Source organism: Centroberyx affinis, unplaced genomic scaffold (assembly GCF_046629955.1).
Source record: "Centroberyx affinis isolate AG114_WGS23_722 - 3 ecotype Tasmania unplaced genomic scaffold, CSIRO-AGI_Caff_v1 ptg001669l_1, whole genome shotgun sequence".
Taxonomy (NCBI): Eukaryota; Metazoa; Chordata; class Actinopteri; order Beryciformes; family Berycidae; genus Centroberyx; species Centroberyx affinis.
The window spans coordinates 8,253-150,973 of NW_027280093.1; the positions used below are offsets into that span (position 1 = coordinate 8,253).

The window sequence follows — 142,721 nt, forward strand, 5'->3', positions numbered from 1 at the left end:
ACCATTGTGAGCTGCATGGCGTCACATTGTCAGCCAGATGCACAGCGAAGGGCGAAGAAAGTAAAAATCAGGGTTGATTGTTCATTATAATGCCGCAGCCTCTTCATCTATGCCCCCAGATCTCTCTCAAATTATCTATTATTGTGTTCGGAGGTCTAATTGTTCGAATTACAAATGGCTTGATGATACTGCTAATTTATGCCTCTATATAAAATGGTTTAACAGAATTTAACAGAATACTTTTGTCAGTTGTGATGATGTAATTGCTTTATATGCTGGGCTGTAAACAGTGTTAGGCAAGGTCCATCTTTCTAACTCCCAAAGTAGTTATTTATTAGTAGTAGTTGTTGGACATTTGCAGCCAATGCTTAATTCTCTGCAGTAGGCCAATAGATCCATTGAAAATAGACTAGCATTAGACAGGTAATGATCACCCATTTTACTTACTTACTTTGCTGCTGCTCTCTTTATATAAATATGTAAATGCAAATGAAGGAAATTAAAGGATGACAAGGAGACTGAGTCCTTCGCCTGAGTTGCCACTTGACACATTAGGAGGTCTGCACAGCAGCTACTTGAAATGCCACAGGGAAAATGTACTGTATTTTGACAAAAAATACTCTGCAAGACCTTTTTAGAGTTATCGTGGCCACAAGACAAGCAGATTTTTCCACCACCTTTCGTCTCCTAAAGTCTAGTTTTGTTGGTATGCGATTATTCCAGGTCATAGGCCGTATCGGTAGCTGCAGGGGATGCGCTTGCACACTTGTTTTTGTTTAAGGTCGGTCAGCAAATTTCACACCAGTTTCACTTTGTCTTGTGTGTATATCTGGATCATCTGGTCGTGTGGGAAGGGACACTCCCTGAAGATTAATGTAAAACAAAGTAGAAAGTACGAATGCTTAATCGTTTAAAGGCAAACATATTACATATATTACTTACACTATTAATTAATGAACTTGTCCCTGTCTCCATCATCCACAATGAAGAAATAGCAGCTTGTTTCAGCCCTAATCTATAACTTAATACCCATCTACAGCTCCATACAGACTGAAGTGAAAAAGATGGAAAGGTGTCTGAAACCATAGGATGTTTTTCTGGGGGATAAAGGTAAACTTTATGATAGCATGACCATAATATGAAGCTCATTACAATGCAACATCTCAGAAAGAAGCATGGCTGTCTTTTCCATAAAGTAGCACAGAATAATGCCGTTTGAGACAGGTTTAAAAAGACGTATTGTTTTAATAGTGCAGTGTAAGTATGAAAACAAACTTATGTAATGTAATAGAGTAATCAAGAGCTTAAGTTGATAGACAGGAAGCTACTATCACCATTGGCCTTCTTTCAAATCTTTAAAAAATAAAAATTCATTAATGACACTTTAAGGACAAAGAAATTAAAGTACCTGAGAAAGCAAAGTAAAATCTCTTCAAATCATATCGATATTTCCATAAGCACCACTGATAAAAGATTTCAATCATTTTCTTTGAAGTCTAATCCAAACATGGGGATTGTTGCCATGTGTCAATCTCTACTTCCTAAAACACTCAAGCCTTTGTAACTTCAGTCATAACAGACATTGGGATTGATTGGCAAAAACATAGGGTGTAAAATAATGAAAATGGACTGGACAAGGTTATAGCTGTCACTTTAAGTGCTCAATCTCTTACTTTCAGTTTACAGAAGCGCTATTACTTCCTCCACTCAACTCCAGTCATAAACAGCCTCCAGTCAACGGCGAGTGCAATAAAAACACTCCATAAAGATGTATACAGATTTGACAGTTAACAGCAAGAGTGGAATAACATTGATAACTCGCCTTCAATTGTAGTGTGCATCCTTGATTATATGACAGACATTTAGGATAATAATGAGGTAAAAGAAATGCTCTTTTTCATCATATGAAATCACACATACACAGTGAATGATTGCTGTTTTTCTGAAAATGAACATAATATACAACCGTTCATATAATCTCAGTTGCAAGTAAAAGATAATTTGGCCATAACGCAAACCGTTTCTCTGTCAATTAAATGACTGCTAAGTGTTTGCACTGAATACATAAAATATAAAATGACAAAACAATAAAATCTCAGAATAGGAATCTTTAGTGGTCATCTGAAATCCACAAACAAAACATAACTACTTTGTTAATGTTTCATTGTGTACAGTATTTACACCCATTTTGAAAAACAGAAACTGTTCATTCAAGCCGACAACCGATATTGCAGCGAAGCGTTTTGTAGCTTATAGTGGAAGGGTTTTTGTTAGTTCACATTCAAACACGTGTAAAAAATGTCTTAATCACAGTTTGTCTTTATGATCCAGCATTGTCAGACGGAGGGAGGCGGGACCGGGAGAAAACAAGAGGGTGGTTCTTAAAAAGCGTTCGTCCGTAGGATGTGACGCTTCTAATTCTCTTCATGTCCAACTTCAGACTCACAACGGTTTCCTTGACAAATAAATCAAGCCTAGTCCCAGACGTACAAAAAAAAAAAAACAACTTTGATGGATATTTTCTGCTGACAGATATTAAAATCCCTCCAGACAGTATAAGTATCACCTGGAGGACTGAGGGAAGTGGAAAAATATCTCACCCATCATGGCCGAGGTCGCTCTCAACAGTTTGGATTATTACCCAAGGTGCCCAGGCTGGCTGCCGTGAACTTGTCACCGGATTGCCACAGCCGCAGTGACTCAGACACCAACACCTTTCTGATTCTAACAGATTATTGGTTATCAAATCACTGCCGGGTCATGTAGTTGTCATGTGTGTCACCTTGCGTTGTGCGTTTGCAAAGCCGATTTGAAGACAAGACAATTTCTCTTCTAGAAATCACTGTGACACCTCAAATTGGAATAGTTTTCTACAAAAAAAAGGAAAATACAAGATTGTCATATAGGATTTTTATGGGTGCAGGTGTTGAAACTACCGACAGCCTGGTTCCAGAGTATAAAATTCAAGGAGGTACTTAGGTAACAACCTCCCTTGGTGATACAAATACTGCCAGGAGAAAACGTAGGACTAGGTCTGTTCTGTGCTTGGGAAAAGAGGCTTGTTCATTTAAAAATTGATCAGGATCAATACCTGGACAGTATAAATGAAAAGCAAAATCTTCTGTATCTATTTGACTGGTCCATAATGTAATAAAATTTGTGAATCTGCATTGTGCCTGTGTCACACGTCCACTTATGAACAAGCAGCGGGGCTTCATAAGGCCTACGAACAAACGTGACGATGTCCAGAACCCGTCCCTCCGTAAAAAACCACCAGAAGAACTCCTCTCCATTGGTTCAGATCCAGGAAGAAACACACACGCTCCTCCCCCTGTTAGTGTTATTCATCAGGTTCAACTTGTACCATTTCAACTGGTCACATGACGCTATTATAACCACTGATAAAGTCCAGCACCTTGATGTACCATAAAGTTCCTCTTCACACAGCAACGTCGAAAAAAAAAACACAAAACGGAGAATTTCAGTCGACCGGGACTGGAGTTCGTGAAATAAAAATGACTTGTAGAAATGGATGGGTCATCTCAACACTGTAGAAAATAAATAGGCTTAATAAGAGGCACTGGGGTAGTTCAACGTCTCTGTTTTGATAACTTCCAGATTGTCACCTCATCGAGCTCCACGTTCGCCACCTTGGGAGACAAAACGAGTCAAACAGCAGGGTGAGGAAATGGAATCGGACCGGCATTTACAGTACTAACAGATATGAAGCAGACAGAAACAAACACAGACGCATACACACACATAGGCCTCGACTTGATTAGAAGCTACATAACCAGCAGACAAGCTTAAATTTGTCTTGAATTGCACAGTGTTCATCCCCCAACTGACACTTCTGTTAGAAACCACATGCTGATTTCAAAATCTCTCTCTGCCCTGCTGCCGATTGCTTTGTGGGTGGCAGATGAGAAAAGACTGACTAACCCTATGAATAGTGAGGAGACAGGCCACTATGCTGAAATGAGTCCAGACTTTGTGGAGTGGGTGGCCAAACCCTGATCTAAAATATTTACGTGATGACCATCCTGTCTTGCTCGTGTCCGGTCTCTCTCGCTGACCGCCATGTCCAAACACTGAGGTCCGATAGATGCGTGACAGATGTTCAAAGAGAAACAACACTCAGCGGAAGTGGGGAGGAAAGCCTTGGTATGAGCCTTGACAGCATTTTAAAAAGTTCCCTTCCAAAACCCTATATATCTGTTTTGGGGGGAAAAAAAACTGAATTTCACTGTTATACATTTATAAAATATAGAGGATGCAATCTGTGAAAATGTTATTGTTTTTGTAAACTAAGGACTTTGTTTGTCCTCTATCCTTCAAAAAGAACCATAATTTGTTTTAATTTTGTGTTTTTATGAATTATTTTGTAATAGAAGTTGTCACTTTTTTCAAATGATTGATATCTCATTTTGGAGCAAAACTCTTTTCCCTCTGAAACTCATTTCTTCTCTGAACATTTATGGTTCAGAGGCAAAGATGATAAATAGTTTCAGAGTTTTCAAGCTTTCAGATTCAACCAACCAAGCCGATTAAGGTATATTCACATTAGCATTCACATACAAACAAACAATGACAGGTACATACACAAACACACAGGAGGGGCTGGGCGAGCACTTACTTTGTGATTGGTTGTTGCATCACGAACAGAAGCTTCCTTCATTAGGGGAGACGGTGTGTAGGGGGATAAGGCTTTCACACTGCTCGCTGTCTTCTGGCAATCTGGGGGCGGAGGGATGAGGGTGTCAATCATCATCACAGTCATCATCTTGACAACTATCATTAAGATAATCATCCTCCTCTAAATGGGAACAAGCATTCACTGAAGAATAGAGAACATAACTGCCAAGCAGAGGATAGGCAGTCAAGCATGTGCATCTGATTACAGACTTAACTTAGCAAGGCTATAAGCTTCAGTGAAATCCATTGTCCTTGTAAGAATGTCAGAGGAGAAAAGGCTCTCTGTGTGTGTGTGTGTGTGTGTGTATGTGTGTGTGTGTGTGTGTGTGTGTGTGTGTGTGTGTGTGTACACGTAGGTGCGTCAGGGTTGGGGTCAATTCATTTTTAATCAGTCAAGCCAGAATGTACTAAAACAGCAATTCACTTTGTAATGATAGAGCATTCATTCTTAAATTATTTTAATAAGTCATTTTAATCAAAACTTTAGAAGACTGGATATAAATCCCTTTAATAGCATTTTTCATCCCACCCCGAATTGAATATCTCACCCAGTATTTTTCCCCCTATTTTGTATGTGTGTCTGTGGTGGAAGTTTTCTGTAATAAAAAAGAGTTGAGAAACAAGAGAGTGTCCTTTCTGGGTTTATTCGTTACACCTGCAGGTGGGCACAAACAACCTTCAACAGAGTTTCAGGCTGAGTGAGCAACTTCCTCTTCTCTCAGTTCCCTCTTATACATTTCGCCGTTCCTTAACACCCATACTCCACGCCTATTTAGGGCTGGGCGATATGGTTGAAATCAATATCATGATAATCACAAGGATTTTTCTCGATATCAATATATATCACGATATGGTTCCTGTATGCAAAATCACGTTAAATAATCAAATTAATGTTCATCTCATTGAACCGAATGGTGATGTTAGGTGTGATGTCAAACAAAACAGAAATATTCAAATAATATTCCTACCATACCTCATTTTATGAGAGTTTTTAAGAAAAATGTGCTTGTCATCATCAATTTAGACAGCAGAAATGTGTGTCACGATATTCAAATATCTTCATATCATCACGATATGATTCCACGGAAAGACGATAAACGATAATATTGAATTATCGCCCAGCCCTACGCCTATTGCATTACAGAAGTACAAAACAACTATTCATATGGTGAGGTCGAGGCAGGGTCAAACATGTAATAAAATCTGAAAATGTAATAAAGTCTCTGTCGCACATCACATGTAGGAACATCCAATCAGGACAGGAACAAGGTTTTGCTTGTCACATATGGGGACATTTTGGCAATACTGTACTGCAATATGGTCATGCCAATAAAGCCTCTCTGATTTGAATAAAGCTTCTTTGAATTGACATCTGGTCAGGACAGGGTCAGGAAAGGGACAAGGGTCCTGCTGTATTTTTCCATTATAATTAGGTTCCTGCTGTATTTCTCCATTACATTGTCTGTTTACATGTTTACACTCTTAACAGTAGGCTATGCTATAGAGGCTTTGCAGTTGTGTCACAAATCTCCTGGCAACCACGGCTGCTGCTCTCATGGCGGTCCAGTGGAGAACAGGCTGTGTGCAAATATTGTCTAAATACTTAACAACCAGTCTAGAAAAAGAGAGGTAGCCGACCCAAGGATTGTAGTGGTGTGGCTGTAGGTCAATTCAGCAAAGTTATAAGTAAGAGTGAATACTCTGATAAGGCAGATTTGTGTCCAAAATGTGGTTAGGAAACTGTCTTTAACTCTAGCCCCTCTGGTCTTAGTCTTTACTCCAAAGCAGAGTTAGGTTGTACAGTAGTTTTAGAAGAGTCAGCTCAGTTAACCTGAACAAATGACTGTTTTTGGCTTTGTTAGCTAACTAGCTAGCCAACAGAGTAATTTACCAAAACAACCCATGTTAATGTTAACATGCAACTAGTAGCCGGCGCTACTAACGCTAGCTTCCACTTGATACTTTATCAGTGGCCAAATGATCAGTTCCCAGTCAAAAACAGCACAGAAATTAACCATGTCTATTGAATTCTGTTGAGACGGGCAAGTTAGAAACACAATCAGCCGTTCACAGCCACTGTTGCCAAGAGCTGAGGACCTCCAACATGGCCGCCATGGAGTGTGAGTTACACCACATTGAACTGTTCTGTACCTCTGAATGCGATGTTTCCGGCAAATGAAGGCGAATACTCTCCTCAGCCCCACCATGACGGGGTCCCAGTTGTTGTAGTGACATAAGAGCGTGGCGATGAAGAAGGAGAGGAAGACGGGGACGGCTCCAGCAAAAAACAGCCAGGAGAAACGCACCTGCCCGCACAGAGGGGGGAAAGTAACTAGTTACAACTAATCTAATTACTGTACTTCAGAGATTGGGTGTAGTAAAGAAAATTTAAATCTGTAACTTGATTGTTCCTTAAATAAACAACAATTTACTCTACTCTTCCTACTTTAATTTGAGTAAAACTGCCAACCTGCAGATTCAGGGCAGATTGAGATTGGAATAGGACTGACATTACTTAAAGGTTAACGCTGGTGTTTTTTAATGCATTTCTTACGTCAACAAATCCTATGAAAATAACAAAATCAGCAATTGCCAACAAATCTTGTCCATGTAGCCGGTGCCCAATGCAGCCATGTCCCAGCAGCCATAGAACTCCATTGTATTAAAAAACGATTAAAAACACGTCAAAGAGCCATGCTGCTGCTCTGGCAGCATATTTCATCATCACAATGCACCGGGCCGGCCGACTTTTTCCTCAAACAACTTAATAAGCCGGCTGTAAACACATTTTCGATATCAGGAAAGTAGAAGAATTTGATTTGGTAATAACTACAACAGTCTGACTTTTCATGGTAATAGTTAGCGATTTTTAAAAGTGAAACTATGTCTTTGTGAGCTGTATTTCAAGGTTTTTAGCTTACAATTGGAGCCAATGACTCCCGGGTTGAAGGCTAAAAACGGTATGTGGGAAGTCAGAAAGTAACAGGAGTAGACCAAACGCATTGTTGATTTTGTTATTTTCATAGGATTTGTTGACGGTAAGAAATGCATTAAAAAAAAACAGCCTTATCCTTTAAATTGATAGGACAAAAACTGGATGAAAAGAATACAATTTGACTAAAAGCAATAAACATTTCTTAAGCAAAATTGAAATTGCTGCCAAAGTGAACCTGTGTTTTTTTTTTTTTTTACATAATCTGCTCAGACCTTTCCTCTTTAAGTTGGAGACTCACCAATGCCAACCAAACAGGGTCATCACATAAATAGTGAACACTTAACCAAACAAACATCTCTCAAAGCAGCTGGCAGAAACATGTTTGCAACAAAAATCCACGTTTTCTCCATGGCCAAGATGAAAAAAAAACTTGAGGGCATTATCGTGAATCTCACTTTCCGATTAAAATGTAAAGAAAAAAAACCTTTCCAAATCTGAGCCCAATTGTGAAACTTACCTTCTGCATGCAAATATCTGCCATAATAGAGAGAGGGATGGTGAGGCTCAGGGCCAGAGTTCCTATTAGGGATGAGGTGAGGAAACAGCCCCTGTGAACAGAACGCCGCATCGTCAAAGTATTGAAACATTACTGAAATATTTTACTCAAGCTGAAATTCTGTTAGCTTAAAGTCAGAGTGAGAGCACATACATAGAAAACTGCTCAACTAAGAGTAGTTTGTTATACTCAAGTGCTTAGGTACTTGCAAAATGTAAATTGTGACAATTTGGCGTATGTTCCAATAGATTATGGGTGGGGTGCTCACCAAAGCCACAGGAACTCTGAGAGGACGGTCCCGATGAGGCCGTTGATGAGGATGTAGGTCCACACCAGCTGGCTGGGGAGCTCAAAGGCCTCGAAGCCCGTATAGTGCAGCAGGAGGAAGCCGGGCCACAGCAGCAGCAGGTTGAACAGACCCACAAACCCTGAGAGACACACAGCAGCTCCAGGTCAACAGAGGTACGACCAGACTCTGACGACCAGAGTGACGGTTGCAACAGCTGGTTGCATTTATAAACTTGTGACTTGACCATCCCAACCATATGGAAAAGAAATGGTTCATTTCTGTGCTGTTTTTGACTAGGAACTAATTTTGCTGCCACTGATGCATCTGATAGATTTTGTGTTTAGATGTCGTCAGGTTGTTAATATTAACATTGGTTCCTTTGCTAAATTAGCCTGCTGGCTAGTTAGCTAGCTAACAAAGCCAAAAAACTGTTTAGTTTAATTGAGCTGACTCTTGTCAAGCTGCAACTCGTGCTTTGGAGCAGAGACTTGGACCGCAGGGGGAGGGGTTTAGACAATGTAGATTACTCTATCACAGTAATCAGACTTTAGAAACAAATCTACCATAGGCCATTCACTTTTACTTATGCTATATGTTTTAGATATCTCTATTTTTCTAACCCGGTTGTTATATGTTCAGCTGTTGCTTGTGTTCAGACAGTTCTCCAGTTCACCTCGATGATGACATCAGACGTAGCTGCAAGGACATTTGTGACGCAACTGCAAAGCCTCTATAAATTGAAGTGGTTTAACTTTAAGTATAACTGAAGCCTCCAAATGAAGAAGCATATAAGTCCAATTTGATATTTCAGATGAGTGACATTTTCAAATTGCATGATATGAAGAGTGTTGGAGTGTGGTGTGCATTCATAGTGAAGAAAGCAGAGCTTGTTGTCTTTCAGCTGCTATATAACCATCAAATTCAATATGTTATGGAATGGCTATAAAATTGAAAGTACGAATGTCTAGTATGTCAAGTACATAATTATGCATAATTGTAAGGAGACCCCAAAAAATCAAATAGGGTTCTTTGTTTGAAGGCATAATTGATAAAAAATCAAATTATAGGGAGCCTAAATCTAATGATATCATCCAGAATTGGTTCAAAAAGTATGATTTTTAGGATTATGTCAAAGAAGGTTGAAACGATCCTGACAACTTGTGAGGGAAGTTTGCTGCAAACTGAAAACATGATACAGATGATATTGTGATACATGCTAATAGGTCAGGGCTGCATGAATATGACTAAAATTATCATCCTGGTTCATGATTATCAGTCTTGATAATTTGGGGAAGAATTATTTTATTGCACTTTTTGCATTCTTTATCAACATACTGACAATACAACTACAACTTTTGTTCTAACTGAAAGTGACATGAAACATGTAAACTAAAATCATGATATACATGATATATGACTGCTATACAGCTGTAGTTGATATATATTTAAAAAATTATTTATGACTTTAACATCTGCTTACCAAAGAACATGGGAATGTCCAGCTTATCCTCCCGATCCACCCTTCGCTTGATCATTACAATGTAGACTGCGTACAGCGCAGCGCCAGCCAACGACCACAGAGAACCTTCAGAAAACAAAGATCTCGATGCCATTATATAAAAAAACATAATGGTTCAAACTCTTTTCACTCACAGCCATGCTAGGGAACAGGGCAAACAATGGTGAGAAGGACTGACAGGTGTCTGTATTGAAACTTCATGGTTACCTATGATGCCTTTCCCGTCAGCATTGTCCATGCTGGAGAAACTAACGAGGGCAACACCTCCCATGCTGAACAAAAGAGAAGAGACACTCGATAAACTGACCCATTCAAGTCAGAAGGTTACATACTTACATACAAAAAAAATGACACCTACTCAAACAAAGACAGAGACAGCATAAAATTATAGGACTTTTTAAAGGATAGTAGGTCCTCGGTTGCCAAAATAATACTTTTAAAGCCAGGATCCTCTTTATTTTAGAGATAATGAATGCTTAATTTCTGCTGGTTTCCCAAAATAAATATACAGCATTTTGGAAAAGAACTCTTCATTTATTGTTCACATAACCACTTTTTTTTTCTCAACACAGCTGCAAACAAAAAACATATTCCTTCAAGTGAAATTGAACTACAGCCTCTGTGGCTGATGCATATGGTGATCATGATCAGATTGAACACTGGTTGATTTAAAGCATGAAGACACATTAGGCAGACATCAACGGCGTAAAAAAACAATACATAAACTCCATGCAAATATAAACAGAGCACGCCCGGCTCCCTCACCTGTCAGCGCTTTTCATTCTAAAGCTCTTACCTCAGAGCCACGGCTAACAGCTTGGACAAGGTGAAGCGGTCGCTGCTGTTACTTGGAAATATAGCTGCCAGGATGAGAGTAAACAGGCCTGAAGAGGGAGAGGTGAAGGACCAGAGATGAGTCAGACAACACTGAAAGACTGTTGAAAGACTGAACAGCCAAGGCAGCAGATAAAGTATATAGTACTCGAGCTACAAAGAATATATGATGGCTAACATCACCGTCAAGATCCAGAGATAAACGAGGGGAAAGCGGCCAATTTCCTTTAAACCAAGTTCTGTTACCTATTTGGCGACAACTGAATGGCAGAAGCACCCAAACACTGTCCACTTCACTTGCAATTACGATGGCTAGGATGGGTAGGATAACCTGCGTGATGACGGTCTTTGTATCGAAACGCTGTTGCCAATAAAACCGATTTTAACTGCAAGTGATGTGGACAGTGTGTGAGAGCTTCTTCCATTCAATTGTCGACGTTCAATCTTCTCTTCCGTACCCGTCTTGAGGGCTTTTCACACAGCACACATTTAGCCTAGGGTTATCTTTGCAGTTGGACCAGAGTTAAAAGCCCTTTTGGGACTTTGAGGCGTGCAGAAGTTCTACTGTATCTATTTGTTGTCCAGTCACCTGAGGTGGATGACAGGATGTTGACGATGGCAACCTGCGTGTCGGACAGCGCCTCCTGGTAGGACAAGTTCGCCAGGAACCACTGTAAGAGGGACAGAGGCAGTGGATGGCAAGTGTGACAAACCTCTGACAGCTTTCCTACAAATCTTCCATTTAAAGTACCATACTTTTTCCCCAGACCTCAATTTCTAATCTGGATTTGAACACAATCTATAGTTGAAGTTTAGCCATCACATTTAAAAGATGTCAAATCAATCATGTAAAAAACACAATAGGTGAAAACTATGTATAATGTGTAGTCACCTGTATATTGTGACAAAGCAGGAATATTTTTGAACACTTTTCCAGACTTTGGAGTGTAATCCCCAAACTCTTCAAAATGTTGAAGCCATCAAATGCATCAAATGCACTTTCAGTTCTTTTAAAGACTTTCAGACGTGCATCAGAACTCTGCTTTGACGTCTCCCAGAGGTTCTGACTTGTTGCTTACAAAGAGTCAGGAAATTAAGAGTTGTTTACCTCTTGAAAGTTTAGAGATGAATGACTTGCTTTTCTGCATGCATAAAATGTTACTTTCTGCTCATTTACAAAATTCATATATGCCAAAAACTTAAGCCAATTTTTCAGAGCACCAGCCAAACAGTCTACGCCAACTGGCCTGCAAATAGGACAAAAAGAATGATCAGAGGGCCATGATGTTAATTAAGCTTTACGAGAAGTGAAGCCAGCAAGATACAAAAACTAAGAGGGGAAAAGTTTTATCTATAGTGAGTAACAATTCTTTAAATGTTTGTTGTATTAATAACATTAAATACAGAAAACCTAAGAAAAACAGCCTACCTCGATGTAACTGATCAACAATCAATCATAAAATTCATAACATTTTCCCAAATCCATACTATGTTTTTTGCAGAACAGTGGTTCTAAAAGTAGACCACCAGGAGTCCCGAGTAAATTGTAGAATAGTAATTTTGCTATTATTTAATTAATATACTGCATAATATATTGATGGCAGGATCATGGGCAGGATCCATATTTTCTGTAGTGTTATGTCCCTGCCAACGGCACTGAATGTTCATTTCTGAACAAATTTTTTAATCCAAAAATCTTCTCAGTTGTGGATTACCAAGTCGGTATCTTCTTAGATGATTTATCTGATTTATTTGACAGCTCTTAGCATGAAAATGCTTTGAATGGCTGTTGTTGAAACTATAATTCACTTGCTGACTGAATCTGATACCAGCCGTGTGTTTTCTCTGCAAAATGTAAACCAAAGAGCAGAGTGGGCAGAGGCAGAGAAAAACAGTTATAAGGACCCGGGTGAAACTGCTTCTGTAACTGGCTAAAAAGTTTACTGCATGCAATCTTACAGCCTTCATTGGTTGTGTTGTACATGTGTCCTTGTGCACTTGCTGGAAAGGACACTGCGGTTTTCAGTGACTAACTTTGCTCAGCAGTAGTGCAGTTTTTTTAAGATGGGAGGCCAAAAGTTGTATTCTGCTAATACTCTCTCTCTTACTACTTTTTAATGAAAATAAAATCTCCATCAATCCTGCAGCAACAAAATCAGCGGCACACGATTATGTCCATATTTTGGGGCAACGAATCAGAATTAAAACTAACCAGTCCACGTCCAACGACAGCTGGCCCCTACTCACCACAAAGCAGAAGAAGAAGCTGATTTTGGCCACGTCAGTGACAGTCAGCTTGCCCACGGTACGCAGCATGGTCTCGTGGTCCTTGGCGGCCGGGTAGGACATGCGGGACAGCTTGGCCTCCAGGGCTTGAGTGGAGGGCAGCTGACGCACCTCCATGATATTACTAAAACGCACCCGCTGCTTTTTGGAAGCTGCTGGGAGGAAGAAATGGAGACAGGAGTGAGTAGATGGAGGCAGGGAAAGAGAAAATGTTTTATTAAAATGCCCAAGCATGGAATAAGCAATATGCAATTCCGACTCCCCATTTGCATTTGCAATAAGACCATCCATGCATTGTACTCCACAGAATATCACGCTTATCAGCTGCTGATGCATGGTTGCGCTGAACGCAAAGCCAGTCAATTTCAGTACAGGTTACAATCATATGCACCCTTGAAATTCAAACCCAATAAAAACCCTAATCTATTGTCTCAAAACCTTTTCTTTGGGCTCCGTAAGCCATATTGCCTATCAGCCAGCTCCAAATATAGTGTTCAATTACAGCTCTCTAGAAATGCGTTGTACAAAAGTGTGGGAACCTGGAAGCCAAAATATCATCAAATGTGATCATTGCTTGGTGAGTGCAGACTAGACAGAGGAGAGCGTAATCCTCTCGTTTCTTATTATGATGGTATGTGAGGGGGAACTAAGCCTGAGGGTCGCTTAAAAGGTCAGACAGAGGTTTCTCATGCCATATACAGCTTTCCCATTGGCTGTGAACAATGATTATGCGGGGAGCCAATCTATTCTCATAGCTCACCGCTGCCCTCTGCCGTGCAAAGCTTGTATCTTATTGGAGTGGTGTATAATTGATAACGACAGAGACGTAATCTATCACAGATCATTCAAAATGCAACGCTTTCCACCCATTCATAAAGTATTAGTAGATTCAAAGATGATATGTTGTTGATACAAGACGATGAAGATGATACAAAGTCAATACCAACCGAAAACAGGGTCTTCGTTCTATTTCTAATGTGTTATTCCCTGAGATTATTTGGCTTCAAGTTATTTTTAAAGCAGAAGAAACTCGTCCATGTACTCACAGGCATCACAGTCTGTGCTGAAACAGTGCGAGTGCTCAGCAGCTACATCCTGGAACTTCACTGGAACATACAGCGGTTCACTCTGCACCAGGGAGTGAGACAAAGACGGACATCTATTATTAAATTCAAGAGTTGTAGATTGTTGGCGAACCAAATCTGAACATCTATTTTGTATTTTTGTTAGCAGGTTATGATGTTAATGTTTACATAATTGTCTCTCTCCACTGTCAAATTGGAAAATGGTAAGAACTACATGTATCTACTGAACTCATGAGCTACTATAACACCTGTAGTACCTTCAACTAACAGATTGGTATAACCCTCATTATCACTGTCATTAAAATACTTACCAAAGAGTTGTTTACACTGGTGTCAGTGGTGCAGGGGGCAAAGTAGGCCTCAGCATCAGCAAACTGTAGAAAGGTGCAATTAAAACTGATGAGCTCACAGACTGAAAACAAACCAAGATTTCTAATACATAACTGAAATTCTCAATGCAAACACGCAGTTGTTTTAGTCTTCACTGAGTTCTTTTTTGTTGTATTATCTTCTATATGTGTTATTCGTTTTGTTTTGTTTTATTTTTGCTGCTGCAATTACCAAATTTCCCCACAGGAATCATAAATGTTTCATCCTATCTTAACAGCATAGTGCCCCGTTGTGGTGGAAGTGTGACATGACTACTTACAAATGCAGAGTGCCTCCGCTGCAGGGTGCCGGTGCACTGCTGCCTCCAGGGCCGCCACAGCAGGAAGCCCAGCAAGTACAGCACAAACATGGAGGTCTTGGTGAACGTGCTGAAGAAGGGTTTGTTGTACTCCTGCCGCTTGAAAATGTACTGAGGGAACAAACAACAAAAGAGAGCTATTAGGATAATCATTTTATTAGTTAACCTACGTGTGTTCTGGGCTGGAAAGTCCAGGCCAGGAACACCTCTGCCTCATATTTACATCCTCCTCAGCTTTTCTTCTGTTGTTTACAAAAAGAAAACCCTGGTCTGCTTGACATCTTTCATTCCACCAAGCGTGAAGTTCAGTTCCACAGGGCGCTATCAGAGGGATTGCACTCTCAATTCAAATATGCGCAACCTCAGTTTTGCATCATAGACACTCCTGTCTGTATTAAGATTTTCTTTTGCATTTCATTGCTGGATTGAATGTAGTGGAGAGAGGAACAAAGCTGGGGTCATGAACCAGTAGGTCATGAACCAGGTTCAAACATGCAAAGCCTCGTGCACATGATCGACCTCACGCCTAGTCTGCTGATCCATGGAACACCTCAATGCACTCTGGGTCTTCAGTAGATGCGCTGCCCATCAAAAGTTTGGGGACACCTTGCCTTTTCTAAATTTTTAAAGTACTATTTTATTTTCTCTGTTATTTTTCAATTAAGATGTAAGGGAAAAATGCCTACAATGCTTTTATTAATGTAAAATAGCTATTTACTAATACTTTGGATAGATTTATTCAACACTCACACTTCATGTTCATCAAAGTGTCTTCTTTGGTATGAAGAGGTATGAAGTTTTGTCTACCAACCAGCACCACAAACCTCTGGGACGTCCTGCAGAAGGCAGAGCGTCTCTGAGGAACGCCTGGAAAAACTGACTGTTCCCATTAAAGGAATAGTTCACCCAAAAATGAAAATTCTGTCATCATCTACTCACCCTCATGCCAGTTGAAACACAGGTGAAGTTTGTCCATATAACACACAGGGAGGTTGCCAGCACAACTCCATGTCTTTTTGGAACTCTAAAGAACAGGTCCCCATTGACTTCAGTTGTTTTGGAGAAGGCTGCTACCAAGTTGTGCTGGCAACATCCCTGTGTGTTATATGGACAAACTTCACCTGTGTTTCATTTGGCATGAGGGTGAGTAGATGATGACAGAATTTTCATTTTTGGGTGAACTATTCCTTTAAGGATGTGTGTGCAGCATTTACAGTTGGTAAGGAGGTTTTTTATTTGATGAACATACAGTATAGTTTAATTCATTTTTTTAGTGTGATTTTTCTCAAACTAAACCTAGTTAGTCTTTAATGGTGTTAAGTTAAGTTGCAAACCAACAAAGAAAACATTCTTATTTATTAAGCATTTTCAAAAGCTAGGTGTCCCCAAGCTGCTGTGGTGATCGTGTACTGCAGCCCAAAAGAACCCAGCAGGGGGGAGGTAAGCTGGCTGACTGTGAGACAGTCCTTACTGAGGTCAGCTCAGAGGAAGCCACCCAGATGACATCCACCAGCAGGAGTATCACCACCCCCAGGGCCATGCGCCTCCGCTGGGCCGCCGAGCTGCTCTGAGAGCCCATCCGGTTCATGATGAACACCCACACCATCTGGACACTGCTAGAGAAGAGCACACGCATGCATGAACACACACACACATTTTCTAATTAAAGACCCCAGGAAATGGCATCTTTACTTCCTTGATTTGATGCATTTCCTGTTGAAACAGGATGTTGGGGCTGGACATAATGTAGTGAGGGATCATTCTAAACCAATGGAATATGAGTCAGGGAGAGAAAGGCAATTTTAGGGGTGCGGAGGGGCAGGATTGATCAAAAATCTGATATTAGAAATTTACAGTATATTTACGCCTACTGGTGCAGCATGAGGTCACCATGAAAGATACTCTGCAGTTTCCAGGAAGTAAAAGTAATGGGAGTTCATTTCATGGGGACCTTAACCTGAACTGCACTATCGCACTCAGCATTTTCCGCAGAAATTCATGACAATGTGGTGTTGTGACACTGTTAATGACTTTCCGACAGAAGTGATGTATATGTAAATGAAGACAGGATTGTAAATATATCAAGGGCGTTTCAGAACCTGTCCCACAACATTCACTGTAGGACAGAAATGTAAATATTTTAAGTTGTAGTTCAAATATGGCAGCACCTGTAAATCCTTCGAAAGGATTCTTCTATGGGAACTTCTGTGAAGCCTCTTCAGTCAGGCTGGAGTCTGAGAGTGAAAACAACAGCCATCCTCAGCACAAATGGTCCACAATCTATTCTCAAAGCCCTCACATTATTATGCAAGACTGAACATTGCCATTGAGGTGAAAATCCAGAAGGACTTACTTTGGTGCCCAGACAGATAAGATAACTTACAGGCTAGAGCATGTTATAACTAATCGTAACATGCAAGCAGAACTTAACGAAGAACATAACGGACAACATTTTACATACTAACACAGATCTATTCAAAGAGAAATTTTACCCTGTGAAAAGCACGTTGCAAAGTCAGCCCTGGTTTCTCCAGGTGCAGCTCAGTCTCAGTCGATAACACAATGTGGAACAGCTCAGAAATGTTGGTGAACACCAACCAGGGGATCCACGGCAAATCAAAACCTGACACGAAAAGGGAGGAATAGATAGTTACTCTATATCTAACAGATTGTAGCTTTTATTTAAAATCAATGACCAGGATTTTGTAACGTCACAGCAAAACAACAGTGGAAATATTGATGTGAAACAGCCTTGACTCATGAAGTGATCCAGTCAGCAGCAGTAAGCCAAGCCAAGCCTAAAACTACCAGAGATTCAGTCGTGCTACAACTTTGTTTACATAGTGATATACTTAATTAAAGATATATTTCTCTCTGAAATGATTGTCTGAGCTTTTGAAACGGGCACTGCATGTGAGATGTGGCACGTGGCAGTATGTGACAACTAAATGAGAGTTCGACCTGCACTAGTATGAGGCTGGAAAAGGTTTGATTACATTTGCAACGGCTGTCAGCATTACAGTGGACATGCACAGTAAACAGAGCTGTATGTAAAATTATGATGAGTTTAGAGATTGTTTGCCATACGCAAGCTAAACTCTCCAAGGTCATATGTGAAAACAGTCAATGTTTTGGTAGCTGACTTGAACCCCTGCATGCACAGTAAGCCAACCGTGAGCAACAGCTAGCCAGTTTATTAGCTCTAAAGCTACATTAACGCGATAGACTGGGGGTCTAACACACACACAGCTAGCAATGTTTCGATATAACGTCGATTCCTCAGATACAAAACATGGATTAGATCGGATACGAGCGACCCTGTCTAGTTAAGGTTATCTAGTGACAACGTTATGCTACGTGTATTTATCAGATAACGATAACGTTAGCTAGATGCTAACACTCTTGCTAGATTGTCAAGTGATCAAATTATCAGTCTTTTTACCTGAATGGTGGGAGAAATCATTTATTTGGTTACCGCCATTAATTACTCGTCTTTTCATAAGTTGCAATGTCCGAAGTATCGATAAATGCCCAGTTATTACGATGAAATGATTGACAGCCCAATGGTTGTAAACATTAGCACACTCGCCCCTTTTTTCTGATCAGGTGACATCACTTAACGCATACCGAGGCTTCTGGGATATGTAGTGTTTCAGTGGGACTTCAGTCAGATGACCGTTATTCTCTTGTCTCCAGAACATTATTAACATAAAAAAGCTTTCACAAGATTCAGGCTGCTTAACGAATACTCATGCACGTATTATAATATTGACTCTGGAGTTTTTAGCTGCAACCAGCAGCTAGTGGAGGTTGGTCGGTTGGTCCATCAACAGGTCAAAAAATAAATAAATAAATACAATGTGCTGTTTTCATCAGCTGATCATAGGAGTTTTGCTGAGGTAGGCTATAAGACTCATGCTTGTTCTGGGGGCAGATTTATTTAAGTAGGGTGTAAGACTCATGCTTGTTCTGGGGGCAGATTTATTTACAGTAGGTTATAAGCCTTCTGTAGAGTACAACAGGTGGTGACATCACCTGGCACAAAGACCAGGCAATTGCAGATGGACAGTTCAGTACCGTACTTTTAACCATTAGTTGTCAGGCTTCACCATAGATTTGGGTGGGGTTTAGTTACTCTTTAAGAAAATTAAAGACATCAGGGTCCAGCGAGAAGTGGCCATTGTACCTGGAGAGAAAAAGTTTAAGAAAAGAAATTTATGCAGTCATCATCAACAAAGTGCAAGAGGAGAACAAATGCTATTTTAAAGCACCAATGTCCACCAGCAAGGATTATTATCTGTATGCTTGTGAAGGAGCCAGTAAAGCCACAGCAAGGAGCAAAGGAGAGTCGAAACATTAAGTCTTTGCCTGCAGAAGCTTCACCTGAGTAATACTAACTTTTATCTAAGGTCAGTATGAATGAACTCTGTGACGTAGCATCCATTTCTCTGCTGCGATGTTCTGAGGATCAGTTACAGGGGGTGGAAAAAATAAGAGAAACACCTTACAATATAATTCAATACAATACAATAGTTCTGCAACAAATACCAGCTTTGTGAAGCTCATAATGTTCATTGTTTTTATAGAGACTGTGTCACAGAGGTGTTGATTCAACTCTATGGTAATTTTTGAGGCCTTAGAGACTTTTCACTTGACATAATGCTGGGCACATTCCAAACAATTGTGTACTTATACTGTAAGGTACTTATAGAGAGGACAGCAGGCAACATGGTGGCATGAACATCCATTTCCAGGTCATTGTGGAAAGAGGAAAGTAGGAGAGAGAAAAGGCTTATGTGCACTAGCAAAGTGTCTAAACTGCATTAATAAGCTAAAATGACAAAAATGTTAATGAATAATGTTAAATAGGCCTAGGTATATGTATCGTATACTGTATATACGATACGAATGGATATAGAAAATACCCCTCATTCTACTAGAGGTTAGCCTGCATTACTTCATTATGTTATGTAGCCTACAAAAAACAAAAAAGAATATAGAAGGCACCTTTAATGAGCGCAAATAAAAAAGTGCATAAGAAAGCAAAAGAACATAAGCACAGGCTATATTAAATGCTGCTAATATTAGCGGAATGTACCTCCCTAAAACTTTAAACATAAAAAGTTAAATAAGTAAAATAAAAACATGAGCTTTCTTTTTTCTGAATTGATCTATTTATTCTGCTTTAATGTTGCAATGTTTTCTCTTTTAACTGTAGATCTTGAATGTCGTTTGACCCTTTTATGTCTTTCTAAGTTCTTGTTAATTGTTTTTTTTATTTTGTGTGTTTATTTTTCCTGAATTGTGTTGTGTGTGTTGTGCTGTTGCAACTATTGTTAGATTAGCATGACCTGTCACTCACAGATGCTAAATAGCTAGGCTACATGGAAATTGAGACTGTTTTCATTGGTCTGAACCATATTGGAAAAGTTTACTTTGCTGCATTTCTGTTTTTGGTTCATTTAGGTTCACACTACCCAGTTACAAGTGAACCAGGGCTTGTAAACAAAATGACTCACAAGTAGTTTGTAGTTTGTTTATTGGGTTTTGGTAACCTGTCATTCCGCAAGGTTAAAAATGTCATGCTAGCTTCCAAGCATGTGTAACTGTTGTGTAACTGTTGGCTATCAGATGTCAACATCTGTCTCCAAACACCCATAAACCCTTGTGTTTTATGGTCATTTCCTGTAGTGGTTTCCACATCGCTTAAAGCTGGCACATGGCCCGAAGTCATGCCGCTCTTGCCTATCTGAAAGTTTGCAAAGTCGTACACGTGATACCAAAACGCATCTGTGTTATCCGTGTTATCTGCATTTCCACAACTTTGTTTAGAAATAATAAATGTTGCTGAATATTGACTTATAAGGCGGCTGAAATCCGCTCTTGCCGCTACATAATCAGCGGTGTACCGGCACAGGTTTTTGGAGCTCACCCAGTCCTATCATACCGCATCACAGTTCACTTGGAAGAGGACTGAGACACATTTTTAGTTACTTATTTTTGCCACCTTGAGTTGGAGTGGCATTGTTCTCACATGCTGAAGCAAACGCTCCAGAGTTTGAATAAATCCCAAACATGCTTGGTGTCAACGCACCTAATTCACCTGTTGTTTTGCTTGATTTTTCATCTCCTAAGCCATGGTTGCATCATGTGTTTGTGATTGAAGGAGTGTTTTTTAACACCTCTGACTGGAGTGATGCCTCTGAGGTTTGGGTTGTCATTGTCTGACTATAACACAGAGGTGTGAACAACCTGCCTCTACACCACATAGTTTTGTTAAATGTGACAAATTTCTTGGGCATTGTTGGAACAAGCAGTGCGTCCATGTGTTTACACGTGTTTGTGTGTGTGTGTGTGTGTGTGTGTGTGTGTGTGTGCATAGGTCAAGATCCATTGCATCTTTAAGGCCATGATACACATGAAATATTTTGTCAACAGAGAATTTTGGCAACAATTAATAGCAACAGTATTTTGACAATACAGGTCTGTTCCTTATAGTTAACTATGTTGTCCATATTGACCTGAAGGCAACGTCGCCCATCTCTGTTGCCTCAAAAATTTGGGCAGTTAAGGGTCTTTCACACCAAGCAGAGCAGACTTTGACCCGGCTCTCAACACTGATCTTGATCTGGGTGGTTTTTGCAGACACTTTGCGGACACTTTCATACTGACGGACAACCAGTGTATTTCCCAAGTATCTTCTTGTCCAATATTGTCATAGTAGAACCTTTTCCCATCTCTTAATGACTTGAAAATCTCCTAAAACAAGAAATAACAACATAGGCTATAACATTCATCTACTAGTTATCATGTAGAATAATAGAAACTTATGGTTGGCATACTTGGACAGAACTCCCAAGTAGGGGAGGATGGGGTAAACTGAGCCCCTATTTACATTTTGTGCTACTACAGCAAAACAATGTGTATTTATTTCACACAATAATTGCTATGTAAGGTTGTTGGGTATTCATAGAAATTAAAACATTTTCTGTAGTTTAGAAGTACGACCAGCCCAGGGTGAGGGTAAGTTGAGTCCAATGGGTATAGAATTGTCCACAATTTAAAACCTTTATTTTTGTCCTGTCCTTTCACTAGAGCCTTAGCCAGCATGCAGGGGCAGACAAGCTGTCTCTCCATTCTGTCTCTTCTGATAACCAGAGTTAGCATTTTTGAGCCATGGGTTCACTTCCCTCAGCTGAAAAATATGATGATTTGAATGGGGTTTTGGTTAAAAGCCTGAGAATAAGGTCTGTGGTTAAGACAAGCTTAAAGTAAGCTGATAACAAATGGCTAACTGTTTTAGAAATTGAACTACAATGGGTTAGTTGCACAATAACGTCATTATGCAGAATAGTCTGCCATAAATCCTCTGAACTGTAGAACTCGCAGTATTTTCAATTTCGTTTGTAGATTTACCAATTTATAGTTTTTTCCAATTGTAGTTTTTTAAATTGTAGGTTTTTGAATTTGCTAGTGTGCTAGCTTGCCTGAAGCTGAAGCTTTGAGTGTTTGTGACGTTGGATGAATGCGACCTCTGCTGTAGTTCATTTTTTTCACAGGTTAGCCTAGCGTTATCTTTTTACTAAATGGATTACAATTATGCTTTAAAATTCATGAAAGCAGTGTTGATTCATCAAAATTATCTCAGATAACAAAATGTATAACAAGATGCAGGCATGCGTTAAACACAGAGCTTATGTTCAGCATCAGTTCAAAACCACATTCAAAAACTCATGGCTGTGGCCAAAGAACCATGGCGGAGCTAACTTCCGCCTGGCTTACAACAAAACGTCATTGCTGGACCACTCAATAGTTACTCAGGGTAACTAGTTCTAGAGCCCTCTAATGAGGCTCTGTTAGATTAACCACTCATCTAGTTGCCTCAGCGCACTGAAATTGAACATGTTCAGCCAATCCAGATGAGCCTACAAAACCCTATGATGCTCCGCCCTATATAAGGTGAGGGTACCAACTGCATCCACCATGTCTTCAGCGACTCGTGGAGAAGCATTAGAGGGCTCCATCTGTGATCATAGAGCTAGGGTTACCATGCGTAACTGTTCTATTTGACACCTGCGACACTAACATGCTGACAAAATGGCAAGTGTGCAATCTAGTAGGCTATACCAGTTAGTAAAGTCATCGAGTGAAGGGGCTGTGGGAAGAAACGAAATGAGACATGCCTTGTGTCAGGAGAAATGCTTTGGTGCATTTTGTAATTTTGAAATACCAAAATATTTGGAAATTAATATATGCAGTAGCAATACAGAAATCATGGATTGAGAAAATCAATGCAATACTGCAAAGCCCCTGGTTATGAAAAGCTTCAGATAGACTCCTTGAGCTGCCAGAACCTCCTGTGAAACCAACATACTGTATAGAGAAACAGTATGTGGGTTAACTTGTATGTTTTATGTAAGTAGGCTGTGTGAGGTGTAACAGTCACAATGTCATGGATAACGGCTGAATAAGGCTAAACAAATCATTAGAAATCATGGTTGCTTAATAACCCACTCCAGCTGGTCTGGATTATCACTCTGGCTGAATACCATCTCCACATACCATACTTGCATATTATACACTGTATTGATGATGTCCATTGTCTGGCATTTTTGGTTTATTTTACTTTCTTCTTTTTATTGTTGTTGCTCGTTACTGTGAACACCTCAAATGTATTACACTGCAACCCAAACGTCCCTATGGGGTCAATAAAGCTGCTATTCTACTCTGCTATGAGAGAATCTGTGTCTCCCTCTACTGTTCATTTTTCTACACAACAACAAGCTTGGTATTCTGGGCCCTCAAACCAGAACAAACCATTCACTTTCAATTGAAAAGTTCCAGCAGGTAGATTTTCTTCAAAATTCAAGAATTAGAAGGCTGGCTTGCCAAATCTTTTAAGAAACAATTGAGAGTGAGTAATCGATAATTAGATTTTAGATCAGGAAATCATACCGTTGGGCAGAATGTGTGATCTGAAAAATACAAAAACCCAACTTCATATCCCCTCAGGAAATTGTAGGTTCTGGAGTTGGATAGTTGGAGGTGTTTGAATTGTATACTGAAAAGGGCATTTAAATCAAAACATCCACCGAGGCTTTAAGTTAAATGCAACTGATGTGCTTTTGTCTTTATGTCTTAATTTATGTAATCTCACTTGACAGAATCAGACTTGTCATGAATCTGGTACCAGGAAGTAAAATTACAGGGATACAGCTTTTCATATTTGGTTTATTGGTCTTGTTTCTAAATCCAAATTGGTTCAACTGGACACAATAATAATCAGGGTTCTGACTACTTGGAGGTGTACATAAAACCTGTAAACATGTTTGACAAATCACAGCATATATGCATTATAACATCCTATATTAGAATTCAACTTCTCTCCATCACTCAATTTCACTCAAAACTGTTTATTTTCTTGTTCCCTATAGCATTCACTGATCAGCTGAGCTATAGATTAAAATTAACAGTTCTTTCCATGTAATAAACATTTGAAGAATTATTGTTCCAAAATTAGATATCCATCAATTGAAAAACACGACACCTGCTATGGCAATGATATTGATAACAGAAAATAACAATTACAGAACTTTTTTGAAGATAATTCTTAAAGTTATACTTAACTATTCACTAATACTACTGACCTGATAATGAATGTGACTAAAGATTTGTTTTTTGAAATGGATACAAAGCATTTTAGGATGAAGCCATTCATTTTGAAAGGGGCCGGCTCTGACGAATCCCTTACTGTCCCTGTTGGGGAAATACAGTGGTACAGAAATGTAAACAAACAAACCTAGCACAAATATAGCCTTTTAATTACAAAGCAAGGAGTTAGTAACTGCAGTCGTGTTAATAATATTAAAAATACAACTCAATTTAAGAACTCACATGTATTTTTATGGCCCTGGACAGTCCAGTCAGTGTTTGTGATCGTGAACAATTTGAAGCTAATCTCAGAACTCAAATAAATTTTTCCCACATGGCTTTAATCCTGTTCTGCACAAAATTAAAATTGTTACCATGAAAAGGTTAGCCTCTAAATTAATTAAATTAAACACATTTTAGACAATTAAGTAGGTATTTAACAGTTGCTCAAGTTTGTCACTATTTGTATTTGGTGTATGTCTCATATCTCATGAAAAGAAGCCAGCAAATTATAGACAGTTACACCCAACAGGGTAACACTTTACAATAAGAGTAAATTTTTAAGGGTTAGTTAATGCTTAATAAGCATTAACTAACCCTTAATTAACAGTTAACGTTAATGTGTCTGGTAATCATTTACTAATGGTGTTCATGTTAACTAAGGTATTAATTTATACATTATTTAATAGTAATCTTTATGAACTATTAAATAATGTATAAATTAATACCTTAGTAAACATGAAGACCATTAGTAAATTACACATTAGTTAACTGTTAATTAAGGGTTAGTTAATGCTTATTAAGCGTTAACTAACACTTAACTTAGTGTACCCTTATTGTAAAGTGTTACCCCTAACAGTCCTTAAGCCAAAGGGCAGTAAACAGTGTCTGAGCCTTTTCCTATACTTAAAGTTACTTATTTAAGTAAAACAAATACAGCCACCCTACATAATTGTTCCAAATTGTTTTCTACATGGATGTACTATGGACTGCAGCTTGGGAGGAAAATACCCTTTTTATGTTTGTTCACATGGCAGGTCCTAATCTTACAAAAGACTAATCTTACAAAAATATTGGGGAATTGCAGCGAAGAGTCTTCTTATGAACTTCCTAAAGTTTCTTCTTAAGTAACAAGGATCTATCTTAAGAGCACTTTTGTGAACCCGGCGCAGAGTGGAAATCTGACTTAGTGGTCTCATACAATGTTTGTTTGTTTAAAACCAAATGAGCTCAACATTACAGTAGTGCTATCAGTTCAAAGCACAAAATGGAACCTTAGAAAAATTATCCTGGGTACTTTCACAGTCACCTTTTCAATATTTCCAATTCATTCTCTATGGAGCCATAAACTGGTGTGAAATTGCAGATTAGGGGGCAGAAAATTAGAAGGGAAGTGGGCCGCTCTTCTCTCTCGTCTCTGGTTAAAGAGCTATTCAGTCTCAGTTCCCACATGACAGTCACATTATAGTTTGAAAGACAGTGAATCCACAGCGCTGTGCATCTTAGGGTCTGGTTCTGCATGCTGCCATTGTGACAGACAGTTTGTTCGCTGATACAGACAAAACTATTATGAGAATGTAGGAAGAAAACATTTCAAAAGGTAAAATTTAGTGGTATTTGCTTCAAAGTAAACCTGATGCGGTGTTACAAAAGTTCTTCAATGTATGGCTTAACAGTTTAATTCAAAGGACTAATGTCTCCCAGCCACAGTGCATTCCCAGTCAGTTCCTTAAAGGAAAAATCCACCCTAAAACACTTTTGCATTTTGCATTTCTGGGCCCATTTTGTTGTTTGGTGGTGTGTTTCTTATTCTGCGGATAAATGGCCAAATATCAATCCATCGTAGAAGAGGCAGAGATACCAAGTTCTCCTCTGACAGTAGCCACAATAGACCAGAATGCAACGCTGCCACAAGATACATTGCATTTTGAGTAAGGGGGCGCAGCCGCGATCACAGACATGACCCAGTGTTCATGGACTAGTTGGCTATCTATTTTTTATGCCCATATGTCCACCAATTATTGAAAGCAACAAGTTCAGGCCCTTTCTCTGGGGGTTCTCCAAAGGCATGGTGGGAAATGTAGGAAATCACTAACTGAAGTAGAAGTAGACAAGGCAGGTGGAAGCAAAGTCAGTACACAAAAAAGTAAATTAGAACTAACTCATGGATGCTTTGAACATCACAACTTGATGATAAATAACAATGTAAGAGTATCCCAGGGTGGATTTTTCCTTTAACTGTTTTCTTTACCTCTTCAGGTTTGCTCTCTGACTGAATGAAGTCAATAAACTAAAAAGGACAACAATCCCTGTGACACTAGAGCTCATCATGTTCATAAACATTATACTCCTTGGTAGTTATCAGCCCGTCTTTATTGTGGTCGCTCTTCTGGAATATATCAGTCAGAATCTTCTCGTAGAAAGGCTCATCGCGCGGCGCTCCGCCTTTTTCATACTCCAATTTCAAGTATTCTTTCACCTGAAAATAAAGGAACACTCATTGTTCAAACTGCAGTCTAAATAATAGACTTAAACTATACTTCTCCTACATAACATGCCCCTGCTGTGGTTGTTATGAAATTCACTAGCAACATAAGACACAGACATCTGAATGGTGATGATAGTCAATCACTTCAATGGCGCTTAATGTTCAATCAATAGACGAGCAAACGTCATGATTACATGTCTGTTTGGCAAAAATCACAACATTCTATATATTTGGTTATTACACGGTTATTGTTATTATACTCAATTCTGATTGGCCAATGAATAACAAACCGCTGATTCACATCTAATCAGTCAAGAATTCTGGTGTCGTGCCAAAATATTTATCCCCTACAAAATGTGTTTCCCTAGAGGTGTGTCTTCATTTTGTCCTTTGTTTTGCCATTGCACAAGGAAACTGCCTTGGGGGAGATGTGCTTAATAAGTGGCAAACTGATTTATAGCCTCACAGCTTCATTTTTTAGAGGCAACAGATGCTTATGGTTTGAGATAACAAGATCACAAACAAGCGTGATCTCCATTCACTATGAGGTAACGAGGTAGCTTACTTTCAGTAGGCTACTACTTTTGTAATCCCGTAAAATGTTTTTAAAACATTGCTCTACTATTTGAAAAGCCTGTGATAGGAAAACAATGCACAAAAGTTGAATTTATGTTGTTATTTTCTTCCCCGCCATGAAATCAAGGCTAAGACACACTGCCAAGGGTTTAGTGGTTACGAACTTTGCCACACACCAGTCATTATTGCAACATATTGGCCCCCACAGTCTGTCTTCAGTCAGGGCTTGTTTTGTGGTAATGACTGTCTCACTGTACATTTTACCTCACATAACACTGGATCACAGTTACCTCAGCCTTCGTGAGACTTCTGTCTTTATCCAGGTCTATTTCCTTGAAGGCCTCCATGCTGCGTGGGCCCCTCGACACGGAGTACAGCTCCACCTCAAAGATCAAAGTGGCATTGGGTGGGACTGGGTCTATTGGAAAAAAAACATAACAGTAAGATTTTAAAAAGACCACAGGCCTATTGATAATGCCATAATCAATACTGATCATTTGAGATTAATGTTTATCATGCAGTACCTTATAAGGCTGGCTTTGCAGAAGAGGATTAGTGAAAAATTGATTTGAATTCTGAGATTAATCTTAGAATCTTAGAAGAATCTTAGACTTTATTCTAAGAATTCTGACTTAATTCTCAGAACTAAAATACATTTTTCACATGTAGCCCTAATCCTCTTCCATAAGAATGTTTGAATGCTGGCCTAAGTGTAAAGTATAGATAAGATATCACTATCCCTATGGGAAAATTCGGGAAAGCACAATAGATCAAAACTTTTTTCTGATAAATTGGTTTCACAACATTTCAGAAAAGGATGGCAACTGACTCTCAAGGGTAAAATGGGTTTTCAAGGTGGTTAAGATACATTTTCAGACCCTGTGATGAATCTGTTACCGATTAAATAATTAAAAGGATAATGGGAAAAGATACTGCGCAACCGTTTGAAGAATTAATACTTATCAAGATGATAACATCAGCAAGAACTGCAAGCACTATTCCTAGTAAAGTAATGATTTATAATGGCTTTTAGAAGACAATGCGGGCCCAGGAGAAATAAGACGTATGAATCCAGCAAGAAGACAGAATACACTAAATAAAGCAAAAAGTAATAGTTTGTTATGAGACAATGAATATATAACTGAAATTGTTAATTCTTTGCGAGTGAGAAAGAGAGACAAACCAGGAGGAGAGAAGCTCCAGTGCAGCTGCTCGGTGGCCGACAGTTAAAGATTGTTTGATTAGTTAGTGAGTGTTGTATAAATGTGAAGCAAACTGGTGCAAGGAAAAAAGCATGCAAGCTCAGCAAAACCCTCTCTTGACTAAATACAGCTGGAAAAAAAGTAAGAGGTTTCCAGAACTAGAAGTTAAAGGTAAAATGCTCCTTTCACCTGTTAGTCTTCTGAAAGTGTTACGATGCAAGCGAAATAAAAGTAGAGACCTTAAACCTCTGCATGCTTACAGTACATGCCGTGGGGAGATGAGTAGCTGCAAGGGATGCCCTTTCAACTAAAGTGCTGTGAAAAGAAGACAAGACAGCATGAAGGAAACTCTTCTGCCACAGAACCAATACACAACCTTACACAATATAGTTTTTCAATTATTTAAAGGATAAGTTCAGTGATTTTGGTCCGACATATAATTTGTCTCTGATATACCTGTAGTAGCCTACTTGGACCCGCAGAAAATATTTGCTGCTGACTCAGCTGATGGTTTAAACTAGGCTTCTTGCTGCTAAAAATGAGTCCAAATGGGGTTTGTCAAAACATATATATAAAAAAAACTAAAACTACATGGCGACCAACTGATGTATTTCTATTCACCGCCCGTAAAGCAGCAGCAGTCTGTGCTGCGGCGGAGAAAAAATGTCCCCTGATTTCCTGATTAGTGAAAGTTTGGGTAATGGCCGAACTGTCATGAAATCAGAGCTAATTACCTCCGCCAAGGAGGTCATGTTTTCACCCGCATCTGTGTGTTTGTCCGTCCGTCCGTTAGCAGGATATCTCAAAAAGTTAGGCACGGATTTGCACGTATGAAGGTTGGTTATGGGTCAAGGAAGAACTGATTAATTTTTCATATCGAAAGTGGGCGTGGCATATCACCAAAAGGTGAATAACTTCCTTGCAGGGTGTTGTCAGACATGGTGGTGGTCTGTGCTCTACTGAGCACATTTTCTAGTTTTTGATGTATTTTGTAATTTTTCCATTTACTCTCAACTCCCCTGTGGAACCTATAAATGTCTTTTTTGGAGATATTTTGACAAACCCCATTTGGACTCACTGTTAGCAGCAAGAGGCAACGGAGCTCACGGTTTCAACTGTCAGCTGACTCAGGAGTCAATATTCTCTCTCTCCCATGTACTACAGGTATGTAAGAGACAAATCATATATAGGTCCATTTATCATATATAAGCCCTCTGTGGACTTTGTGTTACAATGGCTGCTCCTTCACCTTGAACTGAACAGTGCAGGCAGAATCACTGCTCTGCTTGCTCACCTTTGCCTTTTTCTCCAAACCCTAGCTCTGGTGGGACTGTTATCTTCCGTTTCTCTCCAGGACACATGTCGACCATTCCCAAGTCGAGGCCCTTGATGACCTGTCCAACACCCAACACAAACCACTGAGGATGTCCGGCTTTGTCCGATCGACTGAAAGAAGAAGAGCACATGCAGAAATATGAGCCGGTGCCCATATCCTATCAATGAATGTGAGTTTTAATGTCATCAACTTCTGAATTAACACATGACTCCAGCATGGATGGAGAGCTGAAACAAGCCACTATTAATATAATTTGGGCTATTCCATGGATTCATGTAATGTCTGTAGACTGCTGAAATAAATGCAGAATAAACTACAGTTCCCAAGATTTAAATTAAGTGATCCTCTCCAATTTAAGAAATAGCCTATACAAGAGCCTAGTGCTCAATCAATCAATCAGTCAATCAATCAAGCAAACTTTCAAAACATAAAAGTGCATTGTGTCTGTCTTTTCTCCGATTTATTAACAAAGATAATTTTTGTTAACTACACCAGTTCGTTTACTTTCTCATATGGCCTACCTGCAGTAGAACTGGGAACCATCTTTGGCGAGGAACCCATCATAATGAACGTTCATCAGATCTCCTCTCTTGCTCTTCCGCTCGCACTCCCTGGGCATGAACACAACCTCGATCTTGACTTCGCCATTCGGCTCCTCTGCCGTCGCTAAATCACAGAGGAGATTAAGGTGAAAGAAAGCAAACAGGCACAGTATGCAGCGAAACTTCCACATCTTGCCTCTGTGTGTTCGTGGCAACTTCTGAAGATGACGTTGAACGGTGGAGGACGTGGAGAGTGAAGCTCGAGCTGCTGCAGAACCAATGGAGGCGTCTTCAACCTGACCACGCCCACTCCGATCAGAGAGAAGCATGGCAAAGCAAGAGGTGTCACTCCCGCGTACTTCCGTCTTCGCTTCTGGCAGACTAGACCGCTTCTTTGTATTTATGGCCGGAGTCCATGACAGTGTATCCTACGGAAGAGGATTAGGGCCACATGTGAAAAAATTCATTTGAGTTCTGAGTTTAAAGTCAGCATTCTGAGATTAAAGTCAGAGTTCTGACTTCTGAGAATAAAGTCAGAATTCTGAGAATAATGTCAGAATTCTGCCAAACACCGTAATGTCTACTGTCTTAGAGAACTACTTGTAGCATTGTGAGACCTAGACATGACTTTAAAATCATAAAAATAAAAGACAATTTTGTTTACCAGATGTTCCTTTTTCCTGTAAGACTACTATAGAGACGTCTAATTTCAGTTAAATTCATGAAGGTTCATGCACAAATTTAGTTGTTAGTAGTTCAGTTAGTTAGTATGCATCAATTATTGGGTGGACCTCCATTAATATAGGCTACAAGTTTTATAAATAGTCTGAAGCATGTGTGAAATGTTTTCCCAGCCCTTCACTATTACAGTCTAGCGAACCAGGGTTCCTATAGGCTGGAATGAGATCTGAGCAGTACATCTCACATATACTACTACAAATATGTTTAGAGAGTATGTTTCAAAATATACAAAATTTAGCCAAAACTGTAGGCTATCTCTAGCCTACATGTAGATGACATTCATTTGAGTGTTGTTTGGATACTTGCAGATATATGCTATCACCACTGCATAGGAAGAAAATGTATTTCCAGTGTCCAAAATATATTCTGTCATCCACACATACAAATAGTCTGACAAAACATTTTCTTCATCCGAGGAAAATGAACACATCTATTTCATCTATCTTTTTAGATAGCTGTATTGCTAGCTAGCAAGCTAAAAGATGTTCAGTGAATTTAGATACTATGGCATATCTGCTATACTGAAACATGAAAACTAAATTCATTGCTAATAAGCTTTTTCTATTTTACAGTGTGTGGGTCTATAGAGACAGTGCATGCCATGGGGATATTCCCTGAGACGAAGCCCCACCAGTTATGACAGATCCTGTCCAAGATGCTGCTGCTGATTTAGGATGTTGCAGAGCCATCAGCTCAGTGAGCCTGTTTTCCAAAACTACCAAAAGAGTCCACACTCTTATAACACCAAGCTCCAAGCTGCAGGGGCCTCAGGACTGTCACAAAACCACTCTTAAGTAAGGATGTGTCATTGTCAACACATGTGCATGTCTAGGTTTGGGATAACACACACAATTACTTTTCTTCACTGCATATGTTAAAGGAAAACTCCATCCTAAAACACTTTAACACAGTTAAAATAACAGCTACTGGCCATGTACCTGTGCATTTATGGGCCCATTTTGTTGTTTGTTGATGTATTTTTCTTATTCCAAATGTAGACAATGAGATATTTCTTTCAGCTACAATGGAGTTTTTATAGCAGAAACATTTTCAGCAATCTAAAACATCAGGAGTAAATGTCAGGTTTTGCTGTCAGTCCCTCAGAATCAAAGAGCAAGAGCTTCTTTCTAGAGCTCTGGCATCAATGATGATGTTTTATACTACTCTACTGTGTGGGGACTACCCATTCAAACAGAGTAAGAAGTATAAATTTGTGGATTTTTAGGTATACTGATGTAGGAGAAATACTTTGCCCACTTTTCCACTTTCTGAAAAAGGCTATTAATCAGCATCAAAGGAGTGATTCAGCATTCTGTAGGTGGCAGTATGGGTGGGCATTTTGAAGTGAGCAGGTCTAAAACTGACTTCATCATTTTTGGTTTACATCTTAAGGATTCAATTTACACTGTTATCCAGAGAAACAGTAGAATAAGATTAAATTCAGAGATTTGGTTCACCAATATGCCTGCCTAGGGTATAAACTGTGAATCCAGGGTAAAAGAGGGTAACATGGTTCATTAAATACTACCACTACTACTACTACTACTACTAATAATAATAATAATAATAATAGGATAATAATAGGATAATAATAATAATAATAATAATAATAATAATAATAATAATAATAATAATGATAATAATCAACAGTTACATAGCAATTTTCCAAACAGCTGTTACAAAGTGCTTTACAAAACAAATATGTTCAACAAATTCAATAAAAGAGCAGATAAAAACAGAGAGACATGAGAACAGATAGCATGACAGCTTGGTTTACTGGAATTTAATGGGATCCAAAGGAATAAAAAGGATTTTTCAGGAATTTTCACCGGAGAACTACTCATGATTAAAAACGAATGGGATCCAAAGTCTGGGCCAAGTAGTGCAATCGCCCTACTGTAAAAAATAAAAAAATACAAAATAATACGCAGGCATTGAATGACACAATGGCAATCCAATAGCCAACTTCAGAGCGTCATCCACCATCTTTTGGACACGCGCATCACCGAATTTCCACCAATAGGAGAGGCAGGGGCGTGAACCTGCGGCTCCATATATTGCAGGACGCCGGCGTCTGTGAGTCATTGCCTTTGAGACAGACAACGTGGTCGGACCTAAGAACATCGCTGCTGTAATACGTCGCTATCGGACATATTTGGAATCAAGACTTTCCTTTTAATTGCTCGACAGGATTGAAATGTTACATTTTAGGTTCTCGGCAGTGCTGAAGGAGTTGTTTCAAACCAGTCTCAAGCGCCCCTTGACCGGCTCCAGACATAAAACGTGGTTACCGGTCCATTATTGCTTCAGCACCGCCTCCTTTGATGCCAGAGCCGTATCTAAACTGAAGGTCCTTCATGCCGGTGTGCACCGCCCCGCCGTGCTGCGCACCGCCCGGCCGTACTGCACTAAAACTGAAGGCGCGGTGCTGGACGAGCAAGTGAAGAAGGATGCTGCCGGCAATGAACCAGCCAGCGACAAGTAGGTGTTCCGTTACCGGCTTGGTGAATAAACTGTCTGACTAATGCCTCACTAATTCGTGGTATGGCCGTCTGTAAGTCATGACGCACGCAGGCGCGAGCGGTGGATGTATGCGGTCGGCTTGCCTAAAGACAGGGTATTATTACTAGGTATGTGGCATTAGTTAACACCAGCACGCATTAACGTAATCAATATTTTCCCTAAACAATAGTCCCCATTATTGCTTGTGAACAGATGCATTGGCCTAATAGACTTATCTAATCTCTAAAGAAATGGCTACAAAAAGAGAAATGGGTTTTTTTCCACAGCAGGCGCCGCCTCCACTGGCTTCATGCCAAGTAAATACGTATATAGCCTTCAAAATGCAGGCGCGGTAGGCTAAACCAGACTGAACGCAGTTAGGCCTTGAATGGTCTGCAGCATGTCGGTTGTCTGTTCCTGTGCAGATAACCGGCAACACGGTGCGTCGGTTTGAAAGTGAAACAAAAAGCCGTGTGCGCGCAGCATTAGGCCTGATAGCAGGGATGGAGTGGAGGGTAAACCATTAAAAACCAAAGTGTAGACAGCAGAGGTTATCCATCTTTCTAGGCTGACATAGGCCTAAATCTCACAGTACACCCCCATATTAACTAGGCCTATGTATGATAGGCTATATGGGAGTATGGGGTCTTTTTTTTTTTTTTTTGAGGCATGGGGAAAGGAATGCTTTGCTAAAATATCTCTTTTCATATTGGTGGTTATGATGATCACCAACTGCTCCATAATTGACCCAGCTTTTTGTTTAGACCTTACATCCCTGTCTGTTGTGATTCACACAGTCGTTGAGCCGTGTTTGACTTCAGTCTACTTGTGACTGGGCCTGTATGGCTTCCAGGGGTTTCTGCTCTGACCTCCCACCCAGTGACTCACACTGGGCCTGACAGCAGGTCACACACTCCTCCAGTTTGACAATTTCCTGCCCTTACAGTAGCCTACTTACTTAACCACCACCACCTAAAAAAGAAAAACAAAATAAAAAACAAATGGACTATATTCTGGGCTTCTGCTGATTCATTTGACAGCTAAACAGAGAAATAAAAATACCTAATATAAAAAAAGTCATGGTTTATCCATGACATGGACATTATGTGTCCACGTTTGCTGCTGCTTATAACTCTCCCTGTGTATGTCTATGTATGCCCGATTTGTGTATGTCTGTGTGTTTTTATAGGCCTACTTTTAACTGTAAAGCACTTGGTATTTTGCGTAGGAAGTGCTAGAGAGATAAAGTATTGTTAGGCTGTAAAAAAAAAAAAGTTAAATAATCTGCCACCAGAAATGTAGTAATTTGAAAAATGAAAATTTATTTGGCCTGTTTGCTAGTATTGTCCGGATCAGGCAGTCTCCTCACTGTGTACTGTATGGTTTATGTAACTCACCTTCAGCTTTTGTAGGTCAAGCTGTGAGGCTAAATGAATAATTTTTTTGCAGTTATGTTTGACTACATTTATCAGGAATTACATTAATAATATTTTTGCAGATCTATAGGATCAAAGAATGAGCATGAAGCATAAGCTCACATTACTGTCTTATTACTGTGGTCTGTGAAGTAGTTTTGTAACACTGTTATGAAAAGTGTTTTCATTTATATCATTCATAAACACCTAAAGCCCATTACTGCTGCGGAACTCATCTGTTCAGATAAAAGGGCAAAATCTTGTCTTCTAGTTGAGTATGGATGGACAGCAAAGCACAACACTGTGGATTTTTTTTTAATCTATTTAGATTTACAGTGGAAGGTTTGGATCCAGTTCTGTTTTGTTGGCTGCATTCAAACTAACCTCAAATTGTTCAGTGTGATCCTATAATGCATGAAATTACCAGTGGTTTTGGAAAATACTGGTGTTTTTCTTTCTTGTTGGACGATTGCCCTCATTTAAATCATTCATAGACCATTTCACATTGCTTGGGTCAAAACAATTCAAGCAATATATACATTGCTGCCAGCTGGCTCTTTTTTGCAGTGCCTGTATTCCATGTGTTTCCTTTGAAGCCGGTTGACTTTAATGATGCAGCCAAGACGACTGGGGTGTTTCTGACCTCAAAATGGGGACACACAAGGACAGGACCGTGTCCTCGCCAAAACACGAACTGGGGTGCTAAATTTGCCCTGCGGATGTGAAGGTTGTACCCCCAAGTCAGCTTCTCATAACCACAGTCTTCTTTGGGTCTTGTTATGAATGCAGCTTCTGTCCGATCGTGCTGCTTCGCTGATGACACGTCTCATAACCCTGGACCCTGAATGACTGCATTTCAGACGACCATGCATGGAGCTTGTGGTACATTCAAAACAACAAGGGAATGTAGGGTCTCCACTCTCCTAGCTGGAGGGATAAACAAGGAGAACTTCGTCAGAGCCTGAACCGGAGTGTTTGGAAAATGTGTGCGATGCCGTGTGCACATACATGTTCACCTCCTGGTTCAGCTGCTCATGCGTCATTGCCCTCGTTGCCTCAGCTTGGAAACTTTCTGTTTCTAGTTTTCCAGAACAGACTCCTGTTTCATGAGCCAAACGTTTTTGTAACTATTTAATTAGTGTTGATACACATGTTGGTGGTGTTGTCTGTATCAGAGTATTGATGGTGGTTCAAGCTGAACACAGTCGTATGAGCCACAGAAGTAAATATGATTTTTACATCCTGTGCATTGAGAAACAGTTGAGGTACCTGTGAAATAGATGGAGTTGAGTGAAGAACTATCTCTAGTCTTTCACTTGCAATGGAGCAACGTGTTTACATTACGCATCCTTCGCCATGATTCAGCACTTTTTCACGATTCGCGATCACCTTATTAACGCTACACACACGTTTGTAAGAGCCGATTTGGCCCAGAGCCATATATCTTAAGCCATTTGGGTGATCAGTTACAGCTTTAATGGGTGGAGGTGGAAAGGATTAAGCTGCTGTCAAAAAAACAGACAAATGACTGTTATTATCTGCACATGAGAGTGTTATGTGAAAGGGTGAAAGGCTGTTCTAGTCTGAGTGCCAACTCCTGGCTTATTGCCTGACAGGAGATCGAGTCTGGTTTTTAGTCAATGGTGTGACGCTGAGTAAGACCCATCATGCTCTCAGGCCAGATACTCGAATCTTAAGACCACTGACTAGTTCATCTGAGCAACCAGGGCTCTGTGCCTTGCACAGAGGCATTTCAATAATGAACACTTGATGCAAAGGATTGCATGTGTGACCCTCTCAGCCTCCAGTCTGACATTCTAACTTCAAGGCCATGCTGTCACCCTTTCTGGTCTTTTTATAGTGAGAGCTTAAGTGTGCCATTAGCCTGTAAAAAGGCATTTGTTATGGCAAAAATGACGCTGGTTGACCCAAAGCCTAATTTTTGAGCACTAATCTTAGTGAAAGGCCAGTTAAGAAAGTTGTAGAGGATTTGATGTTTGCTTCCTTGCTTTGATACATTTCCTGTTGAAACAGGATGTTGGGGCGGGACATAACACAGTGAGGAATCAATCAAAAGTCTAAACCAATGGAATATGAGTCAGGGAGAGAGAGTCTGTTTTTATTGATTAGAAATTATTAAGTGCTAGTGCAGCATGAGGTCACCATGAAAGATACTCTGTTTTCCAGGTAATAAAAGTAGGCTAATGGGAGTTCATTTCATGGGGAATTTAAGTACATGAATATGTGAAGACCACTGACATTCAAAGTGAACATTGAGTGGGCACTACATGAATAATAATATATTTGCCATCAATATCATGCTCTAATCCCACGGAAAGGTAACTTTTTCAGACCAAGTGGGATTTTAAAAACACCACCCACACTTTACCTCGTATCCAGGGAACTCCAAAGTGTTTCGCTCACACTAGTGAGCAGTGACTCGGAAGCAACTGGACTGAGCCATCTGCCTCCGACAGGAGAGGGGATTTTCTGGTCCCACAAATGTGGAGAGAGTCGTGGCCTCTTAGTGCAGCATAATATAGTGCGAAATATACAGGGCAAATTGAGAACCTTGGATCAATAAAGTGCCACTATCGGGCAACATACAGTGGTTTAGGGCAGGAAGTGTTCACTCCACAAACGCATAATGCACTTCCTTCACAGATTAGAACTTGTTGATGTTTAATGAGCTTTTCACAACTCTTGTAACACAAATACTAGGGCTGTCCCGAATACCATTTTTTGGGATTCGGAGCTTCGGTAGTAATCAACAGCGAATATTCGAAGCTTCGGCTGGGTGGGGGGGGGGGTGACAGTTCACCCGACAAAGTTCACACATAGTCACAGTTCCTCCTCACAAAAACACAGCGCTGAAAACATACTTAACATACATAAAACTTCAATTAATAGCACAGGCTAACACTGAACTCAACTGGCCTATACATGGGACAGGCATCTATATGGGACAGGCCTTTAATTCAGAGAGAGAGAGAGAGAGAGAGAGAGAGAGAGAGAGAGAGAGAGAGAGAGAGAGAGAAAAATGACATTTAAAAAAACGAATATCCGAATCCCAAAATTGAAAACCGAATACCTACCCAACGAACGAATTGTCGAATATTCGGGTCCAGCCCTAACAAATACAATAGTGTTTTGTCTCTATTTATTACAAGTGATGCACAGAAAAACAAACCTTATATATGTTGAGAGCTATGTCAGAACATGAATGATTTCTCAAACCCATTTGCTCCAGGAAACCCTTGGGGAGTGAACATGCTTGCACATGTAGATACTTTCTTCTGTAACGTTTGAATTTGACCTCAATTTTGAATTTAGGAGCCAGGGATGCCACTAGTGGTGTTTTTTTGTTTTTTTTCCTTCCACCTTAATTCACCCGTCCTTAATTCACCTGCCTGCAGCAAAAATGTCAGTGCAAGGTGCAAGAACCTGCCAAGCACACACCAAGCGATTGTTGGTACGGATTGCCTTGTAACTCAATTGCACTGCTCTGAATGGAAGGGCAGTTTTTGGCGACAGATGTTGGGTCAATAACACTCCCTCTGGATTAGGCATGCCTGACGGACAACATTTTAGTGGAGCTAATCTGAAAATCTGAGTGTGTTTGCGCATGTACAGACACTGTTACCATGGCTGTGCATGGAGTGTTTACTCTATGGAAAGCAGAAGATGTGCTAGAACAAGAAGAGAAGGGAGGGAGGAGGTGCAGACTGACTCCTAGAATTAGAAGTGCTGATGTGGATGATATGCAGTATGGCTCCTGCCTCAGGGAATTGGACCAGAAACACTAACTCTGGAAAAGAATGCATCAGTTTTATGGGTTGCTTCTTGAAATACGTTGGGCCTTTCAGCGTGCAGATTCACTGGAACATTCAAATTCAGCCACAAGGGTGCTAATACCTGAGAATTGTTTGGATAGACAAATTCTGAACAGTTTCTCAGCTAGTCTTACCCTTTTGCCTTGTATTTGGCTTCCTCATCTGGGCTGAGCTGAGCTTGTCCCACTGCAGGCCGTGCTGCTGTGTCATGACCAGCGTGTGAACAGGCCAGGATGTTGGCTTTATTAATCCGTGAGCCACGGAGGCCTGGGCAAGGCTAATGACAAGGGCATTCCAGGAATTCGGGCCTGGTCTGACTCCGGACACGAACTGCCGCCAGTTGTACGTGTGAGTCAACATGCAGTAGGGGAGGGCAGTGTTTACGTGGCCAAAATCCATGGAGACATGAAGACTGATCTCATTGATGGTATTGTAGGGCACTTTTTCAATGCAAATTAGCGATGAGTCGATTCATGTATCAATGGTTCATTTGACCAATACTTTAAAGTCAAAGTTAGAGTCAAACTGGTTTGCTGATGGAACTGGACCGAAATTTCAAATCAGTCGGTGTCTGTGGTTGGACTGCGCTCTGTACAGTTCTAAGAGACAATGTGCTTGCAAACATGAAACGTTCAGGACAAAAACGGCTGTTATCTGCCCATATTAGCAATGACTTTAGTAATGGCTGGCTACTCTCCAAAAAAATGGCCACAGTTGTAACAGATTCTCAAAATGTCCTTGTTTAATCGTGACCCCCAAACAGCACACTACTTCATGACGCATGCACAGTATGTTCAGTTTGTTCAGCGGTTCAGTTGTTGGTGTATGGGATAGTTTCTGTATCGGACTGAGCAAATCGTTCAGGCAAGCAGGCAGTGGCACTCAAAATGAATGGTACAAATGTGAGTGACTTGTTCATTCATTGGGCCAGTAGTTCATTTAATGAGCCAAAGTGATAGCTGGCTACGAAACTGTCAGTTTAACAAAGGTGAATCCAATGAACCTATCTTTAATTGATGCACCACTTAGGGCCCTGTAAAATCTGCTTACTTTTTTCTCAAATTCTGTTATGTTTTTTCTCAATTTTTTTATTTTTTTTTTGCTATCAGAAAACTGTGTGTATAAAACAAAGCAATCCCGGTTGTCAGTGGTTTCATTCACAGCAATGCTGAACTTCTTGCCACAGACTTTGGTCAGGGCAGCGTCCGTATGTGTGTGTCAAAGACCTGGAGTGGATGCACCTTCCTGAGGCTGCTCTGAGCGCGGGCTCCTCCTTGTTTGCACTGCTGGACGACGAAAGGACGCCACTGTTCATTTTTTTTCTCTACTGGAATGTCTGACTCTGCACACAAGTTTATTTTTCAAGTGGATCTTTAACTTCATATGATCGTTGCCAGTGTCTTTCCAGTCACCAGTGTGTGTGGACAAAATCTGCAGAGTATTAATTGTCTGAATCGTAAGCAATTATTTGGGATTTGCAGTACTCTTTTAGAGCAAGTGCCTTGTTTCTCACATTTTTGGTGGCTGTAGTCGTTTTGTTTGCTGGCGGTCACCTCGACATTTTCCTTTCCTCTCTACAAATCATCCGCGCAAATGCCGACGCAGGTTCATACAGTCTCAAGTGTCATTACGTAGGCCTAGAGTAAGTTTGTCATATGGTGATAGAAAATAACTACTTTTTTTGAAGCAGTTTCCCCAGAATCTTGCATATTTGTGAGATTCTGCATGATGTTAGAATTCCGTAGTTAAACAAGTTGTAGACTCAGGTTTTAAAGCATCGGTCTTCCCGCCACTACTGCAAATCACTACTAAAAGTTTTAAATCAATTGTGTGGGCCTCAAAACACTGTAATCTATTAAATTCTGTGGTCGTAGTGCAGTGCTTCTGAGTTAGTAACAACTGTAAGTTGGTGGGCAAGCGTGCAAAAAATGTCTGCTCTCTGTCAGTAGAATGTGAAACGATAACAAAGTGTGTGTGTCTGCAGACCTTTGCATGTTACCGTTTGTCAGTGTCATGTCTAATTGTATGGTAATGTTTCCTTGGCATGTTTCTTTTTTTCTCTCAATCATTCTGCCTGCTTTACATGTTCTGTGTGTAAGTATATGACTCATTTTACATTTCCTTTTTTAATAAAGAAATTAAGCTAGTCTGTAGCTGTTATGTTAGTGCTTTGACTTCCCTGCATGTTCTCCTCATACCTTTCCTCCCTTCTTATTTTTTATATTTTCCACCATGTGTTGTCTTTGTTCTCCCTATGCCTTGAGGGGTTTGTCATAGAGTTATTTACAGTGTGGAAAAAATTGTGTGGTTTGGCTAAGGTTTATGCTTTGTTTTGGCATGAGTCAAAAGCTGCAGGTGCCATAACATGCAAACAGACGCACACACATCCTAGCCTGTGTGCGATGGGCTACACCCTGAAAGGCAATTCATTTCTCTGGAGCCATAACTTGAGTTTTAACATGTTCTGCAACAGTAAATATAGTGTTGCATAAGTGCTACCATCCATTGGCCTTCGCTAACAGTTAGCCTAGCAATAGCATCACAGCTTTGCTACCGGTTGGTCTGCCAGGGCGCGCTGCCAACAGGGTACACTGTATTCTGTGCTTCATGCATAATAAAGATAACTTTGTTGTAGAAACACAGACACACACACACACGACAAACACTTGCATGCCATATTTCTAATGTGTGCCAAATCCCCCTCTAATGTGATAAGACTATGTCAACAGCCACCAGATAAGTTTATGCTGGCAAGACACACAAGTAGGAGAAGGACTTTGTTGTAGCTCATGCTAAAAGGGCAACCATGCTGCACATATTAACCATGCCTACAGTACTACTAGATTTACTGTTGGAATACATAATGCATTTAGGCTAGTTAACCCATATAATGTTCTTTTGAATTATTGACTCCCACACCAAAGATAAGCCAAATGAGTTTTAAAACTTACAGAATGTAGGAATATATTCTCATTAAATAATTATTCATAAAAAAATGTTTATTTACAATGTTCGATCACTTATTCTAAGGTTATTTAGGTCTTTGTTATTCTTTGTTGCAGTGTTAAGTGTGTGTAGCCTAATCTTGTATAATAAACTTGGCTGGATTATAACTGCTCAAAGTATTTCCCACCTAGAGACTTTTAGTATAGGTATAGGATAAGTACTTTAGCATTGATGGAAATGCTGCTTATCTTACGTGTGTGTGTGTGTGTGTCTGCACCTGCCAACCTAGGAGAAGAAACGCAGGCATTCTTCCCAGTCTGGAGGATTTGCTCTTCTACACAATCGCAGAAGGCCAAGAGAAGATTCCCGCTCACAAGTTCATCACAGTAAGTTCTGCAGATTGAAAGCAGCTGATGATTCACACTAAAGTCACAGCTGAATCACCACTTAACACACTTGATTCTGAACGCATCACGTTTCCAATGGGATCCCAGTGGTCACATAACCCCGTGACTCGGGGTCACAACTAGCATGGAGTTAAACTGATGTCTTTGTTAGCCTCTTTACCCATGAGTATTTTGTTTTTACAATGTTCCTTTTCAGCTGTATTTATAAGTATTCTTAATTTCAGGCACTTAAAGCTACTGGGCTACGCACCGGAGACCCCCGACTGAAGGAATGCATGGAAACCCTCAAAGTCACCCTGAAGAACACATCCGATGGCGTGATGCTGGACAGACATCTATTCAAGAAGTAAGTCTCGTAGCGGCTGTTATCCTCCGCCACACGGACCCACCTCTGCGTCAATTTCTGTCTCGTTTCCCAAAAAATTGTACTCTCTTGCGCCCCAAAAGACATTTTACAACCTGATGGAAAACTTTACATCTCCAAAAAGGTCTGTTTTTAGGAAAGTTGCAACATTATTCAACCCAGATTAACGACTGTGTAAACCTTCACATCAAATTAAAAATGAACAGAAAACCCCTTCTGCAAAAAGGCTTTTTATGCAAATTCTTGTAAGTGTGGCTTATCCCCTTACATCACAGGGAAGTCCACTGGTCATGTGAGCTGACAGTGATTCTTGGTGAGCCCTCCCATTCATAAATGCAGCAAGAATATGGTCCACAATGTTTTCACTTCCCCATTCCTACACACGACACTGAACGCAAGTGATTGAGCCACACAGTCCAACTGCTCACCCAACACTTGATTTATGGTCTCTCTCCTCATTGTCCAGTCAATATATATATATATATATATATATATATATATTTATCTGCTGGGTGAGGGGTGTGGACAGGCAATAAATCAAGATAGTGGAACAAGCTTGGTGGGTCTGTCACCGATGGCTGTGTGACCGAGGACTAGTCCCTCTGGATTATTAACATACTGAGATACATTGTGTCCAAATAGTCCAGGGCTTAAGTGCATGTTCACACTAAGCATGTTTGGAATGGTTTATTCAAACTCTGGAGTGTTTACTACATAAGTTTGGTTCGTTCGGCCAGGTCAGAACAATGCCATTCGAACTCAGATGGCATCGAACAATGGTGCCAAGGCCGACTGGAAAGCAGGTCTCGGTCTGGTTTGTTGGGAGTGCAAACATAATCCAAACCAACTACAGGAAACGACCTCAAAGCAAGGTTTTATGGGTATAAGGTGATGGATGTTGACATCTGATAGCCAGCAGTTCCACATGCTTGGAAAGCCTAGCAGAACAGAATGAACTCATACTCAGCTGATGCTCATATTCAGCTATTTCTTAATGAAGCAGATATACCAGTTCTTGACTTGTTTGAACACCAAAGAAGATGAATTACTGCAAAGAGCGCAGACAAGTCATCATGCTTATCTTAAGTACCGGGATTGGAATTTTATTTATTTTGACTCCCCCCTGAGGCCAAAATCTCTAACATCATGGGATGACAGGTCACCAAAACCTCAATATACGAGCTACTTGTGAGTTCATGCGACTTTTGTCGCATGAACTCACAAGTAGCGGCCTCACAAGTAGAGCTGTGGTTTGCTTGTAATTGGGCAGTGTGAACCTAAATGACCCAAATAAAAAATGCATGAAAACCTTTCCACTACAGTTTGGACCAAAGAAGACGACCTGTAGATGTGATGCTTCTATATAGTTGAAGCACAGTATTTCAGCGTGCTATTTGTTGTGTTTATCCATCAGGTGTGTCCAGAGCAACATTGTCCTGCTCACTCAGGCCTTCCGCAAGAAGTTTGTCATCCCAGACTTCCAGTCCTTCTCCTCCCATATTGATGAGCTGTATGAGAGTGCCAAAAAGCTGTCTGGAGGACAGGTGTGTTGTGGAGCAATCTGTCTATTTTTTCTCCCATTGCAACATCATTATTTGGCCCATACAGTTTTATCAGCCATATGTGTTGGCCATCCATGGCTAGATTCATTATCATCTTGCTATCCACTATCATATTCCTTCAAATTACAACCAGCTTAAAAAGTGTCAATTCTATATAGGCTAAACCATTATACTAGTAGATAAGAGCAGCTCACCCTCGATCAGTGGTTTTGAATCCTGGTCCCCAGGACCCAGATTCCTGCTGGTTTTCTATCCTGCCATGTAGTTAATTGCACAGGTGTAAATCAGTCCGTGATTAGGTGACTAGAACGAAAACCAGCAATGCTCTGGATCCTGAGGACCAGGAACAAAACACACTGGCCTTGAACACTCTGTTACCAGACTCATAAAGGAAAAATCCACTCTAATACTTGAAAGGATAATACTGGTGTTTTTAAGTTTGTGCCAATCATCTAGATTGCCCCTCTACATTATTGCTGTTGGAGTCTGCGCAGTCAGCATAGTTGGAGACATCAGGGCTTGTTTTCCTTCCTTCAGAAGAAGCCATTTGCTGCCTTTCATTCTTGTACAGTATGAAAAACAACTTCCACAGACTTGAAAATTGCCTGAGATAGATAATCCATCACAGTAACTATGAAGCCTTAATTTGGTTTTATCATAATTTCATTGTTCCCGAGTTGAGTGTTTTCATATCAGTGTGCCCATTATGTTACGCTCTGCATACTGTCAGTCACCCACAGGCAGAAATGGAAATCTCTACCAGGAAATAATCCCTCAAAAACACTGTCGCATCCATGTCTTCTTATTTAGGGCATCGTTGACACTGTTAAGTCTGTATGTTTTATGAGTATCCAAGGGTGAGGGAGTTTTCCTTCAATGGCAACATCCTCAGCTGAGGGTTTGACCTTCTGTCAGTCAGTGGTGTCAGTTGTTCATTGAAACCCGAGCCTCAGCAGACATCAGCGGTGTAAGGTGAACCACCGCTGTGCCTGCACAAATCCAGCTATCCCCCTCTCTCCTCAGGTTGCTGACTACATCCCACAGCTTGCCAAATTCAGCCCTGACCTGTGGGCCGTCTCTCTGTGTACGGTTGATGGACAAAGGTAAGACAGACCGTGAGCAGGACCAAGCATTAAAGGGATACGGTGCGCTTTTCAATTTTAGTTCATTATTCTCCTTTTGCCAGGCAGTTTTCACATTATTTGGGGAAAAAGGGGTTGTTTTTCCACTACCCTTAAAATGGCTTGTTACCATTCCTGTTTGAAATCACTGGTACCACTAGCTGCAAGCTAAATTATTTGCCAATTTACTAACATAAGCCAGCTAATAAGGCAGTTTTATTCAACTTCAGTGCCAATACAGAAACCTTTCACCATATAAAAGTAAGTAAAACAAGACAAAATTTCACCCCTTTAGATAATCCTTAACATAATCCCTACCGAAAAATGTATGCGTTTTAATCTTAAATACCACATGGACGCTGTGCTGTACTCAAGTATTTCCCAGAACACACTTCACACCAAACAAGTGCAAGGGAAAGCTTATCTTGAGTGTTAGTGGTGTACCTTAATGATGTCAACAGTTGATTGGTGATTGTAAAATTCCGGTATGTCAGTGTATGAGTTGTGTTTTGTGTAACAGAGGAAGTCATAAAGATAGCACAAGGACTGAACGGACAATTTGATTTCGTTATCATGCTGCAATGTGCTTCCGCCCGCTGTGTCATCAATGCTCATGACTTCCAGTAAAACCTCTTAGTTTTCTATGAATGGACAATGATATCTTGCCCTGCATTTATTAATTTCCCTGCCGCTTTTTTTTTTTTAAACATCTCTTTATTGAATTTTCAAAATGTTCTGGTATACATAATACAAGATCATCATATAATATACAAAATATAAAACCGCCCTCCCCTTTCCCAACCCCCTGGTCTCTCCTACTCATCCTCCCAATCCACCCCACCACCCAGTCCTACCCCCAGTCCCATCCCAGTAGGCTACAACTGTCCACTACTGACTAAAAAAATAATAATAGCAATAATAAAGGAAATTACACAAAGATGCATAGTCCCTGCCGCTTTTAGTCATTTCTAGGTACTCGTTCCAAATCTGTAAATTATATTTTTTTCTGTTTAAGGTCATCCCTGAAGTATCCCTGCTCTTATCTTTTACTTTCCCTAGACACACAGTCGGAGACACCAAAGTCCCCTTCTGTCTGCAGTCCTGTGTCAAGCCCCTGAAGTACGCCATCGCTGTTCACGACCACGGCACAGAATATGTGCACAGTTTCATTGGGAAGGAACCCAGCGGGCTGCGCTTCAACAAGCTCTTCCTGGACGAGGACGGTGAGCTTTTAGGGGTTTTGGTTGAGAAGAGTTTGAGAGGAAAACTGCTTCAGGGAGACGGATTTTTTTATTTCAGCTGAACAACGTCTTGAATTCCCGTACGCTCGCAGATCCGCCTCGCTGTTCACAAGCAGAACTTTCGTTTTTTTAAAAGGAGAAGGCTGGGTTTGTACGTCATTTGTAGGTCAGTTTTACTTGTGCATATTTGGATGGAGAGTGGGTTTCAGTATGTCGTAAAATGGGATTCTTCTGCTTGTGAGCGCCTGAAGAGCCAAGGACTGGCTGTGTCAAAGCAATCAATCTTTCCTAATGTCTTTGTGGAAATACATGTGAACATTGTTAGAGGTGCAATCCTTGAGCCAAAAATGGATTTGGATTATAGTACAATTTAATCTGAATCACATCCTCTGGTTGCAAACAGCTAGTGACAACAGCCACCAAAACCATTGTTTTCCTATGGTACGGTGCACCTGGCGCGCGCTCTCCTCTTGTGACGCGCGTCACGTTTTTCTGGTGGTTTTTAGGCACGCATAAAAGTTAAAAAAAAAAATTCTACTTTTCAGGGCAAGGTGCGGAGTCACACCGCTCGTCAGTGTCACACTTGGGCCAGGCAGCCAATCATATCAAGCAGAAGGCAGGCTTTCCTTCCTGTTTTGATGCGGTTTGATGTGGTAGGAACTGTGGGACAGAGGAAAACACAGATGAAAAGCTGATATTAGCGGTCTTTAACCCACGCAGCCCTGCTCCACAGGCGCACCAAGCTATTTTGCCCGACGCGGTCTGCCTAGGCGTTGATTAAAAGCTTCAGTGCTGTTTTTTTGCAAATGGTTTGTAAATAAGGGAGCAAATTGGCAAAGTCTGAAGCTCGGAAAATAAGATTGGTAGAGAGAATATCTTATTATCTACATGATACAATTAACAAAAGAAGACTTGAAGCTTGGTTTGGAAAATATGTACAAAATGATGTGACCCTAGATATGTCTGTATCCACATTTACGCATATACCTTGTGTCTGCATGTTAGTCCTTTATGTAGGTTGCCTTTTATATACACTCTCTTTAAATGTGCATTCAGCTATTGAGGTTAACAAGGGTGCCAGGTAGGGCTTAACAAGGGTGCCAGGTAGGGCTGAACAATTAATCAAAATTTTATCGAAATTGCAATATGACCTACTGCAATTTTCAAATCGCAGGAGGCACAACATTTGTTAAAGGCGAAATGTGTGTCAAAACACCATTTTAAATTAAATATTGTCGTGCTGCAGAGATGTCCTGGCCTACACATCATATTCTACAGACTTAAGAAAACATCTTTGTTTGGTACAGATCCCCGCAAAAATCACGCCACAATAATTTGAATACATTTTTCAATGAAAATGAGAATAATGATGTAAAAATGATCATTCCCTCTAATATCGCAAATCATATTGCAATTGCAATATCAGTCAAAATAATCGCAATTAGATATTTTTTCAAAATCGTTCAGCCCTACTGTGCTGGTAATCACGAAGATAAATGTGATCCTAGGTATTTGAGTCCAAGGTTGTTGCCAGTTAGAGGAAACCCTCTAATCTCCCGGCTGATACTTAAAGCGTGTCCATCTTGTCGTCATATCCTGTGTGGGCGTTTTGCCTCTGCTCTGCCAGGCTCACCCTTTCGCTTTTGGACCTCTTCTTGTTGTTGTGTAAGAGGATCATGTGCCAGTGAAGAAACATAGGTGATGTAACGGCTGTGCTTGTACTCTTTCACAGATCTGAGGCAGGCGGGCCTCCTCTCACCTCCTTGTTTAGTTTACCCAGCCACAACCTGTGAAGGGAAGAGAAAGAGCCCACTGAGCACTAGACATCATTTCAAAATCGAATATGTGCTTTAGCTCTCATATAGCCTATGGTCTTTTTTGGCTATATATAGCCCAATTTTAGACCCAGCAATAAATTTACGCATAAACATATTTAAACAAATATCACAAATATGCACCAGAGAAGTCCATATGTACAAGATAATGCTTTATTTCTGTTACTTAACCCCAGAAGACGTAGTCTAAGACAGTAATAGTCATCTGTAAAACTTTCACTTTTAAACCTATAACCATTTAGGTGTCTTTTAAACAGCTAATCAGTGTAAAATTGCTCAGTGGGAGGGGCTCATTTCAGGGAACACATTTATTTTTAGGCCCACTATCACTGTCAATCTGAACAAAATGAACATCTGAGGACCGAAGCGTTTGTGTGTGTTTTAAATAAAAAGACTGCGAGTGAGTGGACAGGATGTGGGACTTCTTGTTCAGCAGCCTTTTATTTTCCAACACAACAGTCACAAGAATCTTCAGGTGTGTGAGAGTTCAGTTCAGCTTTTTAAATGGATTGCAGTCAGACTGTCTTTGTTGAACTCCGCTGAGTGGAAAATAGGCCAGAAGGCACTATTACCTCACTAGCTAACATGATGATTAACCTGAACACAAAACCTTAAGTATGTAGTTAGTTATTTATTTGTCTGTCTACTTGAAGCCAATTGTGTCTTTGGTACCATGATGGATGATTAGTTTGACTCAATGCTGCTTGTTGAATATTTTGAGCACACATATCTGTGAGACTGAGACTGTTTCTCTTGACAGGATTTGTTTTGTGCCAATCCTTGTACAAGGGGAAAAAGTGTTGGATGGAAATACAAAGCTCAATTTGTATGACATCTTAGAATACATGAGTAGGACTACAGGGCTTCCACACAGAGAATTAGTGGGTTTGCCAAGTGATAGCCAACATGCCATATGTAAACAAACCCAAAGTGAAACTGTAAACACAAACATCTCGCCGCTATCATCCATACATGTTACAGGCCCCACGCAGCCACAGCTACATTTCATCTGCAATAGTGAGTAACAATCTTGAATCGGTGTGCTCTAAATGCATTTGATTTAACTGCACCCATACTTGCTATCAAGTCACATTGTTTGTTCTGTCTATAGACACAGAACATGCAGTATATGAATGTTTACACCTTGATCTGAGATCCTGTACACCGTGTTAACTGAGCTCTTGTTCTTTTGCAGATAAGCCCCACAACCCCATGGTGAACGCCGGCGCTATTGTTTGTACGTCACTGATAAAGGTAAAAGCAATCACAATTTTTTTTACCTTCCTGTATATTTTTATGTCCGTGTGTCATTTCCACTGAAACCCCAGGTAGATAATCATCCACTCTTGTTTGGTCGGTATCAACAAGCTGCTTTTATCAAGTAGATAACATCAAGGTCAACATAAATATTGGTGGCAGATAAGACTTGACTGTTGTACAACGGTATATGTGACCTAGTTTTGTTTGAACACAAGAAATTCACCCTCGCTATCATTCACAGTAATGCGATTTTACTGATTCAATACGCTGTCAACACTCAGATTTGCCAAATGATTTTCAGTAATTGATCATTTTGTCACTTGTTTTATACACTATGGACTCCCCAATGTGTCCAACTATGTGTCAGCACTTTGTTGAAAATGACTCTTGGCTTGACCGAGGGATGTGTAGGACGTCACCTTAGTCCACTTCCATGCGACTTGGCGTGGCGATTAAGATTTGTGCTAATCCTTCCTGAGACGGACTTAGCACCCAACACACGATGACGTGCTGTTATTGTCCCCGCTGAAAATAACCTGCACACAGAGCGAGGCAAGTGCAGACAGACAGACAGACAAAACCTGTTCATGAAGGTAGATGGCAAGTTAGAAAACATGTCACCCGCCAAAACCATCCCATCATGTCATGACAGAGTTTGGTGTCACCGCTCTTCTTCTTCTTCAAATAGACTGCACTCTCTATTTTTTCTTCACACACTAGAATTACACTAGAGAGATTCAGAGTCACTTAGTCACTAAAATGAATTGTCCACCATCCAACAAATCGACAACCACATTGCAGCTGACAGGTTAACCCGTAACTGCAAAGATTAGGCCTGGCTTAAATGCCAGCTATATAGATAGAGGTTGTCACAAAGGCATTGATCCCTTTTAAAGCTCTTCTGTTAGCCTGTCTGCTGTTAATATTCATTCTTAAGGTTAATTTGTAATCTTCAGTTCACTGTTCAATTATTTGAGCTCACGACACACACACACACACTCACGTACAAGAGCTGACTGACACCTTTTGTGTGCCAGCTCTATTGTTTTTTAAAGCCATGAAACTTTAATGCAGATCTTTGCTTTTAAATATCCTGGAATCAGCTTTAACGTTTTGGGTTTACTTTGCTGAATTATGAATTTTAGAGGCGCTACAGCGTGGAACTCAGTTTTTTATGTCTTGCTACAAAAAGGTCAACTAAAAGATTGCTGCTTAGCCACAGCTTTTTCTGGAGATGAATCTGTTGTGCTGAGCTTTCGCCCAACCACCTAGATTCTCGACTATTTATCATCTGCTTCATTATTAGGTTCTCTTCATCTTCATTTCATTCCCATTGGTTTCATTGTAAGAAACAATGTGGTAGAAATGCTTGGAGGTGGAATTTTTCTCCACTTGAGGATGGAGCCATATTAACGGGGAACAGAATAAAAGCCTTTGCAGAGAAATGATAGATGGTGCTAAATCATCCACAGTATGCATGAAGAGAACGTTTAAGTATGTGGCTTGTTTGCTCTGGATTTGACCTCCTATACTTTACAGTAGTTACTGTAGCACCCCCGCCAAAAGAGGACCACTGTCACAAGACTCAGGGCCTGGGACACGTATGTTGTCGGTGTCCACATGTTGTCAGAGTCCCATTCTCTTGTTTGATTTTGTTTTTTTCACCTGTGCTTCTTGTGCATTGCATCACCATACAAATATATCCTTGTTTAACTTGAGCGCATTTTCCCACACGTTCAAGAGAGGAAACATTCAGAGACATTCACATTCATCTGGAAATCATATGTCAAGCAAACCAATTGCTTCCCTCTGGGAAGATTGTTTTGGCCAAACTACATGACGTGAAATGTCTAGGTTTGATAGAGCATGATGACATCCAGTCATGGCATCAGAAATGGTGTTGTTGTGGCATTACAGCAAATGTTTATCCAATCACTCACTAACCAGAGACTGTATGACTCTCCCTTAGTCACTGCAATGCAAGTGCATCTGCTTTATGTGATGACAGTAGTTTTTTAATAAGTGGAGCAATGAGTTGCACTTCCTAAATCCTGAACAGGTTGATACACAAGGCGAGCCGATTTAAAAGAGACACCTGCACCCTGGGTCGATATCCTGTAGTGGAAAATTCAGCAACAGTGTTGGGGGTAACAAAGTAACGCGTTGGAGTACTCAAGTTACTTCTTTGTTGTAAGTAGTAACTTAACGCATTCGTTTTTCAATTCTTGAAATTCATTATTGGTTACTTTTTAAAATTGGAATGTTACATTTTTGTCTCATTTTTGTTTCAGTTAATTTTGCCGCAAATAAAGAGTAGAAAACGGTGAAAATCCTGTGGCACCTTGTGCAGCGAAAATGCTGCTAATTGAAACAAATGCGATCTAAGTCTGCTTTATGTAAATGAGATTGGCTTACTGTTTTAAAAACAGTAGTATAGTCTTGCATTGCATTTTAAAACAATGATCGGCAACACGAGCCGTATTGCTGCGGCATGTTTTTGAAGTAACACAAAAGTTCTCTAACAGAGTTACTTTGACTAAATAGTAATGTTGTAACATAACTAGTTACTTTTTAAGCTAAGTAATAAAGTAAAATAACTAATTACTTTTAAAAGTAACTTTCCCCAGCACTGTTAGGCAACATGATGAGGCAGTTGAGTTTAATGAATTATCCACTGAGGAACATCAAAACAACATGCAGGCGTCTTTCTTCTTTCTAATGATGAATCATGTGCATAAAGCATCTGACACCTGGGTTTAGGTCACATGGTGCTCAGGGCTTGTTTTGATGGGATGAAGAGCCTGTCGGGTCAGGGAGGAACAGCCAACAAACTGCCTTCAAAACACAGTGGTATGGCAGTGAAATGACTGAGCCTCAAAGCGCCAGTCAAATAGATACTTACCCTTTGCCAAACGAAAGTGGGAAGTCAGTCAGGTTCCCATATTAGATGGTTTCAGTATTAGACGATGTGATTGCTGCAAGGGGTATGGAACAGTTTGTCTTTATTTATTTGATGAACTATGGCAATAATATGAGGAAACTTTGACTCCATGCTGCTGTTACCAATGAAAAAGCCATCTACACTGGTACATACTGTAACACACAACCTGTAGCCTGGTTTATTACTTCCTGGCATTTGAAGCTGGAATCTGGGACTTTTTCCAGTAATAAATAGTTGCTTTATCCATCTGGACCATAGAGTCAGGTTGCACAATACCAATTGGCAGTATTACCATGGTCGGAGACGCTCTCCATAGACCACTATTGAAAGTGCAGCTAGCTAGTTGGCATACTAGCCGACCCAAAGAGCTTACACTAAAATAATTTTTGGCTAACCTGACTGATATGCTAGTGGCACACACTGTAGGCTGCAGTTAAGTCACAGTATTTACACCATCACTAGCCATATATTGCTACACCTTCTCTGATAATTTAATTGATAATATAATACTTTTGGGGTTGTTGGGTTGTAGTCTGAACATCAAAGTGGGAAATCTGGAAAAATCCTGGATTTCAGCTTTAAAAACTTATTATATCTGTCCCTTTGCCCCTCTCTTTACAGAAATCCCAATAAACCCAGTAAATTTTCACTAGCACACTGGTATGGGGAGAACAGCAGAAGCAGAACAGTGCCAGTCAGTTTCTGACAGTAGTTGTATTGAATGATTGACGTTAGTCAAGTCAAACTGGTTGCCGACCACTCCTGTCATTCTAACATCCATAATGGATCCGAACCGCAGCCTCTGGAGAGTTATGCTGCTTAGTAGACAGTGAAAACAGGCTTGCTGTGTGATGTAGGAGTCACCTGTAAACACCAAGTCATCAGTCACGCCCAGAAAAAAACTTCAAAGACATAACCTGTCATTTGTTGGAACTGTAATGTATATCTGTGCCCCCATCCACTCACCATTGCATTGTCACCAGTGTATGAATGTGTTTTTGATTTTTTTTTTTTATATATTTAAGCACAATGTCAAGCTGTTGGTCAGAATAGCCTTAACCCCCCTGTGGGAACTATGGGATGTGTGCCGGCACGCGGGCGGGTCAAACCCCAAACTGTTGTTACATGGTGCTTGAAGGCTACATGTTGTTGCTGTTTTTGTATGTTGTTGCATATTTTCCAGACTTAGGAACTGTGGGAAATAATGACTGCTGCTGCAGGTCAAATGACGTTGGTAATTTTTTCTTCCTTTTCCATATCTATCTCCTCCCACTCCCCTGATCTCCTCCCCCTCCCCCCTCCTCCCCCTCTCTTTCTCTCCTCCAACCAGCTCTGTAGAAACCCCATTTAGTGACTCTTTAACACCTCCATCAGTGTCACTTGTTTTTTCTTCTGCACAGTAAACTGTAGAACCTCTAAATGTGCTGTCAATCATACATGTAGCAATAGCTTAATACATTAAAATCCTCTCACGCCATCCAAAACCTAAATTGCTCGGTATTTCTGAAGTTATAACAAAAGCTGGCAGCACTGTAAATGTGCATGTGTGTCCATTTTCCTTTTGCTGTTGTTTTGGGAATAGACAACATCAGTAAGTTTGTGATATATGATATGATATGATATGATACATATACACTGGGCTACAAGGAATGAATTATATTCTCAGAGGAAGACAGTTCCTCCCCTTATCAGCCCTTCCTTCCTCCCTCCCTCCCCTCCTCCCTCCCTCTGTTTTGGCTGCCAGGCCGTCCAGCAAGCTGATCTCACTGCACACATGACATGTGTTGACCTAAAAACAAGCAGCGCGCATATAACACACACACGCACATCTACAAACACGTAACACACACACACACACCTGCATTATGGTAACCCATAATACAAACTTTCTTGCAAACACTCACATCTCTCATGATATAGAAATACACACGCAGTAAAGCTACAGATCTACTTTTTGCTCCCAAAGGACTTGAAATTATATTTGTATACTGGATATTTTTAATCTGAAAAAGTGAAACAATCATTTGATTCACTAAAAAATATAAGCTTGTATAGTGAGACGTGATGGTTAGACGTGTTTTACTTAAATTGGCTCAACTACAGTAATGCCCAAGTCTACTAAATCTCCCTTTCTTCACTCCAAAAGACTTCCCTCCTCTGTAACTTTTGCACAAGCCAATCTTACTTTGTATCTACTTGTGTAATCATAACCACAGCTCATGTGATTTTTACACAGCTTGAATACAAATCTATACAATCTGCTAATTTTGTAGATATAATTTGTCAGCAGTAGCATTATCATTTTAGTGATACTATTGTGATGCTTTTATTTTTCCTCTGCAGCATCTCTTGTTGAATGAACTCTGCTAATGCTTTTCCTTTTTTATTTCCCTCTCAGCAAGGTGCAAGCAATGCAGAGAAATTTGACTATGTAAGTATTAAAAGTCAGAGCTGGGTCAAAGAGTAGTTGCAAATACTTTTTAACGTTTTGTTTTAACTTCTTGTATTACGAGATGGGTTGAGTCAGAAAAATATACTGAATTGACTTTTAATTCTGTGCTGCGATTGTTTGAACTTTAAGGCATTTGTGTTGTCAAAACCCATCTGGCACCAAAATAGGCTAAAACAAACCATAAAATGGATTTGAACAGACACAAGTTCTCCTTGGTATCACTGTCAATTAAATTACTGCACAGCAAACATTAAATCTGCATTTATTCGTTGTATGATGTAGTGAATGTGTGTGTTAGTGTGAAGGAGACTGCATGCATGTGTGATAGTGTGACACATGAACTTTTTCTGAACCCGTATTTTTATATATTGATGTGACTATTCTTGTCTTAATATTTATACTGTGAGCAGCAGCACTCTTTTTCTGTCCACTGTTTTCCCCTCAGGGACTAGTAAAGTTTATCTTAAATTTGCAAATACTATTTGACCCACTGTCTAAAGCACCAGCCAACAGGCAATCGTATTAATCTCTTAGCGTGGACTACTGTAACTCTCTTTTTTTAACCTTCCAGGTCATGAACTTTCTGAACAAGATGGCGGGAAACGAGTATGTGGGTTTCAGCAATGCCACGTAAGTCTCTCTCTATTGGACTATTGCTGTCCACTTATCTATTGCTGTTTCTGGATCCCTTACATTATTCATCAGACTTAAAGGACTACACTTGAGTTACCTAATATGTGACAAGAGCATTGGCACCAAAATCATCTCTGTAAGTCCGGTAGATAGATCTGTCCAGTGCACATGCTAACACTTTAGCATACAGTATGTTTAGTAATCATAGGCGTTATCTGAAAAGTGAGAAAATGAGAACTTGTAGCTGCCCTAAGGCTGGATGGATGGAGTTAATTTTAATGACGCATAACCTCTCACGCTTGTTTAGTGGATTGGTAAAATAAACACACAAGAATTCACTCTTTGAGGCTACTTTCAATGGCAAAAGATCTCTTTTCCTGCGAGACTTTGAGCATAACTTGTTTTGTTTACACAGGCAGTGAGTAAAGTTAGCCAGACAGCTAAAGGACTTCATCAAGAATCAAGGTTAACATTTGGTTTTCAGATGTTCAACAAGAAATCTACAGGCCACAGAATAAAACTCAGACCTTTTAGTAATCCATAGTTGGTTTATCCTCATGCTTTGAATAATGCTTTGCGTAACTGCGTAGCATACAGTACGTTAAGCAATTATCCAAAGCGGAGACACAGAGATGATTTTGGTGCCAATCCTCTCGTCACATATTGGGTAAAAAGTCTGTGTCATCCTTTTTATTGTCAGGAGCGTTTCTGTGTTCATGTTGTATGATGGCCATAAATTTTATTGATGTTTACTAGAAAAGAATTGGTGCTGGTGCTCCTGATGCAGTATCATCACATGATTGCATAAGCGGACTGGTTGTACTGTACACATGGGGGGGGTGGGGAAATGGCATTCCAACACACACACACACACACACACACACACTGCAGAAATTTCCTTCCTCTTTGTAACGGGGTGTGGTCTGCTCTTTGTGTGACAGATTCCAGTCGGAGCGTGAGTCAGGAGACAGGAATTTTGCCATCGGCTACTACCTGAAAGAAAAGAAGGTCTGACCTCAAAGAGCCACAAGTCATTAAGGACATTCTCTCTTTTTCTCACTTATTGTCTCTCTCTCTCTGTCTGTCTCTCTCTTCTTTCTCTCTGTCTCTCTCTCTTTCTCTGTCTGTCTCTCTCTCCCTCTCTCCCCCCTCTGCTCTTCAAAGCTAAAGGGCTGCATTAAAGCATAGTGATAGATAATGAAGATAATGAAGTAATTTTCTTTGTTTCACTATCTGCTGTCCTGAGAAAAGTAGTGTTCGTACAGAAGTGGATAATATATATTGTTTAGAAGCACCTATGGGTCTACTTTTTGTTAAAATGATATCTAAACTTGAGTCATGAAAAAACACAAAAAATAGTTACTACTGTTTACCTTTCCATAGCAGTATCTTTTTTTAATCTCTTTTTCTGCCTCTCTTGCATCTGACTATTTGAGTTTCTTGGGTGTCTTTCTGGGGCGAATGTACTTTACTGTTTTATTTATTGAATTGACTGACTGTGTCACAGGGCTAACCCGTGATTATTTATTGTTTACTCTTTTCTGTTCCCCTGCAGTGTTTCCCTGAGGGGACGGACATGACTTCTATCCTGGACTTCTACTTTCAAGTGAGCGCAGCAGTGATTACTCAGTTTCAGCTTTCAACTCTTATTCATTATTAATGAGAGAATATTGTTTTCCCGCTTTGTCGCTGCTTTTCTTGTGCCAGACCAGACTGTCCAGTTGCTTGGTCATGCTCCTGCTTCTCTACCCATTTTTATCCGTTTCTTTCCATCACCATCACACTCTTTTATAAACTCTCTATTTTTGTATCCCTCTGTAGTGTAGCTGGCTTCTTCTCTATACATTCCCTCGCTCTCTCTTTGACATTTACTCTTTCTGTTTCTGTCTCTTCTCTTCCTCCCACCCGCCACCCTACTGTCATTTTCACCTTCTTTATGTCACTCTTGACCTTTCCGTCTCTGCCCTCCCTCCCCCCTGTGTGTGTGTGGGAGGGGATAACCATGCTGATGTCACTGTTGCATGCATGGACAAGGCGCCTGGCTGTTATCCTACACTTGTGCCGACCGCCCACGTGATAAATCTGTTTCATGCCCCTGACCGCTGAGCTTCTCCATGCCGTTAACACAATATGTAGGAGTGTGTGCTGTAGCAGCGGTAGCGCTGTCCTCTTCTCCTTCTCCTCACTGTGTGTTTTGTAGCAGCAGCAGCTAAATTTTCCTCCTCCTCCTTGGTTTTATTAAAGCTGCATTAGGCAAGACTTTAGTGTAAAAACACGCCCATCTTATCAGCCCACATCACAATACAGGGCTGCAACAGAAAAATGTCCCATCCCATCTGAAATTTGCCCTTTTTGGCCAGTTGAAATTCTGGCCTTGGGTTTGGTCACTGTCAGGAAATCTCTAAGTAACAGATCAAAAAGTAACAAATCAGAACTTAAAGAGTAAATCAACACTTAATCACACAAGGCAGAAAGTTGCTGCTGCACTGTTCTCTATAGGTTTAAACTTTAAGGCATGTTGCACTTCTGGCCGCTGCCTCATCAGATCATGTCAAAGCAGGTTTCTTCCATCAGCTGTCAAAGGCAAAATAACTGATTTGATATCACTGTTTGGGCTGTGGCCAGAGCTGCAACATACTTGAAAGCTTAAACCAATAAGAGAGCAGTGCAACAACACTCCTACCTCCTGTGATTTAGTGTTGATTTGCCCTTTAAATGAAATCCAATCTTTCCTAAACGGCAGTGAGCAGTGCTCCGTCCAGAGAAAGCTGGACTTACCAACATTAGATCTTTTCATCTCTTGTTTCTTTGGCTTCCTTTGGTATAAAGCATCACCGGGCGGCTTGGTAGTTTAGCTGCATCGGGGGGAAATGTAGGCACAGAGGAGTGATGCAAATTGTGTCTTGTTTTGTTTTTGTGTGTGTGTACATGTGTGGCCCTCCAGCTATGCTCCATTGAAGTGACCTGCGAGAGCGCCAGTGTCATGGCAGCCACCCTGGCTAACGGCGGTTTCTGTCCAATCACGGGCGAGCGTGTGCTGAGCCCCGAGGCGGTGAGGGACACCCTGAGTCTCATGCACTCCTGCGGCATGTACGACTTCTCAGGACAGTTCGCCTTCCATGTGAGTTGAATGAACCATGTCAATGTGTTTATTTTATTTTATAAAACAGGACAAACATGACACATCCACTACAATAAAAGGGTCTTGTTTTGTAGCATGTAAGGCTCAAACCTGTGAACACCAACACAGTTACATAATTATAGTGACTACCAATGAATACTGGTCACTAATAGACTTGAAACTGCTTGTTGTGCGTTAATCTTTGCATTTCATATTTGGTAGTGTAGTTAAGTCAGTATTCACTTCAAGCAGTTAATGAAGGCAAAATAATTCCTGAAAGATGTAGTTATTTACAAATGCCACTTACCTTCACCATCAGTCACAAAGTATGAAGTACAGGTACCAACAGGCAAAGCAATATTCCCAACCTGGGAAGAAATAGCATTTGTAAATTTTCAACATGTGCGAGTGGCAGATGGCTGTCGTTTATCAAATCGACACAGTACAGGGAGATGCCAGTTAAGTTGTCAATCACACTAACATGCAATAAATTGATCTTTAATTACTTTCTCATGATTGTGTAAACTTTGTAGCACTTTTATTCCTTTGTGGCAAACCTGTGCATCTGCTAGTCAAAGCAGCTTAAAAAAACACTAAGGATTATTTACAAATACTATTCAGCTCTCAGGTCAACTATGTTAGTCAGTTACCAGTCACAGTTCACCTACAGCCTGGACTCACCCTGTATGACCACAGGCCAAATCAAATGACAGCTGTCAAACCAAAGCTTCCACTGAGGATTATCCAATTGCACAAAACATTGTCGACCTCTGGAGTGACCTGGAGTGACCTGTGATTGGTCAGCTCAGGCCGCACGCTCCGCTCAGACGCGATAAACATGATGATTGATCAGTGTAGACATTTTGCACATGATTATACATTTTATGTTCCCTTGTGGCAAGTTTGACTTCTGGTAAATGAACATACAGTTGAAAGATGCATTTATGTTTTGAAATGGACAAAGCCTTAGTATACACATACACAAATATTAAAAAACAGGTTAGACCTGAAATAAAAACAGCTATGTAGCAATTCAGGTAATTGTACATCTTTGCAAAGCCTTTTCAAAACACTATCAAAAGGTTCTTGGTTGTGGGTGGTGTTCACTTGGGTTTGACACAGTTCCTTAAGCAGAAGTTGTCATTTTTGTGATATTTTGTATGTCATAGAATAGCATCTGTGCCATTTTGATGCACAGTTCCCTATGGAAAATATGGTTGAGCTTTTAAAAAAATCTCCAAAATAAGGGCGGAATCACACAAGATTTACTGCCTTTTGTTCCAGGGGTTAAAATACATCCGCTAGCATCACTTTTGTCACTTTTGATCTTTTAGTTACTTTTAATAATACAGTTTGAAAATGGAAGGAAAGTTTGGGTTTAATCAATTCCGTGTTGTGACCTTGTGACCACGCAGGTAGACACATGTAACAGATCTGCTTGTATGTAATTTATCTGTTTTCCGTGTTGTAGGTGGGTTTGCCAGCCAAGTCCGGAGTGGCAGGGGGGATCCTGCTGGTTGTACCCAACGTGATGGGTATTATGTGCTGGTCTCCTCCATTGGACAAGCTGGGCAACTCTGTCAGGGGAATCCAGTTCTGCACGGTACGTAATGTCCAGAGTACATGTAGAGTATATACACACTTAGAATAAATACTCTGGGGATGTTCTGCATGAATTACTGCACTAGTATTTATAGTATTTTACATGCTGTTGATGCTTTCTATGCACATACAAAATATGCAGACAAGACCGGCTATATATAGCACAGGTATTCCCAACACCAACCCTACAATCCCCTCCCTCTGCTGCTTTTATTCCTTCTGTCTGATTGATTCCTATGAAAGGCCTCAAAGCAAAGCTGTGATATACAATACATGTGTTGCTGTGTGAGCAGGGACCATCACCTATCTCTATCTCTCCATCTCTCAGACACACACACAAACACACACACGCTACAAAAGGGATAGGCTGATTGTAGTCTAAAAATGCATACCAACCTTTCCTCTAGTCTAGATGCATACCGACCTTTCCTTTAGCTTAAAAATGCATTCCAACCGTGCAGTAAAGACGATACTAGCCTATACTAAGAAGACACTAGCTTACTATGCAGCCAACTTTAGCCACCAAGCACCAGCCGACAATCACGTATTCCCACTAGGGCTGAACGATTTTGAAAAAATATCTTATTGCGATTATTTTTTACTGATATTGCAATTGCGATATGATTTGCGATATTAGAGGGAATGATCATTTTTACATCATTATTCTCATTTTCATTGAAAAACATTTATGATTATGGTGTGATTTTTGCGGGGATCTTTACCAAACAAAGATGTTTTCTTAAGTCTGTAGAATATGATGTGTAGGCCAGCATGACAATATTTAATTTAAAATGGTATTTTGACACACATTTTGCCTTTAACAAATATTGCGCTTCCTGCGATTTGAAAATTGCAGTAGGCTATATTGCGATTTCGATTAATTGTTCAGCCCTAATTCCCACCGACAAAAACTTTAACTTCACCCTCAGCCATGGCATAAATAAAGCATACCTAAAAACAATCAACAGCCTAAACAGATGATTCAACAATCAATTAATAAAACGGGGATGGACTCACCATCGCCGACTCTCCATCGGCAACCGGCTAAATCCTCCAAGTACAGAACCTTTATACAGAACTTTTTACAGTGGTATTCCACTACTTTTCAGAGCAAGACAGAGGGAGAGAATGTTTTTCAGAGCATTGAGTGTAACTACTGTGTTGGTTTGTGTGTGTAAGAGGCAGAGAGACGAATGAAATGAAAACTAACAGGCTGCATTGTAGACAAGAATTTTGATATTTAACCTAATTTAGCATCCGAACCCGACCTAGATAAGAAAAATGGGGCCCAAACCCGGCCTGAATCTGTCATCGGGCTCGGGTCGGGTTGCAGACCTCTAATCCAGAACCCAAAAGAAATTTCTCCTCTTTCCTCTCCTCCTCGTCAGCATTGTTATTTCATAGCGCACTGTCCAACATTTAGCTTCAGCTGCGTCACAGGAACATTCTTCAAATTTCGCTTAGTCTTCATTTAAACGGGGAGATCAGTTGAAGGAAATCATACTTGTAATGAGAGGAGTGAGACAGTATTTTTGGGCCAAGGTCCATGTCATTAAGACAGTTTTGGATAATTGCTTCCAAAGTGACATTTATAAAAAATGGTATAAATCACCATTACATCTCTGAACAGACATCATGCTATTTTTAACCAGATCTAGTAGAAAAATCAGCTTTCTCCTAGAGTCTCCCTATCCTTAAATATTAATTAATGAAAATATGACATAATGGTTACTCTGACCTTTTTAATAATGAGCATATGAATATAAACTAGCAGACATAAAATAAAATTTTGTGACTTTCTTAACTGTAATTATTCCATACAAATCTATTATCCTCCTGAGCAGGAGATCATAATATGAGTACAAGTCATGCATATAAAACTTCTGCTGTGTCATACTGTCAGGCGTGTCAATCAAACCCTCCAGTTCCTTCCGCTGGCAGCACTAGCCTTTTTATTTTGAGTGAGGATTGGACCTTCAAAGAGAGGGAGAGTTTGTACACAAACAAGAGTGACAAGGTAATTAATGGCAGGAGCTTGTGCAACAGTGTCCTTGAACTACTAATTTAACGAGGCCTTTCTTTTGGACTAGCCGAACTTCTTTAATAAGTAAGTGATGCTTGATTAATGATTATATGGAGGCCGGGTCAAGATTGTTGTTGCTCCGTAAACATTGTGTGGGAACGGGGCGTCATGAGTCCACTTCCAGGCCAGTCAGGTGACAGGGCATTATGTGTGTGTGTGTGTGTGTGTGTGTGTTTCACTATCTGTGTGTTTCAGTGTCTGAGTTGCTCACAATTTAAATGTATTTATTTAATCTACACTATTAAAATCATTTGTTTCGGCTCACAAAGCACTTCCTCAGAATGAAACGTTAATGATTTTAATATTGGCGCCTCTTCACTGGACCTGTTTTAACTTTGTTTTTGGTTGCACCTTGACTCTCACCGGTGTGAGCGCCACCTTCAGTCTGTCATCGATTTCCTTTTCTCTCATTTTCAACAGTGATACTTACTAATAGTATAATGGTGGTTACTGTTTTATCTCTTCTTGTCCCTAAAAGAAAACGCATAAAAAAAAGACATCATGACTGACAGCAAAACCATGGTGGAGCGTCACCAATCACCGATAGGCTACAGGTTTTTATCTGTTAGTTCACTCTGGTCCGGCTACGAACCACATGCATCTTTAGAGCGGGTTGTGTTTCTATGGTAACAGCATCCTCTTCAATTGGTAGAAACTGACTAAAGCTTGCGGGTAGTGTAGTATTTAATGGGAAGTCGGGAATACAACATGATTTCTTAACATCGAAGTTGAAATCAGATCGACTGATGGCTTCTACGGGAACACATAAGTCATTTCATAATCTGAAAGCTCATTGTAAGTCTACCTTACACTTTAGAAAAGTCATGGTTAATAATCACATTCCCTAAAAAATGAATGGGAAATGCAGAACCAGATGTTTCAGCTCTGTAGAGGAAGGGAAAGTCTGATAACCCTAAACTTTAAAACACTTTTACTCTGTGACTGTGTATAGTGCAGTCTGTGCAGTCCAAATGTATTTCTAGAAGCTTTTTTTTAAATATTAAAATGTCTTCAGACATAATTAGTCACTTTAATATGTCTAGGAATTTTTCTGTGAGCTCCATTTTCACCTCTCATGACCCCATGTGACCTCCAGGTTGAGAAAGCCTGCTCTACAGTGTCAGTGATTAAACGGTGCCTCAGACTGTGGACCTTTCACGCATCATTTCTATCGCTTCTTCATATTTTTTATATTTTATATTTACTATGTTGTTTTATTATATTCAATCTGATCTCTATCTCTCTCTCTCTCTTAATTCCAGGACCTTGTGGAGCTTTTCAACTTCCACAACTACGACAACCTGAGGCACTTTGCCAAGAAGCACGACCCCCGCAGGGAAGGAGGGGACCAGCGGGTAAGCTTGCCAACGTCTTGTCGCCACGAACAAACCACCAACACACCGGCCTCTCTCATTGCTGCCGGTAACCAGCACACCTTCTGTCCAGAGGGTGCTGCTGGTGACTTGAGGTGATGTGGAGGTTGTCGTAGTTCAGATGTAACGGGTTCTGCTCTGTCGAGGCTGAACGGCATACTGCATCGTCTGTTTTTGTTGGTGTTTGCTGACAACATGCAGTGAGCTCCATAAGTGTTTGGGCAGAACTTTGCATGTGAGATGACATGTTTGATGTCTGTGTGGCGAAAAGTACAGACTATCTGTGCTTAATTTATTTTCAAGCATATCAGATGAGCAGGTAAAGGACGACGGCCCTTCCCACCCCTCCCTCCCCTATCTCTGTTATCACTCTTGTGTCACTGTTCAAAAACATATGGAGCTCACTGTCGGTATTTTCAGGCATACTGTACATTTTTATCTGCTTTGGTCTTTAAGGTGGGTGGATATTGTCCAGCTCGCAGCTTATTTGGCCTTGAAACCGATAACGTTTGGTCATGACGCTAAGTGAGAAGCTGTTGCACATAAACCATGATAGTGTGTATTTCTTGAACACCTCATTGAATTGACACAAAAGCCATTAATGTGACAAATTGTGGGCTTAGAATTATAAGCTTCTTTCTGGCGTTTTGGTTGGAAATGACTTGTACATATAATGTGTGATAGCTATTGATATGGGTTTTTGCATGTGGTTGAAGTTAAATTTGTGGAAATGTTTAAAGGAAAAATCCACCCTATATAACACTATAAAACTGTTAAAGACAGCTATTGGTGATGTACCTTGCATTTCTGGGTCTGTTTTGTCTGGTGTATTTTTCTTATTCTGGCTGATAACTGGCATGCGACATGATGTCACGTTAAAGTATTTCCAGCAGCTTCAATGGCGTTTGATAGCAGTAAAATTTTCAGCTATCTAAAACATCAATGGTAAACATCAGGTTTTGGTGTCAGTCCCTCAGAAGCAAAGAACAAGGGCTTCTTTCTAGAGCCGCCATTTTGCACCGACGTTCAACAATCACACAGGGAGAAATCCATTATAGAAGAGGCAGAGAGACCAATTTCTCCACCCACAGCAGCCCCAATAGACCAGAATGCAATGCAGCCACGAGATATGTTTCGTTTTGAGTAAAGGGATGTGACTCACTTTTTCTGGACTGGGGAAAAACTCTCGCTCTCTTGCTGTTTGTTATGCTATCGCTGTTGCTCACCTCCATTTTTAACCAAGAGCTGAATGCAGCAAGCTCACGCCTGTTCTCTGGGGGTTATTGAAAGGCATTCTGGGAAATGTAGGAAATCACTAACTGGGGTAGAAGTAGGAGAGGCAGGTTGAGAGAAAGTGGGTGCACCAAAAAAGACGCACTTCATCACAAAATGACTCCTGGAATGCACCGAACATCACAGACTGATAATATAGAACAGTGTAAGAGTATCTGAGGGTGGAATTTTCCTTAAGTGGGTAAAAAAATATGAATGGAATTTCTCTGTGGGAAGTGAAAACAATAACGCTTTCAGTGTCATAACCACTCCGAATACAGACAGAACCGTGTAATTTTAAGCTCACAAAATGTTTCATAGGGGGCAGTGAAACATCCACCCACACACGTGCACACACACACACGCACACACACACACACACACACACACACACACACACACACACACACACACACACACACAGAGACTGATATATGCAGCCACATTTGTACTGAACCCACAAATTAGACACACACACCCCAATACATACAGGCACAGACTAATTTGTTATTCGTGTCGATTGAAACAGCAAAACACCTACGGACCCATGGATTACGAGAGTCTCCAACAAGAGCTAGCTCTGAAAGCCCCTCTTTGGAAAAAGGTGTCGCCCACTGAGTCGCACCAGGACAGCTCCACCACTGTAGTCTATAGGATGGAAAGTGTCGGGGAGCGCAACTAGAAAGGAGACTCTACCCACCTGACCCCCCTCCACCCACCCAACACCCTCCACCCCCACCTCTGGCACCACCTCCTCTCCTCTCCTCTCCTCTCCTCTCCTCTGTCTGTCCCCATCTGCTGCACCCTCAACTTCAAATATTTATATAAATTATGAAGAGGATTATTTATTGCTTATGAAGCAGTTTCTGTGTGGAGGGTCTTGAAGTTTTTTTTTTAAAGATGAGTTACTTTTTTTTTTTTTTTAGTTTTTTTTCTCTAAATTCCAAATGAACTGCTAGGCTCCGCCTCCTTGTTGCCTTAGAGTGTGTAGGATCTGATGTACGGTGTAGCGGTTAGCTTTCCGTTTCACCCTCATATTGTCCCGCTTTTCTTACATTTTCATACTTTTCTGATTCCAAACACCAAATCTTTTAAAAAATGTTGGCTAAGGGTCTACTTGAAACTCAGTTTTGTTGTTAAAAAATGTGTGTATGAGTGTGTGTGTGTGTGCAGCTCCTGTAAACCTAAGCCTTCACACCTCCAGTCTATACAGTATAGGGAGCTGAAGTCGACGTCATCCCCACCCGGCTCTGGTTCACTCCTGTCTGTTCCAGTACATTGCAGATTACTTGATATAAACAAACTACAAACCCTACGGTTCCCATTATGAGATATGTTACAAATCAAAGTAATATTTATTCCTCTGCCTGATTTCAAAGGAATTCAGCTGATAGAACTTATGATTTAAACACATTAACGTTTACGACACTACATTACCCAGCATCCCTTTGATACAAACAAGGCAGAACTTCCAAGTTTTGACTGATCCAAATACGTAGTAGTCGCTCATTTGAACTCCTTCTTTGGCGATGGAACCAAACGACACATTTAATGGGTTTAATGTAGTAGCCTACATAACTGCAAAGTACACAATCTTGCACCCAAGCCTTTTCCCTCAAAAGTTACAAAAATATGTACGTCTCATCATTGCTAATGTAACTGTGGGCGTCTCAAGATGATTTTCAACACAATCCATGTCTATGGAAAATTGCGTCAGCCACCAATCTGCCAGTAAACCAGCGGGCGGTCTTGGTTAACTTCTGCTTCAGCTCCCTACACATTCGGACTAGTTCCTAGAAAGGATTGCTTAGCTCACACTGAGGCTCAAGACTCATCGCATGTGCTTTAATATTCATGTCGGCATGCAAAAGATAATACAGGTACAGGATGTAGTAGATGACCAAAATGGCCATGTAACAGTGTGGATTTGTGAATAGTTGATTTGAAAGTTTTGGAGCAATGGAGTGTTGACATATGAATTGAAGCTCAAAGGCACTTTTTAGCTGTGTACGCCTGGCAGTAGTGCATCAGCGCTTTGACTAACATAAAGAAGTTGTTCCTTGTTAAAACAAAAAAAGAGCTCGAAGGTTTAAACAGATTTCAAATTTATTCTCTAACAACAATGCAGGTATTTTGCTTTTCAAATCTACATCCTGGACCTTGATAGGGAAAAATCAACCCAAAATCAACCTAAAGACTTATGTTTTTGGTCATTTTGCTGTTTGTTCAGATCACTATCACTATAGTGCAATGCAGCAATTTTCACAGATATACTGTATGTCAAAGGTGAACTGAAAACAAACTGCTGTAAAGTCAAACTTCCCATTTGACAGTTGAGTATTTGTGCCTGGACCATACTCTCTCTATACTTTGGGCTGATTTTTCCATTCATCTGGTGATGATAATGTGGGTGTTTGGTACAAGATAACCAAAGAAAGTTTTGCTCAACCAAAAAGCTCAGGAAGGCAAGAAGTTAGTTGGCAGGCTTAAAAGTTGAGATGACTAAAACGTTTTTGAGAGGGAGACTTGCTTGACTTGATTATTCTCATTCACCTACCGGCACTCAGCAGGGTAAAGTGGCTGTAGCATTCTGAGCTGCTGTTGAGTTTGGGTGAAAAGGTGTGTATTCGTGTGTGTGTGTGTGGGGCTTAGATGTGCCATGTTTGTCTTGGTCAGTGAGTATATACCCAGTATTACTCCAGTCACGCAGGTTGGGGGTGTTCATTTGCTGCATTTTCCAGTTAAAACGCCTCGTAGCTTGCATGGGGTACAAAAGCCATAACAGTCCTTAAAAATCCTCTTGCTTCCCTGATATAACCTCCTGACTGTAGGGTTTATCTAGGCTGCATTCCAAAACCATTACAGTGTGTTTACATTGCGCCAAATATGCTCAGAATGCCTTAGTCTAGATGGGAAATGGCAGGATTTTACAGCAGAGTCATTGTTGTAAAGCTACTTTTTATATAGGAGCAGAACATTTTAATTTTGAGATTTAAACTTGAGGTTTGCTTAAGCTGCTGGTTCCAAGCTTGTTTAAAAAAGAAGGCTTGTTTAAAAAAAAAAAAAAAGAAAAAAAAAAGATCCTATTGGTACCGGAACTATTCAGATTTTCTTAGTAAAGACAGAAAATTCATAGGAGGGAAAAGTGAATTTAGTAAGTTTTCTCTTGAGACAGTGTTTTGGAACGTAATAAAACTTGGGTCTATCATATCAAATGACAGTTATCAAATTGATTTTTAGATGCCCAAACTCCACTGATCCAGAAATGTATATCAGTATAATCAGAAATGTGTGTTTTGAGTGTATATACAGCATATATATACATATATACGCATAGCTCCTTTTCAGTATTGTTTGTATCAGATTTATTGTGACTCTTATCCTCAAGCGGTAAGACTTCTTTCCATATACTCATGATTTACTGTACTTCTGAATGTACATAATGGTAGGTGCATGTAGTTCTTGTGTGTATGTGTGTGTGTACACATGAGTGACGATACTCAACAGCAGACCAGAATGTGTATCGATTATACACTTCAGATGTTCCAAGTTTTATTTTAGTTCATTTTTTTTTTTAGCTTTTTGTCTCCCCTAAGAAAAACTGATAGAAATGACTTGCACATGAATGTCATGTCAGCAAAAAGCCGAAAAGTTAGTGATGTCTAACATCACCCTGCTGTGATTGGGGGGCAGTTTGATCTGTTAGTTATTCAATCCATTGTTGAAACTGTACGTTTACTGTATGTGTTCTTTGTCAATGGTTTTGATTTAGCGCAAAGCTGCTGGAGACAATAATACCCTATTATTTTTAAAGGTCCTTTCCCCTGTTTTATGAAAGTTTTTTTTTTTTGCTTTTGAGTCATCATTGTGACTTCTACTGATGTTGTTTTTATGTGTCTGCAGATTTCTACTCATTGTGTTGTGGTACAAGGCATTCAAAAGCCTCTGTCTTCGTCTGAAAGATAGACTCCAGTGGAAACTTGACGCTAGAAAACGCATTTGCTCAGTCTTTTCTAAGACACGTATATTCTACATTATGCAAAAATGTTGAATAAGGTCCATTGATTAAACAGTTTAATCCACAGATCTAGTTGCTTTCTGCTAAAGGAAAGCAGTCTGTCTCATTGACTGGGCAGAAGTAGAGTCGTGCTTCTGTTGGTTTAAGTCTTGAATGCACCATGTTGGTATTCGTGTTGTTAAACGGCACACAACTAGCGGATTGCCAGAATTGATCGTTATCATTTTCCTTCAAGATAACATTGCCCACTATTTTGCCATGAGAAGAGTCATGGCAGCATCACTCTATTCTTCTTTCCCTGACCCGGTCTACACTTTGACAAAAGAGTCACTCCTGGTTTACAGTTCTGGAAAGTAAGTCGAGGAGAACCCGTCTCTCCTTTCGAATTGTGTGCGAGTCTTTATTTCTTTGCTGCTACAGAGTTTTTTGTTTTTTTTCCCCTGGCACAACATGCAGAATGCAGTTCCTGCACATCTGTAAAACTGGACTAAACGGCGTTCAGAGATGCAGATATAGAGATATATAGAGATAGAGTAGATGCTGGGTTAACCTTATTGCAACCAAACGGGATCATTATCCAAATCTGCTTGACCTTTCTTAGGTAAATCTGAATGACCAATAGTTTTGAATGTTTCTGCACATTTTAAAGGCGTGATGTAAACTGGGCGACGGTGCTCCTTGGTGTAATTGTGTCCTTTTATTCTTGGGTTAATGTTACGATGCATGAGGGTAAATGAGTTGAATTACTTGAAGTTTTACAGTAATCTGACCTTCTTCCACTCCTGAAAATGTGATTATTTCTACCTACAATCAAACTAATGAGAGAGGGGTTTTTGAATGCAGTACCAGTATTTCCTTTGAAATCTTCTGATTTTATGGTTTCATATCATGTATGTCATGTTTCCTGGTTTCCTAGTTTTAAAATGTCTGATTTTTCCCTTTGGATTCTCATTCTCCATCTTGCATGCATATTTTTGTATGATTTAATTGTGTTTTTAATCCTGTATAACCCATATATTTAAGTTCATTTTTATTACCTACCACATGTATGTATTTATGTTGAGTGTGTCTTGGACATCAATTTTATCCCTTGTGCTATGAAAATTGCATATAAAAAAATGAAAGCTTTTACCATTACAATTTAGTGAGCTTGGAATTGTAAGGTTTTCTAATATTTCTGTCAAAACTGAGTAATTCTTATGTAGTTTTAAAAACTAGCCTTAACTTGTGGCTGGATTAAGATATTTTGCAAATGTTTAAGAGGGTAAAAATGCAAATTAAAAAGGTTAAAATAGTGTTGTTACATGGGATGTGAAAACTTAAAAGCTCAATATTGTAAAACTGCTTCAAACACGGAGGGAACCATGCACTTCCAAGCTCACAACTGTCAAATTTTTGATTTGTTTTCTGAACCCGCTGTGCTGTAATGCTGTATGTTAAGACTCCGTATGCTAAACTGCTTCCAAGATAGAAGTTCAGAAGAAGCCGATGGTGAAACATTGACTGTCTTCCTTTCTAAACAATTCTGAGCAAATAAATTACATTTGTGTGGCTGTGACAGAATTGCAAACAATACAGTGAAGTTGGTGTTAAAATATTCTTTTTGCCTTGATGTCCCTTGTATAAAATCCAATAAAGCACTATTATCCATCAACATCTGTTTCTCTACGGCCATAGCTGTTCTTTCACAACATCCACTGTTTTTTAGATGGGAAGCTTTTACATTTTCTCAAAGCTATTTTAGAGGCAAGCAGGACAGATGTCTCAAAATCATTAATCGTTAAATAGAGTAGTGGCTTGAGTTCATTACAAGTAAAATAGATTTTTGTGGTTTTTGTAGTGTTACCAGAGAAGCAAACGTAATTCATAGACCAAAATTCAGCTGAATATCACAGAAAAAAACATCCCTTTAATCATGGTGAAAGTCATGGGGCTCCGCGGTTTGCATTCCAGTCTTACAGCATTTTTTTTTTTTACTTGTTTTGAGTTTGGCATACTGAATAATGTCAACTTGTTTCTCTTGCTATTGCTCTTGCTCTGTCTTCCCCTGCCACGTTTTGCAAACTGTCAGCTGCCGGTATGTTTGGTTGTAAGGTGTCTAGTCAGGGAATTAACCCACTATGATCAAATCTTTCCCTGCATTGGAATCTTTTTAGGATCTGTATCATCATCATCCGTATCAGGGGAAAAAATAAATAAATTACAGCGGGAGTAGCAATGTTGTGTAGCATTAAAGTCCCAATCCAGAATATACTTGCCACAAAAATGTCCAATCAATTCAGGAGAAAAAAATCTTTACTGGGTTTCAGTAGAGGGCGACATGTTGCACTTGGGGAGCGGGCTTTAAGCTTTGCATGACAGCTTTTATAGCAGTTACATACAGTTACTGTTTACTGTACATGCTGACTGTCCTGGAGTCTGGATATAAACATTTCTTCATGGTTGTCATTTGAATTATTAACAGTCCAGGACATACTCTTAGATTGTAACACGATGTAAAAGATTCAAATTTAAAGGAGCCCAGTCTGAGCAGGCTGAAGCTTATACTGTGTTAAAGTTACAGGGTGGATCTCCTTTATCTCCCCTGCACACTATCAGATATGAAGCTACAAAAATATATGAACAGATTTTCCCTCATGTATGTGTTTATATCCAAACTCTCAAATCTGACCTGCTCTTTTATGTGTGTTGTTTATTACCGCTTCTCATTGTCAATGGGATTTTCTTGCTTTTGCTTCGGCTTCAGTTTGTTTGCCTCTTGTCAGGTAATTGCGGCACCTTTTAGCTGTGAGCCATATTTTACAGCCCGGCTGATTCCTGTTTCTCTGCAGTTGATGTGGAGAGGAATGGCATTAGCCTGTCTGAAACGATGAACTCTCACTCTGAAGGAGCCTGAATGTGGCGAAGCTTTTTTATTTGGGTGAAATGAGGCTTTTGATCTTTTTTCTTCCATGCTGTCATTAATTTCTGTATTTGTTTTTACATTATCTTTTGCAAAATATGCTTATCTTTCTTGCTCTTTAGACAAATGTATGCTTTTCCCAATCCTGGATTGTTGGCTATTGCAGTGCGGAGCTTTGCTTTAGCTTGGCTTTAGAGTAACTGATGCAGGTTTAATGGGCCGGTGTTTCTTTTGTTGCATAGTAAGGCCTCAGTACTGGCTGTTTTGCTTCTTGTTCATGTTCTTGTAATGTTCACAAATACGGAGTCTAACCATGATGTTCCCATTTATTTTAGAAAGATTTACATCTAAAGTTCAGTTGCTCTTGCCACAAAAAGCAAAACCTCGGCTATTCTTTATTTTTTAGATGCTTTAAAATGTTAAATCCAAAGTGTGGCAGTACATTTTTTCAGTCACGATCAAAAACCTGAAAGTATACTGTATGTCTCCCATAACTTCTCATCATGGACATCTGCCCATTTTGAGTTAAAATGAGCCTAAAAAAACATTAAAATATTCTTGGGTTATGCTTTTCAGTTTACTTTAAATCAAGTTTTCTTGCTTATACACTTGTAATAGTGTAATATAGTGCAATATATTTATGATATTCATTATTTGCAATGTTATATCTATGGGTATATGAAGAAGCATCTATTTTATTTTTCCCATCATCGCCCTCACGTTTTCAATTTTTCTTCAAAAGATTTCAACCATTGCCCTTGAAGTTTTGCTTAGGAATTGAGTCATTCCTGTTCCTGGGTAAGTCTCGACTGATGCGGGGATCTCTGCTCATAATGTTCAGTTGTGTTGAAACGGGGCTGGCTGGGGTGAATTCTCTTTCAATTAGTGGATTTTCTTCAAAACTTAAATTTTGACAAACTTCTGTCACAAGAATATAAGAACTGAGAATGAATGTGTTACTGCTTGAGAATGAGCTGCAGTCTGTTTTAACATTTTGAAATGATTAATTTGAAATTGAATTCCCCTCAGTCCTGGTTTGAAATGAAATGTGTAACACAAGTTATGTAGGAATTAACCCTTTCTTTATACCAACTAATCCCTCCTAAGTTTTATAACGTGGCGATGTCATCTTTCTCCCCCTAGCTGCTGCAGCCGGCAGAAGACGGGCCGGTGAATTGGTGCGACTCGCTCGTCCTTCCACAAACTTTTCTCTCTGTCTTTCCCCGCAGGTCAAGTCTGTCATCAACCTCCTCTTCGCTGCCTACACAGGAGACGTATCGGCACTGAGGAGGTGAGCGGCTCACACTCAGTCACTTCTACACACTCACACTCGCACTCCTCACTGTTGGTAACTTGTCATGTTGGTGACCGAGGAATTCAGGCTTATTCCGCTTTTGTCACTCTTGATAAGCATGTCAGTTAAACATCTAAAATATAAACTGTGTTCTTGTATTGTCTTGGGAGACGATGTCCTCACAAGGATAGAAAGATGAGGAAAAGTGAGGACATTTTGCCGGTCCTCACTTCTTTACAGCTGCACTAGGCAACGTTGCACATGGGAGGCTCCACATGGCAGCAAGCGGTAACTGTTGGAAAAACCTTGAACTTAAATGCCCTGAAATTTCACTCCTAAGTTTCAATACCAGACACCAGAATTTAATTTGGGTAAATGGGGCGAATCTATGGGGTCTCAGTTAGTGCCTAGGGTCAGTGGTGGAACTTTTGGTACTTTTTACTCCACTACATTTATTTGACAGCTTTAGTTACTAATTATTTTGCAGATTTAGATTATTAATACAAATTATAAATCAACTAATAAATTATAATATATTTTTTATAGGTTAAGCTACCCAGCAGTATTTAAACTAATTACAATTACAATCTTTACCAGCTGCAACATTAAAGTGATGAACACATTAATGCATCAATAATTATAGTCCAATAACATGATATATATGATTCTGAAATGGGCCATTCTGCATAATGACTACTTATACTTTTGCTACTTTAAGTATATTTTGCAGATCTTTTACTTGTAACAAAGTATTTTACACTGTGGTATTGCTACTTTTACTTAAGTCAAAGATCAGAATACTTCTTCCACCACTGCCTAGGGTTATAATTAGCATTAGGTTAGCGAATGAATGAAGGTCCTCACAGACGTAGTAATACAAACGTGTGTGTGTGTGTGTAGGTTTGCACTGTCATCCATGGACATGGAGCAGAGGGACTACGACTCCAGGACGGCGCTCCATGTGGCAGCAGCAGAAGGTACTGTGAGCCTACAGTCAATGAATCAATCAGTCAATCTTTATTGATTAGGCAATTGTATGCCATTCAGAGTGCTTCAAAAAGTGATTAAAAATGAGCATAATAGGAATCATATAAAAACAGCTACCCAATGCTGTCCACAGTAATATATATTATTTCACCTTTATCTAGTATTATACATGTTTAGTGCTTTTCTTTTCATGGTTTTTGCTTATTTTCCCCAACAGGCTGGACTTTGCGTAGTGTTTGAGGTTTCTGCTGCATTATGAGTGTGTGTTTCAGTGTGTGTGTGTGCACATATGCCTTATGTAACTGCAACATCTGCTGTGCTTGCAGGACATGCAGAGGTGGTTCGCTTCCTGCTGGAGGCTTGCAAGGTGAACCCGGTGCCCAGAGACAGGTGAGCCCACTCTGTCCTTCTTCGTCTGGGTCTTTCGTAGTTTCTCTATCTCTCTTTTCATTTGTTTTCTGCTTTTACAATATGACAATCCCTCCCTCTCGTCCCTTTCTCTTGAGGTCAATAGCTATGTTTAAAGCTGCAATATGCAACTTTTCCCCCTGAAGCAGTGAAGTGTACTGTTAGTCCCGCCCTCCTCCCTATTCAGTTGGTCAAGTTCCCACCTCAACGCTTGTCAATCATCTTGTGTACTTTGAAACAGCATCTAGGCTGAGGTAACCGGCAACCGTAAAGCCAAGAACAGCCAATCTGCAATAAAAAGCGATGCCGATGTTCCCTGTGTTTTTGAACGGGTCTCGTCGGGTCTGCCACACGTTAAGCTTTGCTGTTCTTTAGTTTCTTACTGCCTTCTGCTGTTGCTGTTGCTATGACCTCCCCACAGTAAATGGTAAACACCCCATTGTTGCATATTGCAACTTTAAATGGGAACTGAGACAGTTATTTTTCTATGCTGGTAGGATAGAGTAGGGATGTGATATTTTTCAGTTTAGTGAATGATTTGGGGTTTTTTTGTTGTTGTTTTTTTTAAATGTAAAACTTCCATTCATTTCTAATTTGCAGTTTTTGTACTTTTTCACTGCCAGTGAAACTGAATGAGATATACTCATATGTGCTCTATGCAGATGGGGGAACACACCCATGGATGAAGTCTGGCACCATTTTAATACAATTCCCATTCATTTCTCATGACTTACAGTTTATTGAATTTTAAATTTTCAGTAATACAAAACTATATCATAGAAAACCCAATAACAGTACAATCCTTGAACAATACCAGACAGAAGAGAAAAAACAAAAAAAAACAAAAAAAAGAATAGAATAAGTAATAATTGACTAATGATAAGAGATAAGTAAAAACAAGTAAATAATAATAAAAGAAATAATAAAAGAAAGTAAATTAAAATAACAGTATTAACATGACATGTGAATTTGTCAGATGTCAACAGTACCACTGGTAGATGTCCACTCATAGTCCTTAAGAGATGAATGTTTAAATAGTGTCCATGTGATAGTGTCCATATATTTCCTTCAACTGCGCCATCGCCACATCCAGCCTCCTGCATTCATGACAGTCTCAACAGAGCGCAATTCCCGTTCATGTCTAAGGGGGAGATGCCAATGCCATGCTGCCCATGAAATTCTGCGATTGAGAAACGCTCCTATGTGCTCTGTGCAGGTGGGGGAACACGCCGATGGACGAAGCCTTGCACTTCGGCCACCATGACGTTGTCACCATCCTGCAGGACTACCACGACAAGTACAGCCCGCAGCCCGCCGCCGCCACCGACAACAAGGAGAGTGCAGAGAAGAACCTGGACGGCCTGCTGTAGGTCTCCTGGCCACCGGGGAGCTGCCGCCGCTGCCGCTGCTGCTGCTGCTGAAACGCCTCAATAAGACTTGTAGACTTTTACGCTGTGGTGGACCGTGATGCTTTTTTGGAATAACTTTGTACAATAGTGCTCGTACCTTTGAAAAGTGTGCTGAATTTGTGTATTATTTTGTTCCTTTTCTGTGTCCCATCTGGTAGCAGCAGTCGTTTTAAGTGTGCTTTGCCTTCAGGCTGTATATTGCTTCACCTCTCTACTTCAAATCTCTTCCTCTCCTCTGCTGTAATGTGTTGTGTGCTGTATGTATGTGTGTGTGAGTGAGAGAGAGAGACTCACCAGTACTATTTAAAGTTGATGATGCAATATCTGAAATGATATTATGCAACATGTAAATTATTTCTGTAATCTGGAGGTAAATCCAGGATAGAGATATAGATTGTATCACAGTGTGTTAGTCTAGATCAGGTCTAGTTTTGGTAATATTCTATATTTGGTAATACGTCAGTAATACTCTCACTATTGTAGTTCTGTGAGATGTGATAAATGATGGTATCAGTTTCCCGGTGTGTTGCTGCCCTCTTTCACATTTAACCAAAACCAAATGGCTGTAAGGAAGACTGTAAGGAAGACTGTGCAGCAGCGGGAAACTCCCTTCAGCTGATGGGAGAGTCTTGAATTTTATAATAGCTGGTCACATGCTGCAGGCTGCGTCACAGGTTTTCACTGGTTTTATGTCCTGCTACCACGATACAGTATGTGGGACAGTAGGGTGTGTGAGTGTGTGTGTGTATTTATGGACATATTCTTGTGAGCACAATAATTCAAGAACAATACATAATAGAAACTTAACACCTACAGCACAACTTCCCCCTGTAGAGATGATGTAATTGGATTTTGGAGCATACATTTGCATATGAATGAGGGAAAAAAAAGATTTTCATTTAACTACTTAATGCTTCTCCTTAACATTTGAAACTACTTAATGCTGCTCCTTAATGCTTTAAGATACAGAGTTCATATTAATACCATGTTGTTGTTGTACGTTGACATAGAAATAATTGCTAATTAGGTCTTTAATTAGCATATGTACTGAGCTCATTAGCATAACTGGTGATGTGCCTGTCTCCTCTAGATCCCACATCTGTTTCACTGTTGTCCTCCTGACTGATGCAGGTCTTTGGCAGGTTACATGCTGATGATTTGCTTGTTCTCCTTTGAAGACCAGCTGAGATTGTAATCTTAATGTAATGTGCTTTGATATACTTGGGCTTCTTATTGCAAAGGGAGTGGTATGCAGTTATTTCATTTCATAGGGGAAATCTTCAAAGAGTAATAATTCATTTAAAGACATAAGTTTGTAAAATTGAATGTGTTGCATTTAGGATGGGCACAAGATGCTTTCCTTATCTTTATGCTTTAGTTACATTTTTATATTGTTTTTTGTTTGTATGTGTTTTCAACCTTGACAGAATATGGTGATCTGAACAAGTAACATAATCTTCAAATATTCAGATATTAAGGCAGGCAGGTCGTCTATTTTGACTAATCCTTTACTGTCAGGACCCCCAGAAAATCAGCAAACCTGGATTGGCCATTCCTTATTGATTTTAAAGGTTTTGTTGTCCATATGAACTAATAATGTTAAGTCTTTTTTTGTCATTAAGCTCTTGTGCCTTTGGTCAAGATCCAAATCAGATCTGGCTAAAACAGGATTTGCAAATTATTATTTTTTTTGTTTACCCTGCTTGGACTTTCAGATGGGCGGAGCTTCCTGCATAGAACAATTCAAGGAGAACCAGGAAAGGTCAGAAAAATAATTATTTGCAAATAGTCTTTTACCCAGTGCTGATCCAAATCACTGTCTATGAATGTAAACATTTTGTGTCATGAGATTTTCCCAATGAAATTTAGTATGAAAAAACCCCCCGGTATAAACGTGTGTAATACTCGCTATCTGTCCCCCAAAAGTTAAACTAAGTTACCAGATTGTAATGAATACTACTGTTCTTCTGACAATGTTGTGTGATGAATGTTTCACATATGGAAGACTGAGATGTTTTCAGTGTCTGCTATTACCATTATTATAATCTAAACATTGTGGAATTAGTTTAGTCACTTCAAACTACAGTTTATTTAAAGTTACATGTCGTAGGTTTCCATAGTTATACATTTGCTGTAGCAGTGTATTTCCTGGAATGTTGACAAGAATTGGTAAAAAAAAAGTACAAATATATGAACTAATACAATATTTGTTCGACGACTTAAATTTCAAGTACATTGATTCTTAAAGAGTTTGACTTTTACATGGAAAATAAGCGCTGCAACTTTCATAACCCCCTATCACTCGAAATATTGCTCTGTTCTGATTACATTACCAACAATATTCAATACATTGAATACAATAAAACTAATGGACAGTCTAAAGAAACACCAGGTGCTCTCATGGATTAAGAAAAAGTTAAAAAAAAGTCCTGAGGGTTTACTTTACTTTTTTTTTTTTTTTTTTTTTTTAAATCTTGGAGCTAGTATCTCAGTTTTCTGTACAATAAAACTAATGTTTAGATGTCATATCAGAAGACTTTTAGTCAAAAGCTCGCTCCGTCAATTTAACAGTGCAAAAAATGCTTTCAGTGAAGAGAAGACGAATACAATCAATTTGATTACTGTAGTGGAGCAGCAGTTTCAACAGAGGGCGCAATACTGAAAATACAGACTGGGACTTAAAGGATTTCAATCTACTGGTGTAATATGCTGTTCAACTTTAAACTAGTGAGACTAAACTATTCCTCTTACATTTCCTGATCAAACTGTTTAGGATTCTGAGAAAAAGAAAGGTATTTTGCATTATTAATAACTCATGCCATGCTGGAGTTCTGACCCGGTTATGACAGATTTGAGTCAGTACTTGAGACTTCTGAATGTGCTGCTGGACACGTTTTCCCTTTTCCCTGTTAAAGTTCATTATCAAAAAGGTGTATAGTACAAATGTGATTTCTCTTGGCACTGGAACACAAATATATGATGTATATTTTAATAAACAAAAGTATATTACGTGTATGTCAGCGTTCTTGTTTCCTTTACAGAGCAACTTTGTTTCCTTGTGCTCAGACTGCCCAATCTGTGCAGTTTGGACTGAACTCCTGTTAAAATAATCAAACTTCAGCGCAGTGAAACTGAGCAAATTACGGACAGAAAAAAAATTTGAAGATGACTTATTCCATTGATTATACCTGAGATGCAGCATGCTTGATTCAAATGAATCAGCATTGTTTACATGTCCCTCTTCCACGAACCTCACTAAGAAATTGATTAATTTCAAACAAACCTTCCCAAGCTTCGGCGTACAAGACAAAGAAGAAGTATGAACTGATTCCTGCCATATCGGAAATGCAATTTTGACTGCAATTGTGACTAGTTGAAGATAGATATACAGTACGTTTGACATACAGCTTTAAGGATTTCACTGGGTTGATGGAGTCGCTGGAGGAAGCCTCGAGTGTTGCTTGAGAGAAAATGGAGCCCAGTTAATAAAACACTCTCCCCTCCTCATCCAGTAAAACATCAGACCAGAGCGCTTTAAACTCTTTATCAGGATCCCCAGTCTATAGGGAAACAAGAAGATAAGTTGTTTAGATGAACAAGAGTGGGAAACATTATCGACTTTATACAAATTGGATAATCAAATTACAGCATGTACTTTAACTCACGCAGATGTCCATGTCCATTTCCATACAGGTCATCGGTGGAGACGAAGGCGGTGTGGGGTTACTGCAGAGGGAAACAAGACTCTTTAAGGCAAACGCAAACGTCGGGTTTCATACTTTCACCATTCTTATCTATGGTGAAAGCCATGGTTGCTTAAAGATTTGTGATGTTTATCATATTATTATTATTAAATTAGCGACGTCGTACTTACGGTGACACACTGACGCTTTTTCTGTGCACGTAACCACTGGCCAAAGTAGGTGTTGGCACGTCTGTATTGACAAAGGTGAAAAGTCATTAGAGGGCACATATTTTAATAAGGAGTAGTATCTTCGATTACACTAGTTTGATTCATAAACTATGCTGACTGATTAAAATATGTGTTACAAGTATTAGGTTATAAATCACATTAAAACATTGGGATTGCTTTACTCTCCAACTGCTGCAACTCACACAGAAAGATGCAGCTCACATTTGCATGTCAGTATGTACTGATTATATAAGTCAATATGTCTCTGCATGGTATTAATACCAGGTGAGATTGGTAATTTGTAAAATAATTTACTGGGGGGTCATGGAAATCCAGGAACCCGCCACACAACTTCATCCACAGTTCAGCAAAACTGGCAAAACTCTCTTCAAGTGGCTCCATGTCTTTCTTTCTGCAGTTTCTGCACCGTTTCCCTTTATTTTGTCTAGTTTTCTACTTTTCTTGGCTCCAAACTACGGAAGCCCTGAGAGGCAAGGCGGGGAAATGTTGAGTTAGTATCTTGTACATGAGATACACCATTGTTATTCTCACAATAATTAGCCTAATATCTCAAGAAAGGCATAGCAGCATTAAGTACTGTTCTGCCAAATAAAGCCATGACTTTCATCAATTTAGTTTAGGCTGTGGAAATCCTGCTGTGGAAATCCTGCTCCAAAATAAGTCAGAAGTCGTAAATGCGACGCCCCTGAAAGGCAACGTGTAAAGAAAGAAAATGCGGTCAGTTTATCTCGCACCTACGACATAAACTTAGGTTTTGCCTGATATTGACCGCAAACATTTTTTTTCCCCCCCCTTGCCTCTCAGGGCTTCCATTCCAAACCGCTTACATGCACGAAAAAAAATCTCCTCCATTTATTGTTTATTTTATATTCTATTTGTGTGCTTATATTCAAAATTTCTACTGCGGTAGTTGAAGAAAATAACCAACATGTTCGCTATCCTGCTACTGAGTTACTAAACATCAAACTGGTAATACTAAAGCCGCCCTCAGAGGGTTTCAGACAAATTCCTGCTCGCTTTGCAAATGCAGTGATTCTGATTCCCATTCAGACAAAGAGTCAAACGAGACAGTACCAGGCTGCTCACTGTAGTAGGGCTGGAAGGCAGAGTCTTTGGGCGTGTCTGGGTACAGATAGAGCAGCGGGTTCCACGGCGGGTTCCCCGGGGTTGTCAGACTGTAGTTGTTCAGAGTGTCTGGCAGCGACGTGGCTGTCAGGTCCTTCTTGGCGTACGGCTCCACAGCGTGAACATGGGAAACTGCAAACACACACCACCAACACACACATGAGCACAAAGGGGCAAATGTGCTGTACGAGCTTGGCATGCATTGGTATCTTTTCAAAATGTGACATGAACTTGAGTTAGATTGATATTGGCCTTTTATTAAATCAACCAATCATGTTGTCCACTGCTGATATGACGGAGGTTCCTCCCCGACCACAGTTACATAAAAACACTCTTTTATGTTTAATTTATTTATGTAATTGTTCAATTATGTTGTTTGGTAAATGAATACTTAATTTAAAGGGCAAAGTGTTTTTCCACCTTGGCAAGAGCAAACTTCTGGAGAAAACACTGAATGCTTATAATCTTGTGACATGAAAATGGAACAAATTTAAAGACAGAGTATATTGGCACAGAAATACACAATCACTAGAGACTGACGTATCCGGACGGTCTGATGTTATTTTCAATGACACTGATGCTGGGTGTATTAACTAACTTTACCAAGAAAGTTGGTTGTTTTTGACAAAAATAGCATCTTTACAAAGACAATATGTTGGTTAAGGGGGTGATTTCAACAAATATTATTCTGCCGAAAACACAAACGGGTTCAAACTTAAGTCCCGCCCACGAAGTCACTGATTGGCTCGATTGTTTCTCCGAGCGAGAGCAACAACAGACTCTCTGAATCGCTCGACAAAATCTGAAAAGTGGACGAGATGCAATTCAGGAGTCTGGAACCAGGCTAGCACAATCGGCGAGGTCAGTCTAAAACTATTGGTATCTCAAAAACCCTCGAACTTTGTCAAAACACACACACACACACCGCCGTTGGAGTGTTCGACCCAGCTGAAGGTGATGGCTCCGTCTTTGCTGCTCTCGCTGAAGCGCAGCAGAAAGGTTCCAGTCTGCTTCTCCTTCAGCAAGCGGCACGTCGTCCCCCTGCTGACGAAACCCATGATGGACCTGAAACCCACACAGGGAAGACAGGGACAGTCTGGTTTATGGGGAGGGACAGTGACAACAACTAGAGGCCCTGCTGGTTGGCTTCATTCTTGAGTTAATCCCCATCCACATAAAGACAAGACAAAACAATCGCCTCACTGGTCTCGTATGTTTTACTGTCTCATGTAGGGCCGGGCGATAATTCAATATTATCGTCTTTCAGTGGAAGCGTATCGTCATGATATGATGATTTTGGGATATCCTGACACAATTCTGCTGTCTAAACTGATGATAACAAGCTAATTTTATTTAAAAACTCAAAACAAAATGAGGTATGAAACATTTTAAGGAATGTTATTTGAAAATTTCAGTTTTGTTTGATTTCACACCTAATATTACCATTCAGTTCAAGGGGATGGACATCAGTTTGATTATTTAACATGTAATTTTGCATATGTGAGCCTAACTGATATATATCAATATTGAAAAAATTCCTTATGATTATCATGATATTGATTTCAACCAGATCACCCGGCCCTAGTCTCATGGTTAGTGTGGTAATTAATTGTTGATGTTAAAATGCTACACAGCACCTTTAACAGTGAGCATGGTTGCTTTGATACTTTAAAATGCATCTTACCCGTCTCTCCAAAGATTCAGCAAGTGTTTTTTGATCAAATCCAGGATTCCGTCAATCCAAATCCAAGCACCGTCATTCTGCACACAGGAATACCAAGTAAAAAGGGAGGTTATAGTTCAAATGAGCACACACACACACACACATAAATTCAAAGGTTATCCAAATCCAGATATAACAATAACAACATCCATAACAAGCATCGTGTTGAACACCCACCTTGCAGAATTTGCTCCAGTGGATGAGACCGTCTGGATTATCTGTCAAGAAAACAAAACGCAGTCTCATCAAATTTTGTGAAATGAGCACAAACTCTGAAACACAGATTACATGTTGTGGACATACAGTAAATTATGTGAAGATTACGTTCCTCCACCATCAATAGGACACGCCATTCTCACTCTTTTGTCGCGTGAAAAGGTGAGCTGGCGGGTCATTTCAGGCAGGTAAAATGTCAGTCGGCTGCCCAGACTCACCCACAAGTTTGTCTCTCAGCATGGACAGCTGGTTTTCGTCGAGCCCTCGCTGGCTGATGGAGAAAAACTGCCAGCTCAGCACTTCTGCCAGCTGCTGCCAGGTGACCGGAGGCGGACTGAGGAACAGTGACAGGTTCTGCAGAAAAATCAGAGGTTTGGATACAGTTTGTCTGGATGAAGACAAACCGTCTACAGTAATAAATGACTCTGACACACTGTTGTTAAAAAGAGATGTAAGCCTGCCTGTCTGGACTTACATTTTTGTAAATATTAAGTGATAAAACACAGCGGGAAGAGAGAAAATAACACTAACTGTTGCATGAGAGATTAAAAATAAAGTGATGGGCTCATCAACACATCTCACATCACAACTGGGTTTGGATGACAGAAACTAAATGACAACAAAACTCAACAAGGAGGAAAAAATATAATCAAATATAATCAAACTTTGTGCATCTGGAATTCTGTAATGATTTTACAAGGCATCTATCATTACCATTTATCCCCCTTCAAGAGCCTTCCTAGGTTTTTACTCATTCAGTGTTTGATTTTTATTGCTTATTGTCATGTTAATTAAATGCAACTGCACTAAGCCTGGTATTATTTATTAGTGTCTGTTGAGCTGAGGCGGCTTTACCCTCGGCTCGCTGCTCAGCATGTTGCACCACATGACGGAGGCCCAGGCGCTGGAGATCTGACTCGTACCACTGATGACCACCAGGGGCAGAGAGCTGGCCTGCACCGAGAGACGAGAACACTGTTAAAAAACTGACTTTTCAATTTTCAGAGACACATTTTCTGTTTTGTTTTTGTCACGCTACATGGTGAAAAGGCGGGGAGCAAACAATCGTCTCCTGATTTACACTCAATCGGCACCTTGACTTGATGTGCTGTTCAGAACCAAGGGAGAGACAGCAGAGAACTGGGGAGATTTAGACATGTTATGATCATACCCTTTGCTATTTTACAAGGTTTCTTAGTTATAGGTGTAATGTGGATATTTATTCTGTGGATATTCATTCTGACACTCTGACACATAACTGTCCCTCATGTGATGAAATCTGTCTGTCGAACATGAAATCTCAAGCAACATCTCAAACACCACAGGTCAGATTTTGATTAAACTTGGAGGGATGAAACCAGACCAATATCAAAAAATATCAATGGCAGTATAGCAGCTGCCTCCAACAGCAACAGGCTACTACATACATTAACCAATATTTGTGCCTCAACTCCAATACATGTAACCCCACATCTTTTTCAAATACAGCATAGCCAGGACTCAGACTGTTTTTTCCCTCTCACCTCAATATCAACCTGCAGGCCGGCCTGCTGAAGCTTGGTCACAAATGTAATGATGTGCAGTTCCTCAGTGACTCCCAGCTGACTCTGATGGAGAACCAAGAGAGAGATTTGGGAAGAAAGATGACTTGTATAATAATCATTTGCCAAGTGCTTAGCACTGATTGCAAAAAATCGTATCACATATCCAAGTGTAAAATTTTCACGCAAAGAAACCAAACACTAAGTCAGGAATATGCTTCTTTGCATTGTAAAAGTGACAGGAAGGTAGGAGAACCACAGTAAAATAGATTCTTTCTATTTTCAAACACCATTCCTTTAGTCTAATTTTACTCTTTATGTTGTTAAAAGTTAAAAGTTAAATCATAAACTTTTAGACATCTCAGACTTTCATATTCACCTCCCAAAACTACACAGCAGCTTTAAAAGGAGGTAAAGTGCTTTCAAAGGAAAATATCTGAACACAATCTGGGGTTAGTGACTGAACTTTTTATATATGTTGCAGGTATTTTTTTAGAAGGAGAAATTGAGATCAGAGCTTCTACTTTATGAGCACAAATGCTAAACCAGACAAATGTGGTTCAGCTGCGAACGACTCCAGTCCAAACTGTAATTCTTTACCTCGCTTGATCCTTTGCCTCTTGATTTGCCGTCCTTGAGTGACTGGAGAAAAAGAGGAAATGTAAAAAAAAAAGAAAAAAATGCAATATCATTATATACTGTACAATATTCTTACTATGTCTACTTATTTTATTTTTCTGCTCTTGTTGCTCTGCTCATGTGTTTTTATTCTCCTTGCATTTCATTCTTGTCTTGTTTTATTCTTTGCATTTTTATTCATGTCTTTTATAACCAATTTCTGTGAGGCACTTTGGTACAAACTAGTTTGGTTTTTCAAAGCGCTATATAAATAAACCTGAACTTATGAGCTTAAAGTGTAGGTCATATACCATGCATATTACAAATACGTCATAGTCAGTGTTCATATTTTGCTTTGCATTTTTATTTTACATTCATGTTCATGTTTTGTAGGTTGAGTGCTTCTCAACTTCTATGGAAGTGTGTATGCTGAAAATGTTGAAATATCACTTTAAGAGCATTTTGGTGATTTGTGATCTGAATTGAATTTCATAACTGTATTTGTTTGGGAATTGATGGAAAATGGATATTCTGTCTCCATCACACATTCACACACAAGTTTCATACCAGGTGTCCAAATTCTGCCACCAAGCCTCCGCCGGCCTGCTCCACATCCAGCACCTTGTCGTTACCAGTAGTGAAAACAAACTGACGAAACCTGGGACGATTATTATTTTTACATCAATGTTCATGCATGAAAGTGATAAATAGTACAAGTCTACAAGTACAGAGATCAAGATTTAAACAACTGATACATTTAGATTTCAGTTTGAAAAATGTGAATGCCGTTCACCTACCCTTTAACTGTCTCCCTTTCATCGACATCCCTTATTTAGAAAAAGAAGGGTACAAAAAGATTTAGAAAAAAACAATTACAACACAAGTGTAGTCATGTGATCTGCCGACTCAAACGCCTCAGACTCAGTTTGCTCTTTTCCCTTACTTGTCAAATACAGGCTTTACTTTAAGCAGGCACTTGAATTCTGGGAGATTTGCGAGGAACCTGAGGAAAGAATAGAGATACAGAGAGAATATTTAGAAAAGGACTAGAAAAAAACTAAACCCTTAACAGGCCAACTGCCCTACTGCCCCCTATCGGCTGTGCACAAATAATGGCTAAATACAGTATAACAACCAGGCTAGAAAAAGAGAAATACCTGAAAAATATTGTTGTGGTAGGCCTCCAGATATAGATCAGTTCAGTAAAAGTGATCAGGTAGGCCTAGATTTATTTACAAATTAAGGTCAGTGACTCTGTCTAGTCTATTAGCATCTCTGGTCCTAGTCCCTACAAAGACTAGGAGTTGTAGTTTGAGAAGAGTCAGCTTAATCTAACAGCTGTTTTTTGGTTTGGTTGCTTGCTAACTAGCCTGCAGGCTAATTAGCGATGCAACTGATGTTAGCATGTGACTACTAGCCACTAATGACGCTAGCCTCTACTAGCTAGCACACAAATCAGATGTGTTTACAAGACTGACAATGGTTAGCTAGCTAACAAGCTGACATTATCAAAACACAAAATCAAATCAAATTTATAAGTGGTGAAATGATAAATGCCAGTATACTTGGTTAAAAACAGCACAGAAATTAACAATGTATAATTCTGATGAGACAGCCAAACCTCCAATATGGCCGCCACAGAGTGTGTTATCACCTTTTGCGGGGAAAGTATTTTTCTCAACAACAAATATTTCAATAGGGGAAATGACAGAGGGCCTCAAACTACATAAATGTGCAGTTAAATGTTACATATTTGGAGTGAACAACAGTCCCACCACCATCATCACCAAATTCATTTTCAGGAGGCTCCTGTGTAGGAGCCGTGTGTAAAGTGTAGCCTTACCTAATTTTCACTGTGAACCGGACTCCAGTCTTGAGTATCAAAGGTCTCTGGGTCAGACTTGATATACAAGGCTGTTTCTCAACCACCAGAGCGCTGCAATGCAAGGCCACAACACAACAGGTGAACATGTTGTTTCAAGCAAATATTACCCATTACATTAAGTGTGTGTGTGTGTGTGTGTGTATGTGTGCAGTGGCGATTTTACCGGGGGTGCAAGGGGTGCAATTGCACCCCCTAGTGGTCAGATGAAAACATTGAAATTTAAAAAATCTAATTAAAAAAAAAAATATTTTTTTATTCCGTACTTATCTATATTTCATTGTATTCAACATTATTTAATGCAAATTTCTCAATCGTGTATCTGGATAAAGTAAACCTGCACAATAACCTCTCAACTCTTCAACACGTGACCCACGCTACGTACAACAACGGTCACCTTCCGTTTGGTTTATCTTGCGTTAGCTAGGCTAGTTCAAGAATGTCGAAAAGGGGAAACAAAACAATTGATCAGTTTTTCTCCTAGAAAAACAAGACGGACACAAATGAAAATGACTGCATCAACACCGAGGTTATGTGCTGAGGTTGGTGCTTTCTTGAACTGTAATATCAGTGTGATATGCTGCTCATCACGTGCAATGCGTTGCTGGCATTTGCGATGCGAAGGTTGATATTGGCTTGGCCTGTCAGCTGTGGGATATTATTATGTGCTTAGGCCTATATGACTGTTGTGATGATATGCTGTGTTGGCGCTGATTTTGTGGTTTTGTTTGGTGATGCAGAGTTGTTGTGAGAATGTGTTGTCATATCCTGCTATAACATTTCCAAAGCTCAATATACAGGCATTGATGTCATGTAGCCTAGTTATGACCAGGTTATGAATAATTGGTCTCCCTTGCACCCCCTGGTGGCAAAGCCTAGAATCGCCTATGTGTGTGTGTGTGTGTGTGTCAGTCTGAGTCTGTGTGTATGTAATATACACTACCAGTCAAAAGTTTGGACACACCTGATTGAATGTACTGTGTTTTTCATTCTCTTAAAGCCATTTTGTTCTAAAGGCTTCTGCTTAAATGCTTGAAATTTGTTTCTTAGACAAATATAAATAGTGAAGTTGATCCTATGTATGAATTTGTTTCCAAAGCCTTTGCCTTTCCATCAAGGCAAAGTATACTGTAAATAATCTAAAATATAAGATAGTTTTGATTTGTTTATCACTTTTTTGGTCTCTGCATAATTCCATTTGTATTATTTCATAGTTTTGATGTCTTTACTATTATTCTAAAACGTGGAAAATAGCAAAAATAAAGAAAAATGTGGTGTGTCCAAACTTTTGACTGGTAATATATATAATATAGAAAGAGGTTTAGGCTTAATGCCACATCTCACTTTGCCAGAAGTTTTTCCAACAGCTCACATGTGCATTTCTCAACTTCTGTGATCCGCGTGGGGAGGTTGGAGGCGCCGTTGGAGCCGTTCTTCTGGTTCTGCTCCTGCAGCTTCTTCAGCTGCTGCCGCACCTGCTGCAGCACCTCTGCCACAGTGGTGAACCTGATGCACATACACACACAACCATGTATACACACACACAGGCATGCAGACACAAATTCAGTGTGACAACTGGCACAAAAATATTTTCACAATCTTTCACAGTTACAGTACCTGTAGAAGCCTGTTGAGGACATGTATTCATATATTTTTTTCCTGAGATAACAAGTTAATTTTTTTTGTTTTCGCGAGATATGTTATTTATGTCATTATCTCAAGAACACTTTTTTTGGTCATCTCGGGATGACTAAAATTGCTTTCTGGAGATAATGAGATAATCTTCTGCTTGAAACCAACATCCTAAAGGAAAGCATATCATTTAAAACCCAAATGTTGAGGTAGACCTACCAATTAGTGTTCAGGGCATCTTCACTGACTCAGCATGTCATCATGTCAAGAGTGATGCATATGAGTTGGAAATCTCAAGGAACAATATAAATTAATTGTCTCAGGAAAACAAAGTTTAATTTTTTTCAAGCTAATTTAATTACTCTATGCCCATTACACTGTTATCTCAAGATAATGAGAAAATGACATTGTTATCTCAGGAAAACAAAATGTGCCATCATGAGATAATGACATAAATAACTCTAGTATCTCTAGAAAACAAAGTCAAATTAACTTATCTCGGGAAAAAAGCATAAATAAAATGTATGAATGCATGTCCTCAATGGGCTTCCGTACCAACAAGAAACAGGAAAGACTACCATGGTCCTTCTGGATCTGAACCAATAAGGTTTATATAATACTGTCTGTGGTTCAGTGTGCAGCTCTCACCACATCTCCAGCTGGTCCAGACCGGTGTCGGCAGGACTTCCTATGCAGGCGCTCTGCTGCCGGCTCTTCCACTCAGGCAGCTCCACCGCCGTGAGAGCCGACACGATCTGCTCCGCCAGGTTCAGACTGTTCATGATCTGCTGCAGCACCACCTGCAGGGCAAAACACACAGGACACCACAACTATCAGGGAGGAGATAGTGCTGCTGAAACCATGACCGGACTAACAGTTTGGAGATCACAAAGCATTTAAATAAGAAGAGCATCAACAAGTGGAACTTTTTTTATTTTAAATCGCAATGAATTTTTGAATTCAACTCTATGGGAAAAGAGAAAAAAAAGCTGCTTACAGGAAAAATCCACCCAAAAACACTGTAACACCGGTACAAAAAACCTGTTATTGGCAATGATTTTTCAACTTAAACTCTCACTCTCTTGTTGTTACTATGCCTATGGCAAATGCTGCTGGTCTGATTTTAGCCAAGTTGCCTCATTCTTTATTGAATTTTATATCTTATATATTTTGGTCATTTGTTTGTATTTCACTGTGTTGTTTTGACAGTACATTACGTTTCTTGGCACTACATGTTTTATTCCTTGCGCTTGTTCCATGTTGTGAAGCACTTTGTAACTCTGGTTTTCAAAAGTGCTCTATAAATAAAGTTTCTTATCATCATTATTGTTGTTATCATAACTATAATTAGTATTAGTATTATTATTGCATATTGTTGCATATAACCAACACGAAAATGCAACAAGTTCTCGCCGATTATAGGGGTTGTCCAACGGCATTCTCGGAAATGTAGGAAATCACTAACTGAGGTAGAACTAGAAGAGGCAGGTTGAGGGAAAGTGGATACACCAAAAAAAAAGTAAATTACTCACAGACTAACTCCTGGAATTTATGATATATAAGAGTATCCAAGGATGGATTTTTCCTTTTAAGCAATATTTATCAAATGTAATCGATCATACAACTACTTTTGGTATCCTGATATAGGTGTATCAGTTTGAACAAGCAAACACACACACCTGTTTTGTCTGTGTGATGAAGTTGGCCTGTTTGAAGAACTCCTCTTTCTGCAGAGCCTGGGAGTCGGCCGATCCGTTCAGCTGCTCCACTGGTGATGAAGACAAATCACAGACTGTCAAAATGAAGCATGAACTGAAACACCAAACCCATCACAGCATGTTTTCTTCCTGCTCTACCTCGGCTTTGCCAGGTCTTCAGTATGAAGTCCAGCTTGTCATGTAGATCCTCCAGTGACTTGATTTCCCGCTCCATCTCCTGCATCAGAATCAAAGTCTCACAACTCTTTACAAACGCTACAGTGTGAGATTTTTCCTATTTACCACAGGAAGGAGGAGTAGTTGTGACAGGAAAAGCCACAGGATGAGAGTGCAATACTTAAACAGAAATTTGAAAAAAAAAGTTAATTCTAGCCCTTTCAGGAAGGCTGTTAAACAACTGTGTAATCAGGTTTTAAAGCTTGAGAAAAAAATCAAATAAATGAATAATGTGAGTTTACCCAAGTTTGCTTTCTCAGTTCTTTGACTTTGTTGTCCAACTCTCTCGTTTTCTCCATGGCTGGGTTGTTGGGTACACAAACCTGAGAAAAACAAAGATATTTTCACCATCACTTATTTTTATTTACTGATGGTATGGCTGATTGAGCAGATTGTTACAGCTACGCCTCAAAGTGTGCCTAAAAAAAAAACTTACATGTCAAGCTAAACACAGAAGTGCAAGACAACAAATAAAAGTGCTGCTTGGACTTATTTTGATATGCTTTTTGGAGAATAGGCAGACTTGAACAAAGAATAAAAAAACAACAACTTTAAGAATAATTGCAGAAAAACTATTAAAATCATAACTGTAAACATCATCATCATCATCTGTATAACACTTGTTCAAACTGAATTAATTATTGATAAACTGAATTAAAATATAAGTGCCTTATAAACAATAATAAAAAACAATATGATAAATAACAAAAGCAGACATTAAAGAAAAAAAAAAGAAAAAAATAAGTACAACTGGTAAACACAGCATGATTGAAGTATATTTGGTGAGCTATAGTTTTCAGGTCTGGATGGAAAATATTTAGAAGGACCAGACAGTAAAGATGGCCAGGTTTCTAGGTCTTTTTTTTTTTGTTTCATGCTTTTAATATCTGTGTAGATTGGATATAATGCCATGTTTCCACACACATTTCTGTTCTCTATACAGTAATACTGAATACTGCTGCACAGGCTTCAGACTTTTCACTGTGTAAACCTTCTGACTCAGATCAGCGGTCGTCTCACCTGCGCTCCGGCGGCTGAAGCCAGGATCTTCCTCTCCTCGCTTAGACATTCAGAGACGATCATGGCCAAGTGCAGCGGATCCTCCTCAAAGTGATTCTGAGCAAGAAGACAACACACAAGACACAAAAGATCTGAAGATCTATCAAGATTCAACTGTTTGAGTTGTTGCTTAAAGTATTTTATTTCTTTCCCATCGCCATCAATTCCCATGAAAAGTCTAAACCCACCAATGTATTTCCTGTTGCACTGATGAACCTAATAAATCATTTTAAGAAACACATACATTTTATTTTATTTTTATTTTATTACACATATAGATTTTTTTTCTTAATATGACTCTGCCTTAAGTGTCATTTTGCCTCTTCACTGCCACCAGAAGCATGTACTAGTAATGTAAAAAGTGAAAATCATCCCCATTATACCCCATATATAATTAGCTGCATGATAAAATCACGTTCGGAAAGACTGAAATACACCTGCTGTTCCAACATGATGGATCATGTTAGTCAAGGCAGCAGTTTGTCTCTGAGCTGTTGGATTTTTGAAAACCACGGGAGCTTCAGTATCTTCTGACTGTGGCAAATACATCGGTGGGTTTAGACTTTTCATGAGCATTAATGGCAATAGGGGAAAAATAAAATTATACTGGCATTCTCCTTTAACCTCGGGAAACAGGAAACAACACTCCCATCGGGGAGTGAAGGATAACGCAACACAATTCAGCCATAAAAATAATACTCAAGGAAGTGGCAACACATAGTGGTGGACCAATAAGGAGCTGAGAAGTAGGTTATAGGCCATGAGATTAAATAGAGAAGCTTCAATCAATCGACACAAAAAACACTCAACAGGGAAAAAACACAATCCGGATTCTTCACAAACCACCAAACAGACAAAATGTAAAGTATTACATAAAAGACAAAACAAGACATTTATCAGAATTGGGTCAAATCAAAGTCCTCATTGCCTCATACCCAGATATTGATTACTTGTTGGAGTTTTTATAGTTATGATGAACAGGAACATCTCTTTACCACAACTTGACCTGCTGCATTCCTATCCTCCCTACTGCCTCAAATAAGAAAAGAGAGAAACCTCAAGTGCAGTGACATTGCAATTCTGGTCCCACAACAGCATGCACTCTAGAGGTGTCTCCTACCTGTAAGTAGGCCTTTATCCCTACGAAGTCCGGCCCCTGCAAAATGTTGTTCTCCTGCACAGAGCGGATCTGCTGCTCGTCCAGATGCCGCAGGAGTTTGTGGAAACATTCCCGCGCTTCCTTTTCATCGACAGCCGCCAACTCCCTGAAGAAACGCGGAGCAACAGGAAAGCTTAAATTCGTATGTACAGTGTGCAGTTCAGTTAATTCTTGTGAACTTGGCACCACTCTTTCCTAAAAGCTACAAACTGGAGAACTGACCCTTGAATTTGTGACGTCATGGGGATTTAAAATCTGAGTCTGTTTTATAGAAATCAAATGGAGAACTAACAATAGGGGGAACTAACTTTGTTGCGGTGACTCAACTTACCATCTTACTGTATATCTCTGCAAAGTCAGCGCCCCATTCATCGTCTATGGAGCAGCTGCTGATATTACATCCCAGTGATTCACAAGTTCAAGGGGTTTTTCTCTGATTCATAGCTTTGAGCTTTGACCATGAAGAAAGAAAGACGTTTTTATGTCCCTTGCCTACATCTGACTCCGGACAGGATTCCTACAGTGTCAATTTCAATTGCACACTTTTTCCAGACTTTAATTTCTTGATTTGATTTGAAGATTCTGGTGTTCAGGATGATTTACACTGATAGTCCCCCCCTCCTACCTCTGCCATGTCTCTCTAAAGATGAAGATTATTTTTCACAGCCAAAAATATCAGAATGTGTGAGATAACGGGAGTCTAAGCCCACAGAAAATGTTTAGTCGTCTGTATATCAGGACAGCACAGCATAATTTTTCCATATTTTTCCAAACTTTTTGCGCAATTTCCAAAGTTATCAAGACTTGGAAATGACCAAAATATTTTTCCATACTTTTACAGACATTCCAGACCTGTGTAGGAACCGTGTCCTAACAAAGTGCATTTCTGTAACTGTAATCATTTTAAGTAAGAGAGGTCTACTCTTTGCTCTCAGAGGGACTCATCATCATCCTGAGTTTAGCTGCACCCCCTGTATCAGCTACATGCATTATTCTCACAGGGACCTGGTAGAAAACTAAAACTCTCACCAGTTCTGGCTCTCGATCCAGTAGCTGAGGAAGTGTCGAATCTCCCTGGGGAATTTGTCATGATAAACCTGGATCACCCGGTCCTGCTGTGCAGAGTCCAGCTGCAGCAGCTTCTGCCACTGCGCCATCTGCGGCTACTAGACAGACACACACACGCACGCACACACTTAAACTGTATACTTAACCATTCAAACTAGTGAAGTCTTCAAAAGTTTTGAAAGTACTGTATTACAGTTTAAGGGCAAGGACGCGCTAATTAGGCTACAAAACAAAGAAATATTACAATAGAATAAAATATCAGGGAGAAAAATGAAATAACCCAATAAGCTCTTAGGGTCAATAATATATTTTACATGGACCCCAGGAAGGCTAGTCTGTCGCTTGTGCGTCGACTATGGGGATCCACAATAAAGAATAAACAATAGTAATATAAACTACAATTTATTAAGTAGACCACAGACACACTGTATAGAGATATTATGGGAATTTTATTGTGATGTTCGGAGGTTGATTTTGTCCACTTTGAAATTGCTACCTGACATTCAGCCTCAGTAACTATTTCAACAAATGATCCCTGATTCAGTCCTGGTGTTTTATGACCAATCATCACTAGGCTATTTTTCCCAAATTGATCAAGTTCAGGACTGTATTTCTTCTTCGGCTGCACTTCCTACAAGACAAACAAATGGCTTTACCTCGGGTTGTTGTTGTTGTTGCTGAACAAGGTAAGTGTATGTATAAACGTATCCAGTGGGAGTTCAGCTGCTGCCAGGTGTTTAATCCGCTGTCGTCTAGCCCCGAGAAAGTTTCGGCAGTTCTCAGCAGAGAAAGGGAGAGGGAGGGGTTTTTATAAGCCCCGGACCACGTGATTCTCCAGAAACGGGCTCGTGGGTGTGTGCTACTTCCGGTTAAAAAGTTTCGCCTTCAAAATACGGTTGGCTGTCTGGTGTCAATGAAAGGGTTTGATCCTGAGAAAACCTCACAACTCCAGTCTTGGTGATTTTCATATTTAATTTCAACTGAAGAATTACATGACACTATAGATGTGTTTATTTGTTGTTTACACAGCATAAAACAGGGTAAACAGTGCGACGAAATGCTTGTTTGCTGGGTCTTATCAGTATAAAACAGAATAGAAATATATAATTCACAAAGATAAATAAAGAATTAAAATAAAGAATCCGAATACTAATATAATTTAAGACATGTTTCATCTTTCTTGACTTGAAAGTGACTATAATAGTGCATATCAGAATGCATTTCCAGCATGGAAAAGGACTGGAATTGGTCAAACTCCTGGTTTAATAGCCTGCATGCACAAAATTACACTCCCTAAAAGCATGATGGTCATTACTTTTTTAGTCACTAGATGGCGACCATAGATCGGATAACTCAAACGCAGAGAATAGTTTGGATGTCAAAAATCAGGATTATCTTGATCCCAGTGGAGTCACGGTAGTTTCAGAGACATGAAGGGCTTTATACATAAATATATACAGTATATAACCAAGAAACTGTGATGTAGGCGGGGGGAGGATGGGACAATACAGCCTTTACACCATTTAATGTTGCATCTTATCAAATGAACAAAACCTTCCAATCAAAGTCTCATAGCAGCTGATGAACCAGCTGGACGCTCAACATAAGACAAGCTCATTTTAAAAGGATCTTTGAAGTAATATAATTTTGCAGAGAAATGGGAAGTTTTGTTTTGAATTATTTTTGCCATCCAAAAAGACTTTGAATTTTGTCTTTAAATTCTTATGCATTGCATACTTCCATACTTGCATAAAGTCAATCTCCAAACTGTCTGCTACTGTTTCATCTAGTTCACTTGTGTCTTTTTTGTCTTACATGTTACATTTTGTCCAACAGATGGCAGGTAGACGCTATTTAAAGACTGCAGATCTGGATTATCTTGATGTTGGTGGTATCTGGACCACAATGATCCTATCTCATAGTTTAAAAAAAAAAGATGAAAAAAACGAAAATCAGCAAGATCAGTCTGATCCTTGATTACCAAAAAGGGCATTCGAAAATAGTTAAATTCTGACCCAGATTTAAAGTGCAGTGATTGGTTGGAATGAAAACCCACAAACTAAAGTCTGTTTCCAAGTTCATTTCCAGAGATCTCAGTAAAGACACCAGGAAGGTAGTTGTTGCCTTGGTAATAACTAATGGGAACCCAAATAAACAACACCTACCCGCCCACCGCTCTCCGCGAGTCACGTGATTCTCGGGAAACTCAAAGCGCAGCGTCAGTGTTATGCAACTGCCAGTTGCATAAACTTCCGGATTAGAGGCTTGCATTCAAAATAAAGGTGTAGAATTGTTATTATTATTATTATTTTTTTTCTTAAGATCAGTGTACACACCACCTGCAAATCATATCCAAATGCTTGTAGTCCAGTAATAATATAACTTGACCTCCCACAAATTGCAACAAAAACAAACTCAATTTTGTGTCCTCAATATGTTCTGAATGAGAGAAAAAAGTCCTAAGGAATGGTATGAAGGGAAAGTTTTGAAAATCACCTAAATATGATCCTACCAAAAACGCCTTTTTAGCCTTTTTTTTTTTTTTACAATGTAAGTCTATGGGAGGACTGTTCAAACCATGCCCACTTTGAACTCTAACTACTCTTTCATACTTTAAGCTACAAACTCCATTCAAACTTTAAATGGGTCACCACTTTTAGTACTTTATTACTCTTATTCAACTTTTTGATACCTTTTGGACTTTTTGAGAAATCGCAGTTTAAGTTTTATACTTTTTTCAACCTTTATAATGGGATCCTATGGAGCCAGCCTACAGTGTGTGATGTCATAACTCACTCTAGCAGACTGTACAAGCTGTGCTTTTTACTAGATTCACACGTTTTAAAATTGTGACAGTTCACACAACTTTAACACTACATACACATATTATACATCAAACCCTTCTACAATCATGTATAATACCACATTTCAGGGGTTTGTGGGGATGAGAAATCCAATTTTGAGTTTATTTTGTAATTAACCTTAATCCTACCGACTGGGGTACCCGCAGACCCCAGAGGTATACTTTTTGTCATAAATCAGGTGTTTTTATTCTATCATTCCAATTTTTCATGACTTTGTCAATCAGTTTGTTCCTAATGACTTTATATCATTGTTTTCTGTTTCTGTTTTAATTAGTGCTCTAGAGATACTACCTGAGAACCATCAGTGCTAATATGAAGTATGTAAATACAACCAGTGGGTAAAAAACATGGGATCAACTTGGTATTCCCTGTTACAAGGCAGGCATTTTTGTGTACTTTTTGGGGTTATACTCACTGGATAGTCACAATAATAGTGCTCAGTGACAAACTATTACTTCTTGTTTTTATATGAGACAATGTCAGTGACTACCTGAAATGAATTATTAGCATAACTGGGTACTGATTACAGTATTGTTAGATTAGGATTAGGATTAGAAGTGAGTATTTCTCAGAAAAATTAACTGTTTGATATTTCCGCCTATAATAAGGCCTTATATAAAAGGCTGCTGATTCACAATAGAACCATATTTTGGTTGCTTTGGAGTGTAGGGACACTACCTGTAGACCATCAGTGCAAATATGATGTAAATACAACCAGTAGGTAGAAAATGACATGGGATTAACTTGGTACTCCCTCTTTCAGGGTAGAAAAAAAAAAAAAAAAAAATGTTTTGTTCTACCCCGGGTAGGGGTAGAATAAAAACTAAGGCCCTTTTTGAGGGTTTGTTCCTGCACTATATGTAGTGTTAAAGTTGTGTGAACTGTCACAGTTTTAAAATGTGTGAATTTAGTAAAAAGCACAGCCTGTACAGTCTGCTAGAGTGAACTGTGACATCGTGCACTGTAGGCTGACTCCATAGGATCCAATTATAAAGGTTGAAAAAAGTATAAAACTTAAACTGCGATTTCTCAAAAAGTCCAATAGGTATCAAAAAGCTGAATAAGAGTAATAAAGTACTAAAAGTGGTGACCCCTTTAAAGTTTGAATGGAGTTTGTAGCTTAAAGTATGAAAGAGTAGTTAGAGTTCAAATTGGGCATGGTTTGAACAGTCCTCCCATAGACTTACATTGTAAAAAAAAAAAAAAAAGGCTAAAAAGGCATTTTTGGTAGGATCATTTTTAAGTGATTTTCAAAACTTTCCCTTCATACAATTCCTTAGGACTTTTTTTCTCTCATTCAGAACATATTGAGTACATAAAATCCATTTGTTTTTGTTGCAATTTGTGAGAGGTTGACCCACATTTTTGGGTAAAATGCCTGGACTATTGGGATACCTCAAGTTACAACTTGGAGTGCTAGTAAACTATAAAATAAAAGAGATTATAGCACTGACTGCCATTTGACAAAGGGGGGCATTGGGAAATTAGGAATATTTAAGGCCAACTAAAGGAGAAGAGCAAATATATAACATGCATCTTTTAGCTTGGGCTCCTCCTGTTCATCACAGGGGCTTTTGTTTTTTCAAAAAAGCAAACAGAGTCTTGGAAAAAGTAGTATCTTCTATGAACCATTCTGCCTGTTCTGGCCAAAGAGCAGCTTAACACACAGAGATGCACTCCTTGAGCCTTTACCATGCATGGATTGTTCGATCACGTTTTTATCTATTTGAATTCATCTCAAAACATTATTTGAAGGATTAAAAACAGCTGCAGACTATCTGAGCAGTCATTTTACAGTAAGATAGGACACAGCGAACTTGATAAAAAAAAAAGACAACTCATACACATCCTGTAAGAATACATTTATGTTCACATTTGTTTCTTGAGCCGGTGCCTACTTATCAACAATGAGTCTGCAGAGATTGAATACATTCATCCATCAATAATGCAGGCACCTAAATCCCACAATTATTATTTCATTATGCTATAAAAACTCAGCTTTAATCAAAAAGTGTGACCATCAAGTTAAACTACTGCCAGTAAAGAGCGTGCTAGTGCAGCAGGTGAAAGAGACTGCTGTATCACATGTATGGTTGTGCCGCTAATAATATCTGAAAATGGCTGAAATAAAGTAGAAAGCGAATTGTTAATATTGTACATAACATTCACATGCCAAAATAACCACAATCAAATGGTTTTATAAACTGTAGATTTTATAAACAATCAGTCAACAGTAAAAAAATAAAACTGAAAAAGTCGGTTGTCATTGACTATTAACAAAAAACAAGAATTGTAATAAACAAAATTCCTTGAAAAACAATTATGAATAACTATGTCAAAAATCTATAAACACGAATTGACAGCTCAAGCAATTAATCCTTTTTAACAACAAAAACTCTGGACTTCAGCCACATAGTTGATCCTGTTTTGTGGATTATCGACCAGATCCAGACGTTGATTGGAGGCTAGTCGTTGCAGAGAGTTTGTAGGAACGATCACAGGAACCTCTGAGAGACAAGTGGTGTGGTTCATCTGGTTTTAATCTGAATACGGAGAGCTCATCTATAAAACAAGAAGGAAAACAGCATTAACAGCTAGCCTAAGCTTTCTGGAAACAATATAGAATACAAGTATTTTCTCAGACTCAGTAAAAGTTAACAGTTTCTAAATGATCCACCTTGAACTTCAGATCATTCGTCCCTTTTTCAGGAACTTCAGAAATGACCATTTCACAAACAAATAAAAAATTAATATGATGATTAATGATTAATGAAATCATATTAATGCTAACACAAACATACTAACATGCTTATGCTAATGTGCTAATGTTAATGCTAATGTGCTATTGCTAATGCTAGGGTCCTTTCACATGTAGTATTGGCATGTTAGGAATAGCATTAGCATGTTAGCGTTAGCATTGAGATCATAACTTGCTTAATTTATATTGATTTGGTGTTTTTTTGTTTTGTTTTATGAAATGTTAATTTGTTTGTTTTCTTAAATATTGCTTTGTGATTTGTTTTTGGGATGTTAATTTGTTTCATGAAATCATGAAATGTTAATGTTTTCTATTTGTCTTGTGAAATGTTGATCTGTTTTCTGATGTGTTCATTTGTTTTGGGAAATGCGGTTTTGTTCAGTTCCAGGCCACCCTAGTAGAGCATGGCACCACACTGCCATGGCTGTATACAGTAGGTTTGGATATTTGGATAAAAGCGTCCACCATAGGTATGTAGACTTACGGTGTCGATGTCGAAGCAGATCTGCTGGTTGAGCATGTCAAACTCCCCAGGAGTCATCGGGGGCTCAGGAGACTGGCAGGGAGGTAGTGTGGTGCTGGAGTTAGAGCTGGGAGAGCAGACAGAGAAAACAATACAAATTCACACATCTAAAAAGTCAGTTGTGTATTTTCTTGCTAATATAGTTTGCAATGAAAACAGTAGTGATGCTATCAAAAAAAATTAAAAAAAAGCATGCATAACAGCTCCATTACACACATTTAACTTTTTTTTTAGCTTCATTCTGCCTAAAGAAGACACCAGGTGCGGCGTTTCTTGTGGGGTTTTTTTAAGATTATTTTCATGGCATTTCTGCTTTAATGGATGCGAGTGCAGTGGAGAGAGACAGGAAAGATGGGAGAGAGAGAGAGAGAGAGAGAGAGGGGAACGACATGCGCCGAAAGTCCAAGGCCAGATTCAGTGTAAAATGTAAAAAAAAAAAGGCAGTGGCAGTTTGAAAAAAAGAGGAATAGTGTGGACACGCCATAACAGTGTTAAAATGCCACTTTTGCAGTTAAGTGCAGTTACTTTGAACCATGTAAATTTTGCCTGAAAGACCCCATGAAATTTACATCAAATCAAGGAAGTAAAGATGCTGGGTGGGGTTTTATTGTTTACAAATTCCCGGTGCAGCATGAGGTCACCATGAAAGATACGCTGTTTTCCAGGAAGTAAAAGTAATGGGAATTCCTGGGAATTTGTGTGCATGTAAACATACTCATTGTGTTATCAGGTCAACGGGGCAAATGAAGTCGAATAGAGGTGTCCAGTTGTCTACAAAGGTCTGGTGTAGTGAACTCACCGCAGTTCAGAGATAGGGATCAGGGTGGATGGTATGTATGGATAGACTGGAAATACAACACAGAGATATGAGAGAGATATTAGCATCATACAGTGCAGTTAACTCACAAAGATTCAAAACACGCACCGATAAATGCTCTGAAACTCTGCATGAAAAATGAGGTGTTCCCCTCTTGCCTTTGCTCGGGTGGCTGTTGTAATGTCGGGCGAAGGCCTCGTCTTTGGGGAGGTTGGGGTAGAGGAACTTGAGCGGGTTCTCTGGGACGACGCCGTCTGAGATCACTTTGTAGTCTCGTATGATGTCGGCGAACGGGAGAGCGCTGAGACGGTTTTTGGTGTACGGTTCCACAGAATTGAACTTCACCTCTCCTGTGGTGAAAAGTCATCGTTAGGGATGGATAGCATTGGATCAAACAAAGAAGACAGTCAAGAAACACTTTTTGATGCTCTGTTTGAGTCTATTTATGAGCCAGATGTGTGGGGTTTTCCATATAGGACAATTCATTGAGTGACTGAAAGTTCAGACAATCACTGGAAAGCATTTGAATTTATTGACAACTTATGTTACACTATATGAGCATTCTGGTGGTAAACCCTATCCATCTAATCCTCAAACTCCAATGTGAATCCCTTCTTTATATCACTATCCACATACAGCATGGCCATTCTCTGATCTATACATTGTTGGTGTCACATGGCTGCAACCACAAAACTAGATCTAGTATGTGAAAATCTTCACACAAATAGATTTAAAAACAAAAGTGTCCAGAGGCCGCTAGGGGCGCAATGAGCGACTGACGTGTTTTCCCACAGCTCCCGTTGATATGTAAATAATTTAGTGACTTTTGCAGTTATATCGTTTTATTTTTCGATTTATTATCTCAGTGTTTACTTTATTAAGTGCTTGAGAACATTTTGGACTTAACAACCAGTCGTAGATGATACTGAGAAGTGCAGCAGGACGCGACAAGACGAAGGCCTTGTCACTGAACTAGCTCAGCAAACACCGGTCGTCCATACTACAGACAACCCCAAAATGGCGAGTCAATGAGGTGACAAGGCGGACTCCGAATCTAATATTCTCAAAAACAAAAGTGGCCAATGCTCCTTTTTATTCCTTCATGCAAAGAAAAGTAATGCGGGCGGAGCTCACCGTTGTCGTTGTGTTCCACCCAGGTGAAAGTGATCCCACCCAGGTGGCTCTCGCTGAAGCGTAGGAGGAAAGTCCCCGGCTCTCTGTCCTTCAGCAGCGCCCGCTCCATCTCCTTACTCACAAAACCCATGATGTAGCTACAGAGGTGGGACAGAAAAAAATGTATTTTATTTTAACTTATTTCTTCACCTAACATTTCTCTATCACATTTGAACACTCAGATATTTGTTATATATTATATCAGACCTGATCCCGCAACCAAATTACAAATTCAAGGTGCAGAACAATTTTTTTTTACAATCATTTACATTTTTGTGGGATGGATGAACTGTTACGACATCTGGCCAGAATGTGGAGTGCAAATACCCATAAAAAGAAAAAGTACAGTAAGTATTATAGGATTATACAGTGCATGCCTAGAACATACATTGTCTTTTATGTCTTAATAAAACTGTTGTGGACCAGATCTGAACTGAGAACTAGTGTGAATTCAGTGCCCTCTTGAACCCCTCAGGGATTATAGACTAAAAAAAGAACCTCTTACCCGGGGGAATTTACAGTAATATAATAAGATGACTTTCCCATGTAAAAGAGACAGGAGCGCTCCTACTGTAGAGTTGAGATTTAGTGGGACTGGCTGTCATTTTGGCCCCGGGGGCTGACAGTTGAGAGGGTGGAGGTTGAGGTTGGGTGAGATGCGGGAAATGAGCGGAAGACTTACTTGTCATTCCAGACTGGCAGCAAGTGCTTCTTGATAAGCTCCAGGATGGAATCCAGCCACATCCAGAAACTGAAGGGCTTTCCTGGAATATTCTCCTTGGAGAACGCAAGATATGGAGACGGATGAGTACTTTTTGGGTGTTTCACCATCACATCACATATAATTAATTACCAGCTGGGTAGGCAGGGTTAAATTCCCTGGGGCCTCAAAGGACTGGCAGCACCACATTCACATGTAGCTAAATTTGCAATATCTCATTAATATCAATTGGAATATATAACCACAATAATAAGATATTAATCCTCTTAGCTAGGAACCCTCATTTCTCATCTATCTTGAGTCATTTTGTGATGATTCCAAATTATTGTTTGCCACTGGTCTTTTGTAGTCACCTATGCATCCAAAGTTGCATAATATTTTGTCAATCTTTATTGTTTGCATACTTAATAACTGAACAATCTGTTGCAGTGGTGTCAGGTGATGTCACCTTCTATAGAGTACAACAAGTGGTGACATCACCTGGCAACAAAGATCAGCCAATAGCAAATGACAATTTCAGTAGCATGCTTTTTACCATTAGATGTCAGGCTTTACACAGATTTGGATTTGGTGTTTAGTTACTCTATTAGTTACTCTTCAAAGGGCCGATGCATGATGATCAGGATCAAATGGTGATCAATAAGGCTTTCCCCTGGGGATCCTAGGTGGCATGATCATGTTTGAAACAAGACCATGTAGTTTGTTGTGATATCTTACCTTAGAGAACTTGGACCAGGACACATGACAGTCACCGAAGGAGGCTTGCTGACCTGCAGCAACACAAACAATATAAATGACTGTAAAATGCGTATGTCTGCAATTCATTATACATCATAACTATCAATTCCATCAATAATACCTAATAATACAAAGGGTGGCAGGGTGGAAAAGTGGTTAGAGAGACTGTTCCATAACCAAAAGGTCACAAGTTCGTAACCAACAGCTATGTGTCCAGTCAAAGTGGTCTTGAGCAAAGCACTGAACCCCCATCTAGACCTGTAGTTAATTCTCCTTCCCTAGGATAAGGAAGTAGATTCATACAACCTTCAACTCTTTTTTTTCTATTTCCTTCATCCCATAGCCTTCTGGCCCCCCTGTAGTCTGAAACCCAAAGGGGGGGAACACACCTAGGAGCTTCTCTCCCAGCATGCTGAGCTGCTCCTTGTTGAGGCCTCGTCCAGCCAAGGTGGAGAACTGCCAGCTGAGGACCTCAGAGAGCTGGTTCCAGGTCGCCCGAGGAGGGTTCCCGAAGAATGCCAAGTTCTGCGGACGGATAGGGACACGGAGGAATAAGGATGTGGGGGGTAAATATGATGCAACCACATTTTTAAATTATTATTTTAACAAACAAGACCATTACCGAGAAGATTGGCAGCCTCTCCTCTACACTGCATTTTACATTATGTGCCACCAGGTCAGATTTCCTTTTTACTATAAATGTACCTAATCTACTGAAGGGTGTATAGGGTGTATATGCATGAAATGATTACGCTCATTGTTTTGAAAGAGTTGGAATACAAGAGAAGGCAATTCCCTAACAGAATTTATCATTCTCACTGTGACTGTTAATGCAAATGTGGCAGAGAGAAAGAAAGAAAGAAAGAAAGAAAGAAAGAAAGAAAGAAAGAAAGAAAGAAAGAAAGAAAGAAAAGAGAGACCATCACAGAGAAAAAGAGAATGGAGAAGAAAGAAGACACCAAAATAGTCTTTTATTCTGAATACTTCCACTCTTCTGAGTATGCAGTATCCTAGTTTTCTTAATACTAGTACTACTGCTACAACTAATAATAATAGATATTATTTATGTAGCGCTTTTCATGATTTTCAGACATTAAAAAGACACTTGTAGGACACGGTGGATGGGCTCACCCTCGGCTCGTCAGTCAGGAGGTTGTACCACATGACGGAGGCCCAGCCTCCAGGCAGCTGACTGACGTTGGAAATGACCACCAGCGGCAGGGAACACGTCTGGGAACATTTACACACACAGTGAGCGAGTAACAACAGCAACAGCAGCAGGGTTTTCCCCCCCCTGACCCCGAACTTCAAATGAAATGTGTGTGTCTGCTGTGTGGTAACGGACCTCCAGGTCGATGGTGAGGCCCTGCACAGTGAAGCAAGCCTCGAAGCTCAGAGAGTGAAGCTCTTCTGTCACAGAGAGAAGACCCTGGGGAAACACACACACACACACACACTTCAGTTCAGCACTCCAACAGGTCTGACAGACTGACACCCCTGAAGCTGGTTGAGCAGATCATATCTTCACCTCTATCATCAGCAGTGGGCAGCATTGACTGGCTGATATCAGACTGTTATTGAAAGGCCAATATCAGCCCGATATAACGGCAAACAATGTATCAGTCTAATCTTAGTATCAATAGCTAGTTGCTTGAAAAACATTTGAGTAGATTTCTGAACTTGTGTCTCACTTTGGTGTTCGTTGCTGGGACGTTTGCCCCTCTACAATGTCCAGAAAATGAATCAACAAATTAAATGCCAAATGAATCACCAATCTAATTAAACAATGCTGAGGCACAGTTGGGCATCAGAGTCCAAACCGTTGCCAACTTTTTTACTACTACCTTTAAAAACTACTTTTTTTTTTTTCATTTTTGGCTTTATTGGACAGATTGAAGTAGAGAGCGACAGTGAAGGACAAGGGAAAGAGAGCGATGATATATGTGACAAAGATCCTGGGTCAGATTTGAACTCAGGACATCACAGTTACATGCTACGGGCCTTAAATCACTAAGCCACCCAGATGCCCCATCACTATCTTTACAAGTTGTGTTTACAGCACAGCAATCTGTGTGCCAAGAAGGCATTGAAAACGTCACTGGTACATTAACTGTCCCATCCTCAGCGTCTCTCACCTCATTCCCCTTTGTGCCGTTGATATATTTCTTCTCTTTAAGCTGCTGTGAGACACAAATGCAATGTCAGTTGGCTTTAAAACAATCACAGACAACAGACACTGATGCAAAACATCTAATAGATCAGTACTTTTACAGAACTTTTAATTTCATAACCAAGCATAAGTGAAACTGGATTTAGCGTAATGATATGTGCAGCAATGAGAGAACTAGGGGCCAAACTCAAGCAGTGGAAAGATCAAATACTTTGCATTTTTCATGTCTCTCGTGATGAAAAAAAGTTGACGAAACAGTAGGTGTGAAAATGTCTGACTGCATGAATGTGAAACAGGGTGGTACTGAAAAAGAGCATGCAAAACCCTTCTCTAGATGAATAAATGGACAGTGAACGGGGGTGTTACCAGGTGTCTGAACTCCACGGAGAGGCAGCCGTTGGAGGAATCCTCAATATCCATTGCTTTAGTGTTATTGGTCAGGATGAAAAACTGACGATTTCTGAGGATAAAAAAGATGGAAGCTAAAGTGCAGTAGAGATTTGCCAAAACCCAAATTTAAATATCTATGCAAAAGGCCTACTTTCATAAGGAGAATGAGTTGATGGATGTTTTTCAGGTGATTCAGTACAACCCTGGTAGCTGAATTGTGAAATAAACATGAGCTTTCTTGTGTGATTTCAGATTTAAAAAAAAAACAACTCTTTTGCAATAGATAAAAACAATTTGTTTTTAGAGTAATAACTATCAAAATACTGCAATTGTATTTGGACAGGTTTTGTCGAGTCTTTGAGTGATGAAACCTCTTCAGCTCATGAATGACCATGTTAAGTTTCTATACAAGTAAAAAGCAAATAACACACCAAAACTAACAGCAGTGAAATTAGGTAAATTCAAACACTAACTTAGATGAAGTGTGACATTTTTGAGTTTCAATCCAAAAAGAAATAGCTGGCATTTGAAACATTTGAGACCTACTTCTAGACTATGATTGCTGGCATAAAAGTCAATGCAGAAATAACAAATTCATTTAAAGTAAGTTATTAGGTAACAAAAAAAAAGTTTGAAATTTGCTTGGAAAACAAACATTTTGAAGGATATTATTACACATACTTTTGAAATATTGACTGACAAACTTTTCTCTCAAAATGGATACGTACCATTTTGGACTGACACCCTTCATTTCTTTACGCAGTACTAAGATGTGGTATGCTGTGTGTAAAACTTAATATATATGTAATATAAAATAATTTCTGCACACGTGTGTATAATGTGGTGTAGTGTGTTGTTGGTGTTGCTGGCTGTCCTGCTCTAACCCCAGTAACCTCATGTTACTCTGCTCTGCTCCAGGCTTCACACACTGCAGCACAACTTCCTCTGCTGAGGCTGGTTATACTCACACTCTGCCAGGCGGTAGGTCCCTACACACACACACACACGTGCAAATGTACACACACACACACACACACACAAGAGAATAAAGTTCAAATAAGTTAATCTGCAGGCTATATCATTTTCAAAAAAATCCACTTTCACAGGGTCATTTATTTATTACCTTCTAAAATTGTTTCTTAAGATTACAAATATTTAACACAGAATCAAAAATAATCTCATAACATGTGGAACTCACTTGTCAAATGTTGTTTTGACTTTCAGCTGGTAATCCACTTCTGGAAGTTTAACCAGGAGTCTGGGAAGAATTTAGAACAGACATCCTCAGCAAAAAAATATACAAAGTTGCTATGACCTGTCATATGAAATGTTTTATTTTAATTATTTGAAAGACTTTTTAATAATATTTTATTTCAACAATGGTTTATTCTTTACGTGAATAACCTACTGATTTAGTGTACAAATGTTTCATAATCTACTACATTTAAAACGTTCACCAGCAACCACTTGAGGGTTAGAATTAGAAGAGGTTAGGTAAAGGTTAGAGTCCATACAGTGGAAGCAGGGTATTATGAGAATTAAGTATTTTATAATAATAATAAAATACTTAATTGCTAACCCTAACCCTTGCACCTTTCAAATCAACATTGCAAAATTCCTTACAGGCCATAAAACAATAATAAATTCAAGTCAATAAGATAAACACTAAATCAAAGTCAGATATGAATTGAAGACGTATCAGGTGACATAATACCTGACTTTGGTGGTGAACTGCACTCCAGTCTTGATGATGAGGGGTTTCTGGGGGTGTGTGGGCATGCATGGCTGCTTCTCCACCACAAATGAGCTGAAAACAAACCCAAACCACATCATATATGATTTATAATTTCCACCATGTTCAGTCGCGTGTTGCGTTGCATTTCTCTGTTTCTCTCTCTGCTTTTCGAAAGTTGAGACATTTTCAACTTGGAGCGCACGAAAATGCGTCATATCCAAATACCGAGGCACATAGTTTGGAGGAGATGCACGTCTGTTGCGTCCCAACCGTTGAAAAAAAAAAAAAAGTATTGTGTTGTGAAGTGTTGCGTTGCGTTGCGTTATAGAGGGTACCTTTTGATGAGGTGGTAGATGAGGTATTTAACCTGCTCCTCCATCTGCGGTCTCTGCAGGGGGATCGGGTCGCTCTCATAGGTGACTTTCAAAATCAGTTCGCCCAGTTTGTCCAGCTGACGCTTGACCTGGAAGAGACTCTGAGCTGTCAGTGTAAACCTGGACGGGAGGGGGAGAGGAGAGAGGACGGTGACAGGGAAAGAAGGAGAGAGAGGGAGGGAGGGAGGGAGGGAGAGGGTGGGGAGAGAAAAAGAAAGAGTAGGATGGGGAGAGGAAGAGAGAGAGATAAGAAGAGAGGGGGGGAGAAAATGAAGGAGGGAGAGTTAAACCCCTGTCACATACATGACCCAGAAATATTATGGTACACTGATCCGGATCCATCCTGTTAGTAACAACTCCTGAGCTATGAGCTAACACTGAGTGAAGCCTGTTTTGTGTGTCATTACCAGTTCTGCAGCTGGTCCAGGCCGGTGAGCAGCGGCCCGCCGATGGAGGTGATCTGCTGCCGGCGCTTCCAAGCCAACAGCTCCGGGTTGAGCTGAGAGGTCATCAGGTCATCAATCTCCTTGATCACATCATTCATCTTACTCAGGATCTCCTAAGAGAGGCATGAAGAACAGCAGTGCTTTGAGTCCTCGGGTCCATAAGGTGTAAATCACACGACGACGACACAACATGATAGTTCATAATATCCGCACAGTGTTGGCCTCTTGGTCACTTCTCTGCCCTGTCTCTCTTACTCAAACCTGTTTCTCATCTTCTACAGTCAGTCAGTCGTTTTCTAAAGTCTTGTGTGTTATTGATAGAGCTGAACGATTAATCAAAATAAGTCAAAATCATAATATGAACTTGTGTTTTAGTCAGGCAGGTAATCTTTGGTCCATGAATCAAGTACAATATTGGTGAAAACCTTTCATCATACTCAAACTCAGTAAATCCTGCATACTGAAATAAAAAAATTTTCTGTCCAATAATCACAATTAGATTTTCTGTCAATATCGTTCAGCCCTAGTTATTAATATAAATCAAATGTGATATTTGGTGACATTTTTGTGAGTCTGCATCCGGCGTTGGACGGTGATTTCATTTTATGTGTTGCAATCCATCTAAAAAGAAACCCACATTGATATCATATGGTTAACTGAGCCTCAGAGTCTTGGAAGTGATGGTTTGCTTTATGTTGTAGGGCCATCCTCTGCGATGTAACCCGCAAACAACACCCACATTCAAACAACAAGTTAATTCTAGTTATTCTAAATCAAATGTTACACTTTTTCACGCTTTTTACAAATGGTGGGAAATGGCCTTGGTTCCTCATCTCTCCTAGTTTCATCACAGGTTTCATTAAAGTTTCATCCAATCTACTCAATTTCCCACTGGGAATCGTTCGTTACGCCCACAAAGAGCTGGTAATGAAAGGGCACGAGTGTTTTAGAAGCTGGGTTTGAAACAGGAACACACTTGCTGTTCACACAAATGTACAGTATACCTTCCTTTTGAAGTCGAGCCTGTTGAGCATTTCCTGTAGTCTTGTTACTTCCTGCTTCATCAGATCTGAGTTCCTCTCAACCGGATCTGACACATAGAGGCACACATAGAGGCACACATAGAGGCACACACACACACACACATTATACAACTTCAAGCAGTTTCTTGTGTATGGTAGGCAAAGTATTACTAGTGTTTTGCACAGTAGAGGAAGTGACAGTTTTCAAGGTATGTGTTGAATTAGTTAATCAAGCTTTTAGAAGCTTGTCTGCACATCCTGTAACCCGGCTCACCGCGGGACTGGAGGGTCTTGTAGCGGAAGTCAAAATCGTCCTGCATGTCCTCGATGAATTTCACAGACTGGTCCATCATCTAGACACAGTTCAGTTTGGTTTAAGTTCATTTATTTGCACATACGATAAAATGCAGAAAGAATTTTAAAAAGCATCCTATCCTAAGCATCCTATCCATTAGGACAGCACACTTTTAAAATGACACACCCTTTCCCAAGAGTGCAGATGCAGTAATGGTTATCTATGTGTGGTCTTTGTTTTGATGTCATGTCAGTGTGCGTCATGGATACCTGCACGCTGCTCCTGATGATCACAACTCTATTGTCCATGTTCTTCTGCCTCTCGAAGGCCACCGAATCCTGCAATGACTTCTCCAGTGGACCCTGGGAAAAAAAAAAGGTTCTCTTCAGTTTGTCACAGAGGTGTGACCAAGTCAACTTTGCTGGAGTCCCAAGTCAGTCTCAAGTCCCAAGTCTAAATGTCTAAATGTAAACTACCAAGTCAAGTCCAAGTCAAGTCCATGTCATTAATGTCAAGTCTCAAGTCTAAATGTAGAACACCAAGTCAAGTCAGAACAAATCAAGAGTCCAGTATCAATTTAATATCTTAAAGAAAACTAAATATCTAGGATTTTTCAATGCAATATGGTTTTAATAGGATAAAGACTGAGTCCAAGTCATGTGACTCAAGTCCCCATCTCTGGTTTTCCAGTAATTTACTCAGTGTGTTTCTGAAAGATAGAAATTAAACCTTTAATCTTTAATCTAACCTATAATCCAGCGTGATCCAAATATGATCCAAATATCCAAAAATGTAATGGAGCAAACAAGGCAAGTCTTCCCTCTATTGTTTGTTTTTCTTTGATCGTTTTATTTTACAGCATTTTGAAACTTTTCGGGGAGGGGTGGGGTGGGGGATTGCTACACAAATGCAGCTGTCATGTCTTCCGGCCATGCCAGCATGATTACTGGGAATGAATGAAGCGAGCCCGGATGGGAATGTGGGAGGGAGCAGTGTCTTCCTGGCAGCGGCTGTGGCCTGCCAGGAGCAGCAGTTACTAGAAAGAGAACCAGAGGGACTTTCCCAGAGAGGTGAGCTGATGTTTCAGTGACAAACCTGTTCCTGCATGCAGGCGCTGGACAGGATCCGCCGCTCCTCCCTGAGACAGGTAGAGATCACTCTGGCCATGAGGGCAGGGCTGGCCTTGTATTTCACCTGGTATGTCGCAACACACACGCACACACACACACACACACATACACACGCATGCACACGCAGGAAGAGAATGTTCCAGGTCACAAAACGCCTGAGCAACAAAGACAGATTAAATAACCAAGAAACTAACAAATATGCCTTTCTCTCTAGTTAATTCCAGCTCTATTTGTCGTCTTGTAAGAGTGTGTGTGTGTGTGTGTGTGTTGGGTAACACTTGGACCACATCCATGTTACGAAATCCTACATAGCTGCAAAGCAATCACCAGCCAAGGGAAGTTCTGTTTTTTTCGGCCCACTTTCCCTTTTGAGTCAGCAGTGTGTGTGTTTATCTTGCCAACCAGGATAATGAGTCCCTGATAAGGAGGAAGTAGTTGGGTTAAATGGAGGTGTGGCATTGTGGCCTTACGCTAAGATCCGTGGCGCTTACTGGAATCGCCGTCATAATCCGCTTACAACAAAGGAATGCGGTACAACTTGCCTCAAATGTGAAAGAAAAAAAGGACTGTGCTGTAGACATGACAACAAATCAGAGCAGCAGTGAAGTCAGGCTTGCACAGGTACCTGGAGAACAAACGTGCTCTTTTCCTGCACGTTATATAACCTTAACAACCTTAACCTTTACTGAGGCCTTAGAGAACGTCTTCAGGGTATGATCTTCATTTACAACAAAATATACAACATAATGAACAAAATATTAAAGCTGCAGGTTAAAGCTCAAACTTAGGAAAGACTGCTTTTAAATTGAATGCCACTGCTTCCTGGAATTAATTACATTGTACTTTTAATCTTGGTACTCCTGCAAAATTGCCTCATTTCAAGTATTTGATTATGAATTTCTGTTTTATTGAATGCAATTACTTTGATGTTTTGTTTTTGTACTGTTGTAAATGAGGATCCTTATACCCACCTATCAGCATAATTACCTCCGCCAAGGAGGTTATGTTTTCGGTGACGTTTGTTTTTTTGTCTGTTTAGCAGGATTACGGAAAAACTACTGGCCCGATTTTCATGAAACTTGGTGGAAGGGTGTAGCATGGGCCAAGGAAGAACCCATTAAATTTTGGAGCGGATCCAGATCCGACTCACGAACAAGCAATAATAGCACGAACCTTGGCGGAGGTCTGCGCTCTCCGAGTGCCCTGCTAGTTATCTCTTAAATATGGAGACGATTCAGTTCCAAAATACTTGGTTTCAAATTAAGTTTATTATTACTATCATCACTATATCTTTGGTGCTAAGCGCTCATTGCTGTGGTGTTTCTGGTGATCCTACACACATTCAAGATTTTACCCACCTTATCAGCCTAATTACCTCTAAAATATGGAGATGATTCTGTTCCAAAATTCTTGTTTTCAAAAAGTTTATTATTACAATCATTATTTTATCCATTATCTGAGAAGAAATCAGTGCTTGAGGGTCGCACAAACCAAGTGTTAATTTTATAACCCAAGGGCTTTGGTGACCTAATATCCTTTATGCAATAAATTGTTTTGTAAGACTAGGTGGATATCTATTTTTCAGGTTGTGGATGTGTGGTTTTGGAATGAAAGTCTTCATGTATAAAGAAATAGGTCACAGTATAACAGCCTTCCCTCAGCAACACACCCACCACCCCGACTACCACTGCTCCACTGTCACATATTCTGTTTGTCTTAGACAACACGGCCATGTTTTGCTCATCACAAACCATATCCTGTCCGACCCACTCAGAAAAGTTTTGCAGTGGGAGAGGGAAACTTTCTGTTTTTTTCCAGGTATGACTCAGATTTTATGTCTCAGCATCAGTGCCAGAATCATGACTGAGGATGCAACACCTACACAGTGGCTTTCATTACAGGAACAGTGACGCCGTGCAGCATTTGGCAAGTGGCAGCCCAACACAAACATGCGTGTTCAGCATAACATGGAGTCTGGGATGACTGTCCACTGAGTTCTAGACGTCATTTTAACGTCACGTCTATGGGGATGTTAAAATGACGTGTATGGGACATCTGAATGGTTATAGACCACGCAACATTTGGCTACATAGGGTTTAAAAGTGAAAGTTTACTAGACTACTTAGACTACATCTTCTGGGGTAAATGACAAAAATAAAGCATTATTTTGTGCACATGGACTTCTCTGGTGCATATTTTTGATTATTTACAGCTGTTTCTGCATTGTTTAAATATCTAATAATGTATTCACTGCTTGGTCTAAAACTATATTACTTAGCCAAACTATTATATACTAAAAAACATCCTGTGAAGCGGAGTGATACATATAATAAAAAGTCCCAGTGCTGTTACACTGTATATCAGCACTCATGGAGTGCCTCTTGTCCAATCAAATTGCTCGACCGGAACTAACTGTTTAAATGAGAGCTAAAGCCTAGACGCAACGTGGGTAAATACATTATTACATGTTTAAACAATGCATAAACAGCTGTAAATATCTAAAAATATGCACCAGAGAAGTCCGTATGTACAAGATGTACAATGGTTTATTTTTGTCATTTACCCCAGAATATGTAGACATCTTCTAAACTTTTACTTCTAAACCCTCTGCAGCCTCTTAGTTTAGTTTAGTTTAGTTTAGTTTAGTTTAGAAGAACACTTGGATGCTGCCCAGTACAATCAGTCCCACTTGCAGCATTCAAGCATATTCAGCAACTACTAATTATGAACTTTTATGGAGAGTCTTTTTTAAGTGATAATCTACGAGATGCTTTTTTAAAATTTTGTCGACATCTTTGGTGCTAAGCGTTCATCGCTGTGGCGTTTCTGCACTGCACTTCCCAGAGATCACCTGTCAATCAAACAGTGTGGGCGGGACTGTGATGTCTTTTTTCTTGGATTTTCTGTTGATGAAGTTGGAGTTTCTGTAGGTGGTGCGTTCAGCCATGGTGGCTATCACTGCTCATGCTAACTACCCAGTTTATTCCAAAGAAACCGGAAACGTAAAACGCATTTCTTCCTGTGCGGCAGAGGATTTTTTTTTTTTTACAGGAAAGATCTACCAGAAACTGTATGTTTAGAACAGCAAATGGAAAAGCTTTAATGAACTGTGGTGTTATATAAATTGGTGATAGAGAGAAGCACATCGGACAATTACTTCTATGAAAATTTTGCTGATTATTACTTTAAAAGGTCTTATAAACTCACAAATTAGCACATGTCATCAACATCACTCTCACACAGCACAACAACCCACAAACACCCAAAACTACCATACAGGAGTAGCTGCTTCCTCTGAGAATCGACTTTGAGCACATACACACGCAGACACAAACCCCCTACACACACACACACACACACACACGCACAGGAAACAGTGGTGTAAACCTCACAGTTCTCTTCTGAAAAGGTATATGTCTATTTTTCCAAGTCAGTAAATAAAATACACGTTAAGGTGCGTGACGTCAGCAGCCAAACCTCAGCCAAACATTTCCTGTTCGTCTCCTGGATCGAACCCCTACACTCTGAGTGGGAGTGCTCAGTTTCTCACCAGATCATAAAATAAAATGAAATGGCGATTTTTAATTATATTTACAGTTACATTTCTGGGATTTAGATAATGCTCTTGTCCACTTAAATTCCTGTTTCTCCGACAACACAAACAATATCAAGAAAAAGAAAAAGTTCAAGGTAAAGCAATAAATGTTAAGGAGAAAAAGAGGGAAGTCCCTAAAAAAAACCCACAGGGGTGTTCTTCTTAGTTTAAGTATTTTAAATGAATAAATACACAGTTTGTGAAATAATACGCTGAGTTTCATCTCAAAATCGCATAAAACTCAAAATCTGTTCTTATATGGGATTTACTCAATTAAGTGACATTTGAGACTCTGAATGCTGGAAACAGTGGAGTACCCGCTCCTCTCAGGTAACTGTGTTTGTAAAATGAGAATCCAGAAGCGGACTCTCACTGACTACAACGGAAGCGCTGCCTGTACATTTCACTTCCCTATCAGCTCCAACACACACAGACACACACACACACACACACACATCACAGACCGCAGCGTACTTCTCCTTATTAAGGAAGCTATAAACAGTTGTGACGAACAATAACATCATCATCAACACAGGCCACAGGTCATTGTTGAGATTGCCTTCCACCACGCAGCGCACGCCCTTTCTTTGTATGGGATGCAATAGCATTCATAACACCCTCGAAGCTAGAATAAAACATAGAGTAGGGCTGGGCGATAATTCAATATTATCGTTTACCGTCTTTCAGTGGAATCGTATCGTGATGATATGAAGATATTCTAATATCGTGACACACATTTCTGCTGTCTAAATTGTTGATGACAAGCAAATTTTACTTAAAAACTCTGATAAAAATGAGGTATGGTAGGAATATTATTTGAATATTTCTGTTTTGTTTGACATCACACCTAACATCACCATTCGGTTCAATGAGATGAACATTAATTTGATTATTTAACGTGATTTTGCATACATGAACCATATCGTGATATATATTGATATCGAGAAAAATCCTTATGATTATCATGATATTGATTTCAACCATATCGCCCAGCCCTAACATAGAGCAATATATTCTTTAAATGAACCGGCAAAGAGATAAAAAGTGTGTGATTTCTGTTGTTCATGATTCTGTTTATGGCATTTCTACTTCACTAGATAACAGAGAGCAGCAGGAGAAGCATTCCCCAACCACTGCAATTGCAAGCAATCTGTTGACATTTTTAAAACTCATCTTGAAACCTATTTTTCTTATCATTGGCCTTTTCACTGTGCTTGACGTGTTCTTTGATGCTCATTATTGCTCTTTTTTCATCATTTTAACCATGCTCGTATTTCCCTTACATCTAAATTTTCCTTTTGCTGTCTGCCTCACTTTTCCCTGTTTTGTAAACCCCCACTGCTGAAAAGCACTTTGGTGTCTTTGTGTTTTAAAATATATTAAACCATTTTCCAACTCTATTTCCCATCATTTCCCATGATGCTGGTCAATTCCAAAATCTCGTCAATTGCTTCACTACAGATACTTACATCTTGCCTGCCAGTGTGCTGCTGTCCAATACAGTCCTATAGGGCCAATGGGTTCTTCAAACATCAACCCCAAAATCACCCAAAACATGTCTTTTTCAACACATTGATTGCTCCCTTTGTAATAACACATGTTGGTAAAAAGATGTAAATGAAAATAATCTCAAATCTTGCCTTTCTCGTACAGTTTGAATGCTACCTCTGCCATCGCTTTAGCGTTTCATTGTTTACTCTTTGCTGCAGCTGCCTGTCTACATGCACTGCTGTGTAAAGTATAGTACCAAATACATAGTGTCATGTTGTCCAAATTCTCAGGTCATGGATAAAGTTCAATTTAAGTATATACATGTCTCAATATGTTGAAAAAGACATGCTTTGGACGCTTTTGGGGTTGATTTTTGGAGAGTCCATTGCCCTTTAGGACTGTACTGGAGAGTCCTATAGCAGTCAGAATCAATCTGTATGAAGGAAAATAATTGGGAAATAGGGTCCAGGTTGAAAATGACTGGAGTTCTGCTTTAAAGCGCTATATAAATTATGAAGTTGATTTGATTTGAGTTGGACATAAAGTGAAGAAGGAAGGCTGAGGCACCTGGAGCTGCTGGTTGATGATTTTCAGGTTGTGTCTCTGGAGGAAGTTCTGCTCATGGGAGCAGAGCCGCTCCAGCTGGGACAGCAGGTTGGTGAACATCACCGCAGCCATCGGCTCATCGTTAGCTGCCGTGTCCCTGAAAAGACACAGCATGTGATGTTTAGGAGCATGACTCACACCAGAAGTCCAGGGGTGCCTTTCTCTATTGCATCAACAATTTGTGGTTTAGGCTGATAAGACATGGGTATTTTTACATAGAAATCTTGTCTAGTGCAGCTATAATTGAAGCTTACTGTAGCACTTGTTATGTTTTGAACGTGTCTAATGAAAAGGAGAGGAGAAGAGAAGAGACAGAGAAAAGAAAGGGAGGAAGAGTTTTTTGAAGGTTTCCTCCTCCTCTTCTATTCCCCTATGGGTGTGGGTGTTCCTGAGATGGCCAAGGAAGCTTTCACACACACACACACACACACATATCCATGTACTTCTATCCTCATGAGGACCCCATTCATTCATTCACTGATTACAATCATTCCGTATCCCCTAACCTGACAAACAAAGAGGTACAGGAACACACACACACACACACACACAGACACACAGACACAACGCTGGACTAACCAGTCCTGAGACTCGATCCAGTCGGCCAGACCCTGACGGATGTCCATGGGGAAGTTGTCATCATACAGGTAGTCCACATGTTCCAGCAGCCTGATCTCCAGCTGCTGGATCTGCTTCCACTGACTCATGCTGAAACACACATTGCACTAAATGAAGGGACAGGCGATGTGCTGCATTATTTCTATTCTATTCTATTCTAACCTTGATATTTTCTTCCTTTTTTTCTTTTTTCTCTTAAGAAAAGCCTAGGGACAGGAGTTGGAAACTATCAATAGCTATAAACTCTGTATGCAGAACATCAGTCGCATCAACTTGTTTGTATCCAGGCTACTTCAGTGTAAAACGAACTTTCGGGAACTGTGAGTGTACTCATACTTTTTTGTTACTCTTTGGGACTAAATTGGCCTGCTTCTTAGCTTATAAATTATACTTGTAACTCAGTATACTACTTGTAATATCAGTGTATCAGTACACTACCAGTATACATATACTTGATCATATAGTTGACTGAAATAGTCCATCTAAGTTTATATCTGGATACTTTGACTTGAAGTTGACTCACACAAATAGGCTACTAAAAGTGTACTAAAATATACTTCTGGGTAAACTGCAAGTACTATCAGCAGATCATGGTGACTAAGCCACAAAGCCTGTTGTGGCTTAGGTATACTTTAAGTATACTTAAGTCACAACAAGTTACTGTACATTAAGTATACTTCTACTATCATTAACAGTATAAGCCAAAGTATACTATTCTCAGTAAACTTTTGCAAAAGTATTAAGTATTCAACAAGTCTAAAAGTACAAGTATAACTTTAGGTATACTATTCTCAAGTGTACCTTTTGCAAGAACAACAAAGGTAAAATGAAAGTACATTTGCTCTTTTTTTTTAGTTTAAAATAAAGACGCACTGAAGTAACTTATTCTTTCTAAGGACAACACAAGTAAAATAAAATTTACTTACTCATTTTTAGGTTAAAATACAAAAAAATGCACTGAAGTAAGCTGTTTTTTTCCCCTAAGAGATAACCTATAATATTTATATTTTTTAGAGTTTGTGTGGTAGATATTCATGCTCATATTAGTCATGTTATTACCTGAGGCGTTTCTCTGCTGTATTCCCGTCAGTCTCAACGGACCTCCACCATGTGCGCTTTGTTTCCCTCTTTGACTTTCGGTTTTAATGTGCCGAACTGTCTAGGAAGTTCTATTTATTCAGAAGGCTGCTCCCTAAACACCGCCCCTCCGCTCTGGGGCGGAGGACAGACACGCATACTCAGCTAGTGTACATTTACATGGTATTTGGTTATCATGAAGAGAAAAGCACAAGTTATTTTCAAGATCAGGACTGTTTTTTCAAAAGACACGAGGAAGCTTTCTTGCGTGTGTGTGTGTGTGTGTAGAGCAATCTGCTACAGCAGTCTTATAATACATTTTAGAAGGATACTATACACATATAGCACAATTATAGGTTCATATAAAACTCACTATATAGTCACTATAAACTACTGTCTCTACTGACTCTATTAACTGCTAAGACTCTTCAGACTACAGATGATTGATTATTTGTTTTGGGAATGGCAATTTGCAAAACACTTGGTGTGTATTGGAGAACTTCTTACAGAACTACTCTGGACAACCATTAAACGGACATGGGCTACAATTTCAAACCAAACACAGACAATAACGCTTTCTTTATTATTAATTTACTTTTTGTGCTTAGGCTATATAGATATTTTATTCATAATGAAATGGACGGGAAGCAATAAGCCTCTATTTCATTCGTAAAAATAGAAGGAAAAAAACAGTAAGTAAGGTTGATATGTGTTTTTTTTTATCCTGTATCCTATGTCTTTGGTTGTTTTTTATTTGTAAGCTAATAAAAACAATAAACTACTGACTAGAGAACACTGAGACGTGTTTAGTTAGTGTGCACGTGCGTGTGGGCACGCGGGCATGCGGGTATAGACCTATTCGGTCATCATGACATAAGAGAGATGTAGAACAAAGGGGAATAAAGAAAGGGAAGTCTCTTTCAAAATGATACACAGATATAAACCTACAAACCCTTATCTTGGTTGGACATCTGTTGTTTTTGTGGTAATATCTTCATTTATTCCGCTGCTGTGCCCCTAGCGAAACATTCTGGGAAGTCTTATGCAGATTTATTACTGACAACAGTGACTATGATTCACACTTTGTCTAGAAAAATGTAGCCTGTTTGGTTTGGTTTAACTAAATACAATGGCAACAAAATGAAATAATTATATATTATTAACCTAATGGTTCTCTTAGCAAAATTGTAAATGTAGTAATTCCAATCCTTTATTTGTGATATTTGAAAACATAACCAAGCAGCCAACTTCAAAACAAATGTCTCCTCTGAAAATAAGCAAGTTGTCAAGCCAATGCCAGTTTGTGTGTTTTATCTGATATGTTTTTGTGAATGTGTCTCTTCCCGCTGCCGTGGTGTTTATTGGACTGTTGTTAGATTGAGTGAGCTGTGCTGTGTTATAAGACTAAGAAGTAAATAATAGAAAAAAACATAAATTGTAAATGTATATAGCCTATATATACAGCTCTGGAAAAAATTAAGAGACCACTGCAAAATTATCAGTTTCTCTGGTTTTACTATTTAGGTATATGTTTGAGTAAAATGAACATTTTTGTTTTATTCTATAAACTACTGACAACATTTCTCCCAAATTCCAAATAAAAAATATTGTCATTTAAAGCATTTATTTGCAGAAAATGACAACTGGTCAAAATAACAAAAAAAGATGCAGTGTTTTCAGACCTCGAGTAATGCGAAGAAAACAAGTTCATATTCATTTTTAAACAACACAATACTAATGTTTAAACTTAGGATCCGGATCCGCTCCAAAATTTAACGGGTTCTTCCTTGGCCCATGCTACACCCTTCCACGAAGTTTTCAGCACTGAAAACTGCGGTTCATAGGGGCTGGATACCAGGCTAGGATTTCCCGTGATTCAGTGTGAAACCACTAGATGGCGACAACGCCGCATAATTAAAGGAACGTAAGCGCGGGTCAGAAGCACAGACTGTAAAAAAGAAGTCACGGGTGACAGTTTGGAGAGTAGAAAACAGCAATTTACAGTGAAAACGTTGTTAAAATCAGCATACGATTCAAGTAATTGTAACATTTTGGTTGATTTCTTGAAGGATACAGGTTTAGTGGAAAGAATTTGATTACTAGTAATGACATGAGTAGTGATTTGTGAAACCAGTAGATGGCGGTAATTCAACGATCGAGGACGTGAACCGACGGAAAAAGCCAAGAAGAAGAAAAAGAAGAAGGGGTGAAAGTTGAATTTCAAAAAAACATGGTGGAACACGGGGATATCCGCGTGGTTCACCGAGGTGGCAGCAAAATAAACTTTAGGGAGCCCGTAATCACTCATGATTCAAGGTATGTGTGTGTTTTACAACCGGTAATGTTGTGTATAAAGAGTGACAAAGACCGCGCGCTGCTTTGAAGGTTATTAACCTGAGAGCTAGCCTGATGCTAGCCGGTGCCGCTAATGTTGATATTCCTCCGTGTTGTTTATCAAGCCGTGTTAGCTTATCTTAACATAAATGTCGATTTTTTTTAAGACCCTTCCGAATTTTGTTGCTTTCATAATTTATGTCACATTATTTTTCAAATCATTGAAAAAAATGCCATATGGTGAAGATACATGAAGGCATTTAGCCCCTTGTATGTAACGTTACTTCAAATGGTTTGGTCTGTTCAGATTTTGTTTGTTTATTTTTTATATGTGTATATATACATTTTGTATGTGTATTTGATTGTGTAAAATATTTCCTTGGTGATTTTATTTTTTGCGCCAGGTTCCTGTTGTGTGCTTCAGGCGAGTGTGTGAAGGTGTTCAGCACCTCCACAGAGGAGTGTATCCATGACCTGCAGGGACACACAGACCTGGTGACAGGTGTGCTGCTCAACCCCTCCAACCACCTCCAGGTATCTCACTACACTTTTTATCAGCATGCTTAGATTACTGGACACCGCTGTCTCAGTAGAGACCAGCTAGGGCCGTTCATATTGTCATCCAAAAATGCTTTTAGTAGTCAGGTCACAGCCCACCTCTGGAAAAATGTGTTTGCCTTGTCAGGCTCTAGAGTAGGATTAGGTGCACATGCATGCACACACACACACACAGACACTCTTCCACTTGCATTACTAAGAATTTACAGTTTTCATACACACAAACTTGCGCATGCCTACACACACACACTCACACACTCCCATAGACACTTCATATACACCCACAGCTCAGTTTAGGTGTAGTGTGAAATAATTTTGTACTAAATACCTAAGTATTGTTATTGTAATATTGTATGTTTGTGTACTGTTTTCATTTTTTCCTTGTTTTGTTCTCCATCGAGGGCCACGTTGGAAACAACTGTTTAAGTACGCTTTTACGTGTTATCCTCTGGGATGTACTACTGCCTGTACTTTTATACCCAAAAATAAAATCAATCAGTCAATCATAGATTGACAAAATCTGGACTATATCTGTCACATTGGGCTTCAACGAAAGCTGTAGCTGAAGGGAGATTTGTAATAAAAGCAAACTGTATGTCTCTTACTGTTTATCCCTGCCATTGTGGTGTGCAACCCTCTGTTTCACGACTAGCAGACTGTATTACACTGTTGGCATTTTTAGCTCCTTGACTGTTCATACATCAAATAGGATTGCCTGGGGTCCAATGATTGATTGTACGGTGCAGATTTTAGGTGTCTGTTTGTACCTCAGAGTTATTCCATACATTAGTTTACTGAAATAATAGAAATAAAGGTGCTGCAGATTTTTTAGTTTAAGTGGAAAAGTTGATCTTACCCCCTGTGTTGATGCGTTATTCCTACTTTCTTGCAGGTCTACTCTTGCTCAGCAGATGGCACTATCAGGCTTTGGGACTTCACAGATGGCATCCTTATCAAGGTACAGCTTGATTCTCTCCAAGTTTCTCTCCAGCCTTTGAAATCACTGTGTTATGTTTGTGTATTCCCTGGCAGTGTGATAGCAATGTGATCTTTTCCAGACTTTGGTCGTTGGATACCCCATCTACTCCTTGTATGCCTCTGCAAACCATGGTGGAGTCCTCTTTATCGTTACCCCTATGCAAAGTGACAAAAGATCTGGTAAGTTTGACCCATTTTTACTAAGTGTTTGCTGAAGTTTGATGGCTACCCACATCAGTTCAGTTATGATACTAGTCCCATGTCCCAGGGGCGATAGAACAAAAAAGGACTTTGACGTTGAAGAGGTGTAATATTTCTGCTATTGTGGAATAATGCTCTGAGGGCAACTGAGGTCAGGTTTGAGCTGTGAACACATAACAGAAAATGCACATCCTATAACTCCCTTAAAATAATATCCGTCAAGAAATGTTTTCCCACTATTATATTATATTGCGTCCTTTCTCAGTCAGGAAGCAGTTTTGATTCCAGAGAGAAACCACAATTTGGCTGAAATCATATTGGCTTGTCCATGTTCATGTTCATAACATGCCCTTCCTACAGACCTTCATCTCATATGTTAATGACATTACACTCAGCTGATACAGTTGAGTGGGATTGTAAATTTCCAGAGCACACAGTTGCAAGAAATCTAACAGAGCCCCCATTCTTATTTTCAGAGCATGACCCTGTCTGAGCATTCATAATGCATTCTAGCTACAGCGGCAAAAGAGAACTAGACACTTATTCAAAGTGCCTCACGGAACGATTAGCACATATATTGTAGCATGAGTGGCTCCAGTGGGATTTGAATCCCTAATCTTGGCAGTGATGGTGCCATGGTTAACCCATTGAGCTACAAGGGCCACGAGAAAAGTGTAATCAATAAGAATGGCCAAGCTGCCTCTCCACAGTGGACAATGTAAGTCCTACTGACCACAACTCACCAGAACCTTTTATTTAAATGAAAAGCCAAGGATTTATTGGCGTTTGTGACTATTTAGTGATACTTAAGCATCATCACATCTCATCTGTCTTCTGATATTGTTAGTAAGTCTCTCTTGAGTTTTTGTGCTCTCACTTTTAAAATGGATTATGAAGTTAGATTTACAAACGGATCAGTGATCACATTCCCTTCCAAGGGCCCACATCTGCAAAATTCAACACTCACCATAAATCTCTCCTGACTTTGCCAGCTTGAGACCTTTACTTGTAAATGTGTTGAACTGGGTAAGAGGTCACTCGGGATGTAAGGATATGGCGTTGGACGCTGTGTGTTTCTGTGCAGAAATGTTCCAGCTGGCTGCTTTACATCTGCCACACAGTGGAGATCAGGTGGTGGAGGCCAGAGAGCTTTCTGCTGTGCTCAGTGATGTCAGTTCCAACCCAGGAGCCATCGCCTTCGGCCAAAGGGTGAGTGCACCACAACTACTGTCAACACCAGCAGTATTTTTAAATATATCAAGACTTTTGTTCCCAGATGTGATATCTGCCACTTGAAAATCACCAGTGACACCACCTGACCTTACCAGGCACTAAATATCGTCTGTCAGCAGCTTTAGTTCAAAACCTAATATTTGTTGAACTCCACTTGAAAGCAAAAAATGTAAACAATTATGGTACTTGTTAAAAGATTGTAGCTCACTTCAGTCCTTGTTTGATAAAATGGTAAAGTCTAATCTAAAACCAAAATCTATTTTTATAATTTTGGAGATATTGAATGATGATGATATGAACTTCTAGTAATGATTTTTGTTTTTCATATTTGTTTAGCTTTTCAGAAATGAACTTTTTGTTCATACATTTCCCTGTTGTATGCTAGATGGTGAAATAAAACTCACATCTACCTGGCACTGTGGACGGGTCTTAAAATAACATTCCTCAGTATTATGTAAATCAGTGGTTCTCAGCGTGGGGTCCGGGGACCACCAGGGGTCCTTGAGGGGGTTGCAGGGGGTCCCCAGCAAATTGATGAATTGTTCAGCATTAATTCATTTACAGTTAACACAATTAGAGAATGTAGAAGAATGACTATTTTGATTATAGTTTCACTGTTATCTCTCTACCTACAATACAGATAGTCATTGAATTATGGAGAAAATTATATCAAACAATAAAGATATTCTCAGATTTGGGTCCGAGGGACAAAATCTCATCAAACTGGGGTCTGTGGCTCTAATGTGTACTACATTACGGGTCCTTGAAAGGAAAAGGGTTGAGAATCACTGATGTAAATGACCCAAGAGCAGGTTTCAAATACAGTTTAACCCCAGTCTTCACAGGCTCGGTCCTCCTGACTCATGATCATGTTGCTGTGATATTAACCAGACAGTTGTTGTCCACACAGGGTGAATATATTGCTTCAGCTAAAGGTTTGCACCTGGAGGTCTACTTCTTCAAGAAGCAGAAGTCGTACAGGTGAGCCGTGGTATCATCATTTGAAATGCCTGACAACCAGCCACATGTTTAAGTTATGGAGTATAGAGATAAACTGTAGTGTCAAAGCCACTGGATAGTTTGATTATATCAGTTATGGGTTTTACTGAAGGGTAGGTCATGCTGATGAATAATAATCTCTTTACAACTTTCAGATCCCATCATAACTCAAAATACAATTTTTTCAGATATCTGCAGATCCGCAGCTTTGTTCAAAAACACTTTCCCTGCTTCCCATCTTCTCCACCTGATAGCTGGATAGAGGAGTGTATACATTTAGATCCACTAGACAGGGGCCTTATATCCAGATTGTATAGTATGATTCAAATGGTTGCTTCACCTGCCCTTGATCATCTAAAGGAGTTATGGGAGGAAGACTTCGCAATTGAAATCTCAGACACTACTTGGCAGTTAGCGATAGAGAGGATCCACTCAGCATCTATTTGTATTCGACATGGATTGCTGCAGTTCAAAGTGTTACACAGACTTCACCTATCCAAGAGTAGGCTTGCCAGGATGTACCCCGGCTTGGATCCAACATGCTCTAGGTGTAAACGGGCCCCAGCCACCCTATACCACATGTTCTGGTCATGCGCATCTTTGGTTCCTTTTTGGTCCTCCATCTTTGAAACATTCTCCTACATCTGTGACAAGGACATTGGTCCAGACCCTACCATTGCTATTTTTGGGGTAGCCCCTGACAGGGTTACACTCTCTGGGACACAAGCTGAGGCTGTAGCTTTCTCATCACTTCTTGCCCGACGATTGATTTTATTGTGCTGGAAATCAGCTGCCCCTCCATCCCATGCATGTTGGGTCAGGGATGTTATGGCACATCTCAAATTAGAGAAACTAAAGCACATTACGCGTGGTTCGGCTCAGAAATTTTTTAGAGTGTGGAGTCCGTTTCTGGATTACTTTGACCGAAAATACCTCTCTCCTCTTAATAGTCCCTAGTAGAGATTCAGAGATTTAAGTGTCAGCGGTTTGATTTTGACTGGGATTTGACATGCCCTCTGTACTACTGATATAATAAATGTGCATTGTGGATATACAGTATTTAGGATTTGGCTATTGTAGATACAGCAAAGCTTTTTTGACAGTGGTTTGCCAGAAAACATGAGTATCCTCAACAGCTAACACATCCCCTGCAAACTTTATTGTAATTATTGTAATCTTGTAGATGCTATAGTACTTAAGATTTGGCTGATGTAGCTGCAGCAAAGCTTTTTGACAATAGTTTCCGAAAACATGAATGTTCTCAACAGTTAACACATTCCCTGCGACTGTATTGTAATTACTATAATGTTTGTGTATGTTATTTTGAGGCTCTTAGTTGTTGTGTCTCCTTATTTATTTATTTATTTATTAATTATTATTTTGTGCTTCATGCCTTGGTTTTCCTTATGTCCTATGTATCTGTGTATTATGTTTTTTGTAATTGAAAAATTCAATAAACAAATTTGAATAATAACTCAAAATACCAGTCCACATTTTGCTGCAAACTGTCCAAGTAATACAAACCGCAGCTTTAAAATACATCTAAAATTCATTTTCAGCTGTCTCTAACTACTGATTCAGCCTTTAACTTGCACTACACATGGTGTGCACTTTACCCCACTGAGCCAACAGGAAGGCCTATAACACATTTTTCTCCTTGTGTGGGTTGCAAATAGGTTTTCCCTGAAAGAAGATAACAAGAAGGGAGGCAAGAACACCTTCACATGCATCTCCTGTCACCCAAAAGACGACTGCATTGCTACTGGGCATGAGGATGGCAAGATCCGCTTGTGGTGAGTGAAATTGGATGACCTTTGTGTGTTGATAACAGCAAGGATGGCAAAGTCTAAACATCTGCTGTTGTGGCACATCTTGTGCTCCGTACTTTTTTTGTTTGCCAAGCTGCACCAACAAATAATTGTATTCCTCTACCTTTGCCTCAGTGGTGTTGCACCTTTTCATTTTGGTGTGCAAGAATCTATGAACTAAACCATTTTACTTTCATCATCTTTCATGTCTGCCTATCCAATGCTCTCACTTTTACGGATTTTATTTTCATGTAGTTAGTTATTTGATTCTTCTGTAATTGTATTTCTAACTTGTTAGGTTAATTTGTTTTGGGTTTTTTTTATCTCAGTAGCATTAGGCTAAATCATTCACATTTAATTGTTTATAAAGCACTTTGTAAATCTTTTGAAAGGTGCTTTACATATAAAGTTAACCTTTGTTGTCTATAATGGGCTGTGATTCATTTTGTGTGCATTGCCTCCCTCCAGGAGAAACTTCAACCACAAGAGGGAGTACACATACTCCACCCTCCACTGGCACCACAGTGCAGTCGGCTCACTCTGCTTCACCCCAGAAGGTACATGGATGACCACTAGTATTATTTCACTCTGTATATCCTTGCCTCTTCTTTTTGAAGTTTCCCAATATTCAGTATAAAGCAGGGCTGCACAACTTATCATAAAATAAATAAAAATTGCAATAATGATGATGATTTCCAAATCACAAGAAGCTGTGATTTTTCATCATCAACTAAACAAGGTATTCTGGTCCTGTGCAGAATCCTTGGTCTACCAACTAACTTGCACATTGTTCATTATATTTAATCAAAATAAGGCCTCAGCATTAACATCTGCATCTCATGAGCCCCCCTCATTGTTTTTTTCAGTGCTCGAAAAACAAATTATGCAGAAGTAGCTACATCCATGTGTATCACATTTTATCCAGACAAATATAGCGCATTCCTAGTATAAAGATATTCTTGTAGTATTGTACTATATTGTACCTAATCTTCAGTTTTTTTAAATCAACCAAAATCATACCTGTGTTTCCCACACAGTAAACTAAATATCTAACAGTCCTCCAGAAGGGAATCCCCACCCAAACTAAGTGAGATATTTAAGCTAACTAGACCTCAGACAGGCAACTTATGATCATTTGGAGGATCTTTTCCATTTCAAAAATCCATTTTGCTGATAAAATGATGAAAGTGGCTAGTGGATTTTTGCATTCACCAGCCATTGTGGCAAAAAACGTTCTCCACTGTATTTATTTGTGCTTTGTTCCACCAGGCACCAACCTGCTGAGCGGAGGTGTGGAGTCGGTGTTGGTCCAATGGCGATACGACCAAGAGAGCCAGCGGGACTTTCTGCCTCGCCTGGGCGCCGCCATCACACACATCACTGTCTCGCCTGATGGAGCGCTATTCTGCACCTCACACGCAGACAACAGTAAGGAGCTGTAACACACATTATACACTCACATAAAAACTGACCAATTACAGGCTAGACAAATGATAATAATAATAGCAGGAGACTAAAACCACTATTGTAAAGTGCTTTACAGGGAAGAAAGTATACAGTACTTCTTCTGCCAACTATGACTTTACACAACTCACAACTTTGCACTTAAGAGGTTTTAGATAATGAGATGTGAAAACATTACTTATCTAAAGATTTAAAAACTCATTTAAATGGTTCTTTTGTCTGAAGGCTTGTACAGGCCTAAAAAAAAAAAAAACCTTTTCTGACTTGCCAACTTCTCCCAGGACTTGGAGAACATTTGCTCCCCCTGGAACAAAACTCACTTCCCAACTCATGCAAAACCAGTTTTACTACCCAAGGCTTTTGCTATGAAAAAGAGTGTGTTCTTAGTCAGCTTGCCTGGTTAAATAAAGGTGAATTTTGCCAGTTGGAACTGACTGAACACCATAAGCTTTATATTTGCCAGAAAATTTTGTAGCTAAGAGCTCAAGTCTATGTCTGACTGAGAGGGCTGAGCTGCATAACACCAATTGTCTCACAGCACATATTTTTGTGTTTTAAGTTGTTTCTCATATATACAGTAATCACTGCAACTGTGAATCCATATAGATTCAATCCAGTGCCTCAAGTATTAATGGAAGATTCTGATAACTAACTTCTGTGCGTCTTTCCCTCTTCTTTTCTCTAGAGGTCACGATCATCCAGAGCTGCGTTAAAGTGTCGGCTGTCATTCAGGGCCTGGTCAAAGGTGAGTACAGACTCCATAGGTGGCGACAGCACATACATACACCATAAACTGGCTGTGTGGGCCCATAAATAATCTAAGACCTTTTACAGTTCTTGGAGAACAATCTTGCTTCTCAGATAAATCATCATCATTATGTAAAGAAGTTTTAATGCACATGAATGTATAAGCAAAAACAATAGACAAGTAGTCTCAAGGTGTGTACAGTGTGATGAAGTTTGATTTTTAAAGTTTGCACAGCTATAGATGAGTGAACCTGGTTCTGGGTTGACGCATGTAGACGTCACTCTCTTAGAATAATCTGGTTTAGCGCAAACCCAGTAATAAGATATTGGCTTACTCCACTGTTAAACAGGTTACTGTGGCATGGTACCCCTTTCACTTTTGGTGTTCACTGTCTGCGTGAACTCACTCACACAGCATTATGGGTACATTTTTATGCCAACAAAAACATGGCAGCAAGAAGTACTTAGTATTACCATTGGGATCATACAGTAATTGCTTTCCCCTGTATTAGAAGTGGCCTATTGCTCAGTCAAAGAGGCAGAGGGTGGTTGGCAGCTGAGCCTTTTCATACATTTTTGCTGGTGGACTGTTGTATCTATAGACGGGACACCACAAGTGGACAGAAATATTGTGTTAACTGGTTTATTCATGGAAACAGGGAGACTCAATCGCATGGTATCAATGGCACATGTTAAACAGCTTAACCCAAATAAAACCCTAACTGGAGTATGGCCGACAGCCAGGTTACCCTGTAGATGTAAACGTGGTGAGTGACTTCCCCTCTTTTCTGCCCCCATCCAGGAGAAAGTGTCAGGACAGACATGATGGTGGACCCGCGCAGCAAAGCCCTGGTGCTCAATGGGAAACCAGGCCACCTGCAGTTTTACTCCCTCCAAAGAGACAAGCAGCTGTACAATGTAAGCACTCTCCTTTATACGCCACTCTATCAGTAGATTACCCGCCACTTGTAAACCTCACCTAGTGAGTTTGTGGATAATTTGTAGAAGCTTTTATTGACGTCAGGTGTATCTCTTACCAGTGAAGTGAGCTTTCAGTCTTTGTCTCTGAAAATGACTTGTTTGAATTATGATGCAATCATACTATAAAGCAAGGAATCTCTGTCTGTCTGTGTGTCCGTCGCATATCTCGAGAACCGTTCGTCCGATCGACTTCACACTTGGCGGGTGTATTGCTGGGGACCCAAGGAAGTGCAATGTCGGATTTGGTGCAATTTGGACACGCGACACGTTCAATATTAATAAACTTTGAATAAACAAGCGAACAGTGCTCTGTGGAGCAGCGGGGCGAACAGGCACTGCACTAGTTCATATTAAATCTTCTGTGTTTCCTGTAGCTGGACATAGTGCAGCAGGAGTACATTCACCAGTCGGGCCTGGATCAGTTTGAGGTGGTCAAGGCGGCTTTCGACGCCCGTGGAAACTGGCTGGCTACGGTGGAGGAGAGGAAACAAAAAGACTCGGCGCTGGAGGTTAATTTGAAACTGTGGGCTTACGATGAGCAAACCCAAAGGTAACCTCTCTAGAAAATATCAGATACTTCCATTATCCTGTTTATTCAACCAATCAGTGAAGATAAGGAATGGGAATTTTGACTAATTTTGGAGTCAATTAATATTGAAGTTATCTATAAAGTCATGTAGCTGACTAGTAGACTGATCTAAAAGTGTTTTCAGAACCCTAATGTGGAAATCTCAGTCCAGAGAACCGCTGCTTGTTGTATCCAAGAAGATGATGTGTCCTTAAACCTATTTCATGACTTTTCTCCCCTCCAACCTCAACTTTCTGCCCTATCACACACTCCCTTCCCTCTCACCCTGCAGTTTTGTGCTGAACACGACTGTCTCGGCCCCCCACGAGGCCAGGATTACAGCCATGTGCTTCTGCCGTGCCGCAGACAGCCAGACCACCATGCTGGTCTCCGCCAGCAGAGACGGACACTTCAAAGCCTGGCAGCTGGCCGAACCAACCCACACAGAAGGTAAGCAGTCCAGCCCGGCTTCTGCACTTCAACCAAACGGTAAGGTTTGGCTTGAGTTGTCCAGCAGTTTGCTGTGCTCACCTGTATTGTTGTGTCCCCCCCATTTTTTTTTGGTATTTCTGTGCTGTTGGGTAAATTTGTCTCACCTCATGTTTTTTTTGCAAATCAACTTTCATCCCATTGCTTAATGTTGTTAAGGAATTCGTGTTCTTTGTGTTCATATGTTGTGAGAAGTGATGACCCACAACATGTGAGTAGCTAACCTGTAACTGTCATGGGTATCTGTATTGACCACAGCGGTCCAGGCCAACATTTAAGCTGCACTAGACAAGATTTCAATGTAAAAAATACATCTGTCTTATTGGCCTAAATCACAAAAACCTGTTTGCCCAAATTAAATTCTGATGTCTGATATGGTCTTTTGCCTCTCTTGTCCCTTTGGTATCCTTTTTTCTAATGCGATCTCACACTGGCCAGGTTGAGTGTGCTGTGTTCACTTTACTGACATTATGTTACATGATTTAATCATGCACAATTGCAAACAGGCCAAATTGCTTCATGAAAATTATAACCATAGACACAGAAAAAGAAATGTGCATTTTCAAGGGAAATGTATGAGTTTGATCTTTCAGAGTTTTACAGTTTGATCAATACGTATAGTCTTTTCTACCATTTTGGTTTGAATTCGTCCTAGATCATCTCAGCGCCACATGATCATGTTTATGATATGATCCATGCCATGTAGTTGATGCTTTTAAAGCGTTTTACACAACGGTGACGGCAAACATTATCAGTCTGGGTGGCCCCAGTAGAAATCAAACCACTACCTTTGCCAGTGCCAGGCTCTACTCTTTCAGCTTCACAACACACAAAGCCTGCTGAATGTGAAGTGGTTCCAGGGGGTTTGAGCTAACCCAACACTCTCTTGCTGTCTCTCTCTCTCTCTCTCTCTCTCTCTCTCTCTCTCTCTCTCTCTCTCTCTCTCTCTCTCTCTCTCTCTCTCTCTCTCTCTCTCTCTCTCTCTCTCTCTCCTTCCTCTCGAATGGGCTGGGCAGATGAAGGGCCGTCTTGGTCGTGTGATTTTGTGGGTGCCTATCACGGCCTGGTGCCCGACTGCTGCTGCTTCTCGGCCGATGGCTCCCTGTTAGCCGTCAGCTTTCAGGAGGTGGTGACCGTGTGGAGCCCCGCCACCTGGGAGCTCCTGACAACACTGTCCCAGCCGCCAGGGGCCATCAGGTTAGAGCAAACATGAGTGCACACACACAAACGCACATAATCAGTGACACACGCATAATCAGACAGACACAGCTGAAATGGAAACAGGACGTTAGCTCCTGCTCTATGAGCCTCAGAATCACATCATTTGCTAAGTACAAGAAAATCTAGGGGAATTTGTCTTGTTTATATTGGTGCAGAGACACATCAACAAACAAGTAATGTAATAAGATAAGCACAAACTGGCACAAATCATACAGGGACATCAAGGCCTCACATTCAGTGGGACAGTGCAAGACATACAATAGACAGTACTTAGTTAATACGCAGCACACACACACACCCACACACAGATTCACTTGGCAACCAGCTGTTCGGAGTTTCGTTGTTTTGTGCCGAGGCTCCTCAGTGGTGGGATGTCTTTGAACAGTGAATAACCTTTGACCCTACTGACAGAAAGCCAAGATCCTCACAACGGACGGGGGATGAAACCGTCTGACGGAGAAAACGAAGTGCTGCGCGCCTGCCAGTTGAACTTGGGGACGGACTGTAGTTTTGCAACCTTAGCGGAGCCTCAGAAATGTTGGCAGATGTCCCTGTCCTTAAGCAGAGGCTCTCGGGTCATTGAGGATGGGGAAAGTGCTCTTGCTAGTTTCTGTACCTCTTCCCTAAAATGAACCCACATCACTGAGTCAGCCCTTAGTACGTTTGCCAGAAAAACTGATAGTTAATGATGTATGATTTATCTTATTAGGATGAAACAGTGTAACTAATGAAGACAAACATAACTCTCGAACAGCTTGTTTTTAAAGGCATTCAGCTGGCGCAATCCACAAAACTTGGAAACAGCCCCTCAGTAATTAGTTAGAAATGGACAGATATTTATTTGTGTTCCCTTTCACATGAATATAAACTTGTCTGAACTATATTGATGCAGAGCTGGCTGCTGATGTAGCTGTGCTCCGAAGACTCAATCATGGCATTCAGAAAGCCACTTCAAATGAGCAGACATTTTCTGTGTCGTTTGGAAGCTTGAAGGGAACCCGAGAGTAATAAAGCTGGCAAAGCGGAAGGGACTGAACACTGGAAGGAGTAAATCGTCGGCTGTTTTGACAGCTGCCCAGCGCACCTTGCATAACTGCCTCCTATGGATGTGTACAGCTGGGTCATCTGCATGGGCCTCCAACTTAACCAACTTCACATTCCTTTCACCCAGTGACTGAAATTAACTTTTTGGCTCACTTGTAAAGGGCTGGTAAATTGGAAAAAAATGTACCCGCCAAGAATACTTGCCAAAATAATGAATACACATTTTTCATAGAAATATTTATGTCACCCTACCCACTATAAATGATATATAGTGTATACTGAAATCAAGTACAGTGTGTTAATTTAAAACTTGCTTGCTCACTTATACAATGGATCAAGTTTGTAATACATTGTGATGTGCAACAGAACTCAAATTACAAGAGAGCATTACGAAGCATAGTTTCAAAGTTTGAGAACAGGCAAAGACTGTATTTAAGCAAGGCATTCGAAGGTTGTCGTCTCAAAACATGACCGGCTAGTGTAGCTGGCGACACGTATCGATTTGCATTTGGTGCTTGGCGGCCGTTTATTCCGGACCCTGCTTGCATGTTCCCATTTGGAGCTCCCAAAGCGGAAAACTCCTCAAAGCTAATCCTGTGAAATATGTGTGGTGTGAGAAGGCGGTTGGTGGTGGGTGGGTGGGTGGGGTGGGTGGGGTGGGGGGTGAACATAGTCAGTTGGGATCCTTTACAGTCACAGGGAAAGAAGGAGACTGAAGCAGATTGTTGTGTTTTTTTCTCCACTAGGGACCTTTGTTTTGGGCGGCTAAGCTGTTCCAAGTATCTGCTGGGAACGACCGCCAAGAACCTCCTCTGCTGCTGGAACCTCCTCACCTGCTCCTGTAAGGCCGTCTGTGTGTGTGTGTGTGTGTCCGATTGTGTTGTAGTTTTTTTTGTTTTATTCATAGGCCTAACCTACATTTTTTTTCGTCTTTCACCCTCTTTCTCTGTCTTCTGTCCTCTCTGGCAGTGGAGTGGAGCACCTCCATGGATGTAAGCCTGCTGCTGTCCGACCCCCTCTCTGAGAACATGGCTGCCTTCTGCTGTCAGGCCGGATGCACTGACTGTAAGCCACACACAGACGCACACACACATACATACCTGTTGGCCTTTAATGATTTTGAGTAATAGATTGCTTCACCTTCAAGAAATACAACATGCTTCTTGAAGTCCTGGGTTGCGTACAAGAGCTATCAAGCCCTAAAACATACCATACTTCATAACAAAATAACTCCTAGAATGCTTTGAACATCACAGACTCATGATATAACAGTGTAGGAATGTAAAAGTGGGGAATTTCCCTTTCCCTAATGCGTAACACCATGAATAGGGCCTAACTCTTTTATTAAGTCCTTTTTTTGATCATCAAAGATGCAGCTGCTGCATGTGCGCACAGAATTGAGTATTGTGCTCAAGTTTTCAAAACATTTTGAATCATTATAAAATACACAGTACAGTAAAGAGGTAGTGTATGCACATCTAGAAACTTGACCCAGATTGACCAATGGTTAAACAGTCTGGACGCTGGGACTTTGACCCTTGCACTCCTTGCTATTAATTGCTTGTAGTGTTGCCAATCCAGGAATTCAAGCTTGTTGTACTTGGTGTATATTAAAAGAGCATCAGCTCAATACAGCTAAATATAATCCAGGATTTTCCTCAAAACACAGATGCTGATGTTTTTCATGGTCTTCTTCCTTCTCTGTCCTCAGTGTTTGTGTTTAAGCCCAACGAGCCTCGGCCGCTCTTTTCCCATAAGGCCGTGTGCTCAGGGAAAGTGACTCACGCCGTCTTTGCCCCGAGGGAGGAGATGCTGGAGAGCTGCGAGGAGAGCAGCCAGTGGCTCAACCGCTCCCAGCTCTACTTCCTCACTCAGTACATGGTAAACATCGCCATCATCGCAGCTGCCTGATGTTTTTCTGGATTTTGTTTTGGTTTGATTTGGGGAAATGGAAAAATGCATGTTAAAAAAAACAACGAATTGCACAAGAAAGCATTACTTAAAATTTCCATTGTGTTCCTCGACAGAAGACAAAATAACAAAAACTTGACGTAGAACACAAAACACAATAAAAACACAATCAAACGATCATACTCTCTCATTCATCAACTCTGTCTTAATACTGCCCACTTCTCAACTCGCATGCTTTTTAAACATCGCTGTGGTAGGACAGGTTTTAATTGGCAGGAGGAGGCAAATCCACAAACTGATATCTGAGAAGCAACATGAGCAACATTTCCTCCTTTAGAATGAATAGGTTATATTGTCGGTTGGTCTCTGTTTGTTTGTCCCTTCATTCCACATGATATGTCAAACACCACTGGTCGGATTTTGCAGATTCTTTGGAAAATGATGCATCTCACCACTGTGTTCTGGCATTTGTAAAATTGCACTGATTGGCCCAAAGAAGGGCACTAGACTTACAGGTCAAAACTGATTGGCCCAGACGGGCACTGTTGCCTTTATTTGCATAGTGATAAACCGTAGAATACAATGATTAAAAACACAGGGACAACTTCCTAATTTGTGTATGTTAGAGCAACCGCAACAGCTTATGAAAACATCTCTCCTCAAAAGAAATTATAGAAACAAACTTTTTAGACTGAATTCATTCATATCAAATGGACACTGACCAACTCTTGAAAACCAGTTTTATATTTTGTTTCAGTAACATCCTTGACTTTGTGTAATTTGCATATCTAGTTAATATCTGCTGTTATTATTGTTTCACATTTCCTAATATAATTTCAATGTGCTATCAAAAAACTATGGAACAGTACTTTTATCATACTAATACAAACAGGACTTCATGCCATTGCAAGTTACTCTACGTATGTTCTGTGTGTTTGATGGTGGTCTTGCTGCCAACTGATGTCGGCTCTCCTTTGCAGGATCTCATGACGTTCAGCACCAAGGCAGAGGAAGACAGGCTGATGGCTTCCAGCAAACAGGTAGGCTCCTGGATAAAGAGTTGCTTAGAACCAGGGGATCGTAAACGTCTCTGGCCTGGGAAATTTTGTGTTCGGTTTGTTTGGGCAGGTGAGTATGATGCCGTTTAAACTCGGGTGGCACCAAGACTCTTGTAATGCGGATCTTGGTCCTTTGGTCTTGCAGTGTGGTTAGGAGTAAGGACATAATCCAGACAAATTACAGGAAACGATCCCAAAACACAATGTTTTATGGGTATAAGGAGATGGATGTTGACGTCTGATGGCTAGCAGTTCCTCATGCTTGGGGAACCAAGAGGAAACCACAGTCTGGACAGATGCTCACATTCAGTTTTATTTTTTCATGTAACTGGTATTAACACCAGAGAAGGTAAATTACCACACAGGCAAGTCCATGACGCTTAGCTAAAGTTACAGGGCCTGGAGTCAGATTTTTTTTGTTTTGACTCCTCCCCCGCCACAAAAATCTCTAACCTGACAACGTGTTACCAAAACTCCAATAAACGAGAGTCCATGTGACTTTGGTTTTCAAGTCCTGGTTCGCCTGTAATTGGGCTGTGTGAACCTGAATGAACCAAATACAAAAATGGCTTTCTTGTCCAGGCACCCAGGCTCATGAAAAATTTTGTGACTCAGTTCTCCGCTGTCCACTATCAAATAAAGCAGAAATGCCCAAAAATAAATCTGAAAAAGGAAAATAAATCATATCGCCACCATTGTCATGTGAGGGACCATGTGTGAAACCTTGGGACATTCTTTGTGTTTTTTTTCTGACATTCCTTGTGTTTTTTTTGTTTTTTGTTTTTTCCCCCCCAAGCTTGTGATCGATGACAGCGTTGCCATGACGCCGTTCTACCTGTTGCTAGGGAAACACCGGCAACAGGATAAGCAAGACTCGCTGACCAGCCTGTCTGCCGAGAGAACCCAGCTTCCACAGGGATCCGTTGCTGTCAAGGAGGTTGGTAGTGTGGCGTTTAATGGATTGTGTGCACATTCTCCTGTATATGAGTTGGTGTACTGTAAATAAATGTTCACTTGAAGATATTAGTCCTCAAAGTTGGAACACAGATAAACACATTTTTATGGTGAATGAGGCCTTCAGTGTATGATTAATACAAACTTCAGAGAAAAGATCAGCAGTGAGCGTTTGGGCATTTCACATTTCTGCCTTTTTTTCCTGATTTTAATTCAATTTTAAACACCAAGCCGTCTCAGTCCCTTCACACTAAACTCTCTCTTTCCCTCCCCTCTTCTCGTCTCCCTGACAGCTCCTGCACACCCCGGCCCACGTCTTACCCTCCGCCTCCTTCCTCTGCTCCATGTTTGTTCGCTCCCTGCTCATCTCTGTCTCAGACACCAGGTGAGTTGAAGAGCCACATCAGGGAACTGAACGAGACAGAATCGGTCCTTATTACTAACGTTTCAGCAGGCAGCAAGCTTTAAAGGTCCCTTATTGTGTAAAACGGGATTTCCCTTGCCTCTTTGATTATAGAGGAGTTGGATGTGCTATCGAAACATTGTGAAAGTATTAAAACACTCAGCCGCCAACTAAATCACCACAATCCATATTGGAAAACCGAGCCTCTAAACGAGCCGTTTGGACTTTCATAACTTTGTGGCGTCACAAAGGTTCGCCCATTATCATTTTTGTAAGTAATAATAGGCTAACTAAGTGGGGGGTTTTTTCAAAGCAGTTGCGCGGTTGTCATTGTTAATTTACCACTGTCGCTGCCGGGCTGCGGTGTCTCACATTTCACTCTTGAAACGATTAACCAATCAGAACAGAGGGATTGTTAATATTAATGAGCCTTAAAGACACAGCAATAGAAACAGCCTGTTCTTGGCAAGGCTCAGAGAGATGCTGGAAAATGGATTGAGAGTGTTTTTGGTACATGACACCACACAAACTGCTTTTAATGGACCTCAAGACATAAAATAAAACACTGGAAAGTGTAGAATATGGGACCTTTAATCAGGGTGTTTAAAAAGATGCATCTGAAGTGATTATCAAATGCAAGAATGCCAAGTCGCTACTTGTGTTCTTGTGGAGAACGATCTTCCCAAGTTGTCTTGGAGAGAACAAACTTTTCAAGAAACGAGTCTTTACAGTTAATAATAGATAATCTGTATGTTTGACATTGTGTGATCAGTTGAAACACACCGCTTTTTATTTTCCAAACTGATTCAACCAGCTGTGTACTGTAGACTAGCACTGTTTGCTATAATGTGTCGTTCTTGCAATGAATTTCCATGTTCTTTTGTTTTGGAATTGTAGTTTGGCTGTTAGATATTATTTCAAATTCATCATGGAGGACACAAGAACGAGTATTGAGAAAGGTTAACACAGTTAAAAAGTAATTGCCTTAGTCATGTGACAATTAATTAAACAACTACTTAGTTGTTTAATTAACTATACTAAATACTACTTAACCTTTGATAATGTCAGAGTGACTCCACACAATACTGCTAGAAGTCAGGCTTCATGTGACTCGGCAAATCAAGACACCAGCTAAAAAAATTGAGAAAAATGTGGAGTTTCCTGTTTGTCTATGAAAATATGCAGAGTCATTCCAGCCTACCGAACTTGTGTGTTTTTGTTTTTTTTTTCCCATGTGTGCTCTCGTGGCCTCAGAGAGGAAAATGAACCCAAAGAGGAGGAAATGGAAAGTGAGGAAGTGGAATCTGAGGGGGAACTGGAGCCCAGTGCCTCGAGGCAGGAGCAGGCGTCTTCGTCTCTGAAGGCCGAGGCTCCAGAGTCCGCAGCTCTGACAAAAGCCCAGGTTAGGGAACTGAGGAGGGTGAAGAAACTGGACCACAGCTGGCTCAGCAGCCTCCTGGACTCCTAAACATGACCATGCACAAAGACAGATACATGCATAGATACACACACACACACACACACACACATGCACTCACACATGTGCAATCACTTTTCTATACAGTGAAATGTAATAAACAGATTTAAGTGTTTAATTACGCTGTGTCAAGGTTGTTGATTTTGTTCTACACAGGGTTTGGGGTCAATTCATGAATCAACTGAGGAATTGGAATTGGAATGTGAAAAAACATACAAGAAACAGAATTGGAAGTGAACTGCAATTTCAAGAAGTTGAATTTAATTCAATGTAATTCTGTGAAATTCCAAGATTTTAGTTTTTCTTAATATATCTATCTGAGATTACACATGTTATATTTTATCAATATTGAATATTATAAAATGTTTAAGGAACTTTTCAGGTGGTATTTGATGTATAGCATGTAATTATAATGCATACATTATGATTGAATGAGTTTGAGTTGTTTAACTCTTTTATTTGATTCATAGTGTTTGGTTTAGAATGTTTAACAAGTCAAGACAAACTCTCTTAGAATTGGAATTTAATGGAATTTAATTGAATTCTGTTTCTTGTCATTTCATTTCAATTCACATTCTGTTTCCATAGAACCGGGTGACATTTACATTCCAGTTCCAACTCCAGGAATTGAATTGGAATTTACCATGCATTCTCAATCCAATTCATGAATGGCCCCGACCCTGGTTCTACAGGTGGATAATTATCTCGTTCACCTTTTTACATAACTTCCTATCTTCCAGAGTTCAAACTTGCCTTTTTCCATTGCCAGTATTGAATGATGTAATCCAGTATATTGGCTCAGGAGTGAAGGCTATAAATCTGGATATGAAAACACGCTGAGTCATTATCATTTTCCGCATTATAATTGTGTTGTATAAACAGGTGAACTGTGACACATATATAGTAAACTCATTGCCTTCAACAGGGATTAGGATTAACAATGAATCCGGATAACAGTGAGTGAAACAAATATGCAGCGATGACATACTGTTGGTCTTGATGGCAACACTGCCCATCTACATTGCCTCAAAATCAACAAGTAATCAGAAAAAAAACGAAAACATAATATGAACTTCTGCATTTTCCAAATCGTAGAGGCTGCAATTAATTAAGAGAAAGAGGCATCCAAAATTGATTTTTGAACAAGGTGTTTTAGAGCTGCAGGTAATCTTTGATCCATGAATCAACTACAATATTGGTGAAAACCTTTCATCATCAGACATGGTTTTTTTTTCCTTAAACAATTTTAATGTTCTAAAAAATGTATGACAAGAGAACCTTGATGTGAATCGCAGTTTAAATCGCAATTGTAATATTCTGTCAAATAATAGCAATCAGATTTTTTTTTTGTCAGTATCTTTCAGCCCTGCTCAAAATGTTGCACATGAAATTTGAAATTGCAGTAATGGTTTGCTTTCTTGGAAACTACAATAATACTTCAACAATAAAACGGTTATACCTTTCCTATGAATCTAAGACTGAATCAGCATGTAATTAGTACTGTGAAGTGTGCAGAATGCAGCATAGTCTTGAGTAACGGAGCTTGAAGCCCTTAGTAAGCAGCCTTTTTAAAGAGAGAGTCACGTTTTGTTCCCAGCATTGGATAAGTGAGTGTCCTTCCCTCTCAGCATTTTTCACTTCCTTTCTGAATCAAGCCAGAACTCCCACAACCCAGAACCATTATGTTGCCCTTTCAAGATCTCTGTTTTTAACAGACATCGAGATTTTACCAAAGCGCTTTGCGAACTTGCGCTGCCAGGTGATCAAACTGGGTCACCCTCCAAACCCTTATCGAGTCGTAAGCTGTTTATCGTCAACTTTTATTGACTTAATATCAGCTGGGACTGTAAAGCTGATCCTATAAATCTGAAAGGAAAAAAAAATTACACAATAGAATTTGTTAAAAATGAGATCAGTTGGCAGATTTCAAGTCATTTTACTGTTGTTTTTGCCCACTGAAGTACAGTATTGTGTACTATGTGTTCTGTGTTGTGAGTTGTACAGGTGTAAAATCGTTATCTTCCATATCACCAGAATGCGTCCAGTCTACAGCGTCGCAGTAAATGGTAAACTTTGCTCTTTCTTTTCTGGCGAACAGCAGTTGCATTGATTGAAATGTTTCAATTTAGAAACTACTGTTATGCCTGTAGTTCAGTGCTTGCAACCAGAAAGGGAGTCCGATTAATTCGATTTTTTTTTATCCACACCCTGGAAACCAGAAGAAGTTGATGCCTGTTGAAGGTATCAGGTATCTAGTCCCATGTGTACTGTGTCCGCTGCTGCCATGCTACCCTTGAGCAAGGCACCCAACCCCAGGCTGCAGCGACAGACGGTCCTGTGCTCTGACCTTAAAGGGTAACTTCGGTATTTTTCAACCTGGACCCTATTTTCCCAACTGCGGGTGTCTAAGTAACTAATGGGAACAACAATTTTTGAAATTGGTCCAGTATTGAGCGAGATCGCTTCAGCCGGCAGCCGCGAAACAGACTGCAATGTAATCCAACGGGGCAAATGCGCACCGTCAATGTACGTCCACTAAAAATGCTTGTTTTTGCCACTGACTGGCTCAGATTGTTATTATAAGAGTCTGACACAATATGGAAAGGACCCTATACAGAAATGAAATGTACTTCCTTACCTTTAGCTTGATCCTGTCCCGCGAGAGCTTAGTTGTTGCAGGAAGTCACCTGTGGAAACGCGAGTGAGCGTTGGAGAGAGGAGTGCCGGGAGGAGTTTGTTGTGTTGGAGTACAGAGATCGTAGCTTAGCGTTATCTAAAAGATTTTCTAAGTCATGGCTGAATATTTACCTGATTTCGACAACGTGGAAGAGGCCTTTGAATTCGATGGCCGCCCGAGTATACGGATGAAGAGCTCCTACAAATTGAAGAGCGGACGAGGAGAGAGAGAGAGGGGCAACAGGCAGAGGAGGGTGAACCAGCTGCTGCAAGGCCGCAAAGCTCGGGAGACTGGTGGTGTTCCTGTGGGTGCTGTGACCCGATGCCCACAGAGGAAGAATGCCTATGTTGTAAGGAGTGGGACCTGCTGCCTGATATTGGTGGTCTTGATGTGTCCATGGATGAGACCTCGGACACTACACAACTCTGTGTCACCACGTCTGAGGATTTCCCCCCTCTGATCAACAGGGCTGTACTGGAGACATTCTTTCATGTGCCCGAAATAAACTGGAAGAGCCAGCCAAGACCACAGGGACCAAATGGGCAACTATCCATCGAGTGAGTATCTAACATGATAACTAACTAACATGTTTACATGCATGTAATTTCTTTACCTAGATATGTCTCTGATTGATGAGTAATTACTGTTGCATAATTTAGTTTGGCTTCATACATTTCACAAACCAACTTGACCCTTTCCTCCAGCCACTACAGACTTGTGGCCTACCGTGTGGTGCTGGAGTGGGTGCTCAAAGGAGAGCGCCTTGGTCGTGGTAATA

General features: G+C 40.0%; 6 protein-coding genes across 11 annotated transcripts; 2 read left to right on the forward strand and 4 right to left on the reverse strand.

The window, feature by feature from the left end:
- Positions 1-3,260: 3,260 nt before the first annotated feature.
- On the reverse strand, positions 3,261-18,444 carry LOC139651479 (solute carrier family 35 member F5-like). 2 transcript variants are annotated; one of them, XM_071528403.1, is made up of 17 exons: positions 18,330-18,444; positions 17,380-17,510; positions 17,056-17,121; positions 16,359-16,503; positions 14,849-14,998; positions 14,511-14,573; positions 14,161-14,242; positions 13,076-13,266; positions 11,418-11,499; positions 10,791-10,878; positions 10,202-10,266; positions 9,956-10,060; positions 8,455-8,614; positions 8,148-8,238; positions 6,847-7,001; positions 4,637-4,737; positions 3,261-3,650 (listed from the first exon to the last, which is right to left on the reverse strand). In XM_071528403.1, exons 4-16 carry the CDS (start codon positions 16,491-16,493, stop codon positions 4,656-4,658), a joined length of 1,449 nt encoding a protein of 482 aa, XP_071384504.1. In that variant the 5' UTR covers positions 16,494-16,503; positions 17,056-17,121; positions 17,380-17,510; positions 18,330-18,444; the 3' UTR covers positions 3,261-3,650; positions 4,637-4,655. The 2 variants fall into 2 exon arrangements, with proteins under 2 accessions (XP_071384504.1, XP_071384503.1); XM_071528402.1 differs by having other exon boundaries at positions 13,076-13,269.
- Positions 18,445-24,122: 5,678 nt separating this feature from the next.
- fkbp7 (FKBP prolyl isomerase 7) lies at positions 24,123-30,890 on the reverse strand. The gene is made up of 4 exons (XM_071528392.1): positions 30,662-30,890; positions 30,099-30,250; positions 27,893-28,020; positions 24,123-27,017 (listed from the first exon to the last, which is right to left on the reverse strand). The coding sequence occupies exons 1-4, from the start codon at positions 30,871-30,873 to the stop codon at positions 26,856-26,858; spliced, it is 654 nt and encodes a 217-aa protein (XP_071384493.1). The 5' UTR covers positions 30,874-30,890; the 3' UTR covers positions 24,123-26,855.
- Positions 30,891-33,523: 2,633 nt separating this feature from the next.
- On the forward strand, positions 33,524-78,338 carry glsb (glutaminase b). 3 transcript variants are annotated; one of them, XM_071528408.1, is made up of 18 exons: positions 33,524-33,904; positions 42,409-42,505; positions 42,751-42,872; positions 44,305-44,434; positions 45,476-45,555; positions 46,633-46,796; positions 49,845-49,903; positions 55,249-55,281; positions 55,874-55,932; positions 56,877-56,943; positions 57,491-57,541; positions 58,880-59,056; positions 60,528-60,659; positions 64,004-64,096; positions 73,536-73,597; positions 74,501-74,577; positions 74,914-74,977; positions 76,212-78,338. In XM_071528408.1, exons 1-18 carry the CDS (start codon positions 33,621-33,623, stop codon positions 76,363-76,365), a joined length of 1,905 nt encoding a protein of 634 aa, XP_071384509.1. In that variant the 5' UTR covers positions 33,524-33,620; the 3' UTR covers positions 76,366-78,338. The 3 variants fall into 3 exon arrangements, with proteins under 3 accessions (XP_071384509.1, XP_071384511.1, XP_071384512.1); XM_071528410.1 differs by having other exon boundaries at positions 42,415-42,505; XM_071528411.1 differs by lacking the exons at positions 73,536-73,597; positions 74,501-74,577; positions 74,914-74,977; positions 76,212-78,338 and adding an exon at positions 65,916-69,026.
- A 502-nt stretch (positions 78,339-78,840) lies between these two features.
- Positions 78,841-95,071, reverse strand: LOC139651483 (signal transducer and activator of transcription 1-alpha/beta-like). The gene is made up of 24 exons (XM_071528407.1): positions 94,952-95,071; positions 94,257-94,393; positions 93,189-93,333; positions 92,030-92,125; positions 91,252-91,332; positions 90,932-91,010; positions 90,755-90,843; positions 89,724-89,875; positions 88,788-88,949; positions 87,405-87,497; positions 86,505-86,564; positions 86,359-86,388; positions 86,129-86,219; positions 85,544-85,585; positions 84,926-85,009; positions 84,258-84,356; positions 83,621-83,756; positions 83,364-83,404; positions 83,148-83,224; positions 82,389-82,528; positions 81,413-81,595; positions 80,279-80,339; positions 80,070-80,130; positions 78,841-79,964 (listed from the first exon to the last, which is right to left on the reverse strand). The coding sequence occupies exons 2-24, from the start codon at positions 94,382-94,384 to the stop codon at positions 79,887-79,889; spliced, it is 2,208 nt and encodes a 735-aa protein (XP_071384508.1). The 5' UTR covers positions 94,385-94,393; positions 94,952-95,071; the 3' UTR covers positions 78,841-79,886.
- Positions 95,072-99,351: 4,280 nt separating this feature from the next.
- On the reverse strand, positions 99,352-118,894 carry stat4 (signal transducer and activator of transcription 4). Of its 3 annotated transcripts, none has more exons than XM_071528406.1 (24): positions 118,821-118,894; positions 117,723-117,851; positions 117,105-117,240; positions 111,417-111,515; positions 110,591-110,683; positions 110,301-110,379; positions 110,009-110,094; positions 108,966-109,117; positions 108,520-108,678; positions 108,164-108,256; positions 107,648-107,707; positions 107,418-107,438; positions 106,426-106,519; positions 106,025-106,066; positions 105,235-105,318; positions 105,021-105,119; positions 104,279-104,414; positions 103,869-103,921; positions 103,113-103,207; positions 102,392-102,528; positions 101,416-101,607; positions 101,240-101,285; positions 100,402-100,507; positions 99,352-99,721 (listed from the first exon to the last, which is right to left on the reverse strand). In XM_071528406.1, exons 2-24 carry the CDS (start codon positions 117,848-117,850, stop codon positions 99,698-99,700), a joined length of 2,214 nt encoding a protein of 737 aa, XP_071384507.1. In that variant the 5' UTR covers position 117,851; positions 118,821-118,894; the 3' UTR covers positions 99,352-99,697. The 3 variants fall into 3 exon arrangements, 2 of the variants coding, with proteins under 2 accessions (XP_071384507.1, XP_071384506.1); XM_071528405.1 differs by having other exon boundaries at positions 106,025-106,069; XR_011695719.1 differs by having other exon boundaries at positions 99,688-99,721; positions 101,156-101,285; positions 106,025-106,069.
- Positions 118,895-121,035: 2,141 nt separating this feature from the next.
- Positions 121,036-139,365, forward strand: wdr75 (WD repeat domain 75). The gene is made up of 21 exons (XM_071528404.1): positions 121,036-121,154; positions 121,577-121,706; positions 122,623-122,688; positions 122,789-122,888; positions 123,994-124,118; positions 125,053-125,123; positions 126,818-126,934; positions 127,418-127,506; positions 128,219-128,377; positions 129,099-129,158; positions 129,963-130,078; positions 130,516-130,691; positions 131,002-131,159; positions 132,215-132,395; positions 134,210-134,304; positions 134,433-134,528; positions 135,175-135,344; positions 136,355-136,414; positions 137,229-137,369; positions 137,680-137,771; positions 139,044-139,365. Exons 1-21 carry the CDS (start codon positions 121,069-121,071, stop codon positions 139,255-139,257), a joined length of 2,502 nt encoding a protein of 833 aa, XP_071384505.1. The 5' UTR covers positions 121,036-121,068; the 3' UTR covers positions 139,258-139,365.
- The last annotated feature ends 3,356 nt before the right edge of the window (positions 139,366-142,721 follow it).

Coding starts and splice junctions, on each gene's coding strand:
- stat4 (XM_071528405.1), bottom strand. CDS start 117,850: ATGAGTCAGTGGAAGCAGATCCAGCAGCTGGAGATCAGGCTGCTGGAA. Junction 105,120..105,234: donor GCCTCACCATCGACCTGGAG/GTCCGTTACCAC, acceptor AAATGTTCCCAG/ACGTGTTCCCTGCCGCTGGT. Junction 103,208..103,868: donor CCTGGTCCAAGTTCTCTAAG/GTAAGATATCAC, acceptor GCGTTCTCCAAG/GAGAATATTCCAGGAAAGCC.
- LOC139651479 (XM_071528402.1), bottom strand. CDS start 16,493: ATGGTGTGGGTGTTCATCATGAACCGGATGGGCTCTCAGAGCAGCTCG. Junction 14,999..16,358: donor CTTCCTCTGAGCTGACCTCA/GTAAGGACTGTC, acceptor TTGTTCCCTCAG/TACATTTTCAAGCGGCAGGA. Junction 10,061..10,201: donor TGACGGGAAAGGCATCATAG/GTAACCATGAAG, acceptor TGTTTTCTGAAG/GTTCTCTGTGGTCGTTGGCT.
- glsb (XM_071528408.1), top strand. CDS start 33,621: ATGTTACATTTTAGGTTCTCGGCAGTGCTGAAGGAGTTGTTTCAAACC. Junction 73,598..74,500: donor GACGTATCGGCACTGAGGAG/GTGAGCGGCTCA, acceptor GTGTGTGTGTAG/GTTTGCACTGTCATCCATGG. Junction 74,578..74,913: donor CCATGTGGCAGCAGCAGAAG/GTACTGTGAGCC, acceptor CTGTGCTTGCAG/GACATGCAGAGGTGGTTCGC.
- fkbp7 (XM_071528392.1), bottom strand. CDS start 30,873: ATGTGGAAGTTTCGCTGCATACTGTGCCTGTTTGCTTTCTTTCACCTT. Junction 30,251..30,661: donor GGTTCCCAGTTCTACTGCAG/GTAGGCCATATG, acceptor TTCTTCTTTCAG/TCGATCGGACAAAGCCGGAC. Junction 28,021..30,098: donor GTTTGGAGAAAAAGGCAAAG/GTGAGCAAGCAG, acceptor TTTTTCCAATAG/ACCCAGTCCCACCCAATGCC.
- wdr75 (XM_071528404.1), top strand. CDS start 121,069: ATGGTGGAACACGGGGATATCCGCGTGGTTCACCGAGGTGGCAGCAAA. Junction 128,378..129,098: donor CACCTCACACGCAGACAACA/GTAAGGAGCTGT, acceptor TCTTTTCTCTAG/AGGTCACGATCATCCAGAGC. Junction 132,396..134,209: donor CAGCCGCCAGGGGCCATCAG/GTTAGAGCAAAC, acceptor TTTCTCCACTAG/GGACCTTTGTTTTGGGCGGC.
- LOC139651483 (XM_071528407.1), bottom strand. CDS start 94,384: ATGGCGCAGTGGCAGAAGCTGCTGCAGCTGGACTCTGCACAGCAGGAC. Junction 86,389..86,504: donor GTAAAGCCTGTATTTGACAA/GTAAGGGAAAAG, acceptor TTTCTAAATAAG/GGATGTCGATGAAAGGGAGA. Junction 84,357..84,925: donor GCCTGCAGGTTGATATTGAG/GTGAGAGGGAAA, acceptor CTCTCGGTGCAG/GCCAGCTCTCTGCCCCTGGT.